General features: G+C 68.9%; 3 protein-coding genes across 7 annotated transcripts; 2 read left to right on the top strand and 1 right to left on the bottom strand.

Annotated features, from left to right (window-relative positions):
• The first annotated feature begins 60,181 nt into the window (after positions 1–60,181).
• On the top strand, positions 60,182–69,079 carry LOC102460239 (glutathione S-transferase 2-like). 3 transcript variants are annotated; one of them, XM_075916015.2, is made up of 8 exons: positions 60,182–60,402; positions 62,754–62,832; positions 65,814–65,878; positions 66,240–66,321; positions 66,940–67,040; positions 67,608–67,703; positions 67,811–67,921; positions 68,778–69,079. In XM_075916015.2, exons 1-8 carry the CDS (start codon positions 60,367–60,369, stop codon positions 68,871–68,873), a joined length of 666 nt encoding a protein of 221 aa, XP_075772130.1. In that variant the 5' UTR covers positions 60,182–60,366; the 3' UTR covers positions 68,874–69,079. The 3 variants fall into 3 exon arrangements, with proteins under 3 accessions (XP_075772130.1, XP_075772134.1, XP_075772129.1); XM_075916014.2 differs by lacking the exon at positions 60,182–60,402 and adding an exon at positions 61,726–61,867; XM_075916019.2 differs by lacking the exons at positions 60,182–60,402; positions 65,814–65,878 and adding an exon at positions 61,723–61,867.
• Positions 69,080–70,378: 1,299 nt separating this feature from the next.
• On the top strand, positions 70,379–80,444 carry LOC102459991 (glutathione S-transferase Mu 1). Of its 3 annotated transcripts, XM_089773727.1 has the most exons (9): positions 70,496–70,534; positions 71,830–71,905; positions 73,388–73,571; positions 73,847–73,911; positions 74,135–74,216; positions 74,292–74,392; positions 74,823–74,918; positions 75,000–75,110; positions 77,662–80,444. In XM_089773727.1, the coding sequence occupies exons 3-9, from the start codon at positions 73,520–73,522 to the stop codon at positions 77,752–77,754; spliced, it is 600 nt and encodes a 199-aa protein (XP_089629853.1). In that variant the 5' UTR covers positions 70,496–70,534; positions 71,830–71,905; positions 73,388–73,519; the 3' UTR covers positions 77,755–80,444. The 3 variants fall into 3 exon arrangements, with proteins under 3 accessions (XP_075772135.1, XP_089629853.1, XP_075772137.2); XM_075916020.2 differs by lacking the exon at positions 73,388–73,571 and having other exon boundaries at positions 70,379–70,534; XM_075916022.2 differs by lacking the exons at positions 70,496–70,534; positions 71,830–71,905; positions 73,388–73,571 and adding an exon at positions 73,628–73,768.
• A 209-nt stretch (positions 80,445–80,653) lies between these two features.
• EPS8L3 (EPS8 signaling adaptor L3) lies at positions 80,654–123,825 on the bottom strand. Its single transcript, XM_075916013.2, has 21 exons — positions 123,692–123,825; positions 123,168–123,303; positions 118,731–118,792; positions 118,526–118,599; positions 117,242–117,306; positions 103,113–103,271; positions 102,821–102,970; positions 102,476–102,552; positions 101,884–102,059; positions 101,531–101,616; positions 100,939–101,050; positions 98,253–98,317; positions 97,467–97,541; positions 90,422–90,570; positions 89,653–89,761; positions 88,582–88,616; positions 83,238–83,334; positions 82,924–83,043; positions 82,278–82,363; positions 81,918–82,048; positions 80,654–81,185 (listed from the first exon to the last, which is right to left on the bottom strand). The coding sequence occupies exons 3-20, from the start codon at positions 118,775–118,777 to the stop codon at positions 81,931–81,933; spliced, it is 1,800 nt and encodes a 599-aa protein (XP_075772128.1). The 5' UTR covers positions 118,778–118,792; positions 123,168–123,303; positions 123,692–123,825; the 3' UTR covers positions 80,654–81,185; positions 81,918–81,930.
• Positions 123,826–133,432: the final 9,607 nt, after the last annotated feature.

Genomic DNA, 133,432 nt, shown 5'->3' with positions numbered 1-133,432 from the left:
CCCAAGCCTGGCCCCGCAGGCCCAGCTTCCCCTCCCAGCCTGGCCCCGCCTGCCCAGCTTCTCCTCCTGAGCCAGGCCCCGCCCGCCCTGCATCCCCTCCCAGCCAGGCCCCGACCGCCCAGTTTCTCCTCTCGTTCCCGACCCCGCCCGCCCCGCTTCTCCTCCCAAGCCAGGCCTCGCACGCCCAGCTTTCCCTCCCAGCTTGGCCCCGCCCTCCCCGTTCCCCTCCCGAGCCCGGCCCCGCCCACCCAGCTTCGCCCCCCAAGTTGGCCCCGCCCGCCCACCTTCCCCTCCCAGCTTGGCCCCGCCCGCCCATCTTCCCCTCTCCAGCCAGGCCCCGCCCGCCCAGCTTCCCCTACCAGCCAGGCCCCGCACGCCCAGTTTCTCCTCCCGTTCCCAGCCCGCCCTCCCAGCTTCCCCTCCCGAGCCCGGCAACGCCCACCCAGCTTCCCCTCCCAGCCGGGCCCCGTACGCCCAGTTTCTCCTCCCGTTCCCGGCCCGCCCTCCCAGCTTCCCCTCCCGAGCCCGGCAACGCCCACCCAGCTTCTCCTCCCAGCCTGGCCCCGCCCGCCGAGCTTCCCCTCCCGAGCCAGGCCCCGCCCGCCCCGCTTCTCCTCCCAAGCAAGGCCCCGCCCGCCCAGCTTCCCCTACCAGCCTGGCCCCGCCCGCCCAGCTTCCCCTCCCATTCTGGCCCCGACTGCCCAGCTTCTCCTCCTGATCCAGGCCCCGCCCGCCCAGATTCTCCTCCCATGCCAGGCCCCGCCCGCCCAGGTTCCCCTCCCGAGGCAGGCCCCGCAGGCCCAGCTTCCCCTCCCAGCCTGGCCCCGCCTGCCCTGCTTCCCCTCCTGAGCCAGGCCCCGCCCGCCCAGCTTTTTCTCCCAAGCCAGGCCCCGCCTGCCCAGCTTCCCCTCCGAGCTTGCACCCGCCCGCCCAGCTTCCCCTCCCGAGTCCGTCCCTGCCCGTCCAGCTTCCCCTCCCGAGTCCGTCCCTGCCCGCCCAGCTTTCCCTCCCAGCCAGGCCCCGCCCTCCCAGTTTCTCCTCCCGTTCCCGGCCCCGCCCGCCCCGATTCTCCTCCCAAGACAGGCCCCGCCCGCCCAGCTTCCCCTCCCAGCCTGGCCCCGCCCGCCCAGCTTCCCCTCTTTTCCTGGCCCCGCCTGCCCACCTTCCCCTCCCAGCTTGGCCCCGACCGCCCAGCTTCCCCTCTCCAGCCAGGCTCCGCCCGCCCAGCTTCTCCTCCCGAGTCCGGCCCCGCCCGCTCAGCTTCTCCTCACAATCTTGCCCCGCCCGCCCACCTTCCCCTCCCATCTTGGCCCCGCCCCCAGCTTCCCCTCCCAGCCTGGCCCCGCCCCCCCAGCTTCCCCTCCCGAATCCGGCCCCGCCCGCCCCGCTTCCCCTCCCCAGCCAGGCCCCGCCCGCCCAGTTTCTCCTCCCGAGCCCGACCCCGCCCGCCCTGCTTCCCCTCCCAGCCAGGCCCCGCACGCCCAGTTTCTCCTCCCGTTCCCGGCCCCGCCCGCCCCGTTTCTCCTCCCAAGCAAGGCCCCGCCCGCCCAGCTTCCTCTCCCACCCTGGCCCCGCCCGCCCAGCTTCCCCTCCCAGCCTGGCCCCGCCTGCCCAGCTTCTCCTCCTGAGCCAGGCCCCGCCCGCCCAGCTTCTCCTCCGAAGCCAGGCCCCGCCCGCCCAGCTTCCCCTCCCGAGGCAGGCCCCGCAGGCCCAGCTTCCCCTCCCAGCCAGGCCCCGACCGCCCAGTTTCTCCTCCCGTTCCCGACCCCGCCCGCCCCGCTTCTCCTCCCAAGCCAGGCCTCGCACGCCCAGCTTCCCCTCCCAGCCTAGCCCCGCCCGCCCAGCTTCCCCTCCCGAGCCCGGCACCGCCCACCAAGCTTCTCCCCCCAAGTTGGCCCCGCCCGCCCACCTTCCCCTCTCAGCTTGGCCCCGCCCGCCCATCTTCCCCTCCCGAGCCAGGCCCCGCCCGCCCAGCTTCCCCTCCCGAGTCCGGCCACGCCCACCCAGCTTCTCCTCCCAGCCTCGCCCCGCCCGCCCACCTTCCCCTCCCTGCCTGGCCCCGCACGCCCTGCTTCCCCTCCCAGCCAGGCCCCGCCCGCCCAGTTTCTCCTCCGGAGCCCGGCCCCGCCCGCCCAGTTTCTCCTCCGGAGACAGGCCCCGCCCGTCCTGCTTCCACTCCCGAGCTCGGCCCCGCCCACCTAGCTTCCCCTCCCAGCTTGGCCCCGCCCGCCCATCTTCCCCTCCCGCGCCAGGCCCCGCCCGCCCAGCTTCCCCTCCCAGCCAGGCCCCGCACGCCCAGTTTCTCCTCCCGTTCCCGGCCCGCCCTCCCAGCTTCCCCTCCCGAGCCCGGCAACGCCCACCCAGCTTCCCCTCCCAGCCAGGCCCCGCACGCCCAGTTTCTCCTCCCGTTCCCGGCCCGCCCTCCCAGCTTCCCCTCCCGAGCCCGGCAACGCCCACCCAGCTTCCCCTCCCAGCCAGGCCCCGCACGCCCAGTTTCTCCTCCCGTTCCCGGCCCGCCCTCCCAGATTCCCCTCCCGAGCCCGGCAACGCCCTCCCAGATTCCCCTCCCGAGCCCGGCAACGCCCACCCAGCTTCTCCTCCCAGCCTGGCCCCGCCCGCCCAGCTTCCCCTCCCGAATCCGGCACGGCCCGCCCCGCTTCCCCTCCCGAGCCAGGCCCCGCCCGCCCAGTTTCTCCTCCCGAGCCCGAGCCCGGCCCCGCCCGCCCTGCTTCCCCTCCCAGCCAGGCCCCGCACGCCCAGTTTCTCCTCCCGTTCCCGGCCCCGCCCGCCCCGCTTCTCCTCCCAAGCAAGGCCCCGCCCGCCCAGCTTCCCCTCCCAGCCTGGCCCCGCCCGCCCAGCTTCCCCTCCCATTCTGGCCCCGCCTGCCCAGCTTCTCCTCCCGAGCCAGGCCCCGCCCACCCAGCTTCTCCTCCCAAGCCAGGCCCCGCCCGCCCAGCTCCCCCTCCCGAGGCAGGCCCGGCAGGCCCAGCTTCCCCTCCCAGCCTGGCCCCGCCTGCCCAGCTTCTCCTCCTGAACCAGGCCCCGCCCGCCCAGCTTTTTCTCCCAAGCCAGGCCCCGCCTGCCCAGCTTCCCCTCCCAGCTTAGACCCGCCCGCCCAGCTTCCCCTCCCAGCCAGGCCCCGCACGCCCAGTTTCTCCTCCCGTTCCCGGCCCCGCCCGCCCCGCTTCTCCTCCCAAGCAAGGCCCCGCCCGCCCAGCTTCCCCTCCCAGCCTGGCCCCGCCCGCCCATCTTCCCCTCCCGAGCCAGGCCCCGCCCGCCCAGCTTCCCCTCCCGAGCCCGGCCACGCCCACCCAGCTTCTCCTCCCAGCCTCGCTCCGCCCGCCCACCTTCCCCTCCCTGCCTGGCCCCGCACGCCCTGCTTCCCCTCCCAGCCAGGCCCCGCCCGCCCAGTTTCTCCTCCCGAGCCCGGCCCCGCCCGCCCAGTTTCTCCTCCCGAGCCAGGCCCCGCCCGTCCTGCTTCCCCTCCCGAGCTCGGCCCCGCCCACCTAGCTTCTCCTCCCAGCCTGGCCCCGCCCGCCCAGCTTCCCCTTCCGAGCCAGGCCCCGTTCGCCCATCTTCCCCTCCCAGCCTGGCCCCGCCCGCCCATCTTCCCCTCCCGAGCCCGGCCACGCCCACCCAGCTTCTCCCCCCAATTTGGCCCCGCCCGCCCACCTTCCCCTCCCAGCTTTGCCCCGCCCGCCCATCTTCCCCTCCCGAGCCAGGCCCCGCCCGCCCAGCTTCCCCTCCCAGCCAGGCCCCGCACGCCCACCTTCCCCTCCCAGCTTGGCCCCGACCGCCCAGCTTCCCCTCTCCAGCCAGGCCCCGCCCGCCCAGCTTCTCCTCCCGAGTCCGGCCCCGCCCGCTCAGCTTCTCCTCCCAGTCTGGCCCCGCCCGCCCACCTTCCCCTCCCATCTTGGCCCCGCGCCCCAGCTTCCCCTCCCAGCCTGGCCCCGCCCACCCAGCTTCCCCTCCCAGCCAGGCCCCGCACGCCCAGTTTCTCCTCCCGTTCCCGGCCCCGCCCGCCCCGTTTCTCCTCCCAAGCAAGGCCCCGCCCGCCCAGCTTCCTCTCCCACCCTGGCCCCGCCCGCCCAGCTTCCCCTCCCAGCCTGGCCCCGCCTTCCCAGCTTCTCCTCCTGAGCCAGGCCCCGCCCGCCCAGCTTCCCCTCCCGAGGCAGGCCCCGCACGCCCAGTTTCTCCTGCCGTTCCCGGCCCCGCCCGCCCCGCTTCTCCTCCCAAGCCAGGCCCCGCCCGCCCAGCTTCCCCTCCCAGCCTAGCCCCGCCCGCCCAGCTTCCCCTCCCGAACCAGTGCCCGCCCGCCCAGCTTCCCCTCCCAGCTTGGCCCCGCCCGCCCAGCTTCCCCTCCCAGCCAGGCCCCGACCGCCCAACTTCCCCTCCCAGGTTTGCCCCGCCCGCCCCGCTTCCCCTCCCGAGCCAGACCCCGCCCGCCCAGCTTCCCCTCCTTAGCCCAGCCCGCCCACCCAGCTTCTCTTCCCAGCCAGGCCCCGCCCGCCAACCTCCCCTCCCATTTTGGCCCCGCCCCCCAGCTTCCCCTCCCAGCCTGGCTCCGCCCGCCCACCTTCCCCTCTCATCCAGGCCCCACCCGGCCCGCTTCCCCTCCCAGCCTGGCCCCGCCTGCCCAGCTTCTCCTCCCAAGCCAGGCCCCGCCCGCTCACCTTCCCCTCCCAGCTTGGCCCCGCCCGCCCCGTTCCCCTCCCGAGCCAGGCCCCGCCCGCCCAGCTTCTCTGCTCCGCCCGGCCCGCTTCCCCTCCCAGCCTGTCCCCGCCTGCCCAGCTTCTGCTCCTAAGCCAGACCCCGCCCGCCCAGCTTCTCTTCCCAAGCCAGGCTTCGCCCGCCTAGCTTCCCCTCCCGAACCAGTGCCCGCCCGCCCAGCTTCCCCTCCCGAGCCTGGCCCCGCCCGCACAGCTTCCCCTCCCAGCCTAGCCCCGCCCGCCCAGCTTCTCTTGTTCGCCCGCCCTGCTTCCCCTCCCAGCCAGGCCGCGCCCGCCCAGTATCTCCTCCCGTTCCCGGCCCCTCCCGCCCCTCTTCTCCTCCCAGCCTGGCCCGGCCCGCTCACCTTCCCCTCCCAGCTTGGCCCCGCCCGCCCCGTTCCCCTCCCGAGCCAGGCCCCGCCCGCCCAGCTTTCCTGCTCCGCCCGGCCCGCTTCCCCTCCCAGCCTGTCCCCGCCTGCCCAGCTTCTTCTCCTAAGCCAGGCCCCGCCCGCCCAGCTTCCCCTCCCGAGCCAGGCCCCGCCCGCCCAGCTTCCCCTCCCGAGTCCGGCCACGCCCACCCAGCTTCTCCTCCCAGCCTCGCCCCGCCCGCCCACCTTCCCCTCCCTGCCTGGCCCCGCACGCCCTGCTTCCCCTCCCAGCCAGGCCCCGCCCGCCCAGTTTCTCCTCCGGAGCCCGGCCCCGCCCGCCCAGTTTCTCCTCCGGAGACAGGCCCCGCCCGTCCTGCTTCCACTCCCGAGCTCGGCCCCGCCCACCTAGCTTCCCCTCCCAGCTTGGCCCCGCCCGCCCATCTTCCCCTCCCGCGCCAGGCCCCGCCCGCCCAGCTTCCCCTCCCAGCCAGGCCCCGCACGCCCAGTTTCTCCTCCCGTTCCCGGCCCGCACTCCCAGCTTCCCCTCCCAGCCTGTCCCCGCCCACCCAGCTTCCCCTCCCAGCCAGGCCCCGCACGCCCAGTTTCTTCTCCCGTTCCCGGCCCGCCCTCCCAGCTTCCCCTCCCGAGCCCGGCAACGCCCACCCAGCTTCCCCTCCCAGCCAGGCCCCGCACGCCCAGTTTCTCCTCCCGTTCCCGGCCCGCCCTCCCAGATTCCCCTCCCGAGCCCGGCAACGCCCACCCAGCTTCTCCTCCCAGCCTGGCCCCGCCCGCCCAGCTTCCCCTCCCGAATCCGGCCCCGCCCGCCCCGCTTCCCCTCCCGAGCCAGGCCCCGCCCGCCCAGTTTCTCCTCCCGAGCCCGAGCCCGGCCCCGCCCGCCCTGCTTCCCCTCCCAGCCAGGCCCCGCACGCCCAGTTTCTCCTCCCGTTCCCGGCCCCGCCCGCCCCGCTTCTCCTCCCAAGCAAGGCCCCGCCCGCCCAGCTTCCCCTCCCAGCCTGGCCCCGCCCGCCCAGCTTCCCCTCCCATTCTGGCCCCGCCTGCCCAGCTTCTCCTCCCGAGCCAGGCCCCGCCCACCCAGCTTCTCCTCCCAAGCCAGGCCCCGCCCGCCCAGCTCCCCCTCCCGAGGCAGGCCCGGCAGGCCCAGCTTCCCCTCCCAGCCTGGCCCCGCCTGCCCAGCTTCTCCTCCTGAACCAGGCCCCGCCCGCCCAGCTTTTTCTCCCAAGCCAGGCCCCGCCTGCCCAGCTTCCCCTCCCAGCTTAGACCCGCCCGCCCAGCTTCCCCTCCCAGCCAGGCCCCGCACGCCCAGTTTCTCCTCCCGTTCCCGGCCCCGCCCGCCCCGCTTCTCCTCCCAAGCAAGGCCCCGCCCGCCCAGCTTCCCCTCCCAGCCTGGCCCCGCCCGCCCATCTTCCCCTCCCGAGCCAGGCCCCGCCCGCCCAGCTTCCCCTCCCGAGCCCGGCCACGCCCACCCAGCTTCTCCTCCCAGCCTCGCTCCGCCCGCCCACCTTCCCCTCCCTGCCTGGCCCCGCACGCCCTGCTTCCCCTCCCAGCCAGGCCCCGCCCGCCCAGTTTCTCCTCCCGAGCCCGGCCCCGCCCGCCCAGTTTCTCCTCCCGAGCCAGGCCCCGCCCGTCCTGCTTCCCCTCCCGAGCTCGGCCCCGCCCACCTAGCTTCTCCTCCCAGCCTGGCCCCGCCCGCCCAGCTTCCCCTTCCGAGCCAGGCCCCGTTCGCCCATCTTCCCCTCCCAGCCTGGCCCCGCCCGCCCATCTTCCCCTCCCGAGCCCGGCCACGCCCACCCAGCTTCTCCCCCCAATTTGGCCCCGCCCGCCCACCTTCCCCTCCCAGCTTTGCCCCGCCCGCCCATCTTCCCCTCCCGAGCCAGGCCCCGCCCGCCCAGCTTCCCCTCCCAGCCAGGCCCCGCACGCCCACCTTCCCCTCCCAGCTTGGCCCCGACCGCCCAGCTTCCCCTCTCCAGCCAGGCCCCGCCCGCCCAGCTTCTCCTCCCGAGTCCGGCCCCGCCCGCTCAGCTTCTCCTCCCAGTCTGGCCCCGCCCGCCCACCTTCCCCTCCCATCTTGGCCCCGCGCCCCAGCTTCCCCTCCCAGCCTGGCCCCGCCCACCCAGCTTCCCCTCCCAGCCAGGCCCCGCACGCCCAGTTTCTCCTCCCGTTCCCGGCCCCGCCCGCCCCGTTTCTCCTCCCAAGCAAGGCCCCGCCCGCCCAGCTTCCTCTCCCACCCTGGCCCCGCCCGCCCAGCTTCCCCTCCCAGCCTGGCCCCGCCTTCCCAGCTTCTCCTCCTGAGCCAGGCCCCGCCCGCCCAGCTTCCCCTCCCGAGGCAGGCCCCGCACGCCCAGTTTCTCCTGCCGTTCCCGGCCCCGCCCGCCCCGCTTCTCCTCCCAAGCCAGGCCCCGCCCGCCCAGCTTCCCCTCCCAGCCTAGCCCCGCCCGCCCAGCTTCCCCTCCCGAACCAGTGCCCGCCCGCCCAGCTTCCCCTCCCAGCTTGGCCCCGCCCGCCCAGCTTCCCCTCCCAGCCAGGCCCCGACCGCCCAACTTCCCCTCCCAGGTTTGCCCCGCCCGCCCCGCTTCCCCTCCCGAGCCAGACCCCGCCCGCCCAGCTTCCCCTCCCTAGCCCAGCCCGCCCACCCAGCTTCTCTTCCCAGCCAGGCCCCGCCCGCCAACCTCCCCTCCCATTTTGGCCCCGCCCCCCAGCTTCCCCTCCCAGCCTGGCTCCGCCCGCCCACCTTCCCCTCTCATCCAGGCCCCACCCGGCCCGCTTCCCCTCCCAGCCTGGCCCCGCCTGCCCAGCTTCTCCTCCCAAGCCAGGCCCCGCCCGCTCACCTTCCCCTCCCAGCTTGGCCCCGCCCGCCCCGTTCCCCTCCCGAGCCAGGCCCCGCCCGCCCAGCTTTCCCTCCCGAGTCGGGCCACGCCCTCCCAGCTTCCCCTCCCAGCCTGGCCCCGCCCGGCCAGCTTCTCCTCCCAGCCTGGCCCCGCCCGCCCAGCTTCCCCTCCCGAACCAGTGCCCGCCCGCCCAGCTTCCCCTCCCAGCCAGGCCCCGCCCGCTCAGTTTCTCCTCCCGTTTCCGGCCCCGCCCGCCCCACTTCTCCTCCCAAGCCAGGCCCAGCCCGCCCATCTTCCCCTCCCTGCCTGGCCCCGCCTGCCCAGCTTCCCCTTCCTGCCTGGCCCCGCCCGCCCAGCTTCCCCTCCCGAGTCCGTCCCTGCCCGCCTAGCTTCTCCTCCCAAGCCTGGCCCCGCAGGCCCAGCTTCCCCTCCCAGCCTGGCCCCGCCTGCCCAGCTTCTCCTCCTGAGCCAGGCCCCGCCCGCCCTGCATCCCCTCCCAGCCAGGCCCCGACCGCCCAGTTTCTCCTCTCGTTCCCCACCCCGCCCGCCCCGCTTCTCCTCCCAAGCCAGGCCTCGCACGCCCAGCTTTCCCTCCCAGCTTGGCCCCGCCCTCCCCGTTCCCCTCCCGAGCCCGGCCCCGCCCACCCAGCTTCTCCTCCCAGCCTCGCCCCGCCCGCCCACCTTCCCCTCCCTGCCTGGCCCCGCACGCCCTGCTTCCCCTCCCAGCCAGGCCCCGCCCGCCCAGTTTCTCCTCCGGAGCCCGGCCCCGCCCGCCCAGTTTCTCCTCCGGAGACAGGCCCCGCCCGTCCTGCTTCCACTCCCGAGCTCGGCCCCGCCCACCTAGCTTCCCCTCCCAGCTTGGCCCCGCCCGCCCATCTTCCCCTCCCGCGCCAGGCCCCGCCCGCCCAGCTTCCCCTCCCAGCCAGGCCCCGCACGCCCAGTTTCTCCTCCCGTTCCCGGCCCGCACTCCCAGCTTCCCCTCCCAGCCTGTCCCCGCCCACCCAGCTTCCCCTCCCAGCCAGGCCCCGCACGCCCAGTTTCTCCTCCCGTTCCCGGCCCGCCCTCCCAGCTTCCCCTCCCGAGCCCGGCAACGCCCACCCAGCTTCCCCTCCCAGCCAGGCCCCGCACGCCCAGTTTCTCCTCCCGTTCCCGGCCCGCCCTCCCAGATTCCCCTCCCGAGCCCGGCAACGCCCACCCAGTTTCTCCTCCCAGCCTGGCCCCGCCCGCCCAGCTTCCCCTCCCGAATCCGGCCCCGCCCGCCCCGCTTCCCCTCCCGAGCCAGGCCCCGCCCGCCCAGTTTCTCCTCCCGAGCCCGAGCCCGGCCCCGCCCGCCCTGCTTCCCCTCCCAGCCAGGCCCCGCACGCCCAGTTTCTCCTCCCGTTCCCGGCCCCGCCCGCCCCGCCTCTCCTCCCAAGCAAGGCCCCGCCCGCCCAGCTTCCCCTCCCAGCCTGGCCCCGCCCGCCCAGCTTCCCCTCCCATTCTGGCCCCGCCTGCCCAGCTTCTCCTCCCGAGCCAGGCCCCGCCCACCCAGCTTCTCCTCCCAAGCCAGGCCCCGCCCGCCCAGCTCCCCCTCCCGAGGCAGGCCCGGCAGGCCCAGCTTCCCCTCCCAGCCTGGCCCCGCCTGCCCAGCTTCTCCTCCTGAACCAGGCCCCGCCCGCCCAGCTTTTTCTCCCAAGCCAGGCCCCGCCTGCCCAGCTTCCCCTCCCAGCTTAGACCCGCCCGCCCAGCTTCCCCTCCCAGCCAGGCCCCGCACGCCCAGTTTCTCCTCCCGTTCCCGGCCCCGCCCGCCCCGCTTCTCCTCCCAAGCAAGGCCCCGCCCGCCCAGCTTCCCCTCCCAGCCTGGCCCCGCCCGCCCATCTTCCCCTCCCGAGCCAGGCCCCGCCCGCCCAGCTTCCCCTCCCGAGCCCGGCCACGCCCACCCAGCTTCTCCTCCCAGCCTCGCTCCGCCCGCCCACCTTCCCCTCCCTGCCTGGCCCCGCACGCCCTGCTTCCCCTCCCAGCCAGGCCCCGCCCGCCCAGTTTCTCCTCCCGAGCCCGGCCCCGCCCGCCCAGTTTCTCCTCCCGAGCCAGGCCCCGCCCGTCCTGCTTCCCCTCCCGAGCTCGGCCCCGCCCACCTAGCTTCTCCTCCCAGCCTGGCCCCGCCCGCCCAGCTTCCCCTTCCGAGCCAGGCCCCGTTCGCCCATCTTCCCCTCCCAGCCTGGCCCCGCCCGCCCATCTTCCCCTCCCGAGCCCGGCCACGCCCACCCAGCTTCTCCCCCCAATTTGGCCCCGCCCGCCCACCTTGCCCTCCCAGCTTTGCCCCGCCCGCCCATCTTCCCCTCCCGAGCCAGGCCCCGCCCGCCCAGCTTCCCCTCCCAGCCAGGCCCCGCACGCCCACCTTCCCCTCCCAGCTTGGCCCCGACCGCCCAGCTTCCCCTCTCCAGCCAGGCCCCGCCCGCCCAGCTTCTCCTCCCGAGTCCGGCCCCGCCCGCTCAGCTTCTCCTCCCAGTCTGGCCCCGCCCGCCCACCTTCCCCTCCCATCTTGGCCCCGCGCCCCAGCTTCCCCTCCCAGCCTGGCCCCGCCCACCCAGCTTCCCCTCCCAGCCAGGCCCCGCACGCCCAGTTTCTCCTCCCGTTCCCGGCCCCGCCCGCCCCGTTTCTCCTCCCAAGCAAGGCCCCGCCCGCCCAGCTTCCTCTCCCACCCTGGCCCCGCCCGCCCAGCTTCCCCTCCCAGCCTGGCCCCGCCTTCCCAGCTTCTCCTCCTGAGCCAGGCCCCGCCCGCCCAGCTTCCCCTCCCGAGGCAGGCCCCGCACGCCCAGTTTCTCCTGCCGTTCCCGGCCCCGCCCGCCCCGCTTCTCCTCCCAAGCCAGGCCCCGCCCGCCCAGCTTCCCCTCCCAGCCTAGCCCCGCCCGCCCAGCTTCCCCTCCCGAACCAGTGCCCGCCCGCCCAGCTTCCCCTCCCAGCTTGGCCCCGCCCGCCCAGCTTCCCCTCCCAGCCAGGCCCCGACCGCCCAACTTCCCCTCCCAGGTTTGCCCCGCCCGCCCCGCTTCCCCTCCCGAGCCAGACCCCGCCCGCCCAGCTTCCCCTCCCTAGCCCAGCCCGCCCACCCAGCTTCTCTTCCCAGCCAGGCCCCGCCCGCCAACCTCCCCTCCCATTTTGGCCCCGCCCCCCAGCTTCCCCTCCCAGCCTGGCTCCGCCCGCCCACCTTCCCCTCTCATCCAGGCCCCACCCGGCCCGCTTCCCCTCCCAGCCTGGCCCCGCCTGCCCAGCTTCTCCTCCCAAGCCAGGCCCCGCCCGCTCACCTTCCCCTCCCAGCTTGGCCCCGCCCGCCCCGTTCCCCTCCCGAGCCAGGCCCCGCCCGCCCAGCTTTCCCTCCCGAGTCGGGCCACGCCCTCCCAGCTTCCCCTCCCAGCCTGGCCCCGCCCGGCCAGCTTCTCCTCCCAGCCTGGCCCCGCCCGCCCAGCTTCCCCTCCCGAACCAGTGCCCGCCCGCCCAGCTTCCCCTCCCAGCCAGGCCCCGCCCGCTCAGTTTCTCCTCCCGTTTCCGGCCCCGCCCGCCCCACTTCTCCTCCCAAGCCAGGCCCAGCCCGCCCATCTTCCCCTCCCTGCCTGGCCCCGCCTGCCCAGCTTCCCCTTCCTGCCTGGCCCCGCCCGCCCAGCTTCCCCTCCCGAGTCCGTCCCTGCCCGCCTAGCTTCTCCTCCCAAGCCTGGCCCCGCAGGCCCAGCTTCCCCTCCCAGCCTGGCCCCGCCTGCCCAGCTTCTCCTCCTGAGCCAGGCCCCGCCCGCCCTGCATCCCCTCCCAGCCAGGCCCCGACCGCCCAGTTTCTCCTCTCGTTCCCGACCCCGCCCGCCCCGCTTCTCCTCCCAAGCCAGGCCTCGCACGCCCAGCTTTCCCTCCCAGCTTGGCCCCGCCCTCCCCGTTCCCCTCCCGAGCCCGGCCCCGCCCACCCAGCTTCGCCCCCCAAGTTGGCCCCGCCCGCCCACCTTCCCCTCCCAGCTTGGCCCCGCCCGCCCATCTTCCCCTCTCCAGCCAGGCCCCGCCCGCCCAGCTTCCCCTACCAGCCAGGCCCCGCACGCCCAGTTTCTCCTCCCGTTCCCAGCCCGCCCTCCCAGCTTCCCCTCCCGAGCCCGGCAACGCCCACCCAGCTTCCCCTCCCAGCCGGGCCCCGTACGCCCAGTTTCTCCTCCCGTTCCCGGCCCGCCCTCCCAGCTTCCCCTCCCGAGCCCGGCAACGCCCACCCAGCTTCTCCTCCCAGCCTGGCCCCGCCCGCCGAGCTTCCCCTCCCGAGCCAGGCCCCGCCCGCCCCGCTTCTCCTCCCAAGCAAGGCCCCGCCTGCCCAGCTTCTCCTCCAGAGCCAGGCCCCGCCCGCCCTACATCCCCTCCCAGCCAGGCCCCGACCGCCCAGGTTCTCCTCTCGTTCCCGACCCCGCCCGCCCAGCTTCTCCTCCCAAGCCAGGCCCCGCCCGCCCAGCTTCCCCTCCCGAGGCAGGCCCCGCAGGCCCAGCTTCCCCTCCCAGCCTGGCCCCGCCTGCCCAGCTTCTCCTCCTGAGCCAGGCCCCGCCCTCCCAGCTTTTTCTCCCAAGCCAGGCCCCGCCTGCCCAGCTTCCCCTCCCAGCTTGCACCCGCCCGCCCAGCTTCCCCTCCCGAGTCCGTCCCTGCCCGTCCAGCTTCCCCTCCCAGCCAGGCCCCGCCCACCCAGTTTCTCCTCCTGTTCCCGGCCCCGCCCGCCCCGCTTCTCCTCCCAAGTCAGGCCCCGCCCGCCCAGCTTCCCCTCCCAGCCTGGCCCCGCCCGCCCAGCTTCCCCTCTTTTCCTGGCCCCGCCTGCCCAGCTTCCCCTCCCAGCTTGGCCCCGCCCGCCCAGCTTCCCCTCCCGAGTCCGTCCCTGCCCGCCCAGCTTCTCCTCCCAAGCCAGGCCCCGCCCGCCCAGCTTCCCCTCCCGAGGCAGGCCCCGCAGGCCCAGCTTCCCCTCCCAGCCTGGCCCCGCCTGCCCAGCTTCTCCTCCTGAGCCAGGCCCCGCCCGCCCTGCATCCCCTCCCAGCCAGGCCCCGACCGCCCAGTTTCTCCTCTCGTTCCCGACCCCGCCCTCCCCGCTTCTCCTCCCAAGCCAGGCCTCGCACGCCCAGCTTTCCCTCCCAGCCTAGCCCCGCCCGCCCAGCTTCCCCTCCCGAGCCCGGCCCCGCCCACCCAGCTTCGCACCCCAAGTTGGCCCCCCGCGCCCACCTTCCCCTCCCAGCTTGGCCCCGCCCGCCCTTCTTCCCCTCTCCAGCCAGGCCCCGCCCGCCCAGCTTCTCCTCTCGAGTCCGGCCCCGCCCACCCAGCTTCCCCTACCAGCCAGGCCCCGCACGCCCAGTTTCTCCTCCCGTTCCCAGCCCGCCCTCCCAGCTTCCCCTCCCGAGCCCGGCAACGCCCACCCAGCTTCCCCTCCCAGCCGGGCCCCGCACGCCCAGTTTCTCCTCCCGTTCCCGGCCCGCCCTCCCAGCTTCCCCTCCCGAGCCCGGCAACGCCCACCCAGCTTCTCCTCCGAGCCTGGCCCCGCCCGCCGAGCTTCCCCTCCCGAGCCAGGCCCCGCCCGCCCAGTTTCTCCTCCCGAGCCCGGCCCCGCCCGCCCTTCTTCCCCTCCCACCCAGGCCCCGCACGCCCAGTTTCTCCTCCTGTTCCCGGCCCCGGCCGCCCCGCTTCTCCCCCCAAGCAAGGCCCCGCCCTCCCAGCTTCCCCTCCCAGCCTGGCCCCGCCCGCCCAGCTTCCCCTCCCATTCTGGCCCCGCCTGCCCAGCTTCTCCTCCTGAGCCAGGCCCCGCCCGCCCAGATTCTCCTCCCAAGCCAGGCCCCGCCCGCCCAGCTTCCCCTCCCGAGGCAGGCCCCGCAGGCCCAGCTTCCTCTCCCAGCCTGGCCCCGCCTGCCCTGCTTCCCCTCCCAGCTTGCACCCGCCCGCCCAGCTTCCCCTCCCGAGTCCGTCCCTGCCCGTCCACCTTCCCCTCCCGAGTCCGTCCCTGCCCGCCCAGCTTTCCCTCCCAGCCAGGCCCCGCCCTCCCAGTTTCTCCTCCCGTTCCCGGCCCCGCCCGCCCCGCTTCTCCTCCCAAGCCAGGCCCCGCCCGCCCAGCTTCCCCTCCCAAGCCAGGCCCCGCCCGCCGAGCTTCCCCTCCCGAGGCAGGCCCCGCAGGCCCAGCTTCCCCTCCCAGCCTGGCCCCGCCTGCCCAGCTTCTCCTCCTGAGCCAGGCCCCGCCCGCCCTGCATCCCCTCCCAGCCAGGCCCCGACCGCCCAGTTTCTCCTCTCGTTCCCGACCCCGCCCGCCCCGCTTCTCCTCCCAAGCCAGGCCTCGCACGCCCAGCTTTCCCTCCCAGCTTGGCCCCGCCCGCCCCGTTCCCCTCCCGAGCGAGGACCCGCCCGCCCAGCTTCTCCTCCCAGCCTTGCCCCGCCCGCCCACCTTCCCCTCCCAGGTTTGCCCCGCCCGCCCCGCTTCCCCTCCCGAGCCAGGCCCCGCCCGCCGAGTTTCTCCTCCCGAGCCCGGCCCCGCCCGCACTGCTTCCCCTCCCAGCCAGGCCCCGCACGCCCAGTTTCTCCTCCCGTTCCCGGCCCGCCCTCCCAGCTTCCCCTCCCGAGCCCGGCCACGCCCACCCAGCTTCTCCTCCTAGCCTGGCCCCACCCGCCCACCTTCCCCTCCCTGCACGCCCTGCTTCCCCTCCCAGCGAGGCCCCGCCCGCCCAGTTTCTCCTCCCGTTCCCGGCCAGCCCGCCCAGCTTCGCCTCCCGAGCCCGGCCACGCCCACCCAGCTTCTCCTCCCAGCCTCGCCCCGCCCGCCCACCGTCCCCTCCCTGCCTGGCCCCGCACGCCCTCCTTCCCCTCCCAGCCAGGCCCCGCCCGCCCAGTTTCTCCTCCCGAGCCCGGCCCCGCCCGCCCAGTTTCTCCTCCCGAGCCAGGCCCCGCCCGCCCTGCTTCCCCTCCCACCCAGGCCCCGCACGCCCAGTTTCTCCTCCCGTTCCCGGCCCCGCCCGCCCCGCTTCTCCTCCCAAGCAAGGCCCCGCCCGCCCAGCTTCCCCTCCCAGCCTGGCCCCGCCCGCCCAGCTTCCCCTCCCATTCTGGCCCCGCCTGCCCAGCTTCTCCTCCTGAGCCAGGCCCCGCCCGCCCAGCTTCTCCTCCCAAGCCAGGCCCCGCCCGCCCAGCTTCCCCTCCCGAGGCAGGCCCCGCAGGCCCAGCTTCCCCTCCCAGCCTGGCCCCGCCTGCCCAGCTTCTCCTCCTGAGCCAGGCCCCGCCCGCCCAGCTTTTTCTCCCAAGCCAGGCCCCGCCTGCCCAGCTTCCCCTCCCGAGTCCGTCCCTGCCCGTCCAGCTTCCCCTCCCGAGTCCGTCCCTACCCGCCCAGCTTCCCCTCCCAGCCAGGCCCCGCCCACCCAGTTTCTCCTCCCGTTCCCGGCCCCGCCCGCCCCGCTTCTCCTCCCAAGTCAGGCCCCGCCCGCCCAGCTTCCCCTCCCAGCCTGGCCCCGCCCGCCCAGCTTCCCCTCTTTTCCTGGCCCCGCCTGCCCAGCTTCCCCTCCCAGCTTGGCCCCGCCCGCCCAGCTTCCCCTCCCTAGCCCAGCCCCGCCCGCCCAGCTTCCCCTCCCTAGCCCAGCCCCGCCCACCCAGCTTCTCTTCCCAGCCAGGCCCCGCCCGCCAACCTCCCCTCCCATTTTGGCCCCGCCCCCCAGCTTCCCCTCCCAGCCTGGCTCCGCCCGCCCACCTTCCCCTCTCAACCAGGCCCCACCCGGCCCGCTTCCCGTCCCAGCCTGGCCCCGCCTGCCCAGCTTCTCCTCCCAAGCCAGGCCCCGCCCGCTCACCTTCCCCTCCCAGCTTGGCCCCGCCCGCCCCGTTCCCCTCCCGAGCCAGGCCCCGCCCGCCCAGCTTCTCTGCTCCGCCCGGCCCGCTTCCCCTCCCAGCCTGTCCCCGCCTGCCCAGCTTCTGCTCCTAAGCCAGACCCCGCCCGCCCAGCTTCTCTTCCCAAGCCAGGCTTCGCCCGCCCAGCTTCCCCTCCCGAACCAGTGCCCGCCCGCCCAGCTTCCCCTCCCGAGCCTGGCCCCGCCCGCACAGCTTCCCCTCCCAGCCTAGCCCCGCCCGCCCAGCTTCTCTTGTTCGCCCGCCCTGCTTCCCCTCCCAGCCAGGCCGCGCCCGCCCAGTATCTCCTCCCGTTCCCGGCCCCTCCCGCCCCTCTTCTCCTCCCAGCCTGGCCCGTCCCGCTCACCTTCCCCTCCCAGCTTGGCCCCGCCCGCCCCGTTCCCCTCCCGAGCCAGGCCCCGCCCGCCCAGCTTTCCTGCTCCGCCCGGCCCGCTTCCCCTCCCAGCCTGTCCCCGCCTGCCCAGCTTCTTCTCCTAAGCCAGGCCCCGCCCGCCCAGCTTCCCCTCCCGAGCCAGGCCCCGCCCGCCCAGCTTTCCCTCCCGAGTCGGGCCACGCCCTCCCAGCTTCTCCTCCCAGCCTGGCCCCGCCCGCCCAGCTTCCCCTCCCGAACCAGTGCCCGCCCGCCCAGCTTCTCCTCCCAGCTTGGCCCCGCCCGCCCAGCTTCCCCTCCCAGCCAGGCCCCGACCGCCCAACTTCCCCTCCCAGTTTGGCCCCGCCCGTCCAGGTTCCCCTCCCGAGCCTGGCCCCGCCCGCACAGCTTCCCCTCCCGAGCCCGGCCGCGCCCACCCAGCTTCTCCTCCCAGCCTGGACCCGCCCGCAGACCTTCCCTTCTCAGCCAGGCCCCGCCCGGCCCGCTTCCCCTCCCAGCCTGGCCCCGCCTGCCCAGCTTCCCCTCCCAGCCAGGCCCGGACCGCCCAACTTCCCCTCCCAGTTTGGCCCCGCCCGCTCAGCTTCCTCTCCCAGACGACCCCGCCCGCCCAGCTTCCCCTCCCACCCTGGCCCCGCCCGCCCAGCTTCTTTTCCGGAGTCCGGCCCTGCCCGCCCAGCTTCCCATCCCAGCCAGGCCCCTCTGCCCAGCTTCTCCTCCCGAACCAGGCCCCGCCCGCCCAGTTTCCCCTCCCAGCGGGGCCCGGCCCGCTCACCTTCCCCTCCCGGCTTGGCCCCGCCCGCCCCGTTCCCCTCCGGAGCCAGGCCCCGCCCGCCCAGCTTCTCCTCCCAGCCTGGCCCCGCCTGCCCAGCTTCCCCTCCCAGCCTGGCCCCGCCCGCCCAGCTTCCCCTCCCGAAACCCGCCCCGCCCGCCCAGCTTCCCCTCCCGAACCAGTGCCCGCCCGCCCAGCTTCCCCTCCCAGCTTGGCCCCGCCCGCCCAGCTTCCCCTCCCAGCCAGGTCCCGACCGCCCAACTTCCCCTCCCAGTTTGGCCCCGCCCGCCCAGCTTCTCCTCCCGGCCTGGCCCCGCCCGCCCAGCTTCCCCTCTCAGCCAGGCCCCGGCCGGCCCGCTTCCCCTCCCAGCCTGGCCCCGCCCACCCAGTTTCTCCTACCGAGTCCGGAGCTGCCCGCCCAGCTTCCCCTCCCAGCCTGGCCCCGCCCGCCCAGCTTCTCCTCCCAGCCTGGACCCGCCCGCCCACCTTCCCCTCCCAGCCTGGCCCCGCCTCCCCAGCTTCCCCTCCCAGCCAGGCCCCGACCGCCCAACTTCCCCTCCCAGTTTGGCCCCGCCCGCCCAGCTTCCCCTCCCGAGCCTGGCCCCGCCCGCCCAGCTTCCCCTCCCAGCCTAGCCCCGCCCGCCCATCTTCTCTGGTTCGCCCGCCCGGCTTCCCCTCCCCGCCAGGCCGCGGCCGCCCAGTATCTCCTCCCGTTCCCGGCCCCTCCCGCCCCTCTTCTCCTCCCAGCCTGGCCCGGCCCGCTCACCTTCCCCTCCCAGCTTGGCCCCGCCCGCCCCGTTCCCCTCCCGAGCCAGGCCCCGCCCGCCCAGCTTCTCTGCTCCGCCCGGCCCGCTTCCCCTCCCAGCCTGTCCCCGCCTGCCCAGTTTCTGCTCCTAAGCCAGACCCCGCCCGCCCAGCTTCTCTTCCCAAGCCAGGCCCCGCCCGCCCAGCTTCCCCTCCAGAGCCAGGCCCCGCCCGCCCAGCTTCCCCTCCCAGCCTGGCCCCGCCCGCCCAGCTTCTCCCCCCCCCCCCCCCCCCGAGCCAGGCCCCGCCCACCCAGCTTCCCCTCCCAGCCTGGCCCCGCCCGCCCAGCTTCCTCTCCCGAGTCCGGCCACGCCCTCCCAGGTTCCCCTCCCAGCCTGGCCCCGCCCGCCCAGCTTCTCCTCCCAGGCTGGCCCCGCCCGCCCAGCTTCCCCTCCCACGCTGGCCCCGCCCGCCCAGCTTCTTCTCCGGAGTCCGGCCCTGCCCGCCCAGCTTCCCCTCCCAGCCAGGCCCCTCTGCCCAGCTTCTCGTCACGAACCAGGCCCCGCCCGCCAAGTTTCCCCTCCCAGCGGGGCCCGGCCCGCTCACCTTCCCCTCCCGGCTTGGCCCCGCCCGCCCCGTTCCCCTCCCGAGCCAGGCCCCGCCCGCCCAGCTTCTCCTCCCAGCCTGGCCCCGCCCGCCCAGCTTCCCCTCCCGTGTCCGGCCCCGCCGGCCCAGCTTCGCCTCCCAGCCTGACCCCGCCCGGCCAGCTTCTCCTCCCAGCCTGGCCCCGCCCGCCCAGCTTCCCCTCCCGAACCAGTGCCCGCCCGCCCAGCTTCCCCTCCCAGCTTGGCCCCGCCCGCCCAGCTTCCCCTCCCAGCCAGGCCCCGACCGCCCAACTTCCCCTCCCAGTTTGGCCCCGTCCCCCCAGCTTCCCCTGCCGAGCCAGGCCCCGCCCGCCCAGCTTCTCTGCTCCGCCCGGCCCGCTTCCCCTCCCAGCCTGGCCCCACCCGCCCAGCTTCCCCTCCCGAGTCCGGCCACGCCCTCCCAGCTTCCCCTCCCAGCCTGGCCCCGCCCGCCCAGCTTCTCCTCCAAGCCTGGCCCCGCCTGCCCAGCTTCTCCTCCTGAGCCAGGCCCCGCCCGCCCAGCTTCTCCTCACAAGCCAGGCCCCGCCCGCCCAGCTTCCCCTCCCGAGCCAGTCCCCGCCCGCACAGCTTCCCCTCCCAGCTTGGCCCCGCCCGCCCAGCTTCCCCTCCCAGCCAGGTCCCGACCGCCCAACTTCCCCTCCCAGTTTGGCCCCGCCCGCCCAGCTTCTCCTCCCGGCCTGGCCCCGCCCGCCCAGCTTCCCCTCTCAGCCAGGCCCCGGCCGGCCCGCTTCCCCTCCCAGCCTGGCCCCGCCCACCCAGTTTCTCCTACCGAGTCCGGAGCTGCCCGCCCAGCTTCCCCTCCCAGCCTGGCCCCGCCCGCCCAGCTTCTCCTCCCAGCCTGGACCCGCCCGCCCACCTTCCCCTCCCAGCCTGGCCCCGCCTCCCCAGCTTCCCCTCCCAGCCAGGCCCCGACCGCCCAACTTCCCCTCCCAGTTTGGCCCCGCCCGCCCAGCTTCCCCTCCCGAGCCTGGCCCCGCCCGCCCAGCTTCCCCTCCCAGCCTAGCCCCGCCCGCCCATCTTCTCTGGTTCGCCCGCCCGGCTTCCCCTCCCCGCCAGGCCGCGGCCGCCCAGTATCTCCTCCCGTTCCCGGCCCCTCCCGCCCCTCTTCTCCTCCCAGCCTGGCCCGGCCCGCTCACCTTCCCCTCCCAGCTTGGCCCCGCCCGCCCCGTTCCCCTCCCGAGCCAGGCCCCGCCCGCCCAGCTTCTCTGCTCCGCCCGGCCCGCTTCCCCTCCCAGCCTGTCCCCGCCTGCCCAGTTTCTGCTCCTAAGCCAGACCCCGCCCGCCCAGCTTCTCTTCCCAAGCCAGGCCCCGCCCGCCCAGCTTCCCCTCCAGAGCCAGGCCCCGCCCGCCCAGCTTCCCCTCCCAGCCTGGCCCCGCCCGCCCAGCTTTCCCCCCCCCCCCCCCCCCGAGCCAGGCCCCGCCCACCCAGCTTCCCCTCCCAGCCTGGCCCCGCCCGCCCAGCTTCCTCTCCCGAGTCCGGCCACGCCCTCCCAGGTTCCCCTCCCAGCCTGGCCCCGCCCGCCCAGCTTCTCCTCCCAGGCTGGCCCCGCCCGCCCAGCTTCCCCTCCCACGCTGGCCCCGCCCGCCCAGCTTCTTCTCCGGAGTCCGGCCCTGCCCGCCCAGCTTCCCCTCCCAGCCAGGCCCCTCTGCCCAGCTTCTCGTCACGAACCAGGCCCCGCCCGCCAAGTTTCCCCTCCCAGCGGGGCCCGGCCCGCTCACCTTCCCCTCCCGGCTTGGCCCCGCCCGCCCCGTTCCCCTCCCGAGCCAGGCCCCGCCCGCCCAGCTTCTCCTCCCAGCCTGGCCCCGCCCGCCCAGCTTCCCCTCCCGTGTCCGGCCCCGCCGGCCCAGCTTCGCCTCCCAGCCTGACCCCGCCCGGCCAGCTTCTCCTCCCAGCCTGGCCCCGCCCGCCCAGCTTCCCCTCCCGAACCAGTGCCCGCCCGCCCAGCTTCCCCTCCCAGCTTGGCCCCGCCCGCCCAGCTTCCCCTCCCAGCCAGGCCCCGACCGCCCAACTTCCCCTCCCAGTTTGGCCCCGTCCCCCCAGCTTCCCCTGCCGAGCCAGGCCCCGCCCGCCCAGCTTCTCTGCTCCGCCCGGCCCGCTTCCCCTCCCAGCCTGGCCCCACCCGCCCAGCTTCCCCTCCCGAGTCCGGCCACGCCCTCCCAGCTTCCCCTCCCAGCCTGGCCCCGCCCGCCCAGCTTCTCCTCCAAGCCTGGCCCCGCCTGCCCAGCTTCTCCTCCTGAGCCAGGCCCCGCCCGCCCAGCTTCTCCTCACAAGCCAGGCCCCGCCCGCCCAGCTTCCCCTCCCGAGCCAGTCCCCGCCCGCACAGCTTCCCCTCCCAGCTTGGAGCCGCCCGCCCAGCTTCCCCTCCCAGCCTGGCCACGCCCGACCACCTTCCCCTCCCAGCTTGGCCACGCCCCCCCAGCTTCACCTACGTAGCCAGGCCCCGCCCGCCCACTTTCTCTTCCCGAGCCCGGCCCCGCCTTCCCAGCTTCCACTCCCGAGCCCGGCCGCGCCCACCCAGCTTCTCCTCCCAGCCTGGACCCGCCCGCCCACCTTCCCCTCCCAGCCTGGCCCCGCCTCCCCAGCTTCTCCTCCCGAGCCAGGCCCCGCCCGCCCGGCTTCCCCTCCCGAGGCAGGCTCCGCCCGCCCAGCTTCCCCTCCCAGCTTGCCCCGGACCGCCCAGCTTCCCCTCCCAGCCTGGCCCCACCCGGCCAGCTTCTCCTCCCAGCCTGGCCCCGCCTGTCCGGCTTCTCCTCCCAAGCCAGGCCCCGCCCGCCCAGCTTCCCCTACCGAGCCAGTCCCCGCCCGCCGAACTTCCCCTCCCAGTTTGGCCCCGCCCGCCCAGCTTCCCCTGCCGAGCCTGGCCCCACCCGCCCAGCTTCCCCTGCCGAGCCTGGCCCCACCCGCCCAGCTTCCCCTCCCAGCCTAGCCCCGCCTGCCCAGCTTCTCTGGTTCGCCCGCCCGGCTTCCCCTCCCAGCCAGGCCGCGCCCGCCCAGTATCTCCTCCCGTTTCCGGCACCTCCCGCCCCTCTTCTCCTCCCAGCCTTGCCCGGCCCGCTCACCTTCCCCTCCCAGCTTGGCCCCGCCTGCCCCGTTCCCCTCCCGAGCCAGGCCCTGCCCGCCCAGCTTCTCTGCTCCGCCCGGCCGGCTTCCCCTCCCAGCCTGTCCCCGCCTGCCCAGCTTCTGCTCCTAAGCCAGGCCCCGCCCGCCCAGCTTCTCTTCCCAAGCCAGTCCCCGCCCGCCCAGCTTCCCCTCCCAGCCTGGCCCCGCCCGACCACCTTCCCCTCCCAGCTTGGCCCCGCCCCCCCAGATTCCCCTCCCAGCCTGGCTCCGCCCGCCCAGCTTCCCTTCCCGAGTCCCGGCCCGCCCGCCCACTTTCTCTTACCGAGCCCGGCCCCGCCTTCGCAGCTTCCCCTCCCGAGGCCGGCCGCGCCCACCCAGCTTCTCCTCCCAGCCCGGACCCGCCCGCCCACCTTCCCCTCACAGCCTGGCCCCGCCTGCCCAGCTTCCCCTCCCAGCCAGGCCCCGACCGCCCAACTTCCCCTCCCAGTTTGGCCCCGCCCGCTCAGCTTCCCCTCCCACCCTGGCCCCGCCCGCCCAGCTTCTCCTCCCGAGTCCGGCTCTGCCCGCCCAGCTTCCCCTCCCAGCCAGGCCCCTCTGCCCAGCTTCTCCTCCCGAACTAGGCCCCGCCCGCCCAGTTTCGCCTCCCAGCCTGGCCCCGCCCGCCCAGCTTCCCCTCCCGAGTCCGGCCCCGCCCGCCTAGCTTCCCCTCCCAGCCTGGCCCCGCCCGCTCAGCTTCCCCTCCCGCGTCCGGCCCCGCCCGCCCAGCTTCGCCTCCCAGCCTGGCCCCGCCCGGCCAGCTTCTACTCCCAGCCTGGCCCCGCCCGCCCAGCTTCCCCTCCCGAACCAGTGCCCGCCCGCCCAGCTACCCCTCCCAGCCAGGCCCCGACCGCCGAACTTCCCCTCCCAGTTTGGCCCCGCCCGCCCAGCTTCCCCTCCAGAGCCAGGCCCCGCCCGCCCAGCTTCCCCTCCCAGCCTAGCCCCGCCCGCCCAGCTTCCCCTCCCGAACCAGTGCCCGCCCGCCCAGCTTCCCCTCCCAGCTTGGCCCCGCCCGCCCAGCTTCCCCTCCCAGCCTGGTCCCGACCGCCCAACTTCCCCTCCCAGTTTGGCCCCGCCCGCCCAGCTTCTCCTCCCGGCCTGGCCCCGCCCGCCCAGCTTCCCCTCTCAGCCAGGCCCCGGCCGGCCCGCTTCCCCTCCCAGCCTGGCCCCGCCCACCCAGTTTCTCCTACCGAGTCCGGAGCTGCCCGCCCAGCTTCCCCTCCCAGCCTGGCCCCGCCCGCCCAGCTTCCCCTCCCAGCCTGGCCCGCCCGACCACCATCCCCTCCCAGCTTGGCCCCGCCCCTCCAGCTTCCCCTCCCAGCCTGGCCAGGCCCGCCCAGCTTCCCCTCCCGAGCCAGGCCCCGCCCGCCCACTTTCTCTTCCCGAGCCCGGCCGCGCCCACCCAGCTTCTCCTCCCAGCCTGGACCCGCCCGCCCACCTTCCCCTCCCAGCCTGGCCCCGCCTCCCCAGCTTCCCCTCCCAGCCAGGCCCCGACCGCCCAACTTCCCCTCCCAGTTTGGCCCCGCCCGCCCAGCTTCCCCTCCCGAGCCTGGCCCCGCCCGCCCAGCTTCCCCTCCCAGCCTAGCCCCGCCCGCCCATTTTCTCTGGTTCGCCCGCCCGGCTTCCCCTCCCCGCCAGGCCGCGGCCGCCCAGTATCTCCTCCCGTTCCCGGCCCCTCCCGCCCCTCTTCTCCTCCCAGCCTGGCCCGGCCCTCTCACCTTCCCCTCCCAGCTTGGCCCCGCCCGCCCCGTTCCCCTCCCGAGCCAGGCCCCGCCCGCCCAGCTTCTCTGCTCCGCCCGGCCCGCTTCCCCTCCCAGCCTGTCCCCGCCTGCCCAGCTTCTGCTCCTAAGCCATACCCCGCCCGCCCAGCTTCTCTTCCCAAGCCAGGCCCCGCCCGCCCAGGTTCCCCTCCAGAGCCAGGCCCCGCCCGCCCAGCTTCCCCTCCCAGCCTGGCCCCGCCCGCCCAGCTTCCCCCCCCCCCCCCCGAGCCAGGCCCCGCCCACCCAGCTTCCCCTCCCAGCCTGGCCCCGCCCGCACAGCTTCCTCTCCCGAGTCCGGCCACGCCCTCCCAGGTTCCCCTCCCAGCCTGGCCCCGCCCGCCCAGCTTCTCCTCCCAGGCTGGCCCCGCCCGCCCAGCTTCCCCTCCCAGCCTGGCTCCGCCCGCCCTGCTTCCCTTCCCGAGTCCCGGCCCGCCCGCCCACTTTCTCTTACCGAGCCCGGCCCCGCCTTCGCAGCTTCCCCTCCCGAGCCCGGCCGCGCCCACCCAGCTTCTCCTCCCAGCCTGGACCCGCCCGCCCACCTTCCCTTCTCAGCCAGGCCCCGCCCGGCCCGCTTCACCTCACAGCCTGGCCCCGCCTGCCCAGCTTCCCCTCCCGAGTCCGGCCCCGCCCGCCCAGCTTCCCCTCCCAGCCTGGCCCCGCCCGCCCAGCTTCCCCTCCCGAAACCGGCCCCGCCCGCCCAGCTTCGCCTCCCAGCCTGACCCCGCCCGGCCCGCTTCCCCTCCCAGCCTGGCCCCGCCTGCCCAGCTTCCCCTCCCAGCCAGGCCCGGACCGCCCAACTTCCCCTCCCAGTTTGGCCCCGCCCGCTCAGCTTCCCCTCCCAGACGACCCCGCCCGCCCAACTTCCCCTCCCAGTTTGGCCCCGCCCGCCCAGCTTCCCCTCCCAGCCAGGCCCCTCTGCCCAGCTTCTCCTCCCGAACCAGGCCCCGCACGCCCAGTTTCCCCTCCCAGCGGGGCCCGGCCCGCTCACCTTCCCCTCCCGGCTTGGCTCCGCCCGCCCCGTTCCCCTCCCGAGCCAGGCCCCGGACGCCCAGCTTCTCCTCCCAGCCTGGCCCCGCCCGCCCAGCTTCTCCTCCCAGCCTGGCCCCGCGCGACCACCTTCCCCTCCCAGCTTGGCCCCGCCCTCCCAGCTTCCCCTCCCAGCCTCGCCCCGCCCGCACAGCTTCCCCTCCCGAGCTCGGCCCCGCCGACCCAGCTTCTGCTCCCGGCCTGGCCCCGCGCGACCACCTTCCCCTCCCAGCTTGGCCCCGCCCTCCCAGCTTCCCCTCCCAGCCTCGCCCCGCCCGCACAGCTTCCCCTCCCGAGCTCGGCCCCGCCGACCCAGCTTCTGCTCCCGGCCTGGCCCCGCCCGCCCAGCTTCCCCTCTCAGCCTTGCCCCGGCCGGCCCGCTTCCCCTCCCAGCCTGGCCCCGCCCTCCCAGCTTCTCCTACCGAGTCCGGAGCTGCCCCCCCAGCTTCCCCTCCCAGCCTGGGCCCCCCGCCCTGCCCCCCCAGCTTCCCCTCCCCCTCCCAGCTTCCCCTCCCACCCTGGCCCGACCGACCACCATCCCCTCCCAGGTTGGCCCCGCCCCTGCAGCTTCCCCTCCCAGCCTGGCCCCGCCCGCCCAGCTTCCCTCCCGAGCCAGGCCCCGCCCGCCCAGCTTCTCCTCCCAGCCTGGCCCCGCGCGACCACCTTCCCCTCCCAGCTTGGCCCCGCCCTGCCAGCTTCCCCTCCCGAGCTCGGCCCCGCCGACCCAGCTTCTGCTCCCGGCCTGGCCCCGCCCGCCCAGCTTCCCCTCTCAGCCTTGCCCCGGCCGGCCCGCTTCCCCTCCCAGCCTGGCCCCGCCCACCCAGCTTCTCCTACCGAGTCCGGAGCTGCCCCCCCAGCTTCCCCTCCCAGCCTGGCCCCGCCCGCCCAGCTTCCCCTCCCAGCCTGGCCCGACCGACCACCATCCCCTCCCAGCCTGGCCCGCCCGCCCAGCTTCCCCTCCCGAGCCAGCCCCGCCCGCCCAGCTTCCCCTACCGAGCCAGTCCCCGCCCGCCCAGCTTCCCCTCCCGAAGCAGGCCCCGTCCGCCCGCTTCTCCTCCGGTACCAGACGCCGCCCGCCCCGCTTCTCCTCCGGTACCAGACGCCGCCCGCCCCGCTTCTCCTCCGGTACCAGACCCCGCCCGCCCCGCTTCTCCTCCCCAGTCCGGCCCCGCTCTTCCAGCTTCCCCTCCCAGCTTGGCCCCGCCTCCCCAGCTTCCCCTCCCAGCCTGGCTCCGCCCGCCCAGCTTCCTCTCCAGAGTCCCGCCCCGCCCGCCCACTTTCTCTTCCCGAGCCCGGCCCCGCCTTCGCAGCTTCCCCTCCCGAGCCCGGCCGCGCCCACCCAGCTTCTCCTCCCAGCCTGGACCCGCCCGCCCACCTTCCCCTCCTAGCCTGGCCCCGCCTGCCCAGCTTCCCCTCCCAGCCAGGCCCGGACCGCCCAACTTCCCCTCCCAGTTTGGCCCCGCCCGCTCAGCTTCCCCTCCCAGACGACCCCGCCCGCCCAGCTTCCCCTCCCACCCTGGCCCCGCCCGCCCAGCTTCTTCCCCGGAGTCCGGCCCTGCCCGCCCAGCTTCCCCTCCCAGCCAGGCCCCTCTGCCCAGCTTCTCCTCCAGAACCAGGCCCCGCCCGCCCAGTTTCCCCTCCCAGCGGGCCCGGCCCGCTCACCTTCCCCTCCCGGCTTGGCTCCGCCCGCCCCGTTCCCCTCCCGAGCCAGGCCCCGCCCGCCCCGCTTCCCCTCCCAGCCTGGCCCCGCCTGCCCAGCTTCCCCTCCCAGCCAGGCCCGGACCGCCCAACTTCCCCTCCCAGTTTGGCCCCGCCCGCTCAGCTTCCCCTCCCAGCCTGCCCCGCCCGCCCAGCTTCCCCTCCCAGCCTGGCCCGCCCGACCACCATCCCCTCCCAGCTTGGCCCCGCCCCCCTAGCTTCCCCTCCCAGCCAGGCCCCGCCACCCAGTTTCTCCTCCCGAACCCGACCCCTCCCGCCCCGCTTCTCCTCCCAGCCTGGCTCCCCCCGCTGAGCTTCTCCTCCCAGCCTGGCCCGGCCCGCTCACCTTCCACTCCCAGCTTGGCTCCGCCCGCCCCGTTCCCCTCCCGAGCCAGGCCCAGCCCGCCCAGCTTCCCCGCCGCCCAGCTTCTCCTGTGGATCCAGGCCCCGCCCGCCCACTTTCTGTTCCCGAGCCCGGCCCCACCCGACCACCTTCCCCTCCCGAGCCAGGCCCCGCCCCCCCAGCTTCTCCTCCCAGTCTGGCCCCGATCGACTACCTTCCCCTCCCAGCTTGGCTCCGCCCCCCAGCTTCCCCTCCCGAGCCAGGCCCCGCCCCCCCAGCTTCCCCTACCGAGCCAGTCCCCGCCCGCCCAGCTTCCCCTCCCAGTCTGGCCCCGTCCGCCCCGCTTCTCCTCCGGTACCAGACCCCGCCCGCCCCGCTTCTCCTCCGGTTCCAGACCCCGCCCGCCCCGCTTCTCCTCCCCAGTCCGGCCCCGCTCTCCCAGCTTCCCCTCCCAGCTTGGCCCCGCCCCCCCCAGCTTCCCATCCCAGCCTGGCTCCGCCCGCCCATCTTCCCCTCCCGAGCCCGGCCGCGCCCACCCAGCTTCTCCTCCCAGCCTGGACCCGCCCGCCCACCTTCCCTTCTCAGCCAGGCCCCGCCCGGCCCGCTTCCCCTCCCAACCTGGCCCCGCCTGCCCGGCTTCCCCTCCCAGCCAGGCCCGGACCGCCCAACTTCCCCTCCCAGTTTGGCCCCGCCCGCTCAGCTTCCCCTCCCAGACGACCCCGCCCGCCCAGCTTCCCCTCCCACCCTGGCCCGCCCGCCCAGCTTCTTCTCCGGAGTCCGGCCCTGCCCGCCCAGCTTCCCCTCCCAGCCAGCCCCCTCTGCCCAGCTTCTCCTCCCGAACCAGGCCCCGCCCGCCCAGTTTCCCCTCCCAGCGGGGCACGGGCCGCTCACCTTCCCCTCCCGGCTTGGCTCCGCCCGCCCCGTTCCCCTCCCGAGCCAGGCCCCGCCCGCCCAGCTTCTCCTCCCAGCCTGGCCCCGCCCGCCCAGCTTCCCCTCCCGAGTCCGCCCCGCCCGCCCAGCTTCCCCTCCCAGCCTGGCCCCGCCCGCCCAGCTTCCCCTCCCGAAACCGGCCCCGCCCGCCCAGCTTCGCCTCCCAGCCTGACCCCGCCCGGCCAGCTTCTCCTCCCAGCCTGGCCCCGCCCGCCAGCTTCCCCTCCCGAACCAGTGCCCGCCCGCCCAGCTTCCCCTCCCAGCTTGGCCCGGCCCGCCCAGCTTCCCCTCCCAGCTGGCCCCGCCCGCCCAGCTTCCCCTCCCAGCCAGGTCCCGACCGCCCAACTTCCCCTCCCAGTTTGGCCCCGCCCGCCCAGCTTCGCCTCCCAGCCTGACCCCGCCCGGCCAGCTTCTCCTCCCAGCCTGGCCCCGCCCGCCCAGCTTCCCCTCCCGAACCAGTGCCCGCCCGCCCAGCTTCCCCTCCCAGCTTGGCCCGCCCGCCCAGCTTCCCCTCCCAGCCAGGTCCCGACCGCCCAACTTCCCCTCCCAGTTTGGCCCCGCCCGCCCAGCTTCTCCTCCCGCCTGGCCCCGCCCGCCCAGCTTCCCCTCTCAGCCAGGCCCCGGCCGGCCCGCTTCCCCTCCCAGCCTGGCCCCGCCCACCCAGCTTCCCCTCCCAGCCTGGCCCGCCCGACCACCATCCCCTCCCAGCCTTGCCCCGCCCGCCCAGCTTCCCCTCCCGAGTCCGGCCCCGCCCTCCCAGCTTCCTCTCCCAGCCTGGCCCCGCCCGCCCAGCTTCCCCTCCCAGCCTGGCCCGCCCGACCACCATCCCCTCCCAGCTTGGCCCCGCCCCTCCAGCTTCCCCTCCCCAGCCTGGCCCCGCCCGCCCAGCTTCCCCTCCCGAGCCAGGCCCCGCCCGCCCACTTTCTCTTCCCGAGCCCGGCCGCGCCCACACAGCTTCTCCTCCCAGCCTGGACCCGCCCGCCCACCTTCCCTCCCAGCCTGGCCCCGCCTCCCCAGCTTCCCCTCCCAGCCAGGCCCCGACCGCCCAACTTCCCCTCCCAGCCTGGCCCCGCCCGCCCAGCTTCCCCTCCCGAGTCCGGCCCCGCCCTCCCAGCTTCCCCTCCCGAGCCCGGCCGCGCCCACCCAGCTTCCCCTCTCGAGCCAGGCCCCGGCCGCCCAGCTTCCCCTCCCAGCCAGGCCCGGCCCGATCACCTTCCCCTCCCAGCTTGGCCCCGCCCACCAAGCTTCACTTCCCAGCCTGGCCCCGCCCGCCCACCTTCCCCTCCCGGCTTGGCCCCGCCCGCCCTGTTTCTCCTCCCGAGCCCGGCCCCGCCCGCCCAGCTTCCCTCCCGAGCCGGGCCCCGCCCACCCAGCTTCTCCTCCCAGCCTGGCCCCGCGCGACCACCTTCCCCTCCCAGCTTGGCCCGCCCCCCCAGCTTCCCCTCCCAGCCTCGCCCCGCCCACCCAGCTTCCCCTCCCGAGCTGGGCCCCGCCCACCCAGCTTCTCCTCCCGGCCTGGCCCCGCCCGCCCAGCTTCCCCTCTCAGCCTTGCCCCGGCCGGCCCGCTTCCCCTCCCAGCCTGGCCCCGCCCACCCAGCTTCTCCTACCGAGTCCGGACCTGCCCGCCCAGCTTCTCCTCCCAGCCTGGCCCCGCCCGCCCAGCTTCCCCTCCCGAGCCCGGCCGCGCCCACCCAGCTTCTCCTCCCAGCCTGGACCCGCCCGCCCACCTTCCCTTCTCAGCCAGGCCCCGCCCGGCCCGCTTCCCCTCCCAGCCTGGCCCCGCCTGCCCAGCTTCCCCTCCCAGCCAGGCCCGGACCGCCCAACTTCCCCTCCCAGTTTGGCCCCGCCCGCTCAGCTTCCCCTCCCAGACGACCCCGCCCGCCCAGCTTCCCCTCCCACCCTGGCCCCGCCCGCCCAGCTTCTTCTCCGGAGTCCGGCCCTGCCCGCCCAGCTTCCCATCCCAGCCAGGCCCCTCTGCCCAGCTTCTCCTCCCGAACCAGGCCCCGCCCGCCCAGTTTCCCCCCCCAGCGGGGCCCGGCCCGCTCACCTTCCCCTCCCGGCTTGGCCCCGCCCGCCCCGTTCCCCTCCGGAGCCAGGCCCCGCCCGCCCAGCTTCTCCCAACCTGGCCCCGCCTGCCCAGCTTCCCCTCCCAGCCTGGCCCCGCCCGCCCAGCTTCCCCTCTCGAAACCCGCCCCGCCCGCCCAGCTTCGCCTCCCAGCCTGACCCCGCCCGGCCAGCTTCTCCTCCCAGCCTGGCCCCGCCCGCCCAGCTTCCCCTCCCGAACCAGTGCCCGCCCGCCCAGCTTCCCCTCCCAGCTTGGACCCGCCCGCCCAGCTTCCCCTCCCAGCCTGGCCCCGCCCGACCACCTTCCCCTCCCAGCTTGGCCACGCCCCCCAGCTTCACCTCCGTAGCCAGGCCCCGCCCGCCCACTTTCTCTTCCCGAGCCCGGCCCCGCCTTCCCAGCTTCCCCTCTCGAGCCAGGCCCCGGCCGCCCAGCTTCCCCTCCCAGCCTGGCCCGGCCCGATCACCTTCCCCTCCCAGCTTGGCCCCGCCCACCAAGCTTCACTTCCCAGCCTGGCCCCGCCCGCCCACCTTCCCCTCCCGGCTTGGCCCCGCCCGCCCTGTTTCTCCTCCCGAGCCCGGCCCCGCCCGCCCAGCTTCCCTCCCGAGCCGGGCCGCGCCCACCCAGCTTCTCCTCCCAGCCTGGCCCCGCGCGACCACCTTACCCTCCCAGCTTGGCCCCGCCCCCCCAGCTTCCCCTCCCAGCCTCGCCCCGCCCACCCAGCTTCCCCTCCCGAGCTGGGCCCCGCCCACCCAGCTTCTCCTCCCGGCCTGGCCCCGCCCGCCCAGCTTCCCCTCTCAGCCTTGCCCCGGCCGGCCCGCTTCCCCTCCCAGCCTGGCCCCGCCCACCCTGCTTCTCCTACCGAGTCCGGACCTGCCCGCCCAGCTTCTCCTCCCAGCCTGGCCCCGCCCGCCCAGCTTCCCCTCCCGAGCCCGGCCGCGCCCACCCAGCTTCTCCTCCCAGCCTGGACCCGCCCCCCCAGCTTCCCCTCCCAGCCTCGCCCCGCCCACCCAGCTTCCCCTCCCGAGCTGGGCCCCGCCCACCCAGCTTCTCCTCCCGGCCTGGCCCCGCCCGCCCAGCTTCCCCTCTCAGCCTTGCCCCGGCCGGCCCGCTTCCCCTCCCAGCCTGGCCCCGCCCACCCAGCTTCTCCTACCGAGTCCGGACCTGCCCGCCCAGCTTCTCCTCCCAGCCTGGCCCCGCCCGCCCAGCTTCCCCTCCCGAGCCCGGCCGCGCCCACCCAGCTTCTCCTCCCAGCCTGGACCCGCCCGCCCACCTTCCCTTCTCAGCCAGGCCCCGCCCGGCCCGCTTCCCCTCCCAGCCTGGCCCCGCCTGCCCAGCTTCCCCTCCCAGCCAGGCCCGGACCGCCCAACTTCCCCTCCCAGTTTGGCCCCGCCCGCTCAGCTTCCCCTCCCAGACGACCCCGCCCGCCCAGCTTCCCCTCCCACCCTGGCCCCGCCCGCCCAGCTTCTTCTCCGGAATCCGGCCCTGCCCGCCCAGCTTCCCATCCCAGCCAGGCCCCTCTGCCCAGCTTCTCCTCCCGAACCAGGCCCCGCCCGCCCAGTTTCCCCCCCCAGCGGGGCCCGGCCCGCTCACCTTCCCCTCCCGGCTTGGCCCCGCCCGCCCCGTTCCCCTCCGGAGCCAGGCCCCGCCCGCCCAGCTTCTCCCAGCCTGGCCCCGCCTGCCCAGCTTCCCCTCCCAGCCTGGCCCCGCCCGCCCAGCTTCCCCTCTCGAAACCCGCCCCGCCCGCCCAGCTTCGCCTCCCAGCCTGACCCCGCCCGGCCAGCTTCTCCTCCCAGCCTGGCCCCGCCCGCCCAGCTTCCCCTCCCGAACCAGTGCCCGCCCGCCCAGCTTCCCCTCCCAGCTTGGACCCGCCCGCCCAGCTTCCCCTCCCAGCCTGGCCCCGCCCGACCACCTTCCCCTCCCAGCTTGGCCACGCCCCCCCAGCTTCACCTCCGTAGCCAGGCCCCGCCCGCCCACTTTCTCTTCCCGAGCCCGGCCCCGCCTTCCCAGCTTCCCCTCTCGAGCCAGGCCCCGGCCGCCCAGCTTCCCCTCCCAGCCTGGCCCGGCCCGATCACCTTCCCCTCCCAGCTTGGCCCCGCCCACCAAGCTTCACTTCCCAGCCTGGCCCCGCCCGCCCACCTTCCCCTCCCGGCTTGGCCCCGCCCGCCCTGTTTCTCCTCCCGAGCCCGGCCCCGCCCGCCCAGCTTCCCTCCCGAGCCGGGCCGCGCCCACCCAGCTTCTCCTCCCAGCCTGGCCCCGCGCGACCACCTTACCCTCCCAGCTTGGCCCCGCCCCCCCAGCTTCCCCTCCCAGCCTCGCCCCGCCCACCCAGCTTCCCCTCCCGAGCTGGGCCCCGCCCACCCAGCTTCTCCTCCCGGCCTGGCCCCGCCCGCCCAGCTTCTCCTACCGAGTCCGGACCTGCCCGCCCAGCTTCTCCTCCCAGCCTTGCCCCGGCCGGCCCGCTTCCCCTCCCAGCCTGGCCCCGCCCACCCTGCTTCTCCTACCGAGTCCGGACCTGCCCGCCCAGCTTCTCCTCCCAGCCTGGCCCCGCCCGCCCAGCTTCCCCTCCCGAGCCCGGCCGCGCCCACCCAGCTTCTCCTCCCAGCCTGGACCCGCCCGCCCAGCTTCTCCTCCCAGCCTTCCCGCCCGCCCATCTTCCCCGCCCCAGCTTGGCCCCGACCGCCCAGCTTCCCCTCCCAGCCAGGCCCCGCACGCCCAGCTTCCCCTCCCAGCTTGGCCCCGCCCTCCCACCTTCCCCTCCCCATCCCGGCCCCGCCCGCCCAGCTTCCCCTCCCGAGCCCGGCCCCGCCCGCCCCCCCAGCTTCTCTTCATAGCCTGGCCTCGTCCGCCCACCTTCCCCTCCAGGCTTGGCCCCGCCGCCCTGTTTCTCCTCCCCAGCCCAGCCCCGCCCGCCCAGCTTCTCCTCATGAGCCAGGCCCCGCCCGCTCAGTTTCCCCGCCCAGCTTGGCCCCGCCCGCCCCGTTCCCCTCCCGAGCCACGCCGCGCCCGCTCAGCTTCTCCTCCCAGCCTGGCCCCATCCGCCCCGCTTCTCCTCCCAGTCTAGCCCCGCCCGCCCCGCTTCTCCTCCAAGTCCGGCCCCGCCCGCCCAGCTTCCCCTCTGTTCCTGGCCCCGCCTGCCCAGCTTCCTTTCCCAGCTTGGCCCCGCCCGCCCAGCTTCCCCTCCCGATTCCGTCCCTGCCCGCCCAGCTTCTCCTCCCAAGCCAGGCTCCGCCCGCCCAGCTTCCCCTCCCAGCCTGACCCCGCCCGCCCAGCTTCCCTTCCCACCCAGGCTCCGCCGGCCCAGTTTCTCCTCCCGAGCCAGGCCCCGCCCGCCCTGCATCCCCTCCCAGCCAGGCCCCGACCGCCCAGTTTCTCCTCCCGTTCCTGACCCCGCCCGCCCAGCTTCTCCTCCTGAGCCAGGCCCCGCCCGCCCAGCTTCTCCTCCCAAGCCAGGCCCCGCCCGCCCACCTTCCCCTCCCGAGGCAGGCCCCGCAGGCCCAGCTTCCGCTCCCAGCTTGGCCCCGCCTGCCCAGTTTCTCCTCCCGAGCCCGGCCCCGCCCGCCCTGCTCCCCTCCCAGCCAGGCCCCGACCGCCCAGTTTCTCCTCCCGTTCCCGACCCCGCCCGCCCCGCTTCTCCTCCCAAGCCAGGCCTAGCACGCCCAGCTTCCCCTCCCAGCTTGGCCCCGAACGCCCAGCTTCTCCTCCCAGCCTTGCCCCGCCCGCCCACCTTCCCCTCCCAGAATTGCCCCGCCCGCCCCGCTTCCCCTCCCGAGCCAGGCCCCGCCCGCCCAGTTTCTCCTCCCGAGCCCGGCCCCGCCCGTCCTGCTTCCCCTCCCGAGCTCGGCCCCGCCCACCCAGCTTCTCCTCCCAGCCTTGCCCCGCCCGCCCAGCTTCCCCTTCCGAGCCAGGCCCCGCTCGCCCAGCTTCCCCTCCCAGCCTGGCCCCGCCCGCCCAGCTTCCCCTCCCTAGCCCGGCCCCGCCCACCCAGCTTCTCCCCCCAAGTTGGCCCCGCCCGCCCACCTTCCCCTCCCAGCTTGGCCCCGCACGCCCTGCTTCCCCTCCCAGCCAGGCCCCGCCCGCCCAGTTTCTCCTCCCGAGCCCGGCCCTGCCCGCCCAGTTTCTCCTCCCGAGCGAGGCCCCGCCCGTCCAGCTTCCCCTCCCGAGCTCGGCCCCGCCCACCTAGCTTCTCCTCCCAGCCTGGCCCCGCCCGCCCAGCTTCCCCTTCCGAGCCAGGCCCCGCTCGCCCAGCTTCCCCTCCCACCCTGGCCCCGCCCGCCCAGCTTCCCCTCCCGAGCCAGGCCCGCCCGCCCAGCTTCCCCTCCCCGCTTGGCCCCGACCGCTCAGCTTCCCCTCTCCAGCCAGGCCCCGCCCGCCCAGCTTCTCCTCCCGAGTCCGGCCCCGCCCGCTCAGCTTCTCCTCCCAGTCTGGCCCCGCCCGCCCACCTTCCCCTCCCATCTTGGCCCCGCCCCCCAGCTTCCCCTCCCAGCCTGGCCCCGCCCACCCAGCTTCCCCTCCCAGCCAGCCCCCGCCCGCCCAGATTCCCCTCCCAGCCTGACCCCGCCCGCCCAGCTTCCCCTCCCAGCCTGGCCCCGCCTGCCCAGCTTCTCATCCTGAGCCAGGCCCCGCCCGCCCATCTTCTCCTCCCAAGCCAGGCCCCGCCCGCCCAGCTTCCCCTCCCGAGGCAGGCCCCGCAGGCCCAGCTTCCCCTCCCAGCCTGGCCCCGCAGGCCCAGCTTCCCCTCCCAGCCTGGCCCCGCCTGCCCAGCTTCTCCTCCTGAGCCAGGCCCCGCCTGCCCAGCTTCCCCTCCCAGCTTGGCCCCGACCGCCCAGCTTCCCCTCCCGAGTCCGTCCCTGCCCGTCCAGCTTCCCCTCCCGAGTCCGTCCCAGCCCGCCCATCTTCCCCTCCCAGTCAGGCCCCGCCCGCCCAGTTTCTCCTCCCGTTCCCGGCCCCGCCCGCCCCGCTTCTCCTCCCAAGCCAGACCCCGCCTGCCCAGCTTCCCCTCCCAGCTTGGCCCCGACCGCCCAGCTTCCCCTCCCGAGTCCGTCCCTGCCCGTCCAGCTTCCCCTCCCGAGTCCGTCCCAGCCCGCCCATCTTCCCCTCCCAGTCAGGCCCCGCCCGCCCAGTTTCTCCTCCCGTTCCCGGCCCCGCCCGCCCCGCTTCTCCTCCCAAGCCAGGCCCCGCCCGCCCAGCTTCCCCTCCCAGCCTGGCCCCGCCCGCCCAGCTTCCCCTCTTTTCCTGGCCCCGCCTGCCCAGCTTCCCCTCCCAGCTTGGCCCCGCCCGCCCAGCTTCCCCTCCCGATTCCGTCCCTGCCCGCCCAGCTTCTCCTCCCAAGCCAGGCTCCGCCCGCCCAGCTTCCCCTCCCAGCCTGACCCCGCCCGCCCAGCTTCCCTTCCCAGCCAGGCTCCGCCGGCCCAGTTTCTCCTCCCGAGCCCGGCCCCGCCCGCCCTGCATCCCCTCCCAGCCAGGCCCCGACCGCCCAGTTTCTCCTCCCGTTCCTGACCCCGCCCGCCCAGCTTCTCCTCCTGAGCCAGGCCCCGCCCGCCCAGCTTCTCCTCCCAAGCCAGGCCCCGCCCGCCCAGCTTCCCCTCCCGAGGCAGGCCCCGCAGGCCCAGCTTCCGCTCCCAGCTTGGCCCCGCCTGCCCAGTTTCTCCTCCCGAGCCCGGCCCCGCCCGCCCTGCTCCGCTCCCAGCCAGGGCCCGACCGCCCAGTTTCTCCTCCCGTTCCCGACCCCGCCCGCCCCGCTTCTCCTCCCAAGCCAGGCCTAGCACGCCCAGCTTCCCCTCCCAGCCTGGCCCCGCAGGCCCAGCTTCCCCTCCCAGCCTGGCCCCGCCCACCCAGCTTCTCCCCCCAAGTTGGCCCCGCCCGCCCACCTTCCCCTCCCAGCTTGGCCCCGGCCGCCCATCTTCCCCTCCCGAGCCAGGCCCCGCCCGCCCAGCTTCCCCTCCCAGCCAGGCCCGGCACGCCCACCTTCCCCTCCCAGCTTGGCCCCGACCGCCCAGCTTCCCCTCTCCAGCCAGGCCCCGACCGCCCAGCTTCTCCTCCCGAGTCCGGCCCCGCCCGCTCAGCTTCTCCTCCCAGTCTGGCCCCGCCCGCCCACCTTCCCCTCCCATCTTGGCCCCGCCCCCCAGCTTCTCCTCCCAGCCTGGCCCCGCCCACCCAGCTTCCCCTCCCAGCCAGCCCCCGCCCGCCCAGATTCCCCTCCCAGCCTGACCCCGCCCGCCCAGCTTCCCCTCTCAGCCTGGCCCCGCCTGCCCAGCTTCTCATCCTGAGCCAGGCCCCGCCCGCCCAGATTCTCCTCCCAAGCCAGGCCCCGCCCGCCCAGCTTCCCCTCCAGAGGCAGGCCCCGCAGGCCCAGCTTCCCCTCCCAGCCTGGCCCCGCAGGCCCAGCTTCCCCTCCCAGCCTGCCCCCGCCTGCCCAGCTTCTCCTCCTGAGCCAGGCCCCGCCCGCCCAGCTTCTCCTCCCAAGCCTGGCCCAGCCCGCCCAGCTTCCCCTCCAGAGGCAGGCCCCGCAGGCCCAGCTTCCCCTCCCAGCCTGGCCCCGCAGGCCCAGCTTCCCCTACCAGCCTGGCCCCGCCTGCCCATCTTCTCCTCCTGAGCCAGGCCCCGCCCGCCCAGCTTTTTCTCCCAATCCAGTCCCCGCCCGCCCACCTTCCCCTCCCAAGGTAGGCCCCGCCTGCCCAGCTTCCCCTCCCAGCTTGGCCCCGCCCGCCCAGCTTCCCCTCCCTAGTCCGTCCCTGCCCGCCCAGCTTCCCCTCCCAGTCAGGCCCCGCCCGCCCAGTTTCTCCTCCCGTTCCCGGCCCCGCCCGCCCCGCTTCTCCTCCCAAGCCAGGCCCCGCCCGCCCAGCTTCCTCTCCCAGCCTGGCCCCTCCCGCCCAGCTTCCCCTTTTTCCTGGCCCCGCCTGCCCAGCTTCCCCTCCCAGCTTGGCCCCGCCCGCCCAGCTTCCCCTCCCGAGTCCGTCCCTGCCCGCCCAGTTTCTCCCAAGCCAGGCTCCGCCCGCCCAGCTTCCCCTCCCAGCCTGACCCCGCCCGCCCAGCTTCCCTTCCCAGCCAGGCTCCGCCGGCCCAGTTTCTCCTCCCGAGCCCGGCCCCGCCCGCCCTGCATCCCCTCCCAGCCAGGCCCCGACCGCCCAGTTTCTCCTCCCGTTCCTGACCCCGCCCGCCCAGCTTCTCCTCCTGAGCCAGGCCCCGCCCGCACAGCTTCTCCTCCCAAGTCAGGCCCCGCCCGCCCAGCTTCCCCTCCCGAGGCAGGCCCCGCAGGCCCAGCTTCCGCTCCCAGCTTGGCCCCGCCTGCCCAGCTTCTCCTCCTGACCCAGGCCCCGCCCGCCCAGCTTTTTCTCCCAATCCAGTCCCCGCCCGCCCACCTTCCCCTCCCAAGCCAGGCCCCGCCTGCCCAGCTTCCCCTCCCAGCTTGGTCCCGCCCGCCCAGCTTCCCCTCCCGAGTCCGTTCCTGCCCGTCCAGCTTCCCCTCCCGAGTCCGTCCCTGCCCGCCCAGCTTCCCCTCCCAGATAGGCCCCGCCCGCCCAGCTTCCCCTCCCGAGGCAGGCCCCGCAGGCCCAGCTTCCGCTCCCAGCTTGGCCCCGCCTGCCCAGCTTCTCCTCCTGACCCAGGCCCCGCCCGCCCAGCTTTTTCTCCCAATCCAGTCCCCGCCCGCCCACCTTCCCCTCCCAAGCCAGGCCCCGCCCGCCCAGCTTCCCCTCCCGAGTCCGTCCCTGCCCGCCCAGCTTCTCCTCCCAAGCCAGGCTCCGCCCGCCCAGCTTCCCCTCCCAGCCTGACCCCGCCCGCCCAGCTTCCCTTCCCAGCCAGGCTCCGCCGGCCCAGTTTCTCCTCCCGAGCCCGGCCCCGCCCGCCCTGCTCCCCTCCCAGCCAGGCCCCGACCGCCCAGTTTCTCCTCCCGAGCCCGGCCCCGCCCGCCCTGCATCCCCGCCCAGCCAGGCCCCGACCGCCCAGTTTCTCCTCCCGTTCCTGACCCCGCCCGCCCAGCTTCTCCTCCTGAGCCAGGCCCCGCCCGCCCAGCTTCTCCTCCCAAGCCAGGCCCCGCCCGCCCAGCTTCCCCTCCCTAGGCAGGCCCCGCAGGCCCAGCTTCCCCTCCCAGCCTGGCTCCGCCAGCCCAGCTTCTCCTCCTGAGCCAGGCCCCGCCCGCCCAGCTTTTTCTCCCAAGGCAGTCCCCGCCCGCCCACCTTCCCCTCCCAAGCCAGGCCCCGCCTGCCCAGCTTCCCCTCCCAGCTTGGCCCCGCCAGCCCAGCTTCCCCTCCCGAGTCCGTCCCTGCCCGTCCAGCTTCCCCTCCCGAGTCCGTCCCTGCCCGCCCAGCTTCCCCTCCCAGCCAGGCCCCGCCCGCCCAGTTTCTCCTCCCGTTCCCGGCCCCGCCCGCCCCGCTTCTCCTCCCAAGCCAGGCCCCGCCCGCCCAGCTTCCCCTCCCAGCCTGGCCCCGCCCGCCCAGCTTCCCCTCTTTTCCTGGCCCCGCCTGCCCAGCTTCCCCTCCCAGCTTGGCCCCGCCCGCCCAGCTTCCCCTCCCGAGTCCGTCCCTGCCCGCCCAGCTTCTCCTCCCAAGCCAGGCTCCGCCGGCCCAGTTTCTCCTCCCGACCCCGGCCCCGCCCGCCCTGCTCCCCTCCCAGCCAGGCCCCGACCGCCCAGTTTCTCCTCCCGTTCCCGACCCCGCCCTCCCCGCTTCTCCTCCCAAGCCAGGCCTCGCACGCCCAGCTTCCCCTCCCAGCTTGGCCCCGCCCGCCCAGCTTCTCCTCCCACCCTTGCCCCGCCCGCCCAGCTTCTCCTCCCACCCTTGCCCCGCCCGCCCACCTTCCCCTCCCAGAATTGCCCCGCCCGCCCCGCTTCCCCTCCCGAGCCTGGCCCCGCCCGCCCAGTTTCTCCTCCCGAGCCCGGCCCCGCACGCCCTGCTTCCCCTCCCAGCCAGGCCCCGCCCGCAAAGTTTCTCCTCCCGAAGCCGGCCCCGCCCGCCCAGTTTCTCCTCCCGAGCCCGGCTCCGCCCGTCCTGCTTCCCCTCCCGAGCTCGGCCCCGCCCACCCAGCTTCCCCTCCCAGCCAGCCCCCGCCCGCCCAGCTTCCCCTCCCAGCCTGGCCCCGCCCACCCAGCTTCCCCTCCCAGCCAGCCCCCGCCCGCCCAGATTCCCCTCCCAGCCTGACCCCGCCCGCCCAGCTTCCCCTCCCAGCCTGGCCCCGCCTGCCCAGCTTCTCCTCCTGAGCCAGCCCCCGCCCGCCCAGATTCCCCTCCCAGCCTGACCCCGCCTGCCCAGCTTCCCCTCCCGAGCCCGGCCGCGCCCGCCCAGCTTCTCCTCCCAGCCTGGACCCGCTGCCCAGCTTCTTCTCCCAAGCCAGTCCCCGCCCGCCCACCTTCCCCTCCCAAGCCAGGCCCCGCCTGCCCAGCTTCCCCTCCCAGCTTGGCCCCGCCCGCCCAGCTTCCCCTTCCGAGCCAGGCCCCGCTCGCCCAGCTTCCCCTCCCAGCGTGGCCCCGCCCGCCCAGCTTCCCCTCCCTAGCCCGGCCCCGCCCACCCAGCTTCTCCCCCCAAGTTGGCCCCGCCCGCCCACCTTCCCCTCCCAGCTTGGCCCCGGACGCCCTGCTTCCCCTCCCAGCCAGGCCCCGCCCGCCCAGTTTCTCCTCCCGAGCCCGGCCCCGCCCGCCCAGTTTCTCCTCCCGAGCCAGGCCCCGCCCGTCCTGCTTCCCCTCCCGAGCTCGGCCCCGCCCACCTAGCTTCTCCTCCCAGCCTGGCCCCGCCCGCCCAGCTTCCTCTTCCGAGCCAGGCCCCGCCCGCCCAGCTTCCCATCCCGAGCCCGGCCCCGCCCACCCAGCTTCTCCCCCCAAGTTGGCCCCGCCCGCCCAGCTTCCCCTCCCTAGCCCGGCCCCGCCCACCCAGCTTCTCCCCCCAAGTCGGCTCCGCCCGCCCACCTTCCCCTCCCAGCTTGGCCCCGCACTCCCTGCTTCCCCTCCCAGCCAGGCCCCGCCCGCCCAGTTTCTCCTCCCGAGCCCGGCCCCGCCCGCCCAGTTTCTCCTCCCGAGCCAGGCCCCGCCCGTCCTGCTTCCCCTCCCGAGCTCGGCCCCGCCCACCTAGGTTCTCCTCCCGGCCTGGCCCCGCCCGCCCAGCTTCTCCTTCCGAGCCAGGCCCCGCTCGCCCAGCTTCCCCTCCCAGCCTGGCCCCGCCCGGCCAGCTTCCCCTCCCGAGCCCGGCCCCGCCCACCCAGCTTCTCTCCCCCAAGTTGGCCCCGCCCGCCCACCTACCCCTCCCAGCTTGGCCCCGCCCCCCATCTTCCCCTCCCAGCCTGGCCCCGCCCACCCAGCTTCCCCTCCCAGCCAGCCCCCGCCCGCCCAGATTCCCCTTCCAGCCTGACCCCGCCCGCCCAGCTTCCACTCCCAGCCTGGCCCCGCCCGCCCAGCTTCTCCTCCTGAGCCAGGCCCCGCCCGCCCAGCTTTTTCTCCCAAGCCAGTCCCCGCCCGCCCACCTTCCCCTCCCAAGCCAGGCCCCGCCTGCCCAGCTTCCCCTCCCAGCTTGGCCCCGCCCGCCCAGATTCCCCTCCCGAGTCCGTCCCTGCCCGTCCAGCTTCCCCTCCCGAGTCCGTCCCTGCCCGCCCAGCTTCCCCTCCCAGCCAGGCCCCGCCCGCCCAGTTTCTCCTCCCGTTCCCGGCCCCGCCTGCCCCGCTTCTCCTCCCAAGCCAGGCCCTGCCCGCCCAGCTTCCCCTCTTTTCCTGGCCCCGCCTGCCGAGCTTCCCCTCCCAGCTTGGCCCCGCCCGCCCAGCTTCCCCTCCCGAGTCCGTCCCTTCCCGCCCAGCTTCCCTTCCCAGCCAGGCTCCGCCGGCCCAGTTTCTCCTCCCGAGCCCGGCCCCGCCCACCCGGCTTCTCCTCCCAAGCCAGGCCTCGCACGCCCAGCTTCCCCTCCCAGCTTGGCCCCGCCCGCCCAGCTTCTCCTCCTAGCCTTGCCCCGGCCGCCCACCTTCCCATCCCAGCCTGGCCCCGCCTGTCCAGCTTCTCCTCCTGAGCCAGGCCCCGCCCGCCCAGCTTCTCCTCCCAAGCCAGGCCCCGCCCGCTCAGCTTCCCCTCCCGAGTCCGTCCCTGCCCGCCCAGCTTCCCTTCCTAGCCAGGCTCCGCCGGCCCAGTTTCTCCTCCCGAGCCCGGCCCCGCCCGCCCGGCTTCCACTCCCGAGCCCGGCCCCGCCCACCCAGCTTCTCCCCCCAAGTTGGCCCTGCCCGCCCACCTTCCCCTCCCAGCTTTCCCCGACCGCCCAGCTTCCCCTCTCCAGCCAGGCCCCGCCCGCCCATCTTCCCCTCCCAGCCAGGCCCCGCACGCCCACCTTCCCCTCCCAGCTTGGCCCCGCCCGCCCAGCTTCCCCTCCCGAGTCCGTCCCTTCCCGCCCAGCTTCCCTTCCCAGCCAGGCTCCGCCGGCCCAGTTTCTCCTCCCGAGCCCGGCCCCGCCCGCCCGGCTTCCACTCCCGAGCCCGGCCCCGCCCGCCCAGCTTCTCCCCCCAAGTTGGCCCTGCCCGCCCACCTTCCCCTGCCAGCTTTCCCCGACCGCCCAGCTTCCCCTCTCCAGCCAGGCCCCGCCCGCCCAGCTTCTCCTCCCGAGTCCTGCCCCGCCCGCTCAGCTTCTCCTCCCAGTCTGGCCCCACCCGCACACCTTCCCCTCCCATCTTGGCCCCGCCCTCCAGCTTCCCCTCCCAGCCTGGCCCCGCCCACCCAGCTTCCCCTCCCAGCCTGGCCCCGCCTGCCCAGCTTCTCCTCCTGAGCCAGGCCCCGCCCGCCCAAATTATCCTCCCAAGCCAGGCCCCGCCCGCCCAGCTTCCCCTCCCGAGGCAGGCCCCGCAGGCCCAGCTTCCCCTCCCAGTCTGGCCCCGCCCGCCCACCTTCCCCTCCCATATTGGCCCCGCCCCCCAGCTTCCCCTCCCAGCCTGGCCCCGCCCACCCAGCTTCCCCTCCCAGCCAGCCCCCGCCCGCCCAGATTCCCCTCCCAGCCTGACCCCGCCCGCCCAGCTTCCCCTCCCAGCCTGGCCCCGCCTGCCCAGCTTCTCCTCCTGAGCCAGCCCCCGCCCGCCCAGATTCCCCTCCCAGCCTGACCCCGCCTGCCCAGCTTCCCCTCCCGAGCCCGGCCGCGCCCGCCCAGCTTCTCCTCCCAGCCTGGACCCGCTGCCGAGCTTCTTCTCCCAAGCCAGTCCCCGCCCGCCCACCTTCCCCTCCCAAGCCAGGCCCCGCCTGCCCAGCTTCCCCTCCCAGCTTGGCCCCGCCCGCCCAGCTTCCCCTCCCGAGTCCGTCCCTGCCCGTCCAGCTTCCCCTCCCGAGTCCGTCCCTACCCGCCCAGCTTCCCCTCCCAGCCAGGCCCCGCCCGCAAAGTTTCTCCTCCCGAACCCGGCCCCGCCCGCCCAGTTTCTCCTCCCAGCCAGCCCCCGCCCGCCCAGATTCCCCTCCCAGCCTGGCCCCGCCCTCCCAGCTTCCCCTCCCAGCCTGGCCCCGCCTGCCCAGCTTCTCCTCCTGAGCCAGGCCCCGCCCGCCCAGCTTCTCCTCCCAAGCCAGGCCCCGCCCGCCCAGCTTCCCCTCCCGAGGCAGGCCCCGCAGGCCCAGCTTCCCCTCCCAGCCTGGCCCCGCCCGACCAGCTTCCCATCCCAGCCTGGCCCCGCCCGCCCAGCTTCCACTCCCGAGTCCGTCCCTGCCCGTCCAGCTTCCCCTCCCGAGTCCGGCCGTGCCCGCCTAGCTTCCCCTCCCAGCCAGGCCCCGCCCGCCCAGTTTCTCCTCCCGTTCCCGGCCCCGCCCGCCCCGCTTCTCCTCCCAAGCCAGGCCCCGCCCGCCCAGCTTCCCCTCCCAGCCTGGCCCCGCCCGCCCAGATTCCCCTCCCAGCCTGGCCCCGCCCTCCCAGCTTCCCCTCCCAGCCTGTCCCCGCCCGCCCAGCTTCTCCTTCCCAGCCAGGCCCCGCTCGCCCAGCTTCCCCTCCCAGCCTGGCCCCGCCCGCCCAGCTTCCCCTACCGAGCCCGGCCCCGCCCACCCAGCTTCTCCCCCCAAGTTGGCCCCACCCGCCCACCTTCCTCTCCCAGCTTGGCCCCGCCCGCCCATCTTCCCCTCCCGAGCCAGGCCCCGCCCGCCCAGCTTCCCCTCCCAGCCAGACCCCGCACGCCCAACTTCCCCTCCCAGCTTGGCCCCGACCGCCCAGCTTCCCCTCCCCAGCCAGGCCCCGCCCGCCCAGCTTCCCCTCCCGAGTCCGGCCCCGCCCGCTCAGCTTCCCCTCCCAGCCTGGCCCCGCCCGCCCAGTTTCTCCTCTCGTTCCCGACCCTGCCCGCCCAGCTTCTCCTCCCAAGCCAGGCCCCGCCCGCCCAGCTTCCCCTACCAGCCTGGAACCGCCCGCCCAGTTTCCCCTCCAAGCCTGACCCCGCCAGCCCAGCTTCTCCTCCTGAGCCAGGCCCCGCCTGCCCGGCTTCTCCTCCCAAGCCAGGCCCCGCCCGCCCAGCTTCCCCTACCAGCCTGGCCCCTCCCGCCCAGCTTCCCCTCCAAGCCTGGCCCCGCCTGCCCAGCTTCTCCTCCTGAGCCAGGCCCCGCCCGCTCAGCTTTTTCTCCCAAGCCAGGCCCCGCTAGCCCAGCTTCTCCTCTCGAGCCCGGCTTTCCCACCCAGCTTCTCCTACCAGCCTGGAACCGCCCGCCCAGTTTCTTCTCCCGAGCCCGGCCCCGCCCGTCCTGCTTCCCCTCCCAGCCTGGCCCCGCCCGCCCAGCTTCCCCTCCCGAGCCGGGCCCCGCCCACCCAGCTTCTCCCCCCAAGGTGGCCCCGCCCGCCCACCTTCCCTTCCCAGCCTGGCCCCGCCCACCCAGCTTCCCCTCCCAGCCATCCCCCGCCCGCCCAGATTTCCCTCCCAACCTGGCCCCGCCCGCCCAGCTTCCCCTCCCAGCCTGGCCCCGCCTGCCCAGCTTCTCCTCCTGAGCCAGGCCCCGCCCGCCCAGCTTTTTCTCCCAAGCCAGGCCCCGCCCGCCCAGCTTCCCCTCCCAGCCTGGCCCCGCCTGCCCAGGTTCCCCTCCAAGCCAGGTCCCGACCGCCCAGTTTCTCCTCCCGTTCCCGACCCCGCCCGCCCCGCTTCTCCTCCCAAGCCAGGCCTCGCACGCCCAGCTTCCCCTCCCAGCTTGGCCCCGCTCGCCCCGTTCCCCTCCCGAGCGAGGCCCCGCCCGCCGGGCTTCTCCTCCCAGCCTTGCCCCGCCCGCCCACCTTCCCCTCCCAGGTTTGCCCCGCCCGCCCCGCTTCCCCTCCCGAGACAGGCCCCGCCCGCCCAGTTTCTCCTCCCGTTCCCGGCCCCGCCCGCCCTGCTTCCCCTCCCAGCCAGGCCCCGCACGCCCAGTTTCTCCTCCCGTTCCCGGTCCGCCCTCCCAGCTTCCCCTCCCGAGCCCGGCCACGCCCACCCTGCTTCTCCTCCCAGCCTCGCCCCGCCCGCCCACCTTCCCCTCCCTGCACGCCCTGCTTCCCCTCCCAGCCAGGCTCCGCCGGCCCAGTTTCTCCTCCCGAGCCCGGCCCCGCCCGCCCCGCTTATCCTCCCAAGCCAGGCCCCGCTCGCCCAGCTTCCCTTCCCAGCCTGGCCACGCCCGCCCAGCTTCCCCTCCCGAGCCCGGCCCCGCCCACCCAGCTTCTCCCCCCAAGTTGGCCCCGCCCGCCCACCTTCCCCTCCCAGCTTGGCCCCGCCCGCCCATCTTCCCCTCCCGAGCCAGGCCCCGCCCGTCCAGCTTCCCCTCCCAGCCAGGCCTCGCACGCCCAGCTTCCCCTCCCAGCCTGGCCCCGCCCGCCCAGCTTCCCCTCCCGAGCCCGGCCCCGCCCACCCAGCTTCAACCCCCAAGTTGGCCCCGCCCGCCCACCTTCCCCTCCCAGCTTGGCCCCGCCCGGCCAGCTTCCCCTCCCGAGTCTGTCCCTGCCCGCCCAGCTTCTCCTCCCAAGCCAGGCTCCGCCCGCCCAGCTTCCCCTCTCCAGCGAGGCCCCCCCCGCCCAGCTTCTCCTCCCGAGTCCGGCCCCTCCCGCTCAGCTTCTCCTCCCAGTCTGGCCCCGCCCGCCCACCTTCCCCTCCCATCTTGGCCCCGCCCCCAGCTTCCACTCCCAGCCTGGCCCCGCCCTCCCAGCTTCCCCACCCAGGCAGCCCCCGCCCGCCCAGATTCCCCTCCCAGCCTGACCGCGCCCGCCCAGCTTCCCCTCCCAGCCTGGCCCCGCCTGCCCAGCTTCTCCTCCTGAGCCAGACCCCGGCCGCCCAGCTTCTCCTCCCAAGCCAGACCACGCCCGCCCAGCTTCCCCTCCCGAGGCAGGCCCCGCAGGCCCAGCTTCCCCTCCCAGCCTGGCCCCGCCCGCCCAGCTTCTCCTCCTGAGCCAGGCCCCGCCCGCCCAGCTTTTTCTCCCAAGCCAGTCCCCGCCCGCCCACCTTCCCCTCCCAAGCCACGCCCCGCCTGCCCAGCTTCCCCTCCCAGCTTGGCCCCGACCGCCCAGCTTCCCCTCCCGAGTCCGTCCCTGCCCGTCCAGCTTCCCCTCCAAGCCTGGCCCCGCCTGCCCAGCTTCTCCTCCTGAGCCCGGCCCCGCCCGTCCTGCTTCCCCTCCCGAGCTCGGCCCCGCCCACCCAGCTTGTCCTCCCAGCCTGGCCCCGCCCGCCCAGCTTCCTCTTCCGAGCCTGGCCCCGCTCGCCCAGCTTCCCCTCCCAGCCTGGCCCCGCCCGCCCAGCTTCCCCTCCCGAGCCCGGCCCCGCCCACCCAGCTTCTCCCCCCAAGGTGGCCCCGCCCGCCCACCTTCCCCTCCCAGCTTGGCCCCGCCCGCCCATCTTCCACTCCACAGCCAGGCCCCGCCCGCCCAGCTTCCCCTCCCAGCCATCCCCCGCCCGCCCAGATTTCCCTCCCAACCTGGCCCCGCCCGCCCAGCTTCCCCTCCCAGCCTGGCCCCGCCTGCCCAGCTTCTCCTCCTGAGCCAGGCCCCGCCCGCCCAGCTTTTTCTCCCAAGCCAGGCCCCGCCCGCCCAGCTTCCCCTCCCAGCCTGGCCCCGCCTGCCCAGGTTCCCCTCCAAGCCAGGTCCCGACCGCCCAGTTTCTCCTCCCGTTCCCGACCCCGCCCGCCCCGCTTCTCCTCCCAAGCCAGGCCTCGCACGCCCAGCTTCCCCTCCCAGCTTGGCCCCGCCCGCCCCGTTCCCCTCCCGAGCGAGGCCCCGCCCGCCGGGCTTCTCCTCCCAGCCTTGCCCCGCCCGCCCACCTTCCCCTCCCAGGTTTGCCCCGCCCGCCCCGCTTCCCCTCCCGAGCCAGGCCCCGCCCGCCCAGTTTCTCCTCCGGAGCCCGGCCCCGCCCGCCCTGCTTCCCCTCCCAGCCAGGCCCCGCACGCCCAGTTTCTCCTCCCGAACCCGGCTCCGCCCGCCCAGTTTCTCCTCCGAGCCCGGCCCCGCCCGTCCTGCTTCCCCTCCCGAGCTCGGCCCCGCCCACCTAGCTTCTCCTCCCAGCCTGGCCCCGCCCGCCTAGCTTCCCCTTCCAAGCCAGGCCCCGCTCGCCCAGCTTCCCCTCCCAGCCTGGCCCCGCCCGCCCAGCTTCCACTCCCGAGCCCGGCCCCGCCCACCCAGCTTCTCCCCCCAAGTTGGCCCCGCCCGCCCACCTTCCCCTCCCAGCTTTGCCCCGACCGCCCAGCTTCCCCTCTCCAGCCAGGCCCCGCCCGCCCATCTTCCCCTCCCGAGCCAGGCCCCGCCCGCCCAGCTTCCCCTCCCAGCCAGGCCCCGCACGCCCACCTTCCCCTCCCAGCTTGGCCCCGACCGCCCAGCTTCCCCTATCCAGCCAGGCCCCGCCCGCCCAGCTTCTCCTCCCGAGTCCGGCCCCGCCCGCTCAGCTTCTCCTCCCAAGCCAGGCCCCGCCCGCCCAGCTTCCCCTCCCGAGGCAGGCCCCGCAGGCCCAGCTTCCCCTCCCATCTTGGCCCCGCCCCCCAGCTTCCCCTCCCAGCCTGGCCCCGCCCACCCAGCTTCCCTCCCAGCCACCCCCGCCCGCCCAGATTCCCCTCCCAGCCTGACCCCGCCCGCCCAGTTTCCCCTCCCAGCCTGGCCCCGCCTGCCCAGCTTCTCTTCCTGAGCCAGGTCCCGCCCGCCCAAATTCTCCTCCCAAGCCAGGCCCCGCCCGCCCAGCTTCCCCTCCCAGCCTGGCCCCGCCTGCCCAGCTTCCCCTCCCCAGCCCGGCCGCGCCCGCCCTGTTTCTCCTCCCAGACTTCCCCGGCCCGATCACCTTCCCCTCCCAGCTTGGCCCCTCCCGCCCCGTTCCCCTCCCCATCCCGGCCCCGCCCGCCCAGCTTCCCCTCCGGAGCCCGGCCGCGCCCACCCAGCTTCTCTTCCCAGCCTCGCCCCGCCCGCCCACCTTCCCCTCCCGGCTTGGCCCCGCCCGCCCTGTTTCTCCTCCCGAGCCCGGCCCCGCCCGCCCACCTTCCCCTCCCATCTTGGCCCCGCCCCTACCGCTTCCCCTCCCAGCCTGGCCCCGCCCGCCCAGCTTCTCCTCCCGAGTCCGGCGCTACCCGCGAGGCTTCCCCTCCCACCCTTGCCCCGCACGCCCAGCTTCCCCTCCCAGCTTGGCCCCGACCTCCCACCTTCCCCTCCCAGCCTTGCCCCGCCCGCCCTGCTTCCCCTCCCAGCCCGGCCCCTGTGTCCGCCTTCCCTTCCAGGCTTGCACTGCCCACCCAGTTTCTCCCGAGCCCGGCCCCGCCCGCCCAGTTTCTCCTCCCGAGCCAGGCCCCGCCCGTCCTGCTTCCCCTCCCGAGCTCGGCCCCGCCCAGCTAGCTTCTCCTCCCAGCCTGGCCCCGCCCGCCCAGCTTCCCCTTAAGAGCCAGGCCCCACCCGCCCAGCTTCTCCTCCCGAGTCCGGCCCCGCCCGCTCAGCTTCTCCTCCCAGTCTGGCCCCGCCCGCCAACCTTCCCCTCCCATCTTGGCCCCGCCCGCCAGCTTCCCCTCCCAGCCTGTCCCCGCCCACCCATCCTCCCCTCCCAGCCAGCCCCCGCCCGCCAAGATTCCCCTCCCAGCCTGACCCCGCCCGCCCAGCTTCCCCTCCCAGCCTGGCCCCGCCTGCCCAGCTTCTCCTCCTGAGCCAGGCCCCGCCCTCCCAGCTTTTTCTCCCAAGCCAGTCCCCGCCCGCCCACCTTCCCCTCCCAAGCCAGGCCCCGCCTGCCCAGCTTCCGCTCCCAGCTTGGCCCCGCCCGCCCAGCTTCCCGTCCCGAGTCCGTCCCTGCCCGCCCAGCTTCTCCTCCCAAGCCAGGCTCCGCCCGCCCAGCTTCCCCTCCCAGCCTGGCCCCGCCCGCCCAGCTTCCCCTCCTTTCCTGGCCCCGCCTGCCCAGCTTCCCCTCCCAGCTTGGCCCCGCCCGCCCAGGTTCCCCTCCCGAGTCCGTCCCTGCCCGCCCAGCTTCTCCTCCCAAGCCAGGCTCCGCCCGCCCAGCTTCCCCTCCCAGCCTGACCCCGCCCGCCCAGCTTCTCCTCCCGAGTCCGGCACCGCCTTCCCAGCTTCCCCTCTCGAGCCCGGCCTTGCCCACCCTGCTTCCCCTCCCAGCCAGGCCCCGCCCGCCCAGTTTCTTCTCCCGAGCCCGGCCCCGCCCGTCCTGCTTCCCCTCCCGAGGTAGGCCCCGCCCACCCAGCTTTTCCTCCCAGCCTGGACCCGCCCGCCCAGCTTCCTCTTCCGATCATGGCCCCGCTCGCCCAGCTTCCCCTCCCAGCCTGGCCCCGCCCGCCCAGCTTCCCCTCCCGACCCCGGCCCCGCCCACCCAGCTTCTCCCCCCAAGTTGGCACCGCCCGCCCACCTTCCCCTCCCAGGCAGGCCCCGCCCGCCCAGTTTCTCCTCCCGAGCCCGGCCCCGCCCGCCCAGTTTCTCCTCCCAGCCTGGCCCCGTCCGCCCAGCTTCCCCTTCCGAGCCAGGCCCCGCTCGACCAGCTTCCCCTCCCAGCCTGGCTCCGCCCGCCCAGCTTCCCCTCCCGAGCCCGGCCCCGCCCACCCAGCTTCTCCCCCCAAGTTGGCCCCGCCCGCCCATCTTCCCCTCCCGAGCCAGGCCCCGCCCGCCCAGCTTCCCCTCCCAGCCAGGCCCCGCACGCCCACCTTCCCCTCCCAGCTTGGCCCCGCCCGCCCATCTTCCCCTCCCGAGCCAGGCCCCGCCCGCCCAGCTTCCCCTCCCAGCCAGGCCCCGCACGCCCACCTTCCCCTCCTAGCTTGGCCCCGCCCGCCCAGTTTCTCCTCCCAGCTTGGTCCCGCCCGCCCCGTTCCCCTCCCGAGCCAGGCCGCGCCCGCCCAGCTTCTCCTCCCAGCCTGGCCCCGCCCGCCCCGCTTCTCCTCCCAGTCTGGCCCCGCCCGCCCAGCTTCCCCTCCCAGCCGGGCCCCGCACGCCCACCTTCCCCTCCCAACTTGGCCCCGCCCGCCCAGCTTCCCCTCCCCAGCCAGGCCCCGCCCGCCCAGCTTCCCCTCCCGAGTCCGGCCCCGCCCGCTCAGCTTCTCCTCCCAGCCTGGCCCCGCCCGCCCACCTTCCCCTCCCAGCCTGGCCCCGCCCAGCCACCTTCCCTTCCCAGCTTAGTCCACGCCCACCCACCTTCCCTTCCCAGCTTAGTCCCGCCCGCCCGCCCAGCTTCCCCTCCCGAGGCAGGCCCCGCAGGCCCAGCTTCCCCTCCCAGCCTGGCCCCGCTTGCCCAGCTTCTCCTCCTGAGCCAGGCCCCGCCTGCCCAGCTTTTTCTCCCAAGCCAGGCCCCGCCCGCCCAGCTTCCCCTCCCAAGCCAGGCTCCGCCCGGCCCGCTTCCCTTCCCAGCCTGGCCCCGCCTGCCCAGCTTCTCCTCCGAAGCCAGGCCCCGCCCGCCCAGCTTCCCCTCCCAGCCTGGCCCCGCCCGCCCTGCATCCCCTCCGAAGCCAGGCCCCGCCCGCCCAGCTTCCCCTCTCAGCTTGGCCCCGCCCCCCCAGCTTCCCCTCCCAGCCTGGCCCCGCCCGCCCAGCTTCCCCTCCCGAGTCCGGCCCCGCCCGCCCAGCTTCTTCTCCCAGCCTGGACCCGCCCGCCCACCTTCCTCTCTGAGCCAGGCCCCGCCCTGCCCGCTTCCCCTCTGTGACCTAGTCGGGGTACCTGGCTGGTTTCTATGCTGCTGGCTCTGGGGGAACCCCCACTGGCTGCCGTGGGTACCACCACCCAGCAAAACAGAATGAGTCACTATGCAAACCAGTGACCAGACACCCCCCATGGAGAGGAACAAAGGAAGGTGGATGCTGCCCTCGCTGGGGGGCAGGGCTGGAAGTTAGTTAGTTGGTTGGTGCGGCTGTCGGTGAGCATGGAGGAGACAGCCTAGGGAGAGGAGCTGGAGTTTAGGGGCCCAGTCTCCCCCCAACTCAAGGGGGCCTGAGGCATCCTAGCCCAGTCCCTGTAACCAGACTACATCTGTGCTGTGCTGTATCCTGGAGAGTCAATAAACTTCCTCTATTCCACCGGCTGATGCGGTCTGTTTGTGACATTTCGGGCTGCAGGAGACAGGGGACGCCCAACGCGCCGTCACACCCTCCCAGCCTGGCCCCGTGTGACCTAGTGGGGGTACTTGCTGGGCTGTGGTGACCCCTGCTGTCTGGAGCAAGACCCAGCAGGGAAAACCTCACTATGCAAAGGTAGTGCCAAACTTGTTGAACCAGTGGCCAGACACCCCCCATGGAGAGGAACAAAGGAAGGTGGAATGCTGCCCTGACTGGGGGGCAGGGCTGGAAGGGAATTTAGTTAGACGGTCTGAGAGCATGGAGGAGAGCCTAGGGGAAGGGGCTGGAGTTTAGGGGCCCAGTCTCCCCCATCTCAAGGGGGGCTGAGGCATCCTAGCCCAGCTCTGTGACCAGATTCCATCTGTGCTGTGCTGTATCCTGGAGAGGCAATAAACTTCCTCTATTCCACCGGCTGGTGCAGTCTGTTTGTGCCATTTCGGGGTGCAGGAGACGGGGGACCCCCAACGCGCCATCACACTGGTGTCAGAAGTGGGATGCACTGCACCCCGTGGATGGAGCTTCCAGCAGCAAGCGACAAGGCGCAGTAGAAGCAAGAGCCCTGGAGCCAGGCGTGCTGGAGACAAAGCGAAGCGGTTCCTGGGAATCGTGGGGCGCTGCAGCACTAGACTGGTGAGTCTGCACCGAGGGGACCAGCGGGCAGATGGCCTACGCCCGACTCTTGAAGGCAGAGCTGGTGGGGCTGTGCAGAGAGAGGGGCTTGCCTGTGCAGAAAGCAACCAAAGCCCAGCTGATTGCTCAGCTAGAAGAGAACGACCACCCACAGGGCCAGGATGTTGTCCCCAGGGGAAGCAGCCAGACCCCCCCCTGAGAGTGTGTCAGGCTCAGAGAGGGGGAGGAGTGCTGGAACTCACCGGAGAGATGAGACAGCTTCCCCCAGGAGGCCTGCAAGCTGCAGCCCATCTAGGGCAGGGGCCAGCCAAGCAGAGCTGCGGCAGCTGGAGATCCAGCTGCGGATCAAGGAATTGGAAGTAGAGGACCTAGAGAGGGACCACCAAGATCGAGAGAGGCAGCGGCAGCATGAGCTGCCATGGCAGAGCGGAGAACCGGCGGGGCACCGGCTGTGCCAAGAGTGGATGGGCCACAGGGTCCCAGGACTGCCAGATGCTTGGAGAGGCTCGTGGTGGCCCAATTGAAGGACATGGGTGACATAGACGGGTTCCTCAGCTCCTTTGAGAGGGCCTGTGGACTGCAACGGGTTCCCCCACCTGACTGGCTGCAGGAGCTCATCCCCGCACTGAACCAGGAGGCGGCCGGAGTGCTCAGTCAGCTGGAGGACCTACAGCCAGGGGATTACAACCGAGTCAAGGAGGCCCTGCTGCACAAGTTCGGGCTGACCCCCGAGATGTACAGAAAGAAGTTCCGGGGGGGTACAGAAAGGGCCACGGGAGACCTATGTGGACCTGGCCTCCCGCCTGGCGCAATACTGCCGCAAGTGGGTGTCTGGAGTCGGAGCCCAGACCGCAGAGGAGCTGCTCAAGCTGGTCATGATGGAGCAGTTCAATGAAGCGTGCCCACCCAAACTGAGGCTGTGGCTCAAGGACTGGAGACCAGAGAACCCCCAGGAGGCCGGGAGACTGGCGGATGAGTTCACGGAGAGCCGGTCCGGGTGTGAACGGGAGTCCCGGAGAGAAAGGGAGCCGCGCAGAGACCGGATCTCGGCTGAGCGACGGAGGGAGTCAACTACGGGGCGAGACCAAGGAACAGGTCGTCTGCGCCCCAGAGAACCAGCCAGGGCCTGGACAGAGACAGCCCAAAGCCTAACTTGCCAGCGCTGTGGGCAAAAAGGCCACAAGAGGGCTCAGTGCACCAGGTCCCAGGACCGGGGACTTTCCAGGGTTAACTGGCTGGGGCGGGAGGAAGGGCAGGCTGCCCCAGAGGCAGGGGCTGGCAGGCAAACCTCAGCTCAGAGAGAGGGGAAGGATGCTCAGTGCACCTCCCCTGGGAGGTCTGACCCTCGGAAGGCGGATTTCTCCGTGTACCGGGTGGGGGCAGGACGGCCCCTGCGGAGCGAGTGCCTCATACCCCTGGAGGTGGATGGTAGGAAGGTGACGGGCTTCTGGGACACGGGGGCAGAGGTGACGCTGGCCCGATCCGATATAGTGGCCCCAGAGCGGATACTACCCCACACCCAGCTGACCCTGAAAGGCATAGACGGGTCCCCGTTTAAGGTGCCTGTAGCCAGGGTGCATCTGAAATGGGGGGCGAAGGAAGGCCTCAAGGAAGTGGGGGTGCACCCGCACTTGCCCACCGAGGTGCTGATGGGGAATGACCTAGAGGAGTGGCCCCATGAATCTCAGCGGGCTCTAGTCACTACCCGGAGCCAGAGCCAGCGGGGGGCTGACAACATGGGTCCAGGGAAGGACTCCTGGCAGCGTCCTCAGGGTCCCATCCCAGTGGACACGGGGTCCAGCCAGGCTGGGACTCCGGACCTAGGCAAAGGTGGGGGACAGGTTCCGATCCCTGCCTCAGCGGCTGAATTCCAGGCTGAGGTGCAGGCAGACCCCTCCTTGCAGAGGCTGAGGGACCAGGCTGGCCTCCGTGCAGCTCGGCCCCCGGGGAGAGGTGGCCAGGAGAGATTCCTGCGGGGGCGTGGACTCCTGTTCCGTGAATGGCTTCCCCCCAGGAAGGCGAGGGCATGGGGGGGTCCAGCGGCAGCTGGTCGTCCCCCGAAAGTATCGCCTCAAGCTGCTGTATTTGGCCCACGATGTCCCCGTTGGGGGCCACCGGGGGATCCGGAGCACCCTGCTGAAGCTGCTCCAGCACTCCTATTGGCCGGGAATCTTTACAGCCGTGCAGCGGTACTGCCGGTCCTGTGACTCCTGCCAGAGGGGCGGGAAGGCCCAAGACAGGAGGAAAGCGGCTTGGGGGTCTCTACCCCAGATAGACCCTCTGGGCTTGCTGAGAGAGTTATGGGAGGGGAAGACCTCCCTGGATGGAGCTTCAGGGGTGGAAGCCACCCTGGCTGTCCAGAGAAGGCTCACTGGGCTCATGGCCCCGGCCCGAGAGACCCTGGCCAGAGATCAAGGCCAGCGGAAGGGTGGGTGTGACCCCCGAGGACAGGCCTGCGCCAGTCGCCCTGGAGCGGGGCGGCGAGTGGACAGAGGGAAGCCAGCTCATGTGGGGCCTTGCCACGGCCGGCCCGAGTCAAGGGGAGCACCCATGTCCCTGGGGCGGGTTCCCACGCAGAGGACCCAAACTTCCCTAGATCACGAGCGGAGTGACCCTGCTCAGTTCGCTCTCGGAGGGGGCAGAACTGTGACGTAGTGGGGGTACTTGCTGGGCTGTGGTGACCCCTGCTGCCTGGAGCAAGACCCAGCAGGGAAAACCTCGCTAGGCAGAGGTAAGGCCAAACTTGTTGAACCAGTGGCCAGACACCCCCCATGGAGAGGAACAAAGGAAGGTGGAATGCTGCCCTGACTGGGGGGCAGGGCTGGAAGGGAATTTAGTTAGACGGTCTGAGAGCATGGAGGAGAGCCTAGGAGAAGGGGCTGGAGTTTAGGGGCCCAGTCTCCCCCATCTCAAGGGGGGGTTCCCCGTCTCCTGCACCCCGAAATGGCACAAACAGACTGCACCAGCCAGTGGAATAGAGGAAGTTTATTGCCTCTCCAGGATACAGCATAGCACAGATGTAGTCTGGTCACAGAACTGGGCTAGGATGCCTCAGGCCCCCTTGAGTTGGGGGGAGACTGGGCCCCTAAACTCCAGCTCCTCTCCCTAGGCTGTCTCCTCCATGCTCTCCCACAGTAACAACTAAATTCCCTTGCAGCCCTGCCCCCCAGTCCAGGGCAGCATTCACCTTCCTTTGTTCCTCTCCATGGGGGGTGTCTGGCCACTGGTTCGACAAGTTTGGCCTTATCTCTGCCTAGCGAGATTTTCCCTGCTGGGTCTTGCTCCAGACAGCAGGGGTCACCACAGCCCAGCAAGTACCCCCACTACGTCACAGTTCTCCCCCCTCCGAGAGCGAACTGAGCAGGGTCACTCCGCTCGTGACCTGGGGAAGTTCGGGCCCCTCGCTACGGGACAGCGCGTCGGCGATGATGTTGGCGCTCCCCTTGACGTGGATCACTTCCATGTCGTAGTCCTGCAGGAGCAGGCTCCACCGCAGCAGCTTGGCGTTCGTCCCTTTCATCTGGTGCAGCCAGGTCAGGGGGCAGTGGTCGGTGAACACCGTGAAACGCCGGCCAAACAGGTACGGCTGCAGCTTTTGCAGGGCCCACACCATGGCCAGGCATTCCCTCTCTACGGTCGCGTAGCTCCGCTCCCGGGGCAGCAGCTTCCTGCTCAGGTACACGATGGGGTGACGTTCCCCTTTCTCGTCCGCCTGCATCAGCACCGCCCCCAGCCCAGTGTCCGAGGCGTCCGTAAACACGATAAAGGGCTTGTCGAAGTCTGGGTTTACCAACACTGGGGCCTTGGCCAGGGCTCCCTTCAGTGCACAGAGAGCCCTCTGGCACTGCTCCGTCCAGACCACCCTGTCGGGCCTCCCCTTCCTGCACAGCTCTGTGATCGGGGCAGCGATGGAGCTGAAGTTGGGCACAAACCTCCGGTAGTACCCCGCCATCCCAATGAAAGCCTGGACCTGCTTCTTGGTCTGGGGCACAGGCCAGTCCCGGATGGCCTCCACTTTGGCCGGCTCTGGCTTCAAGCAGCCGCTCCCCACCTTATGGCCCAGGTAGGACACTTCGGCCATTCCAACCTTGCACTTCCCAGCCTTTACGGTCAGCCCAGCCTCCCTTAGCCGATCCAGTACCTGGCTGACCTGGGCCACGTGGTCCTCCCAGGACTGGCTGAAGACGCAGATGTCATCGATGTACGCTAGGGCACAGTTCTCCATTCCCCTCAGCAGCTGGTCCACCAGGCGCTGGAAGGTGGCCGGCGCCCCTTTGAGGCCAAAGGGTAGGACCAGGAACTCATAGAGCCCCAGCGGCGTGATGAAAGCCGATTTCAGTCTGGCCTCCTGGTCTAGCGGCACCTGCCAGTAGCCCTTGGTGAGGTCCAGGGTGGTGAGATAGCGAGCTCCCCCCAGCTTGTCCAGGAGCTCGTCGGGCCTTGGCATCGGGTAGGCGTCGGACACCGTGATGGCGTTGAGCTTCCGGTAGTCCACGCAGAACCGGATCGACCCGTCCTTCTTGGGAACCAGCACCACGGGAGAGGCCCAGGGGCTGGAGGACGGCTGGATCACCCCCAGGGCCAACATGTCCTGGACCTCTCTCTCCAGGTCCTGGGCTGTTTTCCCTGTGACTCTGAATGGGGAGCAGCGCACCGGGGGGTGAGTGCCCGTCTGCACCCGGTGGACAGCCAGGTTGGTAAGACCCGGCTTGTTGGAGAACAGCTGCTGGTGGGAGCGCAGCACCTCCCGGATCTCGGCCTGCTGGGCCGGGGTGAGCTGGTCCGAGAGGGAAATTGACTCCAGCGAAGAGTCCTCTCCGGTCCCAGGGAACAGGCCCACCAGGGGATCCTCCCCCTGCTCCTCCCAGGGCTTACACACGGCCAGCACCAAGTTCTCCCTGTCCCAGTACGGCTTCATCATGTTAACATGATATACCCGCTGGCCGCGCGTCCGGCCCGTCAGCTCCACCACGTAGTTCACCTCGTTCAGCTGCTTAACCACCTTGAAGGGGCCGTCCCAGGCAGCTTGCAGCTTGTTCTTCCGCACGGGGATCAGGACCATCACCTGGTCCCCGGTAGCGTAGGCGCGGGCCCGTGCATTGCGGTCGTACCAGACCTTCTGCTTCCTCTGGGCCCTGCTCAGGTTCTCTCTGGCCAGGCCCATGAGCTCGGCAAGTCTTTCCCGGAATGTCAGGACGTATTCCACGACCGGCTCACCCTCCGGGGAGACCTTCCCCTCCCACTCGTCTTTCAATAAGTCCAGGGGGCCCCTCACTCGCCTCCCATATAACAGCTCGAACGGCGAGAACCCCGTGGACTCCTGGGGCACTTCCCTGTACGCAAACAGCAGGTGGGGTAGGTACTTGTCCCAGTCCTGCGGGTGTTTGTGCATAAAGGTCCGTAGCATCTGCTTCAGAGTCCCATTGAACCTCTCCACCAACCCGTTGGTCTGGGGGTGATACGCCGAGGCCCAGGTGTGTTGCACCCCACTCTTCTCCCACAAGCACCGGAGCAGGGCCGACATGAAGTTGGATCCCTGGTCCGTGAGAACCTCCTGGGGAAACCCCACCCTGCTGAAAATGGTCAGCAGTGCGTCTGCCACCGTGTCTGCCTCGATGGAGGGCAGGGCCACGGCCTCGGGGTAGCGGGTGGCGAAGTCCACCACCACCAGGATGTATTTCTTCCCTGTCCGGGTCGCTCTGTTGAAGGGCCCCACAATATCCATCGCCACCTTCTGGAAAGGCTCCTCTATGATGGGCAGGGGTCTCAATGCAGCTTTTTTCCTGTCTTGGGCCTTCCCCACTCGTTGGCAGGAGTCGCAGGACCGGCAGTACCGCTGGACAGCTGCAAACATCCCCGGCCAGTAGAAGTTTTGGAGCAGCCTCAGCCGCGTGCGCCGGATCCCCTGGTGTCCCGAGAACGGGATGTCATGGGCCAGGTGTAGCAGCTTGCGGCGATACCTTTGGGGAACCACCAGCTGCCGCTGGAGCCCCCACTTGCCTACCGTCCCGGGGGAAAGCCATTCCCGGTACAGAAATCCCCTCTCCCACCGGAACTTCTCCTGGCAATCTCCTCCTAGGGGTTGAGCGGCACCCAGGTCAGCCCGGTCCCTCAGGGCCTGCAAGGAGGGATCCGCTCGCACCTCCGCCTGGAATTCAGCGGCTGGGGCTGGGACAGGGCCGTGGTTCCCCCCACTGCCTAGGTCCAACTCTAGGTCTGCTGGGACGGGGCCCTGGGCCCCCTGTTGGGGAACCTCCTCGAGTTCCGGGCCGCAAGCCCCTCGCTTGCTCTGGCTACGGGTGGTGACCAGCGTCCTGTGGGGTCCGTCTGGCCACTCCTCTAGGTCACTCCCCATTAGCACATCGGTGGGCAAGTGCGGGTGCACCCCCACTTCCTTGGGGCCCTCCTTGGCCTCCCATTTCAGATGCACCCTGGCTACGGGTACCTTAAAGGGGGTGCCGCCTATGCCCCTCAGTGTCAGCTGAGTGTCGGGTAGCATACGGTCTGGGGCCACTATGTCGGGCCGGGCCAGCGTCACCTCCGCCCCCGTGTCCCAGAAACCCGTCACCTTCCTGCCATCCACCTCCAGGGGTACGAGGCAGTCCCTCCGTAGGGGCCGCCCCGCCCCCACCCGGTGCACGGATAAATCTGTCTCCCGAGGGTAAGACCTCCCAGGGGAGGTGCACTGAGCATCCTTCCCCTCTCTCTGAGCTGAGGTTTGCCAGCCAGCCCCTGCCACTGGGGCAGCCTGTGCTTCCTCCCGCCCCAGCCAGTTAACCCTGGAACGTCCCAGGTCATGGGACCTGTTCTTGCGCCTGGTGCATTGAGCCCTCTTGTGGCCTCGTTGCCCACAGCGATGGCAAGTTAGGTTCTGTGGGCCCATTCGGGTCGGCTCTGCCCGGGCCCTGGCTGGTTTTCTGGGGTATCGACGACTGGTCCTGGTCCCTGGGGCTCGCCTCGGAGGTGTCTCTCTCCGTTGCTCCGCCGAGAACCGGTCTCTGCGCGATTCTCTTTCTCTCCGGGACTCCCGTTCACCCCCGGACCGGCTCTCCGTGAACTCATCCGCCAGTCTCCCGGCCTCCTGGGGGTTCTCTGGTCTCCGGTCCTTGAGCCACAGCCTCAGTTTGGGTGGGCACGCTTCATAGAACTGCTCCATCATGACCAGCTTGAGCAGCTTCTCTGCGGTCTGGGCTCCGACTCCCGAGACCCACTTGCGGCAGTATTGCGCCAGGCGGGAGGCCAGGTCCACATAGGTCTCCCGTGGCCCTTTCTGTACCCCCCGGAACTTCTTCCTGTACATCTCGGGGGTCAGCCCGAACTTGTGCAGCAGGGCCTCCTTGACTCGGTTGTAATCCCCTGGCTGTAGGTCCTCCAGCTGACTGAGCACTCCGGCCGCCTCCTGGTTCAGTGCGGGGACGAGCTCCTGCAGCCAGTCAGCTGGGGGGACCTGTTGCAGCCCACAGGCCCTCTCAAAGGAGCTGAGGAACCCGTCTATGTCGCCCACGTCCTTCAATTGGGCCACTGTGAGCCTCTCCAAGCGCCTGGCATCCCCGGGACTCTGGGGCCCATCCACTCTTGGCGCAGCCGGGGCCCCGCAGGTTCTCCGCTCTGCCATGGCCAGCTCATGCTGTCGCTGCCTCTCTCGGTCCTGGCGCTCCTTCTCTCGGTCCTGGCGTTCCTTCTCTCTGTCCTGTACTTCCAATTCCTTGATCCGCAGCTGGATCTCCAGCCGCCGCAGCTCCGCTGGGCTGGCCCCTGCCCTAGATGGGCTACGGCTTGCAGGCCTCCCGGGAGACGCTGTCTCATCTCTCCGGTGGGTCCCAGCGCTCCTCCCCCTCTCTGAGCCTGACACACTCTCAGGGGGGGTCTGGCTGCTTCCCCTGGGGACAAGATCCTGGCCCCGTGGCTGGTCATTCTCTTCCAGCTGGGTAATCAGCTGGGCCTTGGTTGCTTTCTGCACAGGCAAGCCCCTCTCTCTGCACAGCCCCACCAGCTCTGCCTTCAAGAGTCGGGCGTAGGCCATCTGCCCGCTGGGCCCCTCGGTGCAGACTCACCAGTCTAGTGCTGCAGCGCCCCACGATTCCCAGGAACCGCTTCGCTCTGTCTCCAGCACGCCTGGCTCCAGGGCTCTTGCTTCTACAGCGCCTTGTCGCTTGCCGCTGGAAGCTCCATCCACGGGGTGCAGTGCATCCCACTTCTGACACCAGTGTGACGGCGTGTTGGGGGTTCCCCGTCTCCTGCACCCCGAAATGGCACAAACAGACTGCACCAGCCAGTGGAATAGAGGAAGTTTATTGCCTCTCCAGGATACAGCATAGCACAGATGTAGTCTGGTCACAGAACTGGGCTAGGATGCCTCAGGCCCCCTTGAGTTGGGGGGAGACTGGGCCCCTAAACTCCAGCTCCTCTCCCTAGGCTGTCTCCTCCATGCTCTCCCACAGTAACAACTAAATTCCCTTGCAGCCCTGCCCCCCAGTCCAGGGCAGCATTCACCTTCCTTTGTTCCTCTCCATGGGGGGTGTCTGGCCACTGGTTCGACAAGTTTGGCCTTATCTCTGCCTAGCGAGATTTTCCCTGCTGGGTCTTGCTCCAGACAGCAGGGGTCACCACAGCCCAGCAAGTACCCCCACTACGTCACACCCCCCATGGAGAGGAACAAAGGAAGGTGGAATGCTGCCCTGACTGGGGGGCAGGGCTGGAAGGGAATTTAGTTAGACGGTCTGAGAGCATGGAGGAGAGCCTAGGAGAAGGGGCTGGAGTTTAGGGGCCCAGTCTCCCCCATCTCAAGGGGGGCTGAGGCATCCTAGCCCAGCTCTGTGACCAGATTCCATCTGTGCTGTGCTGTATCCTGGAGAGGCAATAAACTTCCTCTATTCCACCGGCTGGTGCAGTCTGTTTGTGCCATTTCGGGGTGCAGGAGACGGGGAACCCCCAACGCGACGTCACACCCCGCCTGCACAGCTTCTCATCCTGAGCCAGGCCCCGCCCGCCCACCCACCTTCCCCTCCAAGCTTGGCCCCGCCCACCAAGTTTCCCCTCCCAAGCCAGGCCCCACCCGCCCAGCTTCCCCTCCCGAGCCAGCCCCCGCCCGCCCAGCTTCCCCTCCCAGCTTGGCCCCGCCCTCCCAGCTTCCCCTCCCAAGCCAGGCCCCGCCCGCCCAGCTTCCCCTCCCAGCTTGGCCCCGCCCTCCCAGCTTCTCCTCCCTGCCAGGCCCCGCCTGCCCAGCTTCTGCTCCCAAGCCAGGCCCCGCCCGCCCAGCTTCCCCTCCCAGCTTGGCCCCGCCCTCCCAGCTTCCCCTCCCAGCTTGGCCCCGCCCGCCCAGCTTCTCTTCCCTGCCAGGCCCCGCCTGCCCAGCTTCCTCTCCCAGCCTGGCCCCGCCCGCCCAGCTTCCCCTCCCGAGTCCGGCCCCGCCCACCCAGCTTCCCCTCCCAGTTTGGCCCCGCCCGTCCAGTTTCTCTTCCCAGCTTGGCCCCGCCCCCCCGCTTCCGCTCCCAGCCTGGCCCCGCTCGCCCTGCTTCCCCTCCCGAGCCCGGCCCCGCCCACCCAGCTTCTCCTCCCGGCCTGGCCCCGCCCACCAAGCTTCCCCTCTCAGCCAGGCCCCGCCCGCCCAGATTCCCCTCCCAGCCTGGCCCCGCCCCCCCAGCTTCCCCTCCCAGCCTTGCTCCGCCTGCCCAGCTTCTCCTCCCAAGCCAGGCCCCGCCCGCCCAGCTTCCCCTCCCAGCTTGGCCCCGCCCGCCAGGCTGGGAGGAGAAGCTGGGTGGGCGGGGCCGGGCTCGCGAGGAGAAACTGGGTGGGTGGGGCAAGCTGGGAGGAGAAACTGGGCAGGCGGGGCCTGGCTGGGAGGGGAAGCAGGGTGGGCGGGGCCGGGCTCGGGAAGAGAAAGTGGGCGGGCCCCTCTCTACCCCCGCCCAGGGCGGGTCGGAATCCCCCCAAGTGCCCCAGCCCTGGAGTCGCGGCAGGCAGCGAGCCCACGGCGACGCGCTCGTCAGGGCGGGACCCGGGACCCTCCCCCGGGCTGGACCGGACCGGGATTGGCTGGACGGGAAGAACCGGATTCCGAGGGGGGCCCCGCCCCGCAGCCAGGCGCCGCGGAGCGCAAGGGCAGCATGGAGAGCACGCTGGGCTACTGGGACATCCGCGGGGTGAGCGCGGGGCGGAGGGAGCCCCCGGCGGGGGGGGGGCAGGAGCGGGGCGGGCAGCCCCCAGCGAGGGGCAGGGGCGGGGCGGGCAGCCCCCAGCGAGGGGCAGGGGCGGGGCGGGCAGCCCCCAGCGAGGGGAAGGGGCGGGGCGGGCAGCCCCCAGCGAGGGGAAGGGGCGGGGGGGGGGCAGGAGCGGGGCGGGCAGCCCCCAGCGAGGGGAAGGGGCGGGGGGGGGGCAGGAGCGGGGCGGGCAGCCCCCAGCGAGGGGAAGGGGCGGGGGGGGGGGCAGGAGCGGGGCGGGCAGCCCCCAGCGAGGGGAAGGGGCGGGGGGAGGCAGGAGCGGGGCGGGCAGCCCCCAGCGAGGGGAAGGGGCGGGGGGGGGGCAGGAGCGGGGCGGGCAGCCCCCAGCGAGGGGAAGGGGCGGGGGGGGGGCAGGAGCGGGGCGGGCAGCCCCCAGCGAGGGGAAGGGGCGGGGGGGGGGCAGGAGCGGGGCGGGCAGCCCCCAGCGAGGGGAAGGGGCGGGGGGGGGGCAGGAGCGGGGCGGGCAGCCCCCTGCGAGGGGCTAGGGGCGGGGGGGCAGGAGCGGGGCGGGCAGCCCCCTGCGAGGGGAAGGGGCGGGGGGGCAGGGGCGGGGCGGGCAGCCCCCGGCGAGGGGAAGGGGCGGGGGGGCAGGAGCGGGGCGGGCAGCCCCCGGCGAGGGGAAGGGGCGGGGGGGCAGGGGGCAGGAGCGGGGCGGGCAGCCCCCGGCGAGGGGGGGCAGTAGCGGGGCAGGCAGCCCCCCCATGGGTCTCTAGGGAAATGTGTGGGTTGGCTTGGGGTCACTGTGAGAGCCAAGAGTACCAGCCCGCACCCAGTACAACCCTGGGCTACCTGCGCTGGGGGGATGGGCCCTGTAACATGACCTGCCCCTTCATTCCCTTAACGCCTGGGGGGCGGGGGGGTGGGACAAGCCTGCAGTAAGTCCCCCTTGTCCCTCCGCAGTCACATGCCAATTAACCCTTCCCACGCCAGGCCCCAGCTGGGCCTGTATCTGCAGTGGTCTGTCATTCAAAGTTTTGTTTCCCAACTGCAGGTGTTGGGGGTGTAATCTCCCCAGTGGCTGAGCAGCTGGGGATTGCTAGATGGGAAAGCACTGGCTTTTGGGAGGGGTGGTACTGTAGGGCGGCTCCCAGTGCTTGGTTTGTTGGGACTGATCTTATTTCACATTTAACTCGTGACCTTGGCACCAAAAGTGGGAGCGTTTGGCTGACACGCTCTGGGGAGGGGCTGCCGATACAGGGCAGGATCGGGGTAGGCCAGGAGAGCTAGAGGAGCTTGAGAGCTGGAGCAGTAGGAATGGGATGAAAGTAGAAGAACATGAGCATGGGGACCAGCAAGAAGAATGTTTGTGATTAGCTGGGCTGGCCGCAGGGTGACCACGAGCCCCCAGCGTGACGAGGGTGGAAAAGGCTGTCTTAGCATGCACCAGGTGACGTATTTTCAGGAGAGGCGGGAATGTGCTCGGCGCCTGCGAGACCTCGTCTGGGGCAGTTCTGGTCTCCCGAGTTCAAGATGGACAGATTCAAACAGGAACAGATGCAGAGAAGGGCACTTGGGACCTGCCTTAGGAGAGGAGATTTAAGGAGCATGGCTTGTCTAGCCAACAGAGCCAACCCAGCCTTTCTAAATACCAAGGAGGGCGGGACGTTATGTAAGTGAGACACCAGTGTAGACACGAGAAGAAATGGCTCCAAACTGGCCCTCCACAAGCTGAGGCTTGAAACTAGCTGAAGAGGTCTCCTCGTCGAGGAGAGAGGTTCTGGATCAGCCTCCCCAGGAGGGCAGTGGGGGCAAAATACTTCCCTGGCTTCCAAACGGTGCTTGCTACCTTTCTGGGGGGGATGGCCTGAGATGGCCCGTGGCCCTTCAGAAGCCGCATGCAGCAGAAGTCCCCCGTGGCCAGAGATGGGACGCCAGATGGGGAGGGCAAATTCCAGCGAATTTTTTCCCAGGAGTCAGCCGGGGGGATCTTGCTCACGTTCTCAGGGTTCAACTGATCTGTTCCCGGAGAGGGCCGGGAAGGATCTGTGGTCTTGGAGATGCAGGAGCCCAGGCTAGATGAGGAATGGTCCCTTCTGGCCTTACAGCCCGAGCGACAGGAGTGCCTGCTTGGCCCCCTGGGTGATGCGTTGGCGGAGGTCCAGCCCTCATGCACCAGTTGCGTTCAGTCCTGGGCTCCAGCAGTTGTGCCCAGTGGCAGAACTGGGGGGGGGGGGGGGAGTCCATGGGTCTGGCTTGCTTTGGCTTTCTCTGGGCTCACCCAGTGGAACTGGAAGGGTCCCACAACGTCCGTTCTCTTGTGCTCCTCTCTGCAGCTGGCTCATGCCATCCGACTGCTGCTGGAACATGCGGGCGCACCCTACGAGGACAAGCAGTACACCCCCAGTGGGGATGGTAAGGCCACAGGGCGCGTTAAGGTCCGCGCTCCAGAGTGTTAGTAGGTGCCCAGCCCCTTGCCTTGCCCGGAGTCACCTTAGAGCAGGCAGAGGGTCTGGCTTGTGGCAGGCAATCGAGTCTGAGGCTGGCTCATACCTGGATTGCAGCTGGAAATTGCAAGGGAATCCAGCCAGATTTTTGCTGCCCTCCCCCGCCCAGGAATTAAGCAGGGCATCTCTGCCGCGCGAGGGATGGAAAGAGTTTTACCTGCCTGTCAGCAGGGGGCTCGGGGAGGGGCTCAGGTTTCAGCAGCTCTTAGAAAGGGCCTTGGACTCTCTAGCTGGGCAGGGGAGGTAAGGTCAGTCCTGGGGTGCCCCCTGCACAGCCCCTCTGGGAATACCCCAGTGCCCCCTGACAGCCAAGGGGGCTGCCCCGGTGAAGCTGGGTGGGGTGTTTGGCTCTGGGGCAGTAGACTCGGAACAGAGGGTGAAGCATCTGGGTGTGCAGTGACTGAGGGGTGGGGGGGCTTGAAGGGAGGGGCATTAACGGGGAGGAGGGTCAGACCCTCTTCTCCCTGTTGCTTCAGTTCATTCCTCTCCGAGGTCTGGGTGGCTTGCGGGCCCAGCCCTGCCCATGGCAGGAGACAGCAGTTCCCCTGCTTCCCACCAGCCCTGCACAGGACAGTGCCTCTGGGCTGGAAGGGTCCGCCCTTGGAGGGGCCAATGGGAGAGAGGGAGAGTTGCTCAATCCCGCCTGTGTCAAGTAACAGCCACTTCCCGTTCCCCGCCCGGTTAACTCCTGGGTGGCTGCAGAGACTGATTTCCCACCTGGGTTTCTTGCTGAGTCACGCACCCTTGGGGCTGGTTACATCACCCTGAAGGGCGCGGGGCTGCCCTTTGTCATGGGCCATAAGAGAAGAAAATCCCTTTGTCCCCGCAAGTGGATTAGTGCGGGGGCGGGGAGGCTGCGGGGGAGGGAGAGGTCAGGTTGCTTTGGGGCCTGGATCCTTTAGTACGGTGACAGCACGTTTCTGGCCCTTGAGAATCCCCATAAAATTGTGCCTCGCAGCTTCCCAGGGCGTTGTGAAAATACACGGCCCCTCCCCACGGCAGCTCAGAGTGGGCGAGCGGCTTTGGGCGAACGGGGGCACCGGCTTTGTCCCCCCTCAGAAAGGCGCGTGTGCTACAAGTGTCTCTGTAAACTCGCGGCCGAGACAAGACTGGAGCTTTTACCTGCAATCGGTTAGTTGAGTTGCGTTACCGCCCAGCGAGGCCTCTGCTCACTCAGCCATCGAGGGAGAACGGCAGGGCCTGGCCTGGCCTGGCCTCCACAATATTTGACACTGAGATCACCGTGGCAGCGCACAACCCCCCTTTCTTGTGAAGACTAAGCCACAGGAAGCCAGTGGAACCCAGGTGCCCTCACGCCCAAGCCTGTGCTCTCACCACTAGGATGTGCTGTCTCTGGAAAAGAACTAGCTGTACACAGGACAGGGAAATCAAATTCCAGCCGGTAGCCCTTCCCCGGAGGCTGATCACAGCTCTGGCGGGGACTCAGAGCAGGGCTGGGACCTGTACCAGGAGGTGCTTGTCGCAAGCAGAAATGTCGTTTGCCTTAGTTAAGAAAGTAACCACTCAATACCTGCCTTTCGTGGCTGGGGAGAGGGAAGGATTCCTGCGGGGCTGGGCCAGTGCTAGCCAGCAACTGGGCCCGACTTCCTAGCACTGGTGTAAAGTGGGTGCCAATGGGCAGTGTTCCAGGGGCGGCTGTGGGTTTGTATCCGTGGAAGTGAGGGTCTGCCCTGCCACTCTCCTCTGAGTCTGCTGGTTGTAGACCCTCCCGGGAAACCCGCTTGGGGTCTGTCTGCTACAGTTGGGCGTGTGGCTGCAGCATGCGTCTCTAGCTGGCTCACGTACCACATGCAAACCTGCAGCCTATTGTAGACAGACAGCAGGTCCCAGGTGCTGGAGCACCCCCACCCCTGCTCTTGTGAAAGGTAAGGCTGCAGTGGTGGGGATGGACCGGCCTGTTTCATGGGCCCCATGGCCCCTGCGTGTACACAGACCGTGATATGCTGGTCAGGGAGGCCAGGCTGCAGACAGCCAGGGCAGCTTTGCTTATCACGCTGTGTTGAACTGACGTGGCGGTAAGTTGATCTATCTTGGGCTCATGTCAAGGGGACCCGAGCCAGCAGGGAAGGGGTTAAATCCAGATTCAGCACGTGGGCAGTGAGCCGAGGTACTGGCCAAAGTTCTAAGAGGAAAGGGCAGATTTCAGGTGACCCAAAGCAGGTTTCTGCGGGATCCAAGTAGAGCTAAAGCTTTTGTTGGGGCTGCAGACAATCCCTGTTAGGCACCTGGGATAGGTGGTACAGGCTGGCCCCCAGAATCATGGTATCCCAGCTCCATGCAGGCTTTAGCCTCACGTTGCCCCGAGGCGAGAAGGAATGTGGCGAGTCTTGGATCCCTGTTTTACAGCTGGCCCCTGGCACGCAGAGCGGCCAAGTGATGTGCCCGGGGGAACCTATGGAGCCTGTGGCAGAGATCTGCCCAACTCCCCATGCCCGGGCTCTGCCGACTGAGCCATGCTGTTGCAGAAGGCTCCCTGAGTCTGGGTTGTGTGGCACCTCGCACCCCGTTCTCGGCTGAAGCCGTATTGTGGTCCTGGCGGAGCTTTGCCTCCGGGCTGGCGGGAAGGGTGGGAAATGAGAGGCCGGTGGGGGCGGGGGCCAAAGGGATCGGGGGGGGGGGAGCTTGGTGGTAGGCAGCTAGCAGCGTTGTTCCCAGAGGCATGAGCAGCTGTAGGTCCCAAGGATTTCCACAGGACTGGGGTGCTGGGCAGGGTCCCTATGAGCTGGGCGCTTGGGCTTGGGGGGGGGGGGGGTGCGTGTGGGGAAGTGAGCGTGGTTAGGAGATGTGGGGGAGGGTTGGTGGTGAGAGCCATGAAGTGGGGGGGCAGGTCTCCGTGCCATAGGACCCACCTCCTGTTCCTTCCCCCAGGCCCAGATTACGACATAAGCCAATGGACGAACGAGAAAGAGAAGCTGGGGCTGGATTTCCCGAACGTATGTAGCCGCCTCCTTGGCTGTGACTGGGCCGGGGCGGAGGGGGAAGAGTTCAGGGCAGCTGGAGACGAGTAGTTTGGCTGCTGGTGCTGAGTGGAGCCAGGCCGTGGGCGAGGGAAGGGCTCCCGGCTTTCCAGGGCCCCGTGGCGGGTGCAGGGCTGCCGTGCCCAGGCAGCATGATGGTCGCACGTAGCCCTGAACAGTGAGTCTGGGGCCCTGTTGTCCACCTGCAGGGTAAATGCAGGGGCAGGGAGTGGCTGGCTCCAGCGCTGTACAGGGCTGGCTCGAGAGACGCTAGCTCTGGCCTCCTGCCGGTACCGGGTATTGTGGTACTCTCTGATTCCCTCTCCTTCCCTCCTAGCTGCCCTACCTCATCGACGGCCCGACCAGGCTCACCCAGAGCAATGCCATCCTGCGCTACCTCGCGCGCAAGCACCGGCTGGGTGAGTGCTGCCGCGGGTCTGCACGCGCTCCGCAGGAATCGGTCCCACGGGCAGAGTGAGGGGCCGCTAGGGTAGAAGAGCCAGGGCCATTTCCCCTGGAAAGACAAGCCCTGAGTGCCTAGTCGAGATTTAAACTAGGGATGTTAAATATCGGTTAATTGAAGAGTCGAGTAAGCTCATGAATTCTGATTGGTTACTTGACTATTCGATAGTCCCCGGGATAGAGCCGGCAGCCTGTGCACCCCGGCCCCCTTCCTGAGGAACCCCCCACCACTCTGCACTGCTGCCTCTGTAACTTTTAAAAACCAGCTCCCCTCACAGACCGGCTGCCTGTTGCCCTATGCTGCTGCCTCTGATACAGAGGCAGCACCACTGGGTAGTAGCCACCCTTGTCAGGGTGGTGGAAGGGTGTCTGAGCTTCCGGACCTGGCCTGAGCTGGGTTGCTGACCAGCCTTCTAAAAAATGTACTGTCAGGGAATGTGGGCAGGGGAATGCATCTAGTCTACAGCATTTATCTATATGCTTTTGCTGATCGGTTAATTGACTATACAATTACCTCCCTAATTTAAACCGGTGCTGAGCCTCTCTGACTGTGTGTGTGTTCTTCTGGATGCCAGCTGGCGAGAGCGAGGAAGAGATGCAGAGAGCAGACATGCTGGAGAACCAGGTGATGGATTTCCGCCTGAGCTTTGCAAGGATCTGCTACAGCCCTGAGTTTGTGAGTACTTCCCTGCTCCTCTGGGGGTGTGGGTCGGAGAGGGCTCGGGGAGGGTGTCACATGGGGATAACAGGTGTAGAGATAAGCCAAAGTTTTACAAGCCTCCATTAATTACATGGGAAGAGGCAGAATTATCCTCATTTTACAGTGGGCATCAAGAGGAGGTGAAGTAACTTGCCAAAGGTCCCACAGTAAACCAGTAGCAGAGGTATGATTAGAATCTGAGACCTTCCTAGTTTCAACACTGCGTGTTCCCCTAACTCATGCTGCCAGAGACAGAGAGGTGAAATCACTGGTCCCAGGGGCTGTGTGTCTGAGCAGACCAGTCCGTGAAGTCCATTACCCACTGCCCCTCTTCAGACACAGCCTCTTCCTTCAAAGGCAGGTGAATAATTTCTGTCAAGCACCCAAGTAGTTACGCAAGGCTGATGTGTCTGGCACAGGAGAGCCCATCAGAGGATCAGTTTATGAATGACCCTCCCCGCCGCTTTGGGCCACATTAGAGAGACTGAGTTGGAACATGAGGGTTTGAACCCCGCACCCTTGATTCTGTTTACCCTTTTGCAGGAGAAGCTGAAGCCAGAGTACTTGGAGCAGCTGCCAGGAAAGCTGAAGCTGTTGTCCCGGTTCCTGGGGGACCGGAAGTGGTTTGCCGGGGAGAAGGTGTGTGGCTAACGAGGGACCGTGTTACTGCTCCGTGTTAGAGGCCAGAGGAGGGCCATGCAGATCGGGAGGGTTCTAATCTGCTTATTTTCATTCTAATTTCCCAGCTCACCTATGTCGACTTCCTTGCGTACGATGTCCTGGATCAGCACCGCATGTTCGAGCCCAAGTGCCTGGATCAGCTGAAGAACCTGGAGGATTTTCTTAACCGCTTTGAAGTAAGCTTGGCTTTCACTCCCCGGCGACATGCAGCTTTCTGGATCTCCAGGGCTGGCCAAGCTGGTTCCACTTCTGCAGTGTCTGCAGCACATCACCTTTGGCCCAGTTACTTTTCCCAAATAAGGTTGATGGATGGTTTCCATTCTAAGCTTTGTGCTCCTTTCTCTTGTGAAATCAATCACTTACTGCTAGGTTCTTTTCACAATATATGGAATTGGGGTTCACCATAAACAGGAGGCATTCACTATAGAAAACAATCACACACTGACATAGAAATGAGTTTCCACACAGCTCAAGTTCCAGCATTGTCTCCCTTGTAAAGAGCTCTAGACAGGGAACTGGTGAACACCACAAAGTCACTAGTAGCTGAAAAATACATTGCAAGTGCACATCATTCCAGTCCTGATTTTCTCAGGCTTGATTCTTGGGCAGAGTTGATTTGAGGAACAGTCAGACAAACTGGTTTTGAGAGGTGGAGCTTTGAGAAGTTTTCCTGCTTTCAGAAAGTGCTTTATCTGCTCCTAACCCTGGAGCAGCTGAGGAAGGTTGGGGCCTGGCTGTCAGCAGCTCTGGAAAATCGCATCCTTGGGGCTTGATCCAAAGCCTATTGAAGTGTGTGTCAAGGCTTCACTTGATTTCAGCAAACTTTGGATCAGGCCCTGGGTCCCCCAGAAGATCAAGGACGTGTCTGACACGACGTAGCTTCGTGCCTTTGTGGTTTGCAATGGGGAGCAGTTCCCTAGTAGCTGTTTGGCTGCAGTCCAGGCTGAATTTCTGGCGGTGCGGATGGGTAGAGGGCTTGCGAGGCGCTGGTGTCTCTCTACGTTGATGGATCTCCCTTTGCTTTCCCTATAGGCCCTGGAGAAGATCGCTGCCTACATGCATTCTGGTCGCTACATGAAGACCCCCATTTTCTGGAGAACTGCTCAGTGGTGCAACAAGAAGGAGTAGCTCCGCTGGAGCTGAGCAAGTTCTCCTGGCTTTGGTGCCCACGGGCCCGTTGAGCATCTGAGAAAGAGACGGGGGGACCCTTTTAGCCTGCTACGCCCCATTAAAGACCAAACCACAAATAGCCTAAATCCGCAAGCCCTGTTGTATCCTAAGTTAGCTGCGCCATTTCCCAGCTACTGGCTAATATAAATATTTTGGAGATTGGACAGTTGCCTCGGGTTAGTGACTTTCCTGGTTTCTGTTTGTTTTGAAACCCCAGCTCTCTAGAGAGTTCTGATGAGCAGGGACGTGCTGAATCTTAATGCTAAACCGTGTCAGAGTTGGAGCATTTATCCCAGGCCCATTCCTGCCTCTGCTGGCACTCTTCAGGTGCCCAAGTGGCGCTCTGACAAAGCCCTTCCCGTTGGGCGGAGGTTTTGAGGCTCATGTAAATCCTTGGCCTTCCAGCCTCCAAACCCACAGGCTTCTGCTGCTTACTAAAGGAGAGCTCCCTTAGCTGGCAGAGGTAGCAGGTCCACTCATTAGAGGGTCACCCTCACTCCTATGTACACAGAGCCAGGGTGTTACACAGTGCAACTGCCTCTCTTGCTGAGCCAGGTCTCTCTGATGCTTCCTCCAAGCTCTAGCAAAGGAGGCGTGTACCCCCTCTGCAACCATCACACAACACGGCTTTGCCCTGGGCCAGCAACAATAGCATGCAGCCAAAGGAAAACGGGCCCCTAGGGGAGCAGAGATGCGGAGGAGCCTTGTTGCTGACCGGACAAGTCCATGTTGTGACAGAGGCCAAAGGGAAGGGGGCTACAACAGAGCCGATACAAAGAAGTGGTGCTGGCCGTAGCAGGGGAAAGGCCAGGGGTCTGGGCTGCGTGAAAGCCCCTGGGGAGAGGGGGTATCGGCTGCTCGCTGAGTGCTGGCCCTGGCGGGGTGTGCCGGAAGGATGCCGGCTTGGGCCCACTCTGGCTACGCGGATCCCTCCTGCCCTTGCAGCTGGTGCCCAGCAATTCCCCTCAGTTTCATCTTGCTGCTTGTGGGAAGCGTGGGTCTGACTCTGGTCCCTGGGTGTGAATGAGGAGTAACCCCCTGGCCCTCCCGCACCGGGTGCAGATCAGGAGGAACTGGAGCCGTGCTAGGGTCAAGCTGGGTTACTTGCTGGGCTGAGTCCCCTGGCAGCGCTCGAGCCATCCTACAGCTGGTCCCGGCTCCCGCTCCGGCTCCGCCCCAAGCCCCCGGGGTTGACTCATTTAAAGAGGCAGGGCCCGGGTCAAACCCAAACTAATCAGGATTCCGAGCCGAGGCGTTACGCTCCCACGCCCCGCCATGCCACTGCCACGGGAGCGGGCCGGGCGGCTCGGGCCCTGCGGCCAGTCGCCCGTCAGGATGCCGCACCCGGGGTGTGAGCCTGGGGAGCTGCCAGCCCCAGAACTGCCCGTTCAGCCACCCAAGGCCTGGCCCGTGGCTAGGGAGGGGGGTGGGCTGGGGGCAACTGCAGAAGCCCCGCCCCCCTTTGAGGTGCTGCTGCCCCTTTAAAAACGGCGACTCCGCATTTGGTCGGCTCGGGAGCCGCGCCCCTTGCGTATAAACGGGCCCGCCGCGCTCCGGCCGCCAGGGAAGCGAAGCGGCGCAAGATGCCGGTGGTTCTAGGGTACTGGGATATCCGCGGGGTGAGTGCTCGGGCGGGATCGATCCCGCTCCCTAGCCGGGTTGGAGAGCCGCTGCCCCGCCGCCCTCCAGCTCCTGCCCTGCCTTGTTTCAGGGCGGCCCGGAAAAGCGCAGTAGCGAGGCCCCGGCTGGCGCTGGCCGGGCTTGCTGCGCTCCGGAGTCAGGAAGCTCAAGCCCCAGGCTCCACTGGCTTGGAGGGGGCGCGGCGCGGCGCGTCGTGGCAGGAGCTGGCTCCGTTATCGATCCCCCTCCCGTGTGAACGGGACCGCCCGGCTGCTCCGAGCAGTGAAGGCCCCAAACTGCCCCAGAGACAGACCCTGCGGCGCCCTTCCATGGCCAGGAGCCGCCGGGGGGTGGGGCGGCTGGGTAAGGCTCGTCTGTGGCTGGGGGGTAGGTGCTGAGCCCTGCCTGTCTGGGGGGCTGTCCGGGGGCAGGAGGGTGCGCTCTAGCCCGTGTCTCTGGCTGGCCCCGGGCAGGCTGCTTAGAGGGTGTCTGGGAGAGTTCGCTTCAGGCAGGCACCCACGCTCAGAGACCAGCTTTGAAACTAGTGCTTAATCGCTGCCTCAGTTTCCCCGTCGATAAAGGGGGGAGGGGTGAACTGGCCTGCCTTTTGTATGGGCGGAGTAAGAGCATAAGCACGGTGAGACTGGGTCAGCACAAGGGCCAGTCCAGCCAGTGTCCTGTCAGCGGCCAGGTGCCCCGGGGGAGTGAGCAGAACAGGGGCCCAGCCTGGCTAACGGCCCTGGTAAGTGCTCTAGTGACTGGTGGAAGGGAAAGTGCTGTGGGTGCAGCAATGAAGGGAGCAGAGACCTAGCTCCTGAGAGAGAAATCAAGGGGTGATGGGACCCCAGCAGGGGGCATCGCCCCCTGCAAGCTCCTGGCCAGGTTTGCAGCGGGGATGCCTGAGAACCTCCCCTTCCTCAAAGGAATGTCTGACTGGGTTTCCAGGTGTCGTTCAAGCCGCGCGCTGGGGCTAAAGAATTCGCGTAGGCCAGATTGGGGCTCGTGGGAGGCATGTGACTGTCCAGTCTCATGGGGCTCTTGGCAGCACGTTACTAACCTGGGTGACTTGCTCTTCCCCACTGGGCTGAGCAGAGTGGCAGGCCAGAGTCACGCCTGGCCGGGTGGCTTTGCTGGGGGTCCTAGGCTGGGAATGACGTGCTGTCCGCCGCCCCCATGAATTCACACGCCCGGGTCTCCGAGTGTGGCGCCTGCTGGGAGCCCCGAGGTGGGCGGATCCTGGCGTGAGGCGCTGGTCCGTGCGGGCGCTCACCCTGCCGTGCGCTTCTCCCCGCAGCTGGCTCACTCCATCCGCCTGCTGCTGGAGTACACGGGCACGGCCTACGAGGACAAGCTGTACAGCTGCGGGGAAGGTGAGAGCTGCCGGCAGGGAGCAGAGCTAGTAGAGAGCTGCTGCAAGGGCCTGCGACCGCTGGTTTGTGGAGGGCCCCTCCCCCTGCCCAGGCGAGAGGCCAGTGACCTGCTGGGTGCGGCCCACCCCACGGCGCGCCAGCCTGGGCTGCAGGAGCCACGGGGCTAGAGTTGGCATCGGAACCCCGGTCTCAGGCTGGAGCTCGGGGCAGGTGGTGGGGCCGGGCAAGCCCCTATTCCCAGCCCCTGCTCTCTGGTGCACCCCTGGCCAGCTTGTCTGTCTCCCTCCCCTCCCCCCCGGCCAGTTGGGAGGGGGAAGTGCCCCATCCCTCCTGTCCTGCTCCCTGTCCCCCGTGATTGCCCACTGGAACTCGCTGGAGGCTGCATGCACGTTAGCTGGGTTTCTAACCCTCCATCCCTGGCTGGGGCTCTGCAGGAGTCCCCTCGTGGTGCCTGCCGCACGGGCCCCACGAGATCTCCCCACATCTTCACTGCGCTTGTGGGGCGCGTCGGCCTCTGAACATGTGAACAGCAACTGAGGTGGTTGCTGCTGCTGCGAAGCCCCCCTCTCGCCTTGTCCCTGGGGCTCGGGGCAGTGCGCACAGCTGGAATAGCAAGTGGCGGCTGTATCCCGCATGGGGCATGCGGCTCTATGGGCTGGGGTGGGCTCCTGTTGGATCGGGGGGCTCCGTCTTCGGGAGCGAGGCAGGACGTCGTACTTCCAGCCACGAGGGTGAAGGGTCAAGCCGGGCCGCTCTCCCCGCAGACAGCGTTGACTCCTCTAGTTGTCTGAACTTCCTAGCCAGGGCGATTGTGGTTCTAACGCAGGTTATCAGGGAGACTGACACTGCACTCCCCTCTGGTCTTTGCAGTCAGCTTGTTGACCAATATGAATCCACCACAGCCGTGTCTGCCTGCACCAGGGTTTTAACTTGTGGGAGCGAAAAATGTCCCAATGTTTCTAGGAACAGGCTGGATATTTGGGGCTCTGCCTTCCACCCCCACCTCCCGGTCCTGAGTTTCCACACTTGCTGCCTGGCCACCGTAGGAAGAACGATTGTCTGGCTGTGACGGCCCCGTTCGTGTTCTCATGTCTGGCCAAACTCCAACGGGTGTCACCACGTTCCAGCACCCACGAGCGCCCTGCGTTGTGCACCTCTTACATGGGACGGGGGGCTGCCCTGTCACACCCCGGGGTTGGAGACTTGCTCGAGAGGCTGCTCTCTTCAGCCACACGACGCTAGGTGGCCGTGAGGCTTTGTGTTCAGCGTTGCCCCGAGAAACCAAGAAGGTTTAGTTGCCCTTACCCGGGTAGGCTCTTGTAACCTGCATTTCCGGCAGGTGTAGCCGCTGTCTCTGCACCCTGGTGTCAGCCAGGCCAAGGTCCAGGATGCGTGCAACTGAGCTGGCTAAGGGTGAATGTTCAGCTGATTATTTACAGCCCCGTCAATAATTCAGCAGGGTGCTCTTGTGTTAATTGGCAGGCAACTCAGGTTGCAGCAGGTTCTGAAACTGGGCACCCGTGCGGAAGCCAGAGGCACCCGGTTTAACTACGGTGATGATTAAACTGGTGCAAAGGGCTGTGCCAGGGCTCTTGTCTCCGTTGTGCGGAAACAATGGGTCACCAGCTGAAAGCAGAGCAGAGGCGCCGCCCGGCTCAGGCAGCAGGTTAGATGTTGCACCTGCAGTTGTAAAACTGTGCAGACTTGTGTGGGAGTGGCCATTCCAAGGGGGGCAGGGGGAGCTGGCCTGGAAGGATGGGGGCTCTCCGACCGAGGACCCGACTTCCTGCAGCGCTGAGTCCCTGGCATGTTCTGCTGGCCATGAGTTGATGGTGCATTGCACCAGGGCACGTTTGCCCCCAGGTGTGTTCCAATGCTAGGGGCGGGATTAGCTGGCCGTGCTGGCAGTGGCGGGGGACTGACGCTCTCTTCTTCATCCAGCTCCGGACTATGATAAGAGCCAGTGGCTTAACGAGAAGGAGAAGCTGGGCTTGGATTTCCCGAATGTATGTAGAGTTGCTGGGGGTGGGCAAGCAGGGGTGGGTCCCTCGGTGGGCTTGGGGGGGGACTTCACTGATGAGGGTGGATTCTGAGTAGGGACAGTGTGGGGGTCCCGATGGGTTCTTGCCCCCCAGGGTAGGGTGGTGGTGACGGGGTTGGGCATGTGGCCAGAGGAGAGTGGGGGGAGGGGGCAGTGATAGCTGGCTGATCCTCTGGCTGCCCTTCCAGCTGCCCTACCTCATCGACAGCAAGACCAAGCTCACGCAGAGCAACGCCATCCTGCGCTACCTCGCACGCAAGCACAAGCTGGGTGAGTAGCGGGGGCAGGGGGCTGGGCCGTGGCTGGGGAGCCGCTGGGGCACTTCAGCGTTGCTCTGCTCCGCAGGCGGGGAGACGGAGGAGGAGATGCTGCGAGTGGACATGCTGGAGAACCAGGCCATGGATTTCCGCATGAGTCTCGTCATGATCTGCTACAACCCTGAGTTTGTGAGTACAGCCCTGCTGCCCGGCCAGATCCGCTCTGCACGGGGCTTTCCTGGTTCCAGCAGCAGGGGCTCCCTTCCTGCTCCCCAAGAGCCATGGCTGAGAGCTGGGTCACTCCGCTTCCTACTACTGCCAGTGAGTGTGGACAGGGGCACAACCCCTGCTGCTGGGATCAGGCCCCCCAGTTGGGGGCTCTGTGGGACCAAAGTGAGCAGGGCCCAGGGTGGTGGCCCCAAACTGTCCAATGGCTCTATCCCTTGCACAGTACTGTCCAAGGGGATTCCTTCCTGACCCTAGCAGGCAGCCTGCCCTGAAGCATGATGCTGCCCCCTCAAACTCCAGGTGCCTTTCCCCCTACAAGAATTTTCCATGTGTTGAGTGGGCACAGGGGCTGCCTTGCTCTAATCCTGCCCCCCTGCCTTGCTCTCTGCAGGAGAAACTGAAGCCTGGCTACTTGGAGCAGCTGCCGGGGAAGCTGAAGCTGTTCTCCCGGTTCCTGGGGGAGAGGAAGTGGTTTGCTGGGGAGAAGGTGAGTGGCGGGAGGGTGGGCAGGGTGATTAAGGAGAAGGGGCTGGGAACAACTCAACTGCCCTGTGTCACTTCTCCCCAGATCACCTTTGTCGACTTCCTCATGTACGACGTCCTGGATCAGAACCGCATGTTGGAGCCCAAGTGCCTGGATCCTTTCCAAAACCTGAAGGGTTTTCTCGACCGCTTTGAGGTGAGGTTTGTGACTCCTGTAACATGCGACTCCCTGGTTATTCAGGCACAGCCTGTTTGCCTCAGGGCACGGGCCCAGAACGCCTCCCCCCGGTGCCCTCAGTCTGACCCGTCTAGCTGCAGACTCTGCAAAGAACATGGCTGCCCAGGCATTTAGCAACAGGCAAAGAATCGTCTTCTCTCCCTGAGCTATTGTTACTGCCGGGGAGGGGGCCCGTCCCCTCTGCTCTGGGAGCACATAGGTGTTTTCCTCTCCCCAGTGCCCTAAAGATTTTCTGCAGGCCTGACTGGGGGCCTTGAGGAAAAGGGAAGTCAGTCTCTCTCTCTCTCTCTCTCTCTCTCTCTCTCCCCATTTAGCCACGTACCTGGGGGCCTCTAAGGGGGACTTGCTACCCTCTCTGATGGAAAGATGGCCACATCTTGGTGCCCTGCTTGCTTGGTGCTCCAGGCAGACCCTTTCCAGTGGCCCTGGAAGCTAGGATGCCACGTGCCTGTCCTGTGAGCTTTCCTGAGCAGTGTCTCTTGGGAGCCCATGGCACCCTGGCTCCTGCCCTGCTGGGCCCTTGCTCCGGGTGCCAGTGGCTGTTGTTGGCTGTGGAAATGGCTGAAGTGGCAAACGCTGGCTCAAAGCCAAGTCCCTGCCTGTCACTTTGCTGTGGTCTCCCGTCCTGGCTTCGGGGACACACGTGAGATGTTGTATCTGGATCGGAGCCGTGGGCCAGGCTGCCGAGGCACTAGGCAGCGTCAGGGAGGGGGCTGTGGTTTCCTGGATCGGAGCCGTGGGCCGGGCTGCTGAGGCGCTAGGCAGCGTCAGGGAGCGGGCTGTGGGTTCCTGGATCGGAGCCGTGGGCCGGGCTGCCGAGGTGCTAGGCAGCGTCAGGGAGCGGGCTGTGGGTTCCTGGATCGGAGCCGTGGGCCGGGCTGCCGAGGCGCCAGGGAGCGGGCTGTGGGTTCCTGGATCGGAGCCGTGGGCCGGGCTGCCGAGGCGCTAGGCAGCGTCAGGGAGCGGGCTGTGGGTTCCTGGATCGGAGCCGTGGGCCGGGCTGCCGAGGCGCTAGGCAGCGTCAGGGAGCGGGCTGTGGGTTCCTGGATCGGATCCGTGGGCCGGGCTGCCGAGGCGCCAGGGAGCGGGCTGTGGGTTCCTGGATCGGAGCCGTGGGCCGGGCTGCCGAGGCGCTAGGCAGCGTCAGGGAGCGGGCTGTGGGTTCCGGGCACGGAGCCGTGGGCCGGGCTGCCGAGGCGCTAGGCAGTGTCAGGGAGCGGGCTGTGGGTTCCTGGATGGGAGCCGTGGGCCGGGCTGCCGAGGCGCTAGGCAGTGTCAGGGAGCGGGCTGTGGGTTCCTGGATGGGAGCCGTGGGCCGGGCTGCCGAGGCGCTAGGCAGTGTCAGGGAGCGGGCTGTGGGTTCCGGGCACGGAGCCGTGGGCCGGGCTGCCGAGGCGCTAGGCAGCGTCAGGGAGCGGGCTGTGGGTTCCTGGATCGGAGCCGTGGGCCGGGCTGCCGAGGCGCTAGGCAGTGTCAGGGAGCGGGCTGTGGGTTCCGGGCACGGAGCCGTGGGCCGGGCTGCCGAGGCGCTAGGCAGCGTCAGGGAGTGGGCTGTGGGTTCCTGGATCGGAGCCGTGGGCCGGGCTGCCGAGGCGCTAGGCAGTGTCAGGGAGCGGGCTGTGGGTTCCTGGATCGGAGCCGTGGGCCGGGCTGCCGAGGCGCTAGGCAGCGTCAGGGAGCGGGCTGTGGGTTCCTGGATCGGAGCCGTGGGCCGGGCTGCCGAGGCGCTAGGCAGCGCCAGGGAGCGGGCTGTGGGTTCCTGGATCGGAGCCGTGGGCCGGGCTGCCGAGGCGCTAGGCAGTGTCAGGGAGCGGGCTGTGGGTTCCTGGATCGGAGCCGTGGGCCGGGCTGCCGAGGCGCTAGGCAGCGTCAGAGAGCGGGCTGTGGGTTCCGAGCACGGAGCCGTGGGCCGGGCTGCCGAGGGGCTAGGCAGTGTCAGGGAGCGGGCTGTGGGTTCCTGGATCGGAGCCGTGGGCCGGGCTGCCGAGGCGCTAGGCAGCGTCAGGGAGGGGGCTGTGGGTTCCTGGATCGGAGCCGTGGGCCGGGCTGCCGAGGCGCTAGGCAGCGTCAGGGAGCGGGCTGTGGGTTCCTGGATCGGAGCCGTGGGCCGGGCTGCCGAGGCGCTAGGCAGTGTCAGGGAGCGGGCTGTGGGTTCCGGGCACGGACTTGGGCCGAGCAGGGAGCAGCATTGGGGCTGCTCTGACTTGTGCCAGGAGGCAGCAGTCCCCAAGGGCTGGCTTGCAATGGCGGGGGGGGGGGGGGAGTGGTGGGCTCTGTGTGCAGCGACACAAAGGTCAGATGACCGACCCCTCTTCCCCCCCCTTCCCCCTGCAGAGAGCCAGCTGGTACATCAGGGACTCACTAGCTGGAACCCTGAGCCAATTCCTGGTCGGGGGTGTCCTTTGCGTGGCTTTGTGTTAGTTTCAGGGGGCTGAGGCCGTGTTGGGAGGCGCTTTGGGAAGCTGACTGGGTCTCCCCTCTGCTTCACACACCTTCTGCTCTCCCCTAGGCCCTGGAGAAGATTGCGGCCTACATGTGCTCCAGCCGCTACATGAAGACGCCTGTCAACAACAGGATGGCCAAGTGGAGCAACCAGAAGTAGAAGATGCGTGTGGAGGACAGGGCCAGTCTGGAGCGCCTGAGCGCTGTTTGGGGGGGGCTCCTGCAGATGGGCTCTGGGGGGGAGGGGGGTGGAAGTTGAGTACGAAGCGGCAGCTTTGGTGAATTGCAGACGCCAAATGCCTGCGGCAGCCTTGCTCTGTAGCGACCGGCCAGTAAACGTTTAGGAATTGCACAATGGTTCCCTCTTGCTGAATAGCCATCGTCTCCCTGGGAGGAAACCAGCGTCTGAGTTAATAGAGTGGCAAAGAGCCATGAAGCCAACCCCACAGTGGAGCTCTGACGGGAGCACAGCCAAGTCCTGCTTTGGCGTTCACAGCTCTGCAGGAGCAGGAGAGCAGCACGGGAAGAACCAAACGGATGCTGCGTTTCTCGGGGAGAACATGCTCTTGGTAGCTAAGTCTCGGGGGGCAGCTGTTAGTCTGTAAGTTTAAAAACACAAGTCGTCTGGTAGCATCTTCGAGACTAACAAAATACAGAGGTTGTCTCATGGGCTCTGCCACGTCTGTATTTTTTGTTACTCTCGAAGATGCTACAGAGCGACTCGTGTTTTTAAACTTACAGACTAAGGTGAACTTTTTGGTTGACACTCTCAGCCTAACAGCATCCGCCTGAGGGCTCCAGCCCGACTTGTCCAGCCAGTGTTGCAGGGTGGCTGCAACGGGCTGTTAGTGTAGATCCCCGCCAAGGGAAGAGCCTCTGGCCTGTTTCTTGTTCCATGCTTGTTGGTGTTCAGAGCCCTGCTTCCTGGTGCCCAAATGCTGTCCCTGGTCCCTCTTGCCTTGTGGAGTGTGGGGGCAGTGATGACCAGGCTGGGTTGCCCTGGCAACTAAAGGACCTGCATCCTCTGAACCTGCAGGGGAGTTCTCCTGGGCCGCCATTAGTTCTCTGCAGGGGCCCATTGTTGTATCTACTTGTCAGCTTTAGTGACTGGGAGTTGGTGGGGAGCTGGTGGTGGAAGACTTGATGCTACATTAGGAAATAGGTTGGCAGGCCTTGGTGGGTTTTTTTATTTTTTTTTCCAGAGCACTAAAAGATCAAGAGTAGCTGGGTCTAGAGGGTTCCTAGCTAGAGGTCCACCAAGTGCCTTAATTACAAGGCTCCACCCTGTTGTGGGGCTTGATCCAAGGGAAACCAGGACACCCTAGGGCGACTTAACCCCTTTCTTCTTGCAAGCTCTAAGCAGTTCACGTTATTTAAATGTTCCAAGCCTTAAAAACAATGACTATAGTATTTAAGGTTTAAACTATCAATTCTAAAGCAACTGCTACAGCACAGAGCAATGCAGAGATCTACTCTATACACTAAGGCTGTGTCTACACTGGCATGAATTTCCGGAACTGCTTAAAACGGAATACTATTCTGGTTTCAGTTTTTCCGGAAAAGGAGCATCTACATTGGCAGGCTGCTTTGCCGGAAAAGCCCTTTTTCCGGAAAAGCGTCTGTGGCCAATGTAGACGCGCTTTTCCGGAAAAGAGCCCCAATCGCCATTTTTGCGATCGGGGCTTTTTTCTGGAAAAGACTACTGGGCTGTCTACACTGGCCCTTTTCTGGAACAGTGTCCGGAATAAGGACTTATGCCCGAGCGGGAGCAGAATAGTTTTTCCGGAATAGCGGCTGATTTTGTACAGTGGAGCGTCATTGCTTTTCCGGAAATTCAAGGGCCAGTGTAGACAGCGTGCAGCTTATTCCAGAAAAGCGGCTGATTTTCTGGAATAAGTGGCCCAGTGTAGACACAGCCTAACAGAATTTAGTTCATTTACACTTCACCCGTATGCTACCCCCAGGGGCTGGGCAGGAGGTTGTGGTTCCTTTGATTTTTTTCCCCTGTCAGAAGGCCATGCACTGGGGTCACTGCTGTGAAGGGCCTAGTTACTTCTAGTAACAGAGCAGGCTCTGTGGGTCAGTCCTGCTCACTCCCTTCTGTCAGTGCTTCGTACTAAGCCCATTTTATAGCAAAGCGAGACTGGGTGGCGCTAACAATATTTACCAAATGATTCCATGTTGTGCAGGGTATGGCCAATGCTCTGTCGGGGGGGGGGGGCGATCCTGCTATTCAGCATGTTGCAAAAACTATGGGCAGAGTTCAGTTTGGCTGCATCCATGACTTCTGTTTATCAGAGACGTGCCCGTCCCCAGTGGCTGCCGTGTGTTCTGGCCATGGTCTCACGTACCGCGCTTAAGTGGCACTGTCATGCAAAACATTCCTGCCTCGCCTGCCTCGCCTACGTGCACCAGCCTTGAGACAGGCCTGGGTTTTGCTTTTTAGGGAGCTGCACTGGTCAAGGCAGGGCTGTCCAGGCTCCCAGTGTTCCCTAGAAATGCACCGCTGGCTGAGCAAGCAGCCGGGACTAGTGTGTTGGGCACGGCCTTGTTCTGCACCAAAGCTGCCTGGATTTAGGTGACCCAGGCAAACGCCCTCTTTAAAGAAACTATGGGCTTGCCAGCGATGCAGTATGAAATGGAGGGAGAGTCCTGCCTTGCCCTGGGCCTGCAGGAGCTTCCCCTGCTCACTGACTGGCCCTTCCGGCTTCCTCGCCATGCAGGCCAGAGCAGGGGGGAGAGGTGCAGGTGTGCGTGTGCACTAGGGAGGGTTCTGTAGGAGCTAGTGAAGTGAGTCACATTCCTAGGCTTCGATTTTCCCCAAATAAAAACGTTCAGTGTGGTGGGGAACGTTTCTCCTCTTCTCTTCCTCTCTTCTCCCCCCCCCCCCCCCCCCCCCCGGCCACACACACTTTCCCTCTGCTTGATCGCCACTTCACCCACCTGATGGCCAGGGTCAGTGGCCGGGCACCAAGCCTGCTGCAGGAGGGAGGTGAGGGGTTGTCCCCCATTCCCAGTCCCCTTCCCAAATCTGCCCATCAGGGGATGGGGACCAGCTGTTGATTCAATCACTTTATTGGGGGAATCAGGACCTCCCTTTCCATGCCAGCTGCTAGCCAAGGAGAGGAAACGTGGCCCGGGGTGGCAGAACCGGCGCTGATGTTACACCTAGGTAGGGAGCAGCCTGATTCTGATCGGCCTGTGCCCAAGTCTCTTCTCACGGCAGAGGAGCAGGGAGAGGTGTCTGCTGGGTTACGTGCCTTGGGGCTGGTGCTGAACAGCTGAGCTATTGGAGACTGGCCCCTCTGTCCTGGGGCCGAGCACTGGTGTCTGGGAGAGAATAAATAGGATCGGTGGAGCTGGCGTGTCTAGCAGGCCAAGGCCCCACTGGGCTAGCGCTGAACAAAACCAGGGAGTGACAGATGTGGGGTCTCTGCACGGGGCAGGGGAAGAGACTCTGGCAAACCCTAGAAGAGCAGCAGGGCTGATGCTGGAAGGGATCGGCTGTTCTTCCGGCCCGGCGTCGCTCATGGCGCTGCTGCTGCCCTGGGGAGACGGTGCAGGGGGAGCCCGCTAGTTGCGAGGGCCAAGCTGGAAGAAGGAAGAGAAGCGGAGGTGTTGGAGGCTCCTTGGTCCCGGGACTGGGCCGTGCGGTGCTCAGGCCAGGCTCGTCCTCAGAGCCAGTGTAGCCAGCCCAGGAGAAAAGGTCCATTAGGGTCACTCCAGAGGGACCTTTTCATGGATGGGCCCCAGTTTGTGGGGGTTTCCCTCCCTTCCCCCCAATTGCACTGTGAGACTGGAATGAAGCCCAGGCTGGCAAGCCCCCATTGGACGAGAGCCGGCTGCGAGCGTGTTGGTTCAGTTCCATGCGGTCGGTGTCCGGCGGCTTCAGCGCTGCCACAGCCCTGGCCCGCCTGGGGCTCCTCTCCCTGCCTTGCTGTGCAGCTGGAGGGGCAGGCGGGAGCTGGGCCGGTGTGTGCACCCAGAGGCGGACAGTTAAAGACCGCGGGACCTTTTGCGGCACCACGTTCAGGGGTCCGTGGGCTGCTGTGGCAGCTGAGCTGGGCTTTGGAGAGCACAGCTGGACCTTGGGCAATAAGCACTGTCGTGGATCTGAGCCTCAGGGGCTCCGGGCCGCCCAAAGCAGCCGGCATTGGAGACTGGCCATGCCGCAAGCCAGGTGTGAATCCCTGAGCCAGGGCCCCGTGCTCAGCTGCCCCGGCCCAGGGTGCTGGAGACAGCCCTGCAGAGCCTGTTGGGCAGGATGCAGTCAGGCCCTGGGAGGCTGGCCGGGGGCATCCAGCCAGTCGGTAGCGGACTCACCTCCAGGGTCGATTTAATGGCGCAGAGCTTGAAGAAGACGTCTCGCCTCTTCCGGGCAGACGGCTGTTATCTCCTCCTCGCCCATTCCCAGCAGCTGGTGACCGCTGAGCACACCAAGGCACTTCACGGTGCTGCGGGGAGACGGACGGACGGTGAGGGGGGCTACCAGCCCTGAGCTCAGCGACCCCTCCAAGGAGGGATTGCAGAGACAGACAAGGGGCTGAGGAAACAGCCACATCTCTGGGGGAGCCGCAGCGGGAGACTGGCTCTGTGGGCAAAGGACCAGCTGGGGGCCTGCTGCGATGCACGGAGACCAGAGGGTGGGGGCCGGGGCCGGGCTCCAGCACTGAGGGGACTCACATCTTGGAGAAGCCCATGTCCTGCAGCCAGGCCGTCACCTCTGCTGGCGTGGAGCTCGGCTGGAGCCCCGGGGAGCTTCTCGGCATCTAGACCCAGAGGAGAGAAGGGGACTGAGGAGTCTCACGGCCAACGAGCAGGTTAATCAAAGCACCTCTGCCCCACAGGCATGGGGAGCGCTCCTGCTCCCCCACCCCCCACGTGCCACAGCCCCACTCGCCAGCCAGTGGGCATGGGGAGCACTTTATCCCCTGCCCCCCACGTGCCACGGCCCCATTCGCCAGCCAGTAGGTGGAGCCAGCAGCGAGCTAGTTGTGGTAGCCACTGGCCTAAGGGGGTGGGCCCAGCGCCCCCATCCCAGCGCAGCGGGGAGGCCCTGCACGTTCAGTGGTGCTGGAACACATTTGGGGTGGGGGTGCTGAGCTCACCCCTACTCGTGTGCGCCCCTCCCCCCCTGCCAGCAGCCAGGACCCTGTGACTGAGCCCGAGTGCAGGGAGGGCGGAGCAGCAGGACGGGAGCCAGGAGCTGGCAGCGAAGCTCCTGGTCAGCAGCAGGCCCAGCAGTGGGGCTCTGGGCAGCAGGAGCAGGAGGCCAGGATACCCCGGCTCTGAGTGCACGACTGCCCCTCGGAGCGGGCGGCCGACCTACTTGGTTTGCGCCGTTCTCCGGCGGCGCCTGGTCCGTGGGCCCCACGATGTTGTTGGGGATGTAGCCCCGCTCGCCGGCCCGGCTCCTAGCCAGCCACCACTTCCGCCGCTGGTCTAGAATCTGAGCAGGGAGAGCGTCAGTCCCATGGCAGGGCCTCTCTCGGCCATTCGCGTGCTACCCCGGAGGCCAGACAGAGCCCAGCCACGCCCAGCGCGAGAGGCGAGGGCAGGGTGCCCCGGGCCAGCCGCTCCACAGCCCAGCGCGCAGCGGGCAGGCCCTGGCTCTGAGCCGACAATTCCCAGTCCCGGCCTTACCTCCAGCAGCTCCCCTTTGGTGACGGTCAGCTCCTTGTGGTTCCTGGCCTGGAAATCGAACATGGCCTGCATGAGCGCGGGGGGCTGCGACGGACTGCTGCAAGGAGACCGGGCACGGAGTTAGAGCCAGGAGAACGGAGCTCTGTGCCGTCTCTGCCCGAGGGTCCCTCCCGCAGCTCAGCTCAGCGCGGCGCGCACCCTGCTCCCGGTATCACGCCCAGGGCAGCGCTGAGCCCGCGGGGTCCCCTCTAGACACAGCTGGGGGCCTGGGCCCGAATGGCGCCGAGGGCCCTCGCGCTCGTCGTCCCCGGGCCTGGCAGGTGCTGCCCCCGGGGCACTCGGCACCTTCCAGGGCCAGGCCTGGAGCCGGGTACGATTGTGAGAACAGTCTCTGACAGGCTCAAGAGCAGCCCGCAGGGGCCAAAGGTGCCAGAGGGACTGTGGCCTGCCCCCAGAGCGGGCGGGGGAGGCGGGATGGCGTGGAGACAGCCCTCGGGCCAGGGGCGGGTGACCCATTTTCAGAGGCAGTCATGCAGCAAGCCAATAAAATGCTGGCGCCGTGTGCCAAGCCAGACTTGCTTGCTGGCTCGCTGGGTTTGTCCTTCTGTCTCTCTCAGACTCGCTTTTGTTCCAGAGATGCGGCCCCATTTCTGACACCGCGGGAACCGCTGCACCCCCAACTCCCTCCCCGGCATCACAGCAGCCTGTGCCCAGCCTGCCTGGCAAGGGGGCCTCTTTGCAACAAGCTGCCCTGGCCCCCACCCACTGAAACGCACAGCTCGGCTGGCAGGCTGACCAGCCTCTGCAGGTGGGACAGAAAGCACCCGTGTGTGCAGGATGCAGGGAACATAGACTGTGTGTGTGTGTGCGTGTGGTGTGTGCGCGCGCACTGTGTGGTGTGAGTGGCGTGTGTGAGTGGCATGTGTGCACGTGTGTGGTGTGTGTTGCAGCATGTGGGGTGCATGCGCGGGGGGGGGGTGGCATATGGGGTGCATGCGCGTGGTATGCGTGGCGTGCGGGGTGCGTGGTGTGTGCGTGGCGTGTGGGGTGCGTGGCATGCGGGGTGCGTGGCGTGCGGGGTGCGTGGCGTGCGTGTGGTGCAGGCGTGCGTGCGGGGTGCGTGGCGTGCGGGGTGCGTGGCGTGCATGTGGTGCAGGCGTGCGTGCGGGGTGCGTGGTGTGTACGTGGAGTGCGTGGCGTGCGGGGTGCATGTGTGCGGGGTGTGTGGCGTGCGAGGTGTGTGGCATGCGGGGTGCGTGGCGTGTGCGTGGGGTGCGTGACGTGCGTGTGGTGTGCGGGGTGCATGGCGTGCGAGGTGCGTGGCATGCGGGGTGCGTGGCGTGTGCGTGGAGTGCGTGGCGTGCGTGGCGTGCGTGTGGTGTGCGGGGTGCATGTGTGTGGGGTGCGTGGCGTGCGAGGTGTGTGGCGTGTGCGTGGGGTGTGTGCGGGGTGCATGGCGTGCGAGGTGCGTGGCATGCGGGGTGCGTGGCGTGCGCATGGGGTGTGTGCAGGGTGCGTGGCGTGTGCGGCATGCGTGGCGTGCGTGTGGTGTGCGGGGTGCATGGCGTGTGCGTGGGGTGCGTGGCGTGTGTGCGGGGTGCATGGCGTGCGAGGTGCGTGGCGTGCGGGGTGCGTGGAGTGTGCGCGGGGTGCGTGACGTGCGTGTGGTGTGCGGGGAGCGCGGGGTGCGTGGCGTGTGCGTGGCGTGCGTGTGGTGTGCGGGGTGCATGTGTGCGGGGTGCGGCGTGGCGTGGGCGTGGGGTGCGTGGCGTGGTGTGGCGTGCGGGGTGCGTGGCGTGCGGGGTGCGTGGCATGCGGGGTGCGTGGGGTGCGGGGTGTGTGGCATGTACGAGGAGTGCGTGGCATGTGTGTGGTGTGCGGGGTGCATGCTTGCGGGGTGCGTGGCGTGCGCGTGGAGTGCGTGGCGTGCGTGTGGTGTGCGGGGCGCATGTGTGCGGGGTGCGTGGCATGCGGGGTGCGTGGCATGCGGGGTGCGTGGCGTGTGCGTGGGGTGCGTGACGTGCGTGTGGTGTGCGGGGTGCGTGGCGTGCGAGGTGCGTGGCATGCGGGGTGCGTGGCGTGTGCGGGGGGTGCGTGACGTGCGTGTGGTGTGCGGGGTGGATGTGTGCGGGGTGCATGGCGTGCGAGGTGCTTGGCATGCGGGGTGCATGGCGTGTGCGTGGAGTGTGTGCGGGGTGCGTGGTGTGCGCGTGGTGCGCGGGGTGCATGGCGTGTGCGCGGGGTGCATGGCGTGTGCGCGGGGTGCATGGCGTGCGAGGTGCGTGGCGTGTGCGGCGTGAGTGTGGTGTGCGGGATACATGTGTGCGGCATGCATGGCGTGTGCGTGGCGTGTGTGTGGGGTGCATGTGTGCGGGGTGCGTGGCGTGCGTGGCATGTGGGGTGCATGGCGTGTGCGTGGAGTGAGTGACGTGTGTGTGGTGTGCGAGGTGCATGGCATACGAGGTGCGTGGCATGCGGGGTGCGTGGAGTGTGCGCGGGGTGCGTGACGTGCGTGTGGTGTGCGGGGTGCGTGGCGTGCGGGGTGAGTGGCGTGTGCGTGGCGTGCGTGTGGTGTGCGGGGTGCATGTGTGCGGGGTGCGGCGTGGCGTGTGCGTGGGGTGCGTGGCATGGTGTGGTGTGCGGGGTGCATGGCGTGCGGGGTGCGTGGCATGCGGGGTGTGTGGCATGTATGTGGAGTGTGTGGCGTGTGTGTGGTGTGCGGGGTGCATGCGTGCGGGGTGCGTGGCGTGCGAGGTGCGTGGCATGCGGGGTGCGTGGCGTGTGCGGGGGGTGCGTGACGTGTGTGTGGTGTGCGGGGTGCGTGGCGTGCAGTGTGCGTGGCATGCGGGGTGCGTGGCGTGTGCGGGGGGTGCGTGACGTGCGTGTGGTGTGCGGGGTGGATGTGTGCGAGGTGCATGGCGTGCGGGGTGCGTGGCGTGTGCGTGGGGTGTGTGCGGGGTGCGTGGCGTGCGGGGTGCATGGCGTGTGTGCGGGGTGCATGGTGTGTGTGCGGGGTGCATGTGTGCGGGGTGCGTGGCGTGCGAGGTGCGTGGCATGCGGGGTGCGTGGCGTGCGTGGGGTGAGTGACGTGAGTGTGGTGTGCGGGGTGCATGTGTGCGGGGTGCATGGCGTGCGAGGTGCGTGGCGTACGAGGTGCGTGGCGTGTGTGGCGTGCGTGTGGTGTGCAGGGTGCATGTGTGCGGGGTGCGTGGCGTGTGTGCGGTGTGCATGTGTGCGGGGTGCGTGGGGTGCGAGGTGCGTGGCATGCGGGGTGTGTGGCGTGTGCGTGGGGTGCGTGGCGTGTGTGTGGTGTGCGGGGTGCGTGGCGTGCGTGTGGCGTGCGGGGTGCGTGGCGTGCGGGGTGTGTGGCGTGCGTGTGGTGTGCGGGGTGCATGTGTGCGTGGGGTGCGTGGCGTGCGTGTGGTGTGCGGGGTGCATGTGTTTGGGGTGCGTGGCGTGCGAGGTGTGTGGCGTGTGCGTGGGGTGTGTGCGGGGTGCATGTGTGCGGGGTGCGTGGCGTGCAGGGTGCGTGGCGGGGTGCGTTGTGTGCGAGGTGCGTGGCGCGTGGGGTGCGTGGCGTGCGTGTGGTGTGCAGGGTGCATGTTTGCGGGGTGCGTGGCGTGCGGGGGGTGTGGCGTGTGCGTGGGGTGCGTGGCGTGCGTGTGGTGTGCGGGGTGCATAGCATGCGGGGTGCGTGGCGTGTGTGGCGTGCGTGTGGTGTGCGAGGTGCATGTGTGCGGGGTGCGTGGCATGCGGGGTTCGTGGCGTGTGCATGGGGTGCGTGGCGTGTGCGTGGCGTGTGCGTGGCGTGCGTGGCGTGTGCGGGGTGCATGTGTGCGGGGTGCGTGGCGTGCGTGTGGCGTGCGGGGTGTGTGGCGTGCGGGGTGTGTGGCGTGCGGGGTGCGGGGCGTGCGTGTGGTGTGCGGGGTGCGTGGTGTGCGGGGTGCGTGGTGTGCGGGGTGCGTGGCGTGCGGGGTGCGTGGCGTGCGTGTGGTGTGCGGGGTGCGTGGCGTGCGTGTGGTGTGCGGGGTGCGTGGCGTGCGCGTGGGGTGCGTGGCGTGCGTGTGGCCTGCGTGTGGTGTGCGGGGTGCGTGGCGTGCGCGTGGGGTGCGTGGCGTGCGTGTGGCCTGCGTGTGGTGTGCGGGGTGCGTGGCGTGCGGGGTGCGTGGCGTGCGTGTGGTGTGCGGGGTGCGTGGCGTGCGGGGTGCGTGGCGTGCGTGTGGTGTGCGGGGTGCGTGGCGTGCGGGGTGCGTGGCGTGCGTGTGGTGTGCGGGGTGCGTGGCGTGCGTGTGGTGTGCGGGATGCGTGGCGTGCGCGTGGGGTGCGTGGCGTGCGTGTGGCCTGCGTGTGGTGTGCGGGGTGCGTGGCGTGCGGGGTGCGTGGCGTGCGTGTGGCGTGCGGGGTGCGTGGGGTGCGGGGTGCGTGGCGTGCGTGTGGTGTGCGGGGTGCGTGGCGTGCGGGGTGCGTGGCGTGCGTGTGGTGTGCGGGGTGCGTGGCGTGCGTGTGGTGTGCGGGGTGCGTGGCGTGCGCGTGGGGTGCGTGGCGTGCGTGTGGCCTGCGTGTGGTGTGCGGGGTGCGTGGCGTGCGCGTGGAGTGCGCGGCGTGCGGGGTGCGTGGCGTGCGTGTGGTGTGCGGGGTGCGTGGCGTGCGTGTGGTGTGCGGGGTGCGTGTGGTGTGCGGGGTGCGTGGCGTGCGTGTGGTGTGCGGGGTGCGTGGCGTGCGCGTGGGGTGCGTGGCGTGCGTGTGGCCTGCGTGTGGTGTGCGGGGTGCGTGGCGTGCGCGTGGGGTGCGTGGCGTGCGTGTGGCCTGCGTGTGGTGTGCGGGGTGCGTGGCGTGCGCGTGGGGTGCGTGGCGTGCGTGTGGCCTGCGTGTGGTGTGCGGGGTGCGTGGCGTGCGCGTGGGGTGCGTGGCGTGCGTGTGGCCTGCGTGTGGTGTGCGGGGTGCGTGGCGTGCGCGTGGGGTGCGTGGCGTGCGTGTGGCCTGCGTGTGGTGTGCGGGGTGCGTGGCGTGTGCGTGGGGTGCGTGGCGTGCGTGTGGCCTGCGTGTGGTGTGCGGGGTGCGTGGCGTGCGCGTGGGGTGTGTGGCGTGCGTGTGGCCTGCGTGTGGTGTGCGGGGTGCATGGTGTGCGCGTGGCGTGCGTGTGGCCTGCGTGTGGTGTGCGGGGTGCGTGGCGTGGCGTGCCCGTGGTCCCAAGCAGCAAGCCCAGCACATTCTGAGCAGGCATTATCTGCCCTCGCAGCTGGTGCCCCGTGCCGCAGCGCTCACACAGCTGTCAAGGGGCAAGTGCTCGGGGCGCACTGCCCAGAGCCTCAGCAGGGCGCCGTGCCCGTGCGGGGACACGTACCTGGGCGAGGAGCGGTTCTGCCTTGCGCTGGGCTGCTGCAGGGCGAGCAGACAGACAGACACGTGTTAGTTACGCCCAGGGCCGGCTCGAGCCATTCCTGCATCCCGGGCAGCGGGCGCGCGACCCATGCGCGGCCCCGCCCGCCGGCGCACTGAGCCCTTACAGCTGCCATCGGGCGCCCCCCCATAGTTGGCGCTCCGGGCAGCTGCCTGGCAAACCTCCCCCTTAATCTGGCCCTGGTTATACTCGGGGTGACGCAGGGACACCGAAGGCGGAACAAGAGCCCCTCGTGGTGCCCACATGGGCACATCCTGGATTGGCTACGCAGCATGTCGCACCCTGGTGGCTGCACCCTGAAGCCTGTCTTGCCAAGCTCTGGGAGAATCTCCCCCGCCCGTTAGCAATAGCAGGGCTTTGACCCCTGCCTGCCCCGGGGCAGCAGCTCAGCACATGCCATCAGCAGGGGCCAAGGTGCACATTCAGCACGCCCCAGTAGGGGCCGTCACCCTCCCCCAGAGACACACTGCACAAGTAGCAGCCTGGCTACGACCTGCAGCCCAGGGCAAAGGGAAAGACTGGCTCCTGCAGAGCTGCCCATCTGCCCCTGCCCCCGCCATGCCCTATGCGCCAATGGTGGTCCGTGGTTCGAATGCATCAGCCCGGAGACCCCCTGGGGAGACAAGGCTGGGCTACTCCCACTTTGCAGATGGGAAATCGAGGCATGAACGCCTCAACCATATTTAGGCACCTAACCCCCATGGGAGTGAAGCACCTGAATACCTGAGAGGAGCTGTGCCTAAGTGACTTGCCCAAGGTCATATGGGCTGTCAGTGGCAAAGCAGAAGCTCACAGCTGGGTCTCCCAAGGCCCAGGCTAGTGCTCTAACCACTAGACAATCCCCTCTCTTACAAGGGGGTCTGGGTCCAAACTGCCCTCTTAGTTTTGCTTCTGTGAGATAAGCCCGTTAGCTGTACCTTCAGCTGTGCCCGCTTTCCAATGGCTGTGCTGAAAGGGGAGTGGGGGCAATGGTGCTGAAAGCGTGCCCCCCACCCAGCCGCTGTGGAGACTCACCCTCTCCATGTGCGTGGCGCTCTCCCGCGGGGTCGGCAGGGGCGGCACCCACCCGTCCGAGAAGACGGGGATATAGGGAGGGATGAACTGGCCGTCTGGGAATTCGGCCCTGCCGGTGGGGGAGAGAGAAAGGACTTGGCTGTGCTGGCCTCCAAAGTGGACCATTAACACTGGGCGGGGGCTGCCCTGAGCCCTGACAGCAAGCAGGCTGCACGAGCAAAGAACAGGTCCCGGGGCCCAGCTCAAGGTCCGGCCTGGGAAGGAGGGTCCACGGGCCAGGGCGAGGGGGAGGTGCCAGAAAGCTCGGTGAATGCGTGCGGGACCAGTTTCTTACAACCCCACCGCTCAGTGCGCCCCGTCAGCCGGGCACTCTGTGGGCTAGTCCACTGCCACCCTGCTGGTTAGCAGAGTGCCCCCAGCGAGGGTTTGTGGAGCTCGTGGTGGTGCACATTTGCACACGCCTGGGCGCATATACAATCATTCCGCACGTGGCGGGGGACAATTAGAACACTGCTGCTGAGCTCTGGCGCAGGCTGGTAAGGGCCGATGTTGTTCGGTGTCTGAGGCCCGTTTGGGAGGAGCTGGCTGTGCCGGTCTCCGGTGCGCCCCTCTCAGGCCTAGCGAGGCTGGGCAGCACGGGGACGTGTGGCCACTTCAGACCAGCAACTAAAACCCAGGCTGCCACTGAAGGGGAAGGTGGCGCCCTTGGGTCCCAGGGCGAGGGCTTTCAGGCTCCTACTGGCCACCCCGGACCCAAGGGTTCCCTCACCTCGTCGTGTGCCAGGCCTTGCCCAGGCTCTTCCAGGTGCCACGCTCCTTCTTCTCCAGACACTCCTCCAGCAGGGCGATGGTGGCCTCCGTCAGCAGGGGGGACACAATGTTGGAGGCCAGGGTGGGCCAGGGGCAGCTGGCAAGGATCTGTGCATTGGGGAGAGGGGCGCTTAGGGCGGGTGCGGAGCTCTGGGCTGCTCTGCAGGGAGAGCTGGAATTGGAAGCCCTCGACGCTGGGGGCAGGGGACGGTTCAACCCCCCTGTGCAGCATCACCCCCATGTGCCCTGTGAGCAGCCGCCCCCACAGCCCTGGGGGATGGACTCCTGCTTTACAGATGGGGGTGTGGAGTCCCACAGAGGGAGAGTGACTCGCTCTCGGGCACAGAGCAAACCAGTGGCAAGCCAGGACTAAAAGCAGGCCTGTGCCTTAACCACTAGCCCTCACTATCACAGGGAGCCACAAGGCCACGTCCTGAGAATATCACTGCCAGGGATCACCTGCGTGTCATGGGGAAAAGTCGTCATGGAACCCACTGTGGGCTGCCCCGGCCCCGCTGAGACGAAGGGGCCTAGCTGTGGAGTTCCTGGCCAAAGCGACAGGCTCATGATGCAGCAGGTCCTCCTGCAGAGTGCGGCAAGGCACTGGCTACAGAAGCCGAATGTCCCCAGGCGGGATTGCAAACAGAACAGCCTGAAACCCGGTGTACTTAGGGCGGCTGTAAAGGTACCGTAGGGGGACCGCTCCCCTTCCTGCTGCGCTGCCCCCGAATCGCTCCCCTTCCTTCTGTGCTGCTCCCGAATCGCTCCCCTTCCTTCTGCGCTGCCCCCGAATCGCTCCCCTTCCTTCTGTGCTGCCCCCGAATCGCTCCCCTTCCTTCTGCGCTGCCCCCGAATCGCTCCCCTTCCTTCTGCGCTGCCCCCGAATCGCTCCCCTTCCTGCTGTGCTGCCCCCGAATCGCTCCCCTTCCTTCTGTGCTGCCCCCGAATCGCTCCCCTTCCTTCTGCGCTGCCCCCGAATCGCTCCCCTTCCTGCTGCGCTGCCCCCGAATCGCTCCCCTTCCTGCTGTGCTGCCCCCGAATCGCTCCCCTTCCTGCTGCGCTGCTCCCCGAATCGCTCCCCTTCCTTCTGTGCTGCCCCCGAATCGCTCCCCTTCCTGCTGTGCTGCCCCCGAATCGCTCCCCTTCCTGCTGTGCTGCCCCCGAATCGCTCCCCTTCCTGCTGTGCTGCTCCCCGAATCGCTCCCCTTCCTGCTGCGCTGCCCCCGAATCGCTCCCCTTCCTTCTGCGCTGCCCCCGAATCGCTCCCCTTCCTGCTGTGCTGCCCCCGAATCGCTCCCCTTCCTTCTGCGCTGCCCCCGAATCGCTCCCCTTCCTTCTGTGCTGCTCCCGAATCGCTCCCCTTCCTTCTGTGCTGCTCCCGAATTGCTCCCCTTCCTTCTGCGCTGCCCCCGAATCGCTCCCCTTCCTGCTGTGCTGCTCCCCGAATCGCTCCCCTTCCTGCTGTGCTGCTCCCGAATCGCTCCCCTTCCTGCTGTGCTGCCCCCGAATCGCTCCCCTTCCTGCTGTGCTGCCCCCGAATCGCTCCCCTTCCTTCTGCGCTGCCCCCGAATCGCTCCCCTTCCTTCTGTGCTGCCCCCGAATCGCTCCCCTTCCTTCTGTGCTGCCCCGAATCGCTCCCCTTCCTGCTGCGCTGCCCCCGAATCGCTCCCCTTCCTGCTGTGCTGCTCCCCGAATCGCTCCCCTTCCTGCTGTGCTGCCCCCGAATCGCTCCCCTTCCTTCTGCGCTGCCCCCGAATCGCTCCCCTTCCTGCTGCGCTGCTCCCGAATCGCTCCCCTTCCTTCTGCGCTGCCCCCGAATCGCTCCCCTTCCTGCTGTGCTGCTCCCGAATCGCTCCCCTTCCTTCTGTGCTGCCCCCGAATCGCTCCCCTTCCTTCTGTGCTGCTCCCGAATCGCTCCCCTTCCTGCTATGCTGCTCCCGAATCGCTCCCCTTCCTGCTATGCTGCCCCCGAATCGCTCCCCTTCCTGCTGTGCTGCCCCCGAATCGCTCCCCTTCCTGCTATGCTGCCCCCGAATCGCTCCCCTTCCTTCTGTGCTGCCCCGAATCGCTCCCCTTCCTGCTGTGCTGCTCCCGAATCGCTCCCCTTCCTTCTGCGCTGCCCCCGAATCGCTCCCCTTCCTTCTGTGCTGCCCCCGAATCGCTCCCCTTCCTTCTGTGCTGCTCCCGAATCGCTCCCCTTCCTGCTATGCTGCCCCCGAATCGCTCCCCTTCCTGCTGTGCTGCCCCCGAATCGCTCCCCTTCCTGCTATGCTGCCCCCGAATCGCTCCCCTTCCTTCTGTGCTGCCCCGAATCGCTCCCCTTCCTGCTGTGCTGCTCCCGAATCGCTCCCCTTCCTGCTGTGCTGCCCCCGAATCGCTCCCCTTCCTTCTGTGCTGCCCCCGAATCGCTCCCCTTCCTGCTGCACTGCTCCCGAATCGCTCCCCTTCCTTCTGTGCTGCTCCCGAATCGCTCCCCTTCCTGCTGCGCTGCCCCCGAATCGCTCCCCTTCCTGCTGCGCTGCTCCCGCATCGCTCCCCTTCCTTCTGTGCTGCCCCCGAATCGCTCCCCTTCCTGCTATGCTGCCCCCGAATCGCTCCCCTTCCTGCTGCGCTGCCCCCGAATCGCTCCCCTTCCTTCTGTGCTGCCCCCGAATCGCTCCCTTTCCTTCTGTGCTGCCCCCGAATCGCTCCCCTTCCTGCTGTGCTGCCCCCGAATCGCTCCCCTTCCTGCTGTGCTGCCCCCGAATTGCTCCCCTTCCTTCTGCGCTGCTCCCGAATCGCTCCCCTTCCTTCTGCGCTGCTCCCGAATCGCTCCCCTTCCTGCTGTGCTGCCCCCGAATCGCTCCCCTTCCTGCTGTGCTGCCCCCGAATCGCTCCCTTTCCTTCTGTGCTGCCCCCGAATCGCTCCCCTTCCTGCTGTACTGCCCCCGAATCGCTCCCCTTCCTTCTGTGCTGCCCCCCCTTCCTGCTGCACTGCTCCCGAATCGCTCCCCTTCCTGCTGCGCTGCTCCCGAATCGCTCCCCTTCCTTCTGTGCTGCCCCCGAATCGCTCCCCTTCCTTCTGTGCTGCCCCCGAATCGCTCCCCTTCCTGCTATGCTGCCCCCGAATCGCTCCCCTTCCTTCTGTGCTGCTCCCGCATCGCTCCCCTTCCTGCTATGCTGCCCCCGAATCGCTCCCCTTCCTGCTGTGCTGCCCCCGAATTGCTCCCCTTCCTGCTGTGCTGCCCCCGAATTGCTCCCCTTCCTTCTGTGCTGCTCCCGAATCGCTCCCCTTCCTGCTGTGCTGCCCCCGAATCGCTCCCCTTCCTGCTGTTCTGCTCCCCGAATCGCTCCCCTTCCTGCTGTGCTGCCCCCGAATCGCTCCCCTTCCTGCTGCGCTGCTCCCGAATCGCTCCCCTTCCTGCTGCGCTGCCCCCGAATCGCTCCCCTTCCTGCTATGCTGCCCCCGAATCGCTCCCCTTCCTTCTGTGCTGCTCCCGAATCGCTCCCCTTCCTGCTGTGCTGCCCCCGAATCGCTCCCCTTCCTTCTGCGCTGCCCCCGAATTGCTCCCCTTCCTGCTGTGCTGCCCCGAATCGCTCCCCTTCCTGCTGCGCTGCTCCCGAATCGCTCCCCTTCCTGCTGTGCTGCCCCCGAATCGCTCCCCTTCCTTCTGTGCTGCCCCCGAATCGCTCCCCTTCCTGCTGCGCTGCTCCCGAATCGCTCCCCTTCCTTCTGTGCTGCCTCCGAATCGCTCCCCTTCCTGCTGTGCTGCCTCCGAATCGCTCCCCTTCCTGCTGCGCTGCTCCCGCATCGCTCCCCTTCCTTCTGTGCTGCTCCCGAATCGCTCCCCTTCCTTCTGCGCTGCTCCCGAATCGCTCCCCTTCCTGCTGCGCTGCCCCCGAATCGCTCCCCTTCCTGCTGTGCTGCTCCCGCATCGCTCCCCTTCCTTCTGTGCTGCCCCCGAATCGCTCCCCTTCCTTCTGTGCTGCCCCCGAATCGCTCCCCTTCCTGCTATGCTGCCCCCGAATCACTCCCCTTCCTTCTGTGCTGCCCCCGAATCGCTCCCCTTCCTTCTGTGCTGCCCCCGAATCGCTCCCCTTCCTTCTGCGCTGCTCCCGAATCGCTCCCCTTCCTGCTGTGCTGCCCCCGAATCGCTCCCCTTCCTTTTGTGCTGCCCCCGAATCGCTCCCCTTCCTTCTGTGCTGCTCCCGAATCGCTCCCCTTCCTTCTGTGCTGCCCCCGAATCGCTCCCCTTCCTGCTATGCTGCCCCCGAATCGCTCCCCTTCCTTCTGTGATGCTCCCGAATCGCTCCCCTTCCTGCTGTGCTGCCCCCGAATCGCTCCCCTTCCTTCTGCGCTGCCCCCGAATCGCTCCCCTTCCTGCTGCGCTGCCCCCGAATCGCTCCCCTTCCTGCTGCGCTGCTCCCGAATCGCTCCCCTTCCTGCTATGCTGCCCCCGAATCGCTCCCCTTCCTTCTGTGCTGCTCCCGAATCGCTCCCCTTCCTGCTGTGCTGCCCCCGAATCGCTCCCCTTCCTTCTGCGCTTCCCCCGAATCGCTCCCCTTCCTGCTGTGCTGCCCCGAATCGCTCCCCTTCCTGCTGCGCTGCTCCCGAATCGCTCCCCTTCCTGCTGTGCTGCCCCCGAATCGCTCCCCTTCCTTCTGTGCTGCTCCCCGAATCGCTCCCCTTCCTTCTGTGCTGCCCCCGAATCGCTCCCCTTCCTGCTGCGCTGCTCCCGAATCGCTCCCCTTCCTTCTGTGCTGCCTCCGAATCGCTCCCCTTCCTTCTGCGCTGCTCCCGAATCGCTCCCCTTCCTTCTGCGCTGCTCCCGAATCGCTCCCCTTCCTGCTGCGCTGCCCCCGAATCGCTCCCCTTCCTGCTGCGCTGCCCCCGAATCGCTCCCCTTCCTTCTGTGCTGCCCCCGAATCGCTCCCCTTCCTGCTGTGCTGCCCCCGAATCGCTCCCCTTCCTTCTGTGCTGCCCCCGAATCGCTCCCCTTCCTTCTGCGCTGCCCCCGAATCGCTCCCCTTCCTTCTGTGCTGCTCCCGAATCGCTCCCCTTCCTGCTGCGCTGCCCCCGAATCGCTCCCCTTCCTTTTGTGCTGCCCCCGAATCGCTCCCCTTCCTTCTGTGCTGCTCCCGAATCGCTCCCCTTCCTGCTATGCTGCCCCCGAATCGCTCCCCTTCCTTCTGTGCTGCCCCCGAATCGCTCCCCTTCCTGCTGTGCTGCTCCTGAATCGCTCCCCTTCCTGCTGTGCTGCCTCCGAATCGCTCCCCTTCCTGCTGCGCTGCTCCCGCATCGCTCCCCTTCCTTCTGCGCTGCTCCCGAATCGCTCCCCTTCCTTCTGCGCTGCTCCCGAATCGCTCCCCTTCCTGCTGCGCTGCCCCCGAATCGCTCCCCTTCCTGCTGCGCTGCCCCCGAATCGCTCCCCTTCCTGCTGGTCTGCCCCCGAATCGCTCCCCTTCCTGCTGTGCTGCCCCCGAATCGCTCCCCTTCCTTCTGTGCTGCCCCCGAATCGCTCCCCTTCCTTCCACGCTGCCCCCGAATCGCTCCCCTTCCTTCTGTGCTGCTCCCGAATCGCTCCCCTTCCTGCTGCGCTGCCCCCGAATCGCTCCCCTTCCTTTTGTGCTGCCCCCGAATCGCTCCCCTTCCTTCTGTGCTGCTCCCGAATCGCTCCCCTTCCTGCTATGCTGCCCCCGAATCGCTCCCCTTCCTTCTGTGCTGCCCCCGAATCGCTCCCCTTCCTGCTGTGCTGCTCCCGAATCGCTCCCCTTCCTTCTGTGCTGCTCCCGAATCGCTCCCCTTCCTGCTGTGCTGCCCCCGAATCGCTCCCCTTCCTGCTGTGCTGCCCCCGAATCGCTCCCCTTCCTGCTGTGCTGCCCCCGAATCGCTCCCCTTCCTTCTGTGCTGCTCCCGAATCGCTCCCCTTCCTTCTGTGCTGCTGGCAGCGCTGCTGCGTTTAGGGCTGGGCAGCTGGAGACCGTCGCTGGCTAGCTGGGATCCCTGCGCTGGCCGAGCCTCCTCCAGCCGCGGCACAGCAGGACCAATGGCCTGGGGTGGTGTTGCCACTCTTACTTTGCTGCTGCTGCCTGTGGCCAGCAGCTGCCACTTTCTGCCCCCCAGCTCGGAAGGGCGCAGATGTAAGGGCAGCGATCCCGCAATCCCACTGAAGAACATTGCGGCCTCCCTGCAACCCCCCTCTCGGGTCGGGACGCAAGCTGAGACATGCTGGTCTCCACAGGGAGATCCAGAGCCAGCACCTCGCAAGCACCAGTGAGTCCAGGGGAGTGGGATTCCACCCTTTGTGCAGCTTTGCAGTGGTGGAAAGCACTGCAGGTACTTACGGACACGCAGGCTGCGTCTACACTGGCAGGATTTTCCGGAAATGCTTTTAACGGAAAAGTTTTCCATTAAAAGCATTTTTGGAAAAGCGCGTCTAGATTGGCAGGACGCTTTTCCACAAAAGCACTTTTTGCAGAAAAGCATCCGTGGCCAATCTAGACGCAGTTTTGTGCAAAAAAGCCCCGATCCCCATTTTCGCGATCGGGGCTTTTTTGCAGAAAACAAACTGAGCTGTCGTCACTGGCCCTTTTGCCCGAACGGGAGCAGAATAGTATTTCCGCGAGAAGCACTGATTTCTTACAGTAGGAAGTCAGTGCTTTTGCGGAAATTCAAGCGGCCAGTGTAGACAGCTGGCAAGTTTTTCCGGAAAAGCGGCTGATTTTCCGGAAAAACTGGCCAGTCTAGACACAGTTTTCCTGGAGCCCCCAATCCAGCTCCTGGTTGGGGGTCATTCTTCCCCGGGAGCTGGCTGGCTTTGTGCCTCTGAAGTCAGTGTGGGGCGCGGTTCTCCCGATGCGGGTGGAGCTAAGCCAGTTGACACCCGCTCCGCAGACCCCACGGAGACAGAACGAAGGCCAGTGTCAGGGCACTGTGCCTGGCAGACGTACTGGCCAGCCCAGCAGGCATGCGGGAGCCGGCCCGCCGAGCAGTCGGTGTGCGGCCCCCGGCCGGCTGTACTCACCTGCGAGAGGGTGGAGAAGATGAGCACAACCAGTTCCGGGGCACTGGGCTGCTGCATGTGAGGTTTTAGCTTCCCCTGTGCAGACACAAAACGTGGGGGAGGCTTTTCTCCTCGCTGCCCCACTGCCCAGGGAGGGGCCGGCTCGCGGGGCAGCGTGCGCACAGAGGGTCTGGCTGGGGAGTTGGAGCAGCACCCCCACTGCAGGGCTGTGCCATAGGCGGGGTTGCTGTAGCGGCTGACCCCAAGTGAAAGGTGTGGGGCAGGCTGTGGGGCTGGGTGGGCAAAGCAGACATGCCTGTCTAGGGCTGCAAGGAGCACGATCAGCACCCAGCTGCAGGGGAGCCCACCTCACCGCTGATCAGCTGTCCCAGACAGGAGCCGCTCAGCAACGGGATGGCCTGTCCCGCCCCACGGCTGGGACTCCCCCGCTCCGCACAGCCCGGGCCAGAGGGTCTCTGCTCTGCCCCACCAGGACAGCAGCCACCCCCAGCTAGGATTGCCAGGGGTCCGGTTTTCTACCGGACAAGTCCAGTATTTGCGCCCTCTGTCCGGTAGAAAAAATTCAGAAAATACCAGACACGTGCAACGTGCAATGTGGGGATCTTCTGAATTCCCGGCTGGGCGCCGGACGGAACCCTGGCGGGGCGGGGGAGCAACTGGGAGGGGGGCTGGGATAGGCGCTGGGAGCCCTGTGGTCGCGTGCAAAAGCCAGGCAGGGCGGGGGGGGCGGGGGCGGGGGCTGGGATTCCCTGGCCTGCTCTGCCCCCCGCCGGCGCCCCGACCTACCAGCAGGTTTAAGGCGTATTTGATCTTCTGGACGCAGGCCTCAAACTCGGGCTGTGGGGGCAGCACTGCGGGGCCGAGGGGAGAGAGGGGAGGGAGGCGTCAGCCGGGGGGCCCTTACGCCTGCCCCCCAGAGACACCAGCAGGCAGACAGACAGACTGGCCCACGCAGCTCTGCTTGGGAGTGGGGCCCAGTCCGTCTGTCCCCCCGTCGCCCTGCTCTCCCTTGGTCCCCCCACCTCGCCCCCGGGCCCCACCCCTGCCCCAGAGCCACCTCGCCCCTGGGCCCACCCCTGCCCCACAGCCACCTCGCCCCTGGGCCCCACCCCTGCCCCAGAGCCACCTCGCCCCTGGGCCCCGCCCCTGCCCCAGAGCCACCTCTCCCCCGGGCCCCACCCCTGCCCCAGAGCCACCTCGCCCCTGGGCCCACCCCTGCCCCAGAGCCACCTCTCCCCCGGGCCCCACCCCTGCCCCAGAGCCACCTCGCCCCTGGGCCCCACCCCTGCCCCAGAGCCACCTCACCCCCGGGCCCCACCCCTGCCCCAGAGCCACCTCACCCCCGGGCCCCTACCCCTGTCCCAGAGCCACCTCGACCCCAGGCCCCCACCCCTGCCCCAGAGCCACCTCTCCCCCGGGCCCCTACCCCTGTCCCAGAGCCACCTCGACCCCAGGCCCCCACCCCTGCCCCAGAGCCACCTCTCCCCCGGGCCCCCACCCCTGCCCCAGAGCCACCTCACCCCCGGGCCCCACCCCTGCCCCAGAGCCACCTCACCCCCGGGCCCCTACCCCTGTCCCAGAGCCACCTCTCCCCTGGGCCCCACCCCTGCCCCACAGCCACCTCTCCCCCGGGCCCCACCCCTGTCCCAGAGCCACCTCACCCCCGGGCCCCACCCCTGCCCCAGAGCCACCTCACCCCCGGGCCCCACCCCTGCCCCAGAGCCACCTCACCCCCGGGCCCCTACCCCTGTCCCAGAGCCACCTCTCCCCCGGGCCCCACCCTTGCCCCACAGCCACCTCTCCCCCGGGCCCCACCCCTGCCCCACAGCCACCTCGCCCCCGGGCCCCCACCCCTGTCCCAGAGCCACCTCGCCCCCGGGCTCCACCCCTGCCCCAGAGCCACCTCTCCCCCGGGCCCCACCCCTGCCCCACAGCCACCTCGCCCCCGGACCCCCACCCCTGTCCCAGAGCCACCTCGCCCCCGGGCTCCACCCCTGCCCCAGAGCCACCTCTCCCCCGGGCCCCCGCCCCTGCCCCAGAGCCACCTCGCCCCCGGGCCCCCGCCCCTGCCCCACAGCCACCTCTCCCCCGGGCCCCACCCCTGCCCCAGAGCCACCTCGCCCCCGGGCCCACCCCTGTCCCAGAGCCACCTCGCCCCCGGGCTCCACCCCTGCCCCAGAGCCACCTCTCCCCCGGGCCCCCGCCCCTGCCCCAGAGCCACCTCGCCCCCGGGCCCCCGCCCCTGCCCCACAGCCACCTCTCCCCCGGGCCCCACCCCTGTCCCAGAGCCACCTCGCCCCCGGGCTCCACCCCTGCCCCAGAGCCACCTCTCCCCCGGGCTCCACCCCTGCCCCAGAGCCACCTCTCCCCCGGGCCCCCGCCCCTGCCCCAGAGCCACCTCGCCGCCGGGCCCCACCCCTGCCCCACAGCCACCTCTCCCCCGGGCCCCCACCCCTGCCCCAGAGCCACCTCGCCCCCGGGCCCCCGCCCCTGCCCCAGAGCCACCTCGCCCCCGGGCCCCTACCCCTGCCCCAGAGCCACCTCGCCCCCAGGCCCCCACCCCTGCCCCAGAGCCACCTCGCCCCCGAGCCCCTACCCCTGCCCCAGAGCCACCTCGCCCCCGAGCCCCTACCCCTGCCCCAGAGCCACCTCGCCCCCAGGCCCCCACCCCTGCCCCAGAGCCACCTCGCCCCCAGGCCCACCCCTGCGCCAGAGCCACCTCGCCCCCGGGCCCCACCCCTGTCCCAGAGCCACCTCGCCCCCAGGCCCACCCCTGCGCCAGAGCCACCTCGCCCCCGGGCCCCACCCCTGCCCCAGAGCCACCTCGCCCCCAGGCCCACCCCTGCGCCAGAGCCACCTCGCCCCCGGGCCCACCCCTGCCCCAGAGCCACCTCTCCCCAGGCCCCCACCCCTGCGCCAGAGCTACCTCGCCCCCAGGCCCCCACCCCTGCGCCAGAGCCACCTCGCCCCCAGGCCCCCACCCCTGCGCCAGAGCCACCTCGCCCCCAGGCCCCCACCCCTGCGCCAGAGCCACCTCGCCCCTGGGCCCACCCCTGTCCCAGAGCCACCTCGCCCCCGGGCCCACCCCTGTCCCAGAGCCACCTCGCCCCCGGGCCCACCCCTGTCCCAGAGCCACCTCGCCCCCAGGCCCCCACCCCTGCGCCAGAGCCACCTCGCCCCCGGGCCCACCCCTGTCCCAGAGCCACCTCTCCCCCGGGCCCACCCCTGTCCCAGAGCCACCTCGCCCTCGGGCCCACCCCTGTCCCAGAGTCACCTCGCCCCCTGGCCCCCACCCCTGCCCCAGAGCCACCTCACCCCCGGGCCCACCCCTGCCCCAGAGCCACCTCTCCCCCGGGCCCCCACCCCTGCGCCAGAGCAACCTCTCCCCCAGACCCACCTCTGCCCCAGAGCCACCTCGCCCCCGGGCCCACCCCTGTGCCAGAGCCACCTCTCCTGTCCCTCCGTCTCTCACCTCCTCTCTCCTTGTCCTTTTTCTTCAGCTTCTTGGCAAGTAGCGGGCCACTCACCTCCTGCAGCTTCCCCACGAAGAGCTCCACGTCGCTCAGCACGTGGTTGAGGATCTCCTGCAGAGCCAGACGTAGCCGCCCCGTGTCAGCGGCCCGGCGGGCCCCGTGTCTCTGGGGAGAACGCCCCCCTAGCAGCAGACAGTGCCCAGAGCGCCTCTGCCCAGATGCTAGTGCCCTGCGGGGCTCGAGGTGCTGCATAGGGACCAGTCCGCCTGGCCTCCAAAGGGGGCCCAGTTCTCGCCCTGGGTCTCCCCGCCCCTCCTCTGGCTTGTCCCCTTCCCTCACAGCCGACCATAGCTCCCCAGGGCGAGGCTGGGACCTCACAGCTTGTCCCCTAAGCCGGCCGGCCGCCCTGCGTAGGCTAAAACTCCCCCAGCTTCCCTCTTCTGCTTGGGCCTGGCAGGAGCATGGAGGCGGCTTCCGTGCACAGCCCAGCAGCGTCAGTCGAGGCCCAGCGAGCTCTGCCCCGCTGCGCGTTTGCTGGGGGGCTGGGATCAGGGAGGTGCTGGAGCATGGGAGCTGCCCTGGGGCACTTACAGTGTCTCTGTCCACGTCCTGCAGCGGCCGCAAGCCGGGATCTGTCCACTCGCCTGTGGCTTTCGGGGGCTGTGGCTGGCCGGGCGCTGCAATGCGCAGGGGCTGGGATCAGTCGCAGCGGGGAGGGGTCATGGGGGACCTGCCATTCCATGCCCTTCTCCGCCTGGGCTCAGACTTCCAGCCCTCCCGCAGCAAACCCAGCGCCCACCAGTGCCCGCGGAGCACCGGGAGCCCCGTCTTACAGTCACTGGCAGGGCTGCAAAGGGGACCAGGAGTCCTGGGGCCGAATCCTCCACCGCACCCACCCTCCCCCGCTCACCAGCCCGGCCCTGCCTCCCCCCAAGGCCATTTACCATCATCCATGGAGGCGGGGGGGCTCCGGGGCTCTTGGCTATGCCACCCTTGTGGGGGTGGGGGGATGAAGGGGTCTGGCTCCGGAGGCCCAGCCCTGCTGTCCTGGGTGGCAGGTGGGGGATTGCCATGGAGGGGCCCTCGGCTCTGCTGGGCCAGCATGATCTCCAAGTCGCTTCTGAGGAAGGGGACAAGCAGGGGATCCTCTGGTAACACAGCACCGAGGGCAGCCCCAGCAGAGGGGCTGGGGAGCATGTCTTGCTGGGCTGCACCCCCCAGGGACACTGAGGAGAAACACCTGGTGCCCCCTGGGAATCCATTGCACCCCTGGGTGCTCTGCACGACAGGCTAGGAGCACCTCAATCTACGGAGGGCCCGAGGCCCCGTCCAGCACTGCGGTGAGGGCTGTTTCCCATCAGCCCCTGGGGGATTTTCTTTGTACCTTTATGGGGGGGTTTCCTCATCAGAAATCCAGGGGTGCAGAGGGACCCCCCCACCCCAGGAATCATGGATTGGGAGACAAAGAAGTGCCCAGAAGGGATGGTCATGGGCGCAGAGGGGGGCTGCTGACAAAGGCCCTCGGCACCCCACTACCTGAGCATGTCCTGACTCTCCTGCTCTCTTTTCCATTCCTTGATGGCTTTCTCCAGGCTGGCCTTCAGCAGCTCTGCCTGGCGGGAAGGGAAGAGGAGCATGAATCCCCCTCCACAGCCGAGCAGCAGAGAGCAGTGCCCCCCATGCACCCTGCAGCCACACAGGGACAGACGCCAGAGCATCCAGCTCGGAAAGCAACTGCCATGGTGCTATGGGAGAATCTCCCTAGCAGTCTGGGGGCAATGGCACACAGCAGAGGGCTGCAGTGCTAGGTAGTCCCCATTCCGTGCTAGGCGGAGGCCAGGCCGCTAGCATGCAGCAGCATGGAGCTGGGACCGTGCTCACCCCGAGCTGCTCGCACTGGAAGAGGATGATGCTGCTCCCGCGCTGGCTCTGCTCCCTGAGAGTGATGGCCAGGATGGAGCTGTAGACGCAGCGGTTGAGGACGGCGGCGCATTCCTGGACACTCACCAGGGGGTAGCGCTCCAGCTCCTCCTGCCGCCGCGCAGGGAGAGACGAACAGGGCAGGTCAGCGGGGCAGTGGGCTGAGCCATGTGGGGAGCTCATGGGCTGGGCGTGGCGGGTTAGCCCCCAGTGTGGGGAGGTGGCTGGGACGAGCCAGGAGACCCCCACACACCTTGGTCTCGATGTCACTCAAGAGCAGCTCCTGGCCCTTCACTTGCAGGATCATGTCCTGTCCCCAGACCCGGCCCTGCGCTTCCATCATCTTCAGCCGCTCCACACAGTCCTCCAGTCCACGGACATCCCGGGAGTCCACTTGGATGGTGAGCAGGTGCTGGGGATACAAAGCCCAGGGTCCAGGCCTTCCCACGGAACACAGGGGGCACCCCGTGGCCATCAATGATTTAGATATTGGCATAGAAAGTACGCTTATTAAGTCTGCAGATGATCCCAAGCTAGGAGGGGCTGCAACTGCTCTGGAGGATGGGTCAGAATTCACAATGATCTGGACAAACTGGAGAAATGGCCTGAGGTCAATAGGATGCAGTTTAATAAGGACAAATGCAAAGTGCTCCACTGAGGAAGGAACAATCCGTCTCACACACACAGAATGGGAAGCGACTGTCTAGGAAGGAGACCTGCAGAAAGGGATCTAGGGGTCAGAGTGGACCGCAAGTGAAATATAAGTCAACAGTGTGACACTGTTGCAAAAAAAGCAAACACGATTCTGGGCTGCATGAACTGGTGTGCTGTGAGAAAGACCCGAGAAGTCATTCTCCCGCTCTGCTCTGCGCTGGTCAGGCCTCAACTGGAGTATCGTGTCTCGTTCTGGGCACCACGTATCAGGAAAGATGTGGAGAAATTGGAGAGGGTCCAGAGAAGAGCAACAAGAATGACGAAAGGTCTAGAGACCATGAGCTGTGAGAGAAGACTGAAAGAATTGGCCTTGTTTAGTTTGGAAAAGAGAAGACTGAGAGGCGTTTTCAGGAATCTAAAAGGGTGTCACAGGGAGGAAGGGGGAAATGTTTTCTCCTTGGCCTCTGAAGACAGGACAAGCAGCAATGGGCTTAAACTGCAGCCAGGGAGGTTTAGGTTGGACATCAGGAAGTTTCCTGCCTGGCAGGGGGGTCAAACACTGGAATAAATTGCCAGGGGGGTTGTGGAATCTCCATCCCTGGGGATATTTCTGAGTAGGTTAGACAGACATCCACCAGGGATGGTCTAGACCAGGGGTGGGGAAAAGGGCCTCTGCCCAATCAGGGGCTGGGAGCAGGGGGAAGCGCACAAAGTTACCTTCATCCTGCCCCCGCCCTACAAGGAGCACATGGTGCTTAGAAGTGCCACACGCTCCGGGCAGGCTGGGAGGAGGCTTTGCACACTCACCTGCCCCCGAGCCCTGATTGGCCTGGGGGCAGAAGGAGGTGTGTGCAAACAGGGCCGTCAGGGCCGGACGGAGGCATGGGCGAGCCGGGCAGCTGCCCAGGGCGCCAACGGATGGGGGTCGCCTGATGGCAGCTATAAGGGGCGCGCGGTGCCTGACGGCAGCTCCTACAGTGCCTGCCTGCCCGCATCCCCGCGGCGCCGGCCAGCAACGCCCTTCCCCCCATGGCCATGGGGCCAGCAGCAACAACTGGGCTGGACTGGGCCGCGCTTGCGTCGTGCGTCCTAGTGGTGAGCCCCGGGCTGCGCGCCAGCAGCCCTAGCCGGGCCGTGCATGCGCCATGTGCCCCAGGGGGCCAGCCTGCGCACCCTAGAGGGCAGGCCCACTCCCTACGACCGGCCCGTGCATGCGCCGTGTGTCCGGGGGCCAGCCTGCGCACCCTAGAGGGCAGGCCCACTCCCTGCGACCGGCCCGTGCATGCGCCGTGTGCCCCAGGGGCCAGCCTGCGCACCCTAGAGGGCAGGCCCACTCCCTACGAGCGGCCCGTGCATGCGCCGTGTGCCCCAGGGGCCAGCCTGCGCACCCTAGAGGGCAGGCCCACTCCCTACGACCGGCCCGTGCATGCGCCATGTGCCCCAGGGGCCAGCCTGCGCACCCTAGAGGGCAGGCCCACTCCCTACGACCGGCCCGTGCATGCGCCGTGTGCCCCAGGGGCCAGCCTGCGCACCCTAGAGGGCAGGCCCACTCCCTACGACCGGCCCGTGCATGTGCCGTGTGCCCCAGGGCCCAGCCTGTGCACCCTAGAGGGCAGGCCCACTCCCTACGACCGGCCCGTGCATGCGCCGTGTGTCCCGGGGGCCAGCCTGCGCACCCTAGAGGGCAGGCCCACTCCCTACGACCGGCCCGTGCATGCGCCGTGTGCCCCAGGGGCCAGCCTGCGCACCCTAGAGGGCAGGCCCACTCCCTACGAGCAGGCCCGTGCATGCGCCGTGTGCCCCAGGGGCCAGCCTGCGCACCCTAGAGGGCAGGCCCACTCCCTACGACCGGCCCGTGCATGCGCCGTGTGCCCCAGGGGCCAGCCTGCGCACCCTAGAGGGCAGGCCCACTCCCTACGACCGGCCCGTGCATGCGCCGTGTGCCCCAGGGGCCAGCCTGCGCACCCTAGAGGGCAGGCCCACTCCCTACGACCGGCCCGTGCATGCGCCGTGTGCCCCAGGGGCCAGCCTGCGCACCCTAGAGGGCAGGCCCACTCCCTACGACCGGCCCGTGCATGCGCCGTGTGCCCCAGGGGCCAGCCTGCGCACCCTAGAGGGCAGGCCCACTCCCTACGACCGGCCCGTGCATGCGCCGTGTGTCCGGGGGCCAGCCTGCGCACCCTAGAGGGCAGGCCCACTCCCTACGAGCAGGCCCGTGCATGCGCCGTGTGTCCCAGGGGCCAGCCTGCGCACCCTAGAGGGCAGGCCCACTCCCTGCGACCGGCCCGTGCATGCGCCGTGTGCCCCAGGGGCCAGCCTGCGCACCCTAGAGGGCAGGCCCACTCCCTACGAGCGGCCCGTGCATGCGCCGTGTGCCCCAGGGGCCAGCCTGCGCACCCTAGAGGGCAGGCCCACTCCCTACGACCGGCCCGTGCATGCGCCATGTGCCCCAGGGGCCAGCCTGCGCACCCTAGAGGGCAGGCCCACTCCCTACGACCGGCCCGTGCATGCGCCGTGTGCCCCAGGGGCCAGCCTGCGCACCCTAGAGGGCAGGCCCACTCCCTACGACCGGCCCGTGCATGTGCCGTGTGCCCCAGGGCCCAGCCTGTGCACCCTAGAGGGCAGGCCCACTCCCTACGACCGGCCCGTGCATGCGCCGTGTGTCCCGGGGGCCAGCCTGCGCACCCTAGAGGGCAGGCCCACTCCCTACGACCGGCCCGTGCATGCGCCGTGTGCCCCAGGGGCCAGCCTGCGCACCCTAGAGGGCAGGCCCACTCCCTACGAGCAGGCCCGTGCATGCGCCGTGTGCCCCAGGGGCCAGCCTGCGCACCCTAGAGGGCAGGCCCACTCCCTACGACCGGCCCGTGCATGCGCCGTGTGCCCCAGGGGCCAGCCTGCGCACCCTAGAGGGCAGGCCCACTCCCTACGACCGGCCCGTGCATGCGCCGTGTGCCCCAGGGGCCAGCCTGCGCACCCTAGAGGGCAGGCCCACTCCCTACGACCGGCCCGTGCATGCGCCGTGTGTCCGGGGGCCAGCCTGCGCACCCTAGAGGGCAGGCCCACTCCCTACGACCGGCCCGTGCATGCGCCGTGTGTCCGGGGGCCAGCCTGTGCACCCTAGAGGGCAGGCCCACTCCCTACGACCGGCCCGTGCATGCGCCGTGTGTCCGGGGGCCAGCCTGTGCACCCTAGAGGGCAGGCCCACTCCCTACGAGCGGCCCGTGCATGCGCCGTGTGTCCCAGGGGCCAGCCTGTGCACCCTAGAGGGCAGGCCCACTCCCTACGACCGGCCCGTGCATGCGCCGTGTGCCCCAGGGGCCAGCCTGTGCACCCTAGAGGGCAGGCCCACTCCCTACGACCGGCCCGTGCATGCGCCGTGTGCCCCAGGGGCCAGCCTGCGCACCCTAGAGGGCAGGCCCACTCCCTACGACCGGCCCGTGCATGCGCCGTGTGTCCCAGGGGCCAGCCTGCGCACCCTAGAGGGCAGGCCCACTCCCTACGACCGGCCCGTGCATGCGCCGTGTGCCCCAGGGGCCAGCCTGCGCACCCTAGAGGGCAGGCCCACTCCCTACGAGCGGGCCCGTGCATGCGCCGTGTGTCCCGGGGGCCAGCCTGCGCACCCTAGAGGGCAGGCCCACTCCCTACGACCGGCCCGTGCATGCGCCGTGTGCCCCAGGGGCCAGCCTGCGCACCCTAGAGGGCAGGCCCACTCCCTACGACCGGCCCGTGCATGCGCCGTGTGTCCGGGGGCCAGCCTGTGCACCCTAGAGGGCAGGCCCACTCCCTACGACCGGCCCGTGCATGCGCCGTGTGCCCCAGGGGCCAGCCTGCGCACCCTAGAGGGCAGGCCCACTCCCTACGACCGGCCCGTGCATGCGCCGTGTGCCCCAGGGGCCAGCCTGCGCACCCTAGAGGGCAGGCCCACTCCCTACGACCGGCCCGTGCATGCGCCGTGTGCCCCAGGGGCCAGCCTGCGCACCCTAGAGGGCAGGCCCACTCCCTACGACCGGCCCGTGCATGCGCCGTGTGCCCCAGGGGCCAGCCTGCGCACCCTAGAGGGCAGGCCCACTCCCTACGAGCGGCCCGTGCATGCGCCGTGTGTCCCAGGGGCCAGCCTGTGCACCCTAGAGGGCAGGCCCACTCCCTACGACCGGCCCGTGCATGCGCCGTGTGCCCCAGGGGCCAGCCTGTGCACCCTAGAGGGCAGGCCCACTCCCTACGACCGGCCCGTGCATGCGCCGTGTGTCCCAGGGGCCAGCCTGCGCACCCTAGAGGGCAGGCCCACTCCCTACGACCGGCCCGTGCATGCGCCGTGTGCCCCAGGGGCCAGCCTGCGCACCCTAGAGGGCAGGCCCACTCCCTACGAGCGGCCCGTGCATGCGCCGTGTGTCCCAGGGGCCAGCCTGCGCACCCTAGAGGGCAGGCCCACTCCCTACGACCGGCCCGTGCATGCGCCGTGTGTCCCAGGGGCCAGCCTGCGCACCCTAGAGGGCAGGCCCACTCCCTACGACCGGCCCGTGCATGTGCCGTGTGCCCCAGGGCCCAGCCTGTGCACCCTAGAGGGCAGGCCCACTCCCTACGACCGGCCCGTGCATGCGCCGTGTGTCCCAGGGGCCAGCCTGCGCACCCTAGAGGGCAGGCCCACTCCCTACGACCGGCCCGTGCATGCGCCGTGTGTCCCAGGGGCCAGCCTGCGCACCCTAGAGGGCAGGCCCACTCCCTACGACCGGCCCGTGCATGCGCCGTGTGTCCCAGGGGCCAGCCTGCGCACCCTAGAGGGCAGGCCCACTCCCTACGACCGGCCCGTGCATGCGCCGTGTGTCCCAGGGGCCAGCCTGCGCACCCTAGAGGGCAGGCCCACTCCCTACGAGCGGGCCCGTGCATGCGCCGTGTGTCCAGGGGCCAGCCTGCGCACCCTAGAGGGCAGGCCCACTCCCTACGACCGGCCCGTGCATGCGCCGTGTGTCCCAGGGGCCAGCCTGCGCACCCTAGAGGGCAGGCCCACTCCCTACGACCGGCCCGTGCATGCGCCGTGTGTCCCGGGGGCCAGCCTGCGCACCCTAGAGGGCAGGCCCACTCCCTACGAGCGGCCCGTGCATGCGCCGTGTGCCCCGGGGGGCCAGCCTGCGCACCCTAGAGGGCAGGCCCACTCCCTACGACCGGCCCGTGCATGCGCCGTGTGCCCCGGGGGCCAGCCTGCGCACCCTAGAGGGCAGGCCCACTCCCTACGACCGGCCCGTGCATGCGCCGTGTGTCCAGGGGCCAGCCTGCGCACCCTAGAGGGCAGGCCCACTCCCTACGACCGGCCCGTGCATGCGCCGTGTGCCCCAGGGGCCAGCCTGTGCACCCTAGAGGGCAGGCCCACTCCCTACGAGCGGGCCCGTGCATGCGCCGTGTGTCCAGGGGCCAGCCTGCGCACCCTAGAGGGCAGGCCCACTCCCTACGACCGGCCCGTGCATGCGCCGTGTGTCCAGGGGCCAGCCTGCGCACCCTAGAGGGCAGGCCCACTCCCTACGACCGGCCCGTGCATGCGCCGTGTGCCCCAGGGGCCAGCCTGCGCACCCTAGAGGGCAGGCCCACTCCCTACGACCGGCCCGTGCATGCGCCGTGTGTCCCGGGGGCCAGCCTGCGCACCCTAGAGGGCAGGCCCACTCCCTACGACCGGCCCGTGCATGCGCCGTGTGCCCCAGGGGCCAGCCTGCGCACCCTAGAGGGCAGGCCCACTCCCTACGACCGGCCCGTGCATGCGCCGTGTGCCCCAGGGGCCAGCCTGTGCACCCTAGAGGGCAGGCCCACTCCCTACGACCGGCCCGTGCATGCGCCGTGTGTCCCAGGGGCCAGCCTGTGCACCCTAGAGGGCAGGCCCACTCCCTACGACCGGCCCGTGCATGCGCCGTGTGTCCGGGGGCCAGCCTGCGCACCCTAGAGGGCAGGCCCACTCCCTACGACCGGCCCGTGCATGCGCCGTGTGCCCCAGGGGCCAGCCTGCGCACCCTAGAGGGCAGGCCCACTCCCTACGACCGGCCCGTGCATGCGCCGTGTGTCCAGGGGCCAGCCTGCGCACCCTAGAGGGCAGGCCCACTCCCTACGACCGGCCCGTGCATGCGCCGTGTGTCCGGGGGCCAGCCTGCGCACCCTAGAGGGCAGGCCCACTCCCTACGACCGGCCCGTGCATGCGCCGTGTGCCCCGGGGGCCAGCCTGTGCACCCTAGAGGGCAGGCCCACTCCCTACGACCGGCCCGTGCATGCGCCGTGTGCCCCGGGGGCCAGCCTGTGCACCCTAGAGGGCAGGCCCACTCCCTACGACCGGCCCGTGCATGCGCCGTGTGTCCCAGGGGCCAGCCTGCGCACCCTAGAGGGCAGGCCCACTCCCTACGACCGGCCCGTGCATGCGCCGTGTGCCCCAGGGGCCAGCCTGTGCACCCTAGAGGGCAGGCCCACTCCCTACGACCGGCCCGTGCATGCGCCGTGTGCCCCAGGGGCCAGCCTGTGCACCCTAGAGGGCAGGCCCACTCCCTACGACCGGCCCGTGCATGCGCCGTGTGCCCCGGGGGCCAGCCTGCGCACCCTAGAGGGCAGGCCCACTCCCTACGACCGGCCCGTGCATGCGCCGTGTGCCCCAGGGGCCAGCCTGCGCACCCTAGAGGGCAGGCCCACTCCCTACGACCGGCCCGTGCATGCGCCGTGTGTCCCAGGGGCCAGCCTGCGCACCCTAGAGGGCAGGCCCACTCCCTACGACCGGCCCGTGCATGCGCCGTGTGTCCCAGGGGCCAGCCTGCGCACCCTAGAGGGCAGGCCCACTCCCTACGACCGGCCCGTGCATGCGCCGTGTGTCCCAGGGGCCAGCCTGCGCACCCTAGAGGGCAGGCCCACTCCCTACGACCGGCCCGTGCATGCGCCGTGTGCCCCGGGGGCCAGCCTGCGCACCCTAGAGGGCAGGCCCACTCCCTACGACCGGCCCGTGCATGCGCCGTGTGTCCCAGGGGCCAGCCTGCGCACCCTAGAGGGCAGGCCCACTCCCTACGACCGGCCCGTGCATGCGCCGTGTGCCCCAGGGGCCAGCCTGCGCACCCTAGAGGGCAGGCCCACTCCCTACGACCGGCCCGTGCATGCGCCGTGTGTCCAGGGGCCAGCCTGCGCACCCTAGAGGGCAGGCCCACTCCCTACGACCGGCCCGTGCATGCGCCGTGTGCCCCAGGGGCCAGCCTGCGCACCCTAGAGGGCAGGCCCACTCCCTACGACCGGCCCGTGCATGCGCCGTGTGTCCGGGGGCCAGCCTGCGCACCCTAGAGGGCAGGCCCACTCCCTGCGACCGGCCCGTGCATGCGCCGTGTGTCCCAGGGGCCAGCCTGCGCACCCTAGAGGGCAGGCCCACTCCCTACGAGCGGCCCGTGCATGCGCCGTGTGCCCCAGGGGCCAGCCTGCGCACCCTAGAGGGCAGGCCCACTCCCTACGACCGGCCCGTGCATGCGCCGTGTGCCCCAGGGGCCAGCCTGCGCACCCTAGAGGGCAGGCCCACTCCCTACGACCGGCCCGTGCATGCGCCGTGTGCCCCAGGGGCCAGCCTGCGCACCCTAGAGGGCAGGCCCACTCCCTACGACCGGCCCGTGCATGCGCCGTGTGCCCCAGGGGCCAGCCTGCGCACCCTAGAGGGCAGGCCCACTCCCTACGACCGGCCCGTGCATGCGCCGTGTGCCCCAGGGGCCAGCCTGCGCACCCTAGAGGGCAGGCCCACTCCCTACGACCGGCCCGTGCATGCGCCGTGTGCCCCAGGGGCCAGCCTGCGCACCCTAGAGGGCAGGCCCACTCCCTACGACCGGCCCGTGCATGCGCCGTGTGTCCCAGGGGCCAGCCTGCGCACCCTAGAGGGCAGGCCCACTCCCTACGACCGGCCCGTGCATGCGCCGTGTGCCCCAGGGGCCAGCCTGCGCACCCTAGAGGGCAGGCCCACTCCCTACGACCGGCCCGTGCATGCGCCGTGTGCCCCAGGGGCCAGCCTGCGCACCCTAGAGGGCAGGCCCACTCCCTACGACCGGCCCGTGCATGCGCCGTGTGCCCCAGGGGCCAGCCTGCGCACCCTAGAGGGCAGGCCCACTCCCTACGACCGGCCCGTGCATGCGCCGTGTGTCCCAGGGGCCAGCCTGCGCACCCTAGAGGGCAGGCCCACTCCCTACGACCGGCCCGTGCATGCGCCGTGTGTCCCAGGGGCCAGCCTGCGCACCCTAGAGGGCAGGCCCACTCCCTACGACCGGCCCGTGCATGCGCCGTGTGTCCCAGGGGCCAGCCTGCGCACCCTAGAGGGCAGGCCCACTCCCTACGACCGGCCCGTGCATGCGCCGTGTGTCCGGGGGCCAGCCTGCGCACCCTAGAGGGCAGGCCCACTCCCTACGACCGGCCCGTGCATGCGCCGTGTGTCCCAGGGGCCAGCCTGCGCACCCTAGAGGGCAGGCCCACTCCCTACGAGCGGGCCCGTGCATGCGCCGTGTGTCCCAGGGGCCAGCCTGCGCACCCTAGAGGGCAGGCCCACTCCCTACGACCGGCCCGTGCATGCGCCGTGTGTCCGGGGGCCAGCCTGCGCACCCTAGAGGGCAGGCCCACTCCCTACGACCGGCCCGTGCATGCGCCGTGTGCCCCAGGGGCCAGCCTGCGCACCCTAGAGGGCAGGCCCACTCCCTACGACCGGCCCGTGCATGCGCCGTGTGCCCCGGGGTCCAGCCTGCGCACCCTAGAGGGCAGGCCCACTCCCTACGACCGGCCCGTGCATGCGCCGTGTGTCCCAGGGGCCAGCCTGCGCACCCTAGAGGGCAGGCCCACTCCCTACGACCGGCCCGTGCATGCGCCGTGTGTCCCAGGGGCCAGCCTGTGCACCCTAGAGGGCAGGCCCACTCCCTGCGACCGGCCCGTGCATGCGCCGTGTGCCCCAGGGGCCAGCCTGCGCACCCTAGAGGGCAGGCCCACTCCCTACGACCGGCCCGTGCATGCGCCGTGTGTCCCAGGGGCCAGCCTGCGCACCCTAGAGGGCAGGCCCACTCCCTACGACCGGCCCGTGCATGCGCCGTGTGCCCCAGGGGCCAGCCTGCGCACCCTAGAGGGCAGGCCCACTCCCTACGACCGGCCCGTGCATGCGCCGTGTGCCCCAGGGGCCAGCCTGCGCACCCTAGAGGGCAGGCCCACTCCCTACGACCGGCCCGTGCATGCGCCGTGTGTCCCGGGGGCCAGCCTGCGCACCCTAGAGGGCAGGCCCACTCCCTACGACCGGCCCGTGCATGCGCCGTGTGCCCCGGGGGCCAGCCTGCGCACCCTAGAGGGCAGGCCCACTCCCTACGACCGGCCCGTGCATGCGCCGTGTGTCCCGGGGGCCAGCCTGTGCACCCTAGAGGGCAGGCCCACTCCCTACGAGCGGCCCGTGCATGCGCCGTGTGCCCCAGGGGCCAGCCTGCGCACCCTAGAGGGCAGGCCCACTCCCTGCGAGCGGGCCCGTGCATGCGCCGTGTGTCCCAGGGCCCAGCCTGCGCACCCTAGAGGGCAGGCCCACTCCCTACAAGCGGGCCCCCTCCTCTTCCCGGAGACCCCAGCAGCCAATCCCCTGCCTCAGACTGTGCTGCAGGCAGCGCATTCAGCCCTCTCTAGGACCCAGCCCTGCTGCTACATGCTCCACCGCTTCCCGGCATAGGCATGCGCAGCACATTCATTAGGGTGTGCACCCAAAGAATGTTTTTAAAATGTACTTTGACCCCCATGAGCCACGCCCCTGACCCTGTTAACCAGCCCCTGGCCCCCATGAGCCACGCCCCTGAGCCTGTTAACCAGCCTCTGGCCCCCATGAGCCACACCCCTGAGCCTGTTAACCAGCCTCTGGCCCCCATGAGCCACGCCCCTGACCCTGTTAACCAGCCCCTGGCCCCCATGAGCCACGCCCCTGACCCTGTTAACCAGCCCCTGGCCCCCACGAGCCACACCCCTGACCCTGTTAACCAGCCCCTGGCCCCCATGAGCCACACCCCTGAGCCTGTTAACCAGCCTCTGGCCCCCATGAGCCACACCCCTGAGCCTGTTAACCAGCCTCTGGCCCCCATGAGCCACACCCCTGAGCCTGTTAACCAGCCTCTGGCCCCCATGAGCCACGCCCCTGACCCTGTTAACCAGCCCCTGGCCCCCATGAGCCACGCCCCTGAGCCTGTTAACCAGCCCCTGGCCCCCATGAGCCACACCCCTGAGCCTGTTAACCAGCCTCTGGCCCCCATGAGCCACGCCCCTGACCCTGTTAACCAGCCCCTGGCCCCCATGAGCCACGCCCCTGAGCCTGTTAACCAGCCCCTGGCCCCCATGAGCCACACCCCTGAGCCTGTTAACCAGCCTCTGGCCCCCATGAGCCACGCCCCTGACCCTGTTAACCAGCCCCTGGCCCCCATGAGCCACGCCCCTGACCCTGTTAACCAGCCCCTGGCCCCCATGAGCCACGCCCCTGACCCTGTTAACCAGCCCCTGGCCCCCATGAGCCACGCCCCTGAGCCTGTTAACCAGCCCCTGGCCCCCATGAGCCACGCCTCTGGACGCAACACTCTCGGGGTAAGATGGACACATGACCAACAGTAAAAGGTGTCATGTGACCCCCCTCTAAGGACTCTTCCCACCATCCTCCTACCAACAGGGATTAGTTTGCCCCCCCCAAACTCCCCTCATGCACCTCTCCTGCAATTGCACTAACCCAACGTGTGTGACATTAACTCGGGGGTGGAGAGGCTGGGGGAAGTGTCCCCTCTAAGAGTTTCCTCCCATGAGCAGAATGAATTTTGTGTTGTGCACCAGTCCTGAGTTCATGTGGCTTGTTTGGATGTGCCACTGTGGCACCCACGTTATTAATAAGTATCTGAGGGTCTGTCTACACTACCCCGCTAGTTCGAACTAGGGGGGGTAATGTAGTCATACGGAGTTGCAAATGAAGCCCGGGATTTGAATTTCCCGGGCTTCATTTGCATAAAGCCGGCCGGCGCCATTTTTAAATGCCGGCTAGGTCGGACCCCGTGCCGCGCGGCTACACACGGCATGGACTAGCTAGTTCGGACTAGGCTTCCTATCCGAACTAGCTGTACACCTCGTGGAACCTTTGCCTTTTCCCTCTGCTGCCCTGTCTCCTCCCCTTGCTCCATCAGCTCCCCCGGTGCCTGCTGCCCCCAACTCCTCACCCTCCTCTGCTGTCCTGACTCCTGCCCTTCTCACTGCCCTCAGCCCTCCTGCGACCTGCCCCCCACCAGCCCTTCTCTCCCCCCGTGCCCATTCCACCAGTAGCCCCACTCTGTTCATGCGAGCTACCCCTCCTCATCCCTTCTCCTAACACCTCCCTCTGCACACCTGCCCTGCCTCTCTCCTCTGGTGCTGGTCCCTCCCCTGCAGGTGTCTGCCCTCCTGCTCCACCCCCAGAATCTCCTTACCCCTGCACCCTCCTGGTGCCTCCCCCTTCCCTCACTGCCCCTGCCTCCTTTGCCCTCTTTTTCCCTGATACCCACCCTCTGCCCCCTGTGCCCTCACACATGCCTTGCTCCATCCCTGCCTTCCTCATGCCCACCCCTTTCAAGCCTTCTCCCAGCACCTCCCCCTCCAGTCCCCAGTGCCCTTCCCCTCTCCTCTCCCAGCATCACCCTGGTTCCCTCCCACTGACACCTCCCCTCCTGCCCTTTTCCTCATTGTCTCCACTTGCCCCCCCATTTGTCTCTCTCCTCCACCCTGTCCCTTGGTGCCTGCCCCTTTCTTCTCCTGACCTGCTCCCGCTCCCATCAGCACAAGCCCCTTCCTCTCACACCTTTCCCCCCTATTTTTCCTGCACCCCCCCTTTTGCCTTCCAGTTTTCAGGGCTGGAGTCTGTTGCAATTGGGCCCCAGAAGTCCCCGCACTTCTGGCTAGACATGGGGGGCACCTACAGAGCAGGGTTCAGAGACTCCCCCCCCAACAAGAGGGCGCAGGTGAGCAAAGTTCCCCCCATGTGCTTGGGAAGGGGCGGCCCCTGCATTGCCAGCAGGGCTCCTCCTAGCAGGCAGCCTGGCCTGCGGGACACCCCCCGCCCCCGTGCACTCGGGGGGGGAGAGCTGCTCGCTGCTGGCGCTTGCGGTGGGCGCAGAGACTCAGTAGAGCAGCACAATCCTGCTCAGCCAGAAGGTGCCCGGGCGCAGCGGGAAGTGGGGGGGGCACCTGCTCCCCCTCCTCATGGCTGGGTGCCTGGGGGGGCCCCTCCTCTTCCTCAGCATCTCCCCCAGCGCAGCCATGGCTGGAGCCTGCACTAGCCGCGCCCGGGCACAGGTGGGGCCTCAGGAAGGCGGAGAGAGAGGCTCCTTCCCATGGAGCCGCAACGTCACGCCGCCGTGGCCCCGCCCCCTCGCGTGCGCCGCAAGTGGCCCCGCCCCCGGCGCAGCCCGGGTTGACGGCGCATGCTCGCGCCTCCCGCGGCTGTGCCGCTGTCCCTTCCCCCTCCCCCGGCAGGGCGGGGCCCCACAGCCGCGCACGCTGCGCATGCCTAGGGACGGCCCCGCGTGCGGTTTCCTCCCACCGCCAGGGCCATGGGCGCCTGAGGGGAACCCCTGGGGGGCAAAGACTCCACGTGCTCCCCCACCCCTAGACCAGTCTTGGTCTGTGGGTGGACAAGCAGGAAGTATCCTGGCCACGCCCCTTCTGCTTGAGGCCACGCCCCTTCTGCTTGAGGCCACGCCCCTTCCAGAGCAGCTCTGAGCCACTTCACAAATTTCTGAAGTGGTCCCTGGCAAAAAGTTCTTCCCAGCCCGGTCTAGACAGAGCTTGGTCCTGGGTGAGGGCAGGGGCCGGACTGGGTCTCGAGGTCCCTACCAGCCCCAGGAGTCTATAACCCAGGGCAGGCACCCCCTGACCGGGACAGGGGCGAGGTGGCAGCGCAGCAGCGCGTGAGGCCGGGAGAAGGGGAGCCCAGGCAGGGTGTGAGACCAGCCTGAGCAGCCTGCCTCAGCACTGCCCGTCCTGGCACACCAGCCACCCTCCCCCGGGAGCAGAATGACAGTGTGGAGGCAGCTAGCCAGGCTCCAGTGGGCCCGTGTGCACTGGGTACTTCCTCGGGGGCAGGGAGACTGGTCAGAGGGGTGGGGGTACTTTCTTGGTGGTGGGGGTACTGGCCACGGGGGCAGGAGTACTTCCTCCGGGGTGGGGGGACCGGCCACGGGGGCGAGGGTACTTTCTCAGGCGCAGGGGGACTGGCCACGGGGGCGGGGGCACTTTCTCAGGCGCAGGGGGACTGGCCACGGGGGCGGGGGCACTTTCTCAGGGGCGGGGGGGGACTGGCCACGGGGGCAGGAGTACTTCCTCGGGGGTGGGGGGACCGGCCACGGGGGCGAGGGTACTTTCTCAGGCGCAGGGGGACTGGCCACGGGGGCGGGGGCACTTTCTCAGGGGCGGGGGGACTGGCCATGGGGGCAGGGGTACTTCCTCGGGGGTGGGGGGACTGGCCACGGTGGCGGGGGTACTTCCTCAGGGGTGGGGGGACTGGCCATGGGGGCGGGGGTACTTTCTCAGGGGCAGGGGGACTGGCCACGGGGGCGGGGGCACTTTCTCAGGGGCAGGGGGACTGGCCATGGGGGCGGGGGTACTTCCTCAGGGGTGGGGGGACTGGCCACGGGGGCGGGGGCACTTTCTCAGGGGTAGGGCGACTGGCCACGGGGGCGGGGGTACTTCCTCGGGGGTGAGGGGACTGGCCACAGGGGCTTCTCCTACCTCCACCTGGTGCTGGAAGTTGCTTTGCTGCTTCAGCAGGGTGACGGCATAGTTCTTGCGCTGGCCTGCAGGGGAGAGGGGCGCGAGACGTGACATGGGGGCAGTCGAGGGGAGGCAGGAGGGCGGGGAGGGGACGGCTCAGCCGGAGGGTGGGGAGGGGGACGGCTCAGCCGGAGGGTGGGGAGGGCACGGCTCAGCCGGAGGGCGGGGAGGGGGGACGGCTCAGCCGGAGGGTGGGGAGGGCACGGCTCAGCCGGAGGGCGGGGAGGGGGGACGGCTCAGCCGGAGGGTGGGGAGGGCACGGCTCAGCCGGAGGGAGGGGAGGGGGGACGGCTCAGCCGGAGGGCGGGGAGGGGACGGCTCAGCCGGAGGGCGGGGAGGGGGGACGGCTCAGCCGGAGGGCGGGGAGGGGGGACGGCTCAGCCAGAGGGCGGGGAGGGGACGGCTCAGCCAGAGGGCGGGGGGGGGGGGCGACTCAGCCGGAGGGCAGGTGGGGGGACGGCTCAGCCGGAGGGCGGGGAGGGGGGACGGCTCAGCCGGAGGGCAGGTGGGGGGGGACGGCTCAGCCAGAGGGCGGGGGGGGGGGGACGGCTCAGCCGGAGGGGGGAGGGGGGACGGCTCAGCCGGAGGGCGGAGGGGGGGGACGGCTCAGCCGGAGGGCGGGGAGGGGACGGCTCAGCCGGAGGGCGGGGGGGGGACGGCTCAGCCGGAGGGCAGGTGGGGGGACGGCTCAGCCGGAGGGCGGGGAGGGGGGACGGCTCAGCCGGAGGGCAGGTGGGGGGACGGCTCAGCCAGAGGGCGGGGGGGGGGGACGGCTCAGCCGGAGGGGGGGGGGGGACGGCTCAGCCGGAGGGCGGAGGGGGGGGACGGCTCAGCCGGAGGGCGGGGAGGGGACGGCTCAGCCGGAGGGCGGAGGGGGGGCGGCTCAGCCGGAGGGCGGGGAGGGGAGGGGACGGCTCAGCCGGAGGGCGGGGGGGGGACGGCTCAGCCGGAGGGCGGGGAGGGGGACGGCTCAGCCGGAGGGCGGGGAGGGGGGACGGCTCAGCCGGAGGGCGGGGAGGGGACGGCTCAGCCGGAGGGCGGGGGGGGGGACGGCTCAGCCGGAGGGCGGGGGGGGGGCGGCTCAGCCGGAGGGCGGGGGGGGGCTCAGCCGGAGGGCGGGGGGGGGGGGCGGCTCAGCCGGAGGGCGGGGAGGGGACGGCTCAGCCGGAGGGCGGGGGGGGGCGGCTCAGCCGGAGGGCGGGGGGGGGGGCTGCTCAGCCGGAGGGCGGGGGGGGGACTTACTGTAAATGACTTTGCTGCTGGGCCTGGACGTGCTGTTGGGTCCGAGGAGGCCTGGGCTGCCATTGCTGAATTCACTGCGGAGAGGACAGACAGGCCTGGCCCTGAGATCTGCCCGGTTGTCAAGGCCTCTCCCCCCTCCCCCTCCCCCTCCCGCCAGCTCAGGCCCTTGCTCCCCGGAGCTCAGCACAGAGGGACGGACACTCACCTGTTCTGAGAGTCCATCCCAGAGCCTGAGGGCTCCGTCATCCTCATGCCAGCGAGCAGGCCCTGCAAAACAGGCACATGCGAGCCCACACCCACGGGACTCACACACACACACACACACACCCACGGGACTCACACACACACACACACACACCCACGGGACGGACACACACACCCACGGGACGGACACACACCCACGGGACTCACACACACACACACACACACACCCACGGGACTCACACACACACACACACACACACCCACGGGACGGACACACACCCACGGGACGGACACACACACCCACGGGATGGACACACACCCACGGGACGGACACACACACACACACACACACCCACGGGACTCACACACACACACACACACACCCACGGGACGGACACACACACCCACGGGACGGACACACACCCACGGGATGGACACACACACACACACACCCACGGGACTCACACACACACACACACACACCCACGGGACGGACACACACACCCACGGGACGGACACACACCCACGGGATGGACACACACACCCACGGGACGGACACACACCCACGGGATGGACACACACACCCACGGGACGGACACACACACCCACGGGACGGACACACACCCACGGGACGGACACACACACACACCCACCCACGGGACGGACACACACCCACGGGACGGACACACACCCACGGGACTCACACACACACACACACACACCCACGGGACGGACACACACCCACGGGACTCTCACACACACACACACACACCCACGGGACTCACAGACACACACCCACACACCCACGGGACGGACACACACCCACGGGACGGACACACACACCCACGGGACGGACACACACACCCACGGGATGGACACACACTCACACACACACACCCACGGGACGGACACACACCCACGGGACGGACACACACACACACACACCCACGGGACGGACACACACACCCACGGGACGGACACAGACACACACATACACACACACGGGACGGACACACCCACCCACGGGATGGACACACACACACACACACACACACGGGACGGACACACACACCCACGGGACAGACACACACACACACACACACGGGACGGACACACACACCCACGGGACGGGGACACACACACACACACACACATGGGACGGACACACACACACACACACACAGGACGGACACACACACCCATGGGTCGGACACACATACACACACAGGAGGGACACACACACACCCATGGGACGAGGACACACACACACACACACAAACACACACCCACGGGACGGACACACACACCCACGGGACGGACACACACACACACACACGGTACGGACACACACGCCCACGGGACGGACACACACACACACACACCCACGGGATGGACACACACACACACACACATCCATGGGACGGGGACACACACACACACACACACGGGACGGGGACACATACCCACGGGACAGACACACACACACACACACGGGACGGACACACACACACACACACACAGACACACACACACACACAGACACACCCCCACGGGATGGACACACACACACACACCCATGGGACGGACACACACACACACACACACACACCCCCATGGGACGGACACAGACACACACACACACCCACGGGATGGACGGACACACATACCCATGGGACGGACACACACACACACACACACACACACACACCGACGGGGCGGACACACACACACACGGGACGGACGGACACCCACACACCCACGGGACAGACACAAACACACACCCACAGACACACATGGGATGGACACACACACACACACATGGGAAGGACACACACACACACACACACACACACACACACGGGACGGACACACACACACACACCCACGGGACGGACACACACACACGGGACGGACACACACACACGGGACGGACGGACGGACACACACACACCCACGGGACGGACACACACACCCACGGGACGGACACACACACACACACGGGACGGACACACACACACACATACAGACACACACACACACACACCCACAGGATGGACGGACGGACACACACACGGGACGGACACACACACACACCCACGGGACGGGCGGACGGACGGACACACACACACACGGGACGGACACACACACACACGGGACGGACACACACACACACACACACGGGATGGACACACACACACACACATACAGACACACACACACACACGGGACGGACGGACGGACACACACACACACGGGACGGACACACACACACATACAGACACACACACACCCACGGGATGGACGGACACACACACACACACACGGGACGGACACACACACACACACACACACACCCACGGGACGGACGGACACACACACACACACCCACGGGACGGACACACACACACACCCACGGGACGGACACACACACACAGACACACACACACACACACCCACGGGACGGACGGACAGACACACACACACGGGACGGGGATACACACACATACACACACACACACACACACAGACACACACTGGACGGACACACACACATGGGACGGACACACACACACACACACACACACACACACACCCCCACGGGACGGACACACACACACACCCACGGGACGGACGGACACACACACACACACACACACAGGACGGACACACACACACACACGGGACGGACACACACACACACACACACGGGACGGACACACACACACACACACACACACTGGACGGACACACACACACACACACACACACACACGGGACGGACACACACTCACACACACACACACACACACTGGATGGACACACACACACACACCCACGGGACGGACACACACACACACACACACCCACGGGACGGACACACACACACACACACACACACCCACGGGACACACACACACACACACACACACACACACACTGGACGGACACTCACACACACACACACACACACGGGACGGACACACACACACACACACACGGGACGGACGGACACACACACACACACACACACTGGACGGACACACACACACACACACACACACGGGACGGACACACACACACACACACACCCACGGGACACACACACACACACACACACACACACACACACACACACAGCACAACGGACCACCGCACACACTCGGAGGCACCGCACCAGCAGGTCCCAATATTGCCAGGGCAGTCCCTCTTCTAAGTCCCATCTTGGCCGGCCTGACTCTTGGCAAGAGGGGGCCTCTGTCCCGGTAGCTCTTGCGATTGGTCCGGTGGCGAGAGCAAAGGGGACAGGGTTTGGGGTGCAGAAGACTCTGCCTGGCGGAGGGGGGACACCAGGGGGGACACAGAGGGGAGAGGCAGGGCTCCGGCAAACAGAGACACCAGCCCCCGCCCCACATGGGGGGCAGGCAGGGCTCCAGTCAGCAAAACGCCAGCCCCACGTGGGGAAGGGGGGCTCGGACAAGCGGCCCCGGCCAGCCCCACGTGGGGGGAGGAGGGCTCGGGCCTGTTTTCCTTCCGCCCTACACAGCAGCAGTGGAAGAACCCAGCGGGACCCCTCGCCGGCACCCATGCCCACACAGCCATTGCTTCCGCCTGCCCTGCCCTCTGGACGCAGCACACCCTGGCCCTGCCCAGACACAGCGCTGCTGCAGGGCTGCCCCTCGAGGGCTGGAGGCCCCGGGGCGCTGGGGGCTGGAACCACGGCCGGGGAGCCCACGGAGGGGCCCAGTCTTGTTCCCCAGCCCCTGCGCCTCGGGTCCGCCCGACAGGGCCGGGACAACACTGGGCCAGCGGCCTGACTCCCCTCCCCTCCCAGAAATAACCCCCAGGGCACTTGGCAAGGCTGGCAACGCGCGGCCGGGGGGTCAGGGCGCAACTCCCGAGGTCAGGACATGTCACAAGTGCCTGCTGGGGCAGGGAGGGATTCTCGCGCCTCCCTTGGAAGCAGCTGGAGCCGGGAGCCGAGGCCAGAGGGGCCCCTGCTCCGCCCCACAGCGGCCGCCCCGTGCTCGTGTCACAACCGTTTGGCTTGTGCTGACCCTGCGCCTGATCCGGCCCGTAGCTGGGCCCAGCCCCTGGCCGTTATCAGACAAGCGCCGCGGTCCAGCCGAGCCCCCCGCCAGCCGCCTCCCAGCCCCGTCCAGCAAACAGACCGGAAGCGCACGGCGCGCGTCGGCCATCTTGTTTGCAGGAAGCCCAGAGCAGGCGTTTTCCTTGCCGGGCTTGAAATGCGGGAGGGGAGGCCGCACTCCTGGGTGGGGAGGGAGAGTCTCTGTGCCTGAGCCTCGGCCCCCAGCCGGGCCCTTCTCCTAGTGCGCCCTGTGGAGCCGTCTCCCCGGGGCGCCATGGCCAGCCCGGCCCTGCCTGCTAGGGGACACCGCGCGGGGGTGACCTGGCTGGCTGGCGGGGCGACGGCGCTCACCCACTCTCCTCCGGGCGATCACAGGGGCATTCTCCCCCGGGGAACGCCAGGGCCAGCAGCTGTGGCCTGGACCAGCCCCGGCTCCCGCTGCAGACTTTGATCTCCTCAGCGCCGGGCTCTCTCTTGGTAACTGGCCCTGCGGAGTGAAGCGTAAGAATGGGGGTGGCCAGCCCGGCATGTGACGCAGGCACCGCGCCTGCTGCTCTTTGGTCTCTTGTGCTGGGAAATCATCAACCCCACAGGCCTCTGCCGAGGCACCGCAACCCCCACCCGCAGCAGCGCCCCTGCCGGTTTTATCCCACCCCACCACCCTCCCTGGCAGCCCCCCAAAGGGATCCCCTCATCTGCCGCCAGGACCCTCATGCCTCCTCTTGCAGAGCTGGGCTCTGGACCCACTTTGCCCTCTTCCTGGCAAGCATTTGACCCACACTTCTCCCAGCCCCACAGCTCCCCCCTCACTGCGCTCATCCTGGTGGCCCCCCAGCAACCCGGGGTCTCCAGCTCTGCCCCTCCTCGCTGCTTACCTGTGGCTCTGGGTCTCCACCCCTCCAGCGCTGTCCAGGGCTCATCCCTGCCACTTCTCCACCCTTGCTGATGGCTTGGACCTTGGCCGAGCTCCTGGGTTGGTGGGGAGGCCGGCACCTGCCTTGTCCTGACAACCAGCAAATACCAACCTGGGCAACGGAGGAGTGTCCCAGGAGCACGCAGCAGCCTTGGCTTCTCTGTCGGGAGCTGCACAGCGCCTCAGAGTAGAGGGAGGGCTAGCCTCAGACTGCAGACCACCTCCCAAGCCCTCCCCTTCTCCTCCTGCTGCCCACCCTCCCCCTCCCCTTCCTAGGCTTACCTGCTCCTCTAGCCTTCCCCTTCACCCTCCTGCCACTGCCCAGGGCTCAGCCCTTCCAGGAACAACATGGAACTGGGTCTCTTACCCAGTGGCCCAGTGAGTCTGTCGCCTCACCTGTGCGCAGCACAAACATCAAGATGTTGCAAACAAAATTAAGGAGCCACAGGGCAAAAGAAAAGAGATTCTTGAACTGCCCATGTAGGAGCCTAGGTAACAAGCATGGGGAACGGGAATTGCTCATTTATGAGCATAAATTCCACCTTGTTCGCATTACCAGGTCCTGGCGGGACGAGTCACATGGCTGTAATGTTGAAGCCAATTGTTATCACCTATTTAGGAAGGGCTGAGCAGGCAAAGATGGAGAGGGAAGCGCACGCGATGTCAAAAATGGAATTACCTGTTTCCAGTCACTGATTCCTGGGAAGAGAGTTATCCTGAATGTGTATGAAGCTCGTGCAAGATGAGTTACTAAGTGGTGTCTACCACAGAGCCTCAAAATTACTAGGGAATAGGTTGACTGCCTCTTTACACCCCTATCTATAATGTGTAGGAAAAAAACCTGTGAAACCATAGGGACTTCAATTTGAATGACATATGCTGCAGTCGCATGGTGTCTGGACTAAACCGTCTTTGAATTTCTAAATATTATAGAGGACAATTTCCTAACTCAAAGACTGTTGCAGTCAGCTCTATATTAGACCTTGTCCTCACAGATAAAGAGGAACTGCTCACAGAACTAAGAGATAACAATCGTGTAGGTACAAGTGATCATGACTTGTTAACATTTAAAATGTATCACCAGAATAAAAGTCAGATCAGTGATATATATGCCTGGTATTTTAAAGTTATGAGCTACATCAGCTGGGAGGAAGAATGTAATCAGAAAATGTGACTGATCGTAAATAATTTAATGATACCTTACTAGATGCCCCAAAAGCCACAATCCCACATCTGAGGAAGAAAACTGCTGGTGTAGAGGATAAGAGAGGCAGCTGTAAACATTAAAATAAAACACAACAAGTGGAAGAAAAGAGGAGTCGACAGTAAGAAATATAAACTAGAAGTTAGAAATTGTAGAAAATTGATTTGGGAAGCCAAGGGACACAAGGAAAAAACTACGGCCGGCAGCATTGTTTTTAAAACTCCTTATTGTCCTTAAGTTAGGAAGAAAAAATTGCTGACAGTGGTATTAGTCCATTACTAGATGGAAATGCTAGAATCACCAATAACGCAGTAAAGGCATAAGTGTTCAAGACATATTGTTGATGTAGCAATTGTCTATGGGAAAAAAATCCTTCACCTCTTCTCCCCACCACCAAACATTTGAATATGGGTTTGTTTGCCAGAAATTACATTTTTTGATAAACAAAACAAAAAAAATGTGGCCTAGTTTTCCCGTGGTTGTTGTGTGGCGAGGCACTTTTCAACCCCCCTCGGAAATCATTCTAGAAACTTTCTCTGCATGGCCCTGTGCTGTGATGTCCCCAGACAGTCTGTGTGGAAGGGTCAAAGTGAATCATCCCATCCCTTGGCATTGAGGAGGACAGCAAGAATAAATCCTGATCCTCGTGCTCCAAAACCACAGGTCCCTCGCACCACCTGAGCCAACAGAGAAGCCCTGTGAAACTATTGGGATGCTATGCAGAACCTGTCCCTAGCACCAGCAAATCCACGGGTAGCCACTTGATAGCCAGCGGTCCCTGCATCTGTGGAGGTGGGTGCAGACAGTCACGGCTCATTTTTGTGGATACAAATGTTGTATCTGCACAAGGCTCTACATCCGGATTACAAGTGAGCAGTTCTGATGTATTCCAGGGGAGGGCAACGCTAACACGGGTTAGCTGCTCAGTCTAATATTTGTTAAATAGGCCTCTGTGCAGTATTGTGTTTTTCCAACCCTGTTTTAAAGTGGGCGAATGTTTTCAAACCAGACAGAATACACTTGGATTGGTATTTAACCGTGTGTTGGCTACACGTGCAGCCAAAAGCAGCAGTAAACAATGGGGCTGTACCTCCCGCAACAGGGCAGAAGTGAACTGTTAAAACCAGGTAACATCTGAACTTCCAGGATTCTTATCTCCTCTCCTGGCTGCCTGCCTGCCTAGGAGACAGGGAAGTGCTCATGGAAATTAGTTTCTTCCAAACCTTGCCAGAAGCGTGGGTGTCCCGTTCATGGCTCTTTTACGAGCTGTTTGTTTCCTCTGAGTTTGAAGAGGGAAAGCCTTTCAGCAAAGGCCTGATCAGTCTGAGGGCTGGCTAGTGTGATGGACCGGGCTGAGTCTGGGCACCATTGAGGGCGTCCGCTCAGAGTGAATTGCTCAAACTCAGGGCTCCTTACAGCCCCTGACTGGAGGCCTTTCCCAAATAGGCCTCAAACCAGTCCCACCGAACACTCCAGCTGACAATCCAGCCAGCAAGCCACATGAGCAAAACCCCTCAGACACCTAAGCCCTCCCTGTGCCACAACAAGCCCTGGGCCCAACACGCAGGTAAGGGGTTATAGAATCCAATCTCATCTATCCTGAATGGATCCTCGTGGTCCCAAAAGACCAGCCACAGTTCCCAGTCAATTTACACTTTGGATCTCACCCATGAGAGCACGCTGGGCTAATCCTTTAGAATCTAAAATCTAAGGCTGTCTCTACACTGGCACCCTTTTCCGGAAATGCTTAAAACGGAACAGTTTTCTGTTATAAGTATTTCCGGAAAAAGCGCGTCTACATTGGCAGGCTGCTTTTCTGGAAAAGCACTTTTTCCGGAAAAGTGTCCGTGGCCAATGTAGACGTGCTTTTCCGGAAAAAAGCCCCAATCGTCATTTTCGCGATCGGGGCTTTTTTGCGGAAAAGACTACTGTGCTGTCTACATTGGCCCTTTTCCGGAACAGTTTTTCTGGAAAAAGACTTTTGCCCGAATGGGAGCAGCAGTTTTTCCAGAAAAACACTGACAATTTTACAGTAGATTGTTATTGCTTTTCTGGAAAAGCAAGCAGCTGCTTTTCCGGAATAAGTGGCCCAGTGTAGACACAGCCCACAGGTTTATTACTAAAAGAAAGAAAAGGTGGAGAGTGAGGTTGTTAAAGAAAATACATGACATGCACCAATCACCCAGTTCTCAATGCAGGCTCTCAGCAGAGATGTTACAAACTGCTGGCTTAAAAGTCTCTGGTGTACATCCTATGTCAGGATGGGTCCGTGCTTCTTCCCGGCTCGCTGTCCTTCACTAGGCTGCATCTGGGATCAGGAGCAGAATTGCAGACAAGATGGAGTTTGCCTCATGGCACTTTAGATCCATTCCTGGTACCTTCCAAGCTGGAGTGGGTCACATGGCCCAGTGACCTATCCCTGTGTCCCATGTCAGCAGCCATGGTATTGGCTGGTTTGCAGGTTCCAGACACATTCCTCAGGTGTGGATTGGCCACCTTGAGAGCCATTGTCCCTGGAGCTGTGCTAATTAGCACAGTCATTGACTGGACATTCCTTCTTCGGGCCAGGCAGGCCTGGCCCACCTCTCTATCTCAGGCAGAGAACGTTCCATCAACAGCACAGAGCCCATCTTCATAACTCCACATACAGACATCATGCCATTATATGAGTAGCACATATAGAATCAGTAGAACATACGCTTTAATTTGACACTTCACATGGCCTCCTTTGTACAGACTTATGGGCACCCCTCCCCCCATGGGTGCAGCAATGACCTGGCTGCTCTCCTTAAAATCCAGTAATGTGACAACTAGTTCAAAGGAAGTTTTGTCGGGGCAGTAGTCACAGAGCAGCTGTGGCTGGTGCGGAACACCAGGTCCACGGGGATGTCGCTTTGCCTGGCCAGCCCTAGGAAGAGCTCCGGTAGGTACCAGCCAGTCCTTGCAGCCAGCATCACAGCCCTGGTCCCATTTCTCCCCAGAGTCCCAGAAGTGAAGATGGGAGAGCCCTTGGCAGAGCCAGTGGGGTCCTATGCATGGGGGTGGAGGGATGGGGCAAAGCTCTTTCTAGAGGTGGAGAAGATGGGGCAGGACTTCTATTCATGGCTGTGGTGAGAAGCTCTGTGTGTTCTCCCAAAATCAATGCCAAGCATGGCCTCCCAGAGGCGCCCGGGGGTGGGCTGTGGATTTCCTAGGTCACTGGGTGGGGGCTTGAGCCGGTTCGGTGTTGGATGGATGGAGAGGATGTTGAGCCTGGCTCTGACTGCTGCTGGCTTTGTCTGGCAGAAGGGCTGTAAACACTACGCATAGCAGGGCGAGCCAGGGAGCTCCCAGCCAGTCATGCAATCAGGATGGCTTTGAGCTGTGCCGCCAAGCCGAGAGACAGTCTGGTCTCTCCGTTGTGAGATAAGATGACGCGCAGTCATGCCAGGGCCAGGCTCAGAACCATCTGCCCTTCTCTGGTCCCGCCTTTCACTTTTGCCCCATGCTTGGGGCACAGCTGAGAGTGAATGTGTCACGGCTCACAGGTCGAGGCCACACGTGGCCACTCGGCTCCTGGGCGGACCCCACCCTCCAGTGAGACGGCCCCTTTTCGGGGAGCCCCTCCACTCCAGCGGCAGAGAGACGGCCCCTTTTCGGGGGCCCCTCTCACCGGGGGGTCTGCCCCTCCCCCTTCGGGATGGTGCCTCTCAGGACCTGCAGCCACCTGCCTCTGCCATGAGCTCCTTCGGGGGGCCCCAGAAGGACCAGCCCCCCCCCTGTTCCCTAGAGCAGAGCGACTATCAGCCAGCACCGAACAGGAGGGTCTATTGAGCTTTGAACAGCAACGGGTCTCTCAGGCTAGTCGGCCTGGGCCCTCAGCCCTCACACAGGACGGAGGCATGGGCGAGCCAGGCAGCTGCCCAGGGCGCCAACCGATGGGGGCTCCTGATGGCATCTGTACGGGGCTCACGGGATCCCTTACAGCTGCCATCAGGCCCCACGGCGCCGGCCAGCAGCGCCCTTCCCCCCATGGCCGTGGGGCCCTGCATGGCCCGGCGCGCGCACCAGTAGCACTGGCTGGGCCAGGCTGGGCAGCGCATGTGCGGTGCGCCCCGGGGGCGGGCCCCGGGCTGTGCGCCAGCGGCCATGGCCGGCCCGCACATGTGCCGTGTGCCTTGGGGGTGGGCCCCGGACTGTGCGCCTAGTGGCCACTGAACAGCCATCACCCCTGCCTAGTGCCACAGAACAGCCATCACCCCTGCCTAGTGCCCCTGAACAGCCATCACCCCGCCTAGTGCCACTGACTAGCCATCACCCCTGCCTAGTGCCACAGAACAGCCATCACCCCTGCCTAGTGCCCCTGAACAGCCATCACCCCTGCCTAGTGCCACGGAACAGCCATCACCCCGCCTAGTGCCACTGAACAGCCATCACCCCGCCTAGTGCCCCTGAAAAGCCATCACCCCGCCTAGTGCCACTGAACAGCCATTGCCCCTGCCTAGTGCCACGGAACAGCCATCACCCCTGCCTAGTGCCACTGAACAGCCATCGCCCCGCCTAGTGCCACGGAACAGCCATCACCCCTGCCTAGTGCCACGGAACACCCATCACCCCTGCCTAGTGCCAATGAACAGCCATCGCCCCACCTAGTGCCACTGAACAGCCATCGCCCCGCCTAGTGCCACTGAACAGCCATCACCCCTGCCTAGTGCCACGGAACAGCCATCGCCCTGCCTAGTGCCACTGAACAGCCATCGCCCCTGCCTAGTGCCACTGAACAGCCATCGCCCCGCCTAGTGCCCCTGAACAGCCATCGCCCCGCCTAGTGCCACGGAACAGCCATCACCCCTGCCTAGTGCCCCTGAACAGCCATCGCCCCGCCTAGTGCCACGGAACAGCCATTGCCCCTGCCTAGTGCCACTGACTAGCCATCACCCCGCCTAGTGCCCCTGAACAGCCATCGCCCCTGCCTAGTGCCACGGAACAGCCATTGCCCCTGCCTAGTGCCACGGAACAGCCATTGCCCCTGCCTAGTGCCCCTGAACAGCCATCACCCCTGCCTAGTGCCACGGAACAGCCATCGCCCCGCCTAGTGCCCCTGAACAGCCATCGCCCCTGCCTAGTGCCACGGAACAGCCATCGCCCCTGCCTAGTGCCACGGAACAGCCATCGCCCCTGCCTAGTGCCCCTGAACAGCCATCGCCCCGCCTAGTGCCACGGACTAGCCATCACCTCGCCTAGTGCCACTGAACAGCCATCACCCCTGCCTAGTGCCCCTGAACAGCCATCGCCCCTGCCTAGTGCCCCTGAACAGCCATCGCCCCACCTAGTGCCACTGAACAGCCATCGCCCCACCTAGTGCCACTGAACAGCCATTGCCCCTGCCTAGTGCCACTGAACAGCCATCGCCCCACCTAGTGCCACTGAACAGCCATCGCCCCGCCTAGTGCCACTGAACAGCCATCACCCCTGCCTAGTGCCACGGAACAGCCATCGCCCCGCCTAGTGCCACTGAACAGCCATCGCCCCTGCCTAGTGCCACTGACTAGCCATCACCCCGCTTAGTGCCCCTGAACAGCCATTGCCCCTGCCTAATGCCACGGAACAGTTATCGCCCCGCCTAGTGCCACTGAACAGCCATCGCCCCGCCTAGTGCCCCTGAACAGCCATCGCCCCGCCTAGTGCCACGGAACAGCCATTGCCCCTGCCTAGTGCCACTGACTAGCCATCACCCCGCCTAGTGCTCCTGAACAGCCATCGCCCCTGCCTAGTGCCACGGAACAGCCATTGCCTCTGCCTAGTGCCCCTGAACAGCCATCACCCCTGCCTAGTGCCATGGAACAGCCATCGCCCCTGCCTAGTGCCCCTGAACAGCCATCACCCCTGCCTAGTGCCACGGAACAGCCATCGCCCCGCCTAGTGCCCTTGAACAGCCATTGCCCCTGCCTAGTGCCACGGAACAGCCATCGCCCCCCCTAGTGCCACTGAACAGCCATCGCCCCGCCTAGTGCCACTGAACAGCCATCACCCCTGCCTAGTGCCACTGAACAGCCATCGCCCCGCCTAGTGCCCCTGAACAGCCATCGCCCCGCCTAGTGCCACGGAACAGCCATTGCCCCTGCCTAGTGCCACTGACTAGCCATCACCCCGCCTAGTGCTCCTGAACAGCCATCGCCCCTGCCTAGTGCCACGGAACAGCCATTGCCCCTGCCTAGTGCCCCTGAACAGCCATCACCCCTGCCTAGTGCCACGGAACAGCCATCGCCCCTGCCTAGTGCCCCTGAACAGCCATCAACCCTGCCTAGTGCCACGGAACAGCCACCGCCCCGCCTAGTGCCCTTGAACAGCCATTGCCCCTGCCTAGTGCCACGGAACAGCCATCGCCCCTGCCTAGTGCCCCTGAACAGCCATCGCCCCGCCTAGTGCCACGGACTAGCCATCACCTCGCCTAGTGCCACTGAACAGCCATCACCCCTGCCTACTGCCACGGAACAGCCATCGCCCCTGCCTAGTGCCACTGACTAGCCATCACCCCGCTTAGTGCCCCTGAACAGCCATTGCCCCTGCCTAGTGCCACGGAACAGTTATCGCCCCGCCTAGTGCCACTGAACAGCCATCACCCCTGCCTAGTGCCACGGAACAGCCATCGCCCCGCCTAGTGCCCCTGAACAGCCATCGCCTCTGCCTAGTGCCACGGAACAGCCATCACCCCTGCCTAGTGCCCCTGAACAGCCATCACCTCACCTAGTGCCACTGAACAGCCATCACCCCTGCCTAGTGCCCCTGAACAGCCATCACCTCGCCTAGTGCCACGGAACAGCCATCACTCCTGCCTAGTGCCCCTGAACAGCCATCACCTCGCCTAGTGCCACGGAACAGCCATCACCCCACCTAGTGCCCCTGAACAGCCATCGCCCCTGCCTAGTGCCACAGAACAGCCATCACCCCGCCTAGTGCCCCTGAACAGCCATTGCCCCTGCCTAGTGCCCCTGAACAGCCATCACCCTGCCTAGTGCCACGGAACAGCCATCACCTCGCCTAGTGCCACGGAACAGCCATCACCCCACCTAGTGCCCCTGAACAGCCATCGGCCCTGCCTAGTGCCCCTGAACAGCCATCATCCTGCCTAGTGCCCCTGAACAGCCATCACCTCGCCTAGTGCCACGGAACAGCCATCACCCCACCTAGTGCCCCTGAACAGCCATCGCCCCTGCCTAGTGCCACAGAACAGCCATCACCCCGCCTAGTGCCCCTGAACAGCCATTGCCCCTGCCTAGTGCCCCTGAACAGCCATCACCCTGCCTAGTGCCACGGAACAGCCATCACCTCGCCTAGTGCCACGGAACAGCCATCACCCCACCTAGTGCCCCTGAACAGCCATCGGCCCTGCCTAGTGCCCCTGAACAGCCATCATCCTGCCTAGTGCCCCTGAACAGCCATCACCTCGCCTAGTGCCACGGAACAGCCATCACCCCACCTAGTGCCCCTGAACAGCCATCGGCCCTGCCTAGTGCCACGGAACAGCCATCACCCCACCTAGTGCCCCTGAACAGCCATCACCCCTGCCTAGTGCCCCTGAACAGCCATCACCCCTGCCTAGTGCCACGGAACAGCCATCACCCCGCCTAGTGCCACTGACTAGAGCAAAAGCTTTGGCACAAGATCGTGCCAATGGAGACATAGCCAAACAGTTTGCTTCAGGGAGGGGAGAGCAGTGAAGAGCTGGCAGCAGAGGGAGCAGGAAGCTCCCAGGAGGGAGAACAGTATTGGGGTGGCCAGGCAGGGCTAGCGGAGTGCCGGCTAAGGGCCTGGGGCAAGGCCCAGGGCTTGGAGGGTGGTAGCAACACAGCCCAGGTAAGCGGAGCAGCAGAGATGCACCCGGTGCCGGTGATGAGCAGCCCGTACAGACTGCAACTTGCCCTGAGATGGGCTAGATGAAGACAGTCAGTGGGTCACTGAGGCACGGTGGGGAGTACACACTCTAACAGGGGTGCTCAGCAAAGCAGCCCACCAGGGTCTCATCTGGGGTTCCCCAAAACAGAGGCAAATAGAACTGGTGGCCATTTTGGAAAATTAAAATCCCCCAGCTGTGCCTCAGTTTCTCCAAAGGGGAACTGAATGTGGTGGCCCCATGCGTGGTAGGGTGGCAGCACTGGAACCCCCCCCCCCCAGTTAAAAAGCCCCTAGTGCCGAAGCATAACTAAGCCCCAGTGCACATCCAGGGAGCGCCTTCCTGCAGGCAGACGAGGGGGGTTCTCTCCCTCTCCAGGTGTTGAGCCCCATGAACGCCTGTAGCCACACGCTCCAGCCCCTTCCTCCTGGACCCTCCTGACTTCCCCTGGGACCCACAACAGGAGCCACTGAGTACAAAGTCCCCGCGGCTAGCTCCCAGCAGGCCTGGCCCAGGGCCTCGGTTTAGGTTCCACCCACAGATAGCCTCCCATTCCCTGGCTGGCTGTTTTTGGGCCAGGACCTTCTTAGGCCTCCTAGCTCCTCTTCCTCCTCTGGACCTTCTGC

The sequence above is a fragment of the Pelodiscus sinensis genome, chromosome 27, assembly GCF_052426305.1.
Source record: "Pelodiscus sinensis isolate ZL-2025 chromosome 27, ASM5242630v1, whole genome shotgun sequence".
NCBI classification, from domain to species: Eukaryota; Metazoa; Chordata; order Testudines; family Trionychidae; genus Pelodiscus; species Pelodiscus sinensis.
Note: the sequence above shows the minus strand (reverse complement) of the source record. Positions and strands in the feature narration are given on the sequence as shown.

Coding starts and splice junctions, on each gene's coding strand:
- LOC102460239 (XM_075916014.2), top strand. CDS start 61,781: ATGTTTGTGATTAGCTGGGCTGGCCGCAGGGTGACCACGAGCCCCCAG. Junction 61,868..62,753: donor GCTGTCTTAGCATGCACCAG/GTGACGTATTTT, acceptor TCCTCTCTGCAG/CTGGCTCATGCCATCCGACT. Junction 66,322..66,939: donor CGCGCGCAAGCACCGGCTGG/GTGAGTGCTGCC, acceptor TCTGGATGCCAG/CTGGCGAGAGCGAGGAAGAG.
- LOC102459991 (XM_075916020.2), top strand. CDS start 70,499: ATGCCGGTGGTTCTAGGGTACTGGGATATCCGCGGG. Junction 70,535..71,829: donor GGTACTGGGATATCCGCGGG/GTGAGTGCTCGG, acceptor TTCTCCCCGCAG/CTGGCTCACTCCATCCGCCT. Junction 74,919..74,999: donor AGTGGTTTGCTGGGGAGAAG/GTGAGTGGCGGG, acceptor ACTTCTCCCCAG/ATCACCTTTGTCGACTTCCT.
- EPS8L3 (XM_075916013.2), bottom strand. CDS start 118,777: ATGAGGATGACGGAGCCCTCAGGCTCTGGGATGGACTCTCAGAACAG. Junction 117,307..118,525: donor CAGCAGCAAAGTCATTTACA/GTAAGTCCCCCC, acceptor TCTCCCCTGCAG/GCCAGCGCAAGAACTATGCC. Junction 88,617..89,652: donor GCGCCACGCACATGGAGAGG/GTGAGTCTCCAC, acceptor CTCGCCCTGCAG/CAGCCCAGCGCAAGGCAGAA.